The 140,000-nt window shown below is 34.3% G+C and overlaps 14 protein-coding genes and 1 long non-coding RNA gene across 27 annotated transcripts; 7 read left to right on the top strand and 8 right to left on the bottom strand.

Annotated features, from left to right (window-relative positions):
* Positions 1 to 12,862: 12,862 nt before the first annotated feature.
* LOC132059065 (protein HEADING DATE 3A-like) lies at positions 12,863 to 16,728 on the bottom strand. The gene is made up of 4 exons (XM_059451550.1): positions 16,412 to 16,728; positions 15,597 to 15,658; positions 15,121 to 15,161; positions 12,863 to 13,289 (listed from the first exon to the last, which is right to left on the bottom strand). The coding sequence occupies exons 1-4, from the start codon at positions 16,607 to 16,609 to the stop codon at positions 13,066 to 13,068; spliced, it is 525 nt and encodes a 174-aa protein (XP_059307533.1). The 5' UTR covers positions 16,610 to 16,728; the 3' UTR covers positions 12,863 to 13,065.
* Positions 16,729 to 26,435: 9,707 nt separating this feature from the next.
* On the top strand, positions 26,436 to 28,096 carry LOC132060581 (uncharacterized). The gene is made up of 2 exons (XM_059453581.1): positions 26,436 to 27,288; positions 27,523 to 28,096. Exons 1-2 carry the CDS (start codon positions 27,172 to 27,174, stop codon positions 27,961 to 27,963), a joined length of 558 nt encoding a protein of 185 aa, XP_059309564.1. The 5' UTR covers positions 26,436 to 27,171; the 3' UTR covers positions 27,964 to 28,096.
* A 1,285-nt stretch (positions 28,097 to 29,381) lies between these two features.
* Positions 29,382 to 30,143, bottom strand: LOC132061042 (uncharacterized). The gene is made up of 3 exons (XM_059453922.1): positions 30,029 to 30,143; positions 29,636 to 29,934; positions 29,382 to 29,547 (listed from the first exon to the last, which is right to left on the bottom strand). The coding sequence occupies exons 1-3, from the start codon at positions 30,053 to 30,055 to the stop codon at positions 29,382 to 29,384; spliced, it is 492 nt and encodes a 163-aa protein (XP_059309905.1). The 5' UTR covers positions 30,056 to 30,143.
* A 52-nt stretch (positions 30,144 to 30,195) lies between these two features.
* Positions 30,196 to 32,722, bottom strand: LOC132060580 (uncharacterized). Of its 2 annotated transcripts, none has more exons than XM_059453579.1 (7): positions 32,279 to 32,722; positions 32,081 to 32,194; positions 31,865 to 31,990; positions 31,375 to 31,521; positions 30,845 to 31,042; positions 30,480 to 30,747; positions 30,196 to 30,404 (listed from the first exon to the last, which is right to left on the bottom strand). In XM_059453579.1, exons 1-7 carry the CDS (start codon positions 32,507 to 32,509, stop codon positions 30,202 to 30,204), a joined length of 1,287 nt encoding a protein of 428 aa, XP_059309562.1. In that variant the 5' UTR covers positions 32,510 to 32,722; the 3' UTR covers positions 30,196 to 30,201. The 2 variants fall into 2 exon arrangements, with proteins under 2 accessions (XP_059309562.1, XP_059309563.1); XM_059453580.1 differs by having other exon boundaries at positions 30,257 to 30,315.
* Positions 32,688 to 34,734, bottom strand: LOC132061041 (uncharacterized). Its single transcript, XM_059453921.1, has 5 exons — positions 34,636 to 34,734; positions 34,343 to 34,554; positions 33,414 to 33,706; positions 32,884 to 33,328; positions 32,688 to 32,768 (listed from the first exon to the last, which is right to left on the bottom strand). Exons 1-5 carry the CDS (start codon positions 34,670 to 34,672, stop codon positions 32,688 to 32,690), a joined length of 1,068 nt encoding a protein of 355 aa, XP_059309904.1. The 5' UTR covers positions 34,673 to 34,734.
* A 9,443-nt stretch (positions 34,735 to 44,177) lies between these two features.
* LOC132059064 (chromatin assembly factor 1 subunit FAS1) lies at positions 44,178 to 53,814 on the top strand. Its single transcript, XM_059451549.1, has 12 exons — positions 44,178 to 44,897; positions 46,534 to 46,633; positions 48,243 to 48,390; positions 48,476 to 48,599; positions 48,834 to 49,198; positions 49,289 to 49,603; positions 50,215 to 50,296; positions 50,364 to 50,495; positions 51,443 to 51,856; positions 51,977 to 52,114; positions 53,048 to 53,093; positions 53,289 to 53,814. The coding sequence occupies exons 1-12, from the start codon at positions 44,424 to 44,426 to the stop codon at positions 53,441 to 53,443; spliced, it is 2,493 nt and encodes an 830-aa protein (XP_059307532.1). The 5' UTR covers positions 44,178 to 44,423; the 3' UTR covers positions 53,444 to 53,814.
* A 6,415-nt stretch (positions 53,815 to 60,229) lies between these two features.
* LOC132059063 (stearoyl-[acyl-carrier-protein] 9-desaturase, chloroplastic) lies at positions 60,230 to 65,422 on the top strand. 2 transcript variants are annotated; one of them, XM_059451547.1, is made up of 3 exons: positions 60,230 to 60,423; positions 63,246 to 63,750; positions 64,666 to 65,422. In XM_059451547.1, the coding sequence occupies exons 1-3, from the start codon at positions 60,302 to 60,304 to the stop codon at positions 65,224 to 65,226; spliced, it is 1,188 nt and encodes a 395-aa protein (XP_059307530.1). In that variant the 5' UTR covers positions 60,230 to 60,301; the 3' UTR covers positions 65,227 to 65,422. The 2 variants fall into 2 exon arrangements, with proteins under 2 accessions (XP_059307530.1, XP_059307531.1); XM_059451548.1 differs by lacking the exon at positions 60,230 to 60,423 and adding an exon at positions 61,993 to 62,803.
* A 1,018-nt stretch (positions 65,423 to 66,440) lies between these two features.
* Positions 66,441 to 67,339, bottom strand: LOC132060579 (uncharacterized). Its single transcript, XM_059453578.1, has one exon. The coding sequence runs from the start codon at positions 67,246 to 67,248 to the stop codon at positions 66,679 to 66,681; it is 570 nt and encodes a 189-aa protein (XP_059309561.1). The 5' UTR covers positions 67,249 to 67,339; the 3' UTR covers positions 66,441 to 66,678.
* A 1,197-nt stretch (positions 67,340 to 68,536) lies between these two features.
* LOC132059061 (splicing factor U2AF-associated protein 2) lies at positions 68,537 to 79,449 on the bottom strand. 4 transcript variants are annotated; one of them, XM_059451545.1, is made up of 15 exons: positions 79,411 to 79,449; positions 79,282 to 79,377; positions 77,486 to 77,599; positions 77,008 to 77,142; positions 76,719 to 76,909; positions 76,192 to 76,410; positions 75,847 to 75,939; positions 75,678 to 75,716; positions 74,509 to 74,598; positions 74,271 to 74,373; positions 74,035 to 74,115; positions 71,784 to 71,860; positions 71,313 to 71,393; positions 70,031 to 70,122; positions 68,537 to 69,157 (listed from the first exon to the last, which is right to left on the bottom strand). In XM_059451545.1, the coding sequence occupies exons 2-15, from the start codon at positions 79,343 to 79,345 to the stop codon at positions 69,031 to 69,033; spliced, it is 1,506 nt and encodes a 501-aa protein (XP_059307528.1). In that variant the 5' UTR covers positions 79,346 to 79,377; positions 79,411 to 79,449; the 3' UTR covers positions 68,537 to 69,030. The 4 variants fall into 4 exon arrangements, 3 of the variants coding, with proteins under 3 accessions (XP_059307528.1, XP_059307529.1, XP_059307527.1); XM_059451546.1 differs by having other exon boundaries at positions 77,020 to 77,142; XR_009415494.1 differs by having other exon boundaries at positions 69,111 to 69,157; positions 74,035 to 74,138; positions 77,002 to 77,142.
* A 1,095-nt stretch (positions 79,450 to 80,544) lies between these two features.
* On the top strand, positions 80,545 to 81,147 carry LOC132059060 (uncharacterized). The gene has a single exon (XM_059451543.1). It carries the CDS (start codon positions 80,622 to 80,624, stop codon positions 81,129 to 81,131), a length of 510 nt encoding a protein of 169 aa, XP_059307526.1. The 5' UTR covers positions 80,545 to 80,621; the 3' UTR covers positions 81,132 to 81,147.
* Positions 81,148 to 81,259: 112 nt separating this feature from the next.
* Positions 81,260 to 88,328, top strand: LOC132059059 (uncharacterized). Its single transcript, XM_059451542.1, has 9 exons — positions 81,260 to 81,577; positions 84,266 to 84,789; positions 86,497 to 86,547; positions 86,637 to 86,744; positions 86,912 to 87,007; positions 87,365 to 87,463; positions 87,555 to 87,614; positions 87,702 to 87,821; positions 88,075 to 88,328. The coding sequence occupies exons 1-8, from the start codon at positions 81,376 to 81,378 to the stop codon at positions 87,765 to 87,767; spliced, it is 1,206 nt and encodes a 401-aa protein (XP_059307525.1). The 5' UTR covers positions 81,260 to 81,375; the 3' UTR covers positions 87,768 to 87,821; positions 88,075 to 88,328.
* Positions 88,329 to 93,410: 5,082 nt separating this feature from the next.
* LOC132059057 (beta-glucosidase 42) lies at positions 93,411 to 112,735 on the top strand. The gene is made up of 13 exons (XM_059451541.1): positions 93,411 to 93,693; positions 94,400 to 94,466; positions 94,532 to 94,590; positions 95,260 to 95,335; positions 106,679 to 106,753; positions 107,074 to 107,146; positions 107,807 to 108,032; positions 108,778 to 108,893; positions 109,738 to 109,952; positions 110,060 to 110,094; positions 110,176 to 110,278; positions 111,564 to 111,672; positions 112,303 to 112,735. The coding sequence occupies exons 1-13, from the start codon at positions 93,529 to 93,531 to the stop codon at positions 112,496 to 112,498; spliced, it is 1,515 nt and encodes a 504-aa protein (XP_059307524.1). The 5' UTR covers positions 93,411 to 93,528; the 3' UTR covers positions 112,499 to 112,735.
* LOC132059058 (uncharacterized) lies at positions 96,981 to 100,478 on the bottom strand. 3 transcript variants are annotated; one of them, XR_009415493.1, is made up of 4 exons: positions 98,325 to 100,478; positions 97,827 to 97,973; positions 97,577 to 97,666; positions 96,981 to 97,469 (listed from the first exon to the last, which is right to left on the bottom strand). It is a non-coding gene; the product is annotated as an uncharacterized LOC132059058 (long non-coding RNA). The 3 variants fall into 3 exon arrangements; XR_009415491.1 differs by having other exon boundaries at positions 97,577 to 97,973; XR_009415492.1 differs by having other exon boundaries at positions 97,577 to 97,942.
* A 1,253-nt stretch (positions 112,736 to 113,988) lies between the features above and the next one.
* Positions 113,989 to 122,160, top strand: LOC132059055 (U11/U12 small nuclear ribonucleoprotein 25 kDa protein). Of its 5 annotated transcripts, none has more exons than XM_059451537.1 (9): positions 113,989 to 114,156; positions 115,492 to 115,766; positions 116,378 to 116,406; positions 117,821 to 117,887; positions 118,082 to 118,139; positions 119,245 to 119,457; positions 119,558 to 119,663; positions 120,524 to 120,623; positions 121,556 to 122,160. In XM_059451537.1, the coding sequence occupies exons 2-9, from the start codon at positions 115,521 to 115,523 to the stop codon at positions 121,661 to 121,663; spliced, it is 927 nt and encodes a 308-aa protein (XP_059307520.1). In that variant the 5' UTR covers positions 113,989 to 114,156; positions 115,492 to 115,520; the 3' UTR covers positions 121,664 to 122,160. The 5 variants fall into 5 exon arrangements, with proteins under 5 accessions (XP_059307520.1, XP_059307519.1, XP_059307518.1 ...); XM_059451536.1 differs by having other exon boundaries at positions 113,990 to 114,156; positions 115,495 to 115,766; positions 119,242 to 119,457; XM_059451535.1 differs by having other exon boundaries at positions 113,990 to 114,156; positions 119,242 to 119,457.
* A 1,182-nt stretch (positions 122,161 to 123,342) lies between these two features.
* Positions 123,343 to 137,283, bottom strand: LOC132059054 (sister chromatid cohesion 1 protein 4). Of its 2 annotated transcripts, none has more exons than XM_059451533.1 (14): positions 136,998 to 137,283; positions 136,596 to 136,690; positions 136,472 to 136,515; positions 134,759 to 134,805; positions 133,796 to 133,883; positions 132,604 to 133,663; positions 132,073 to 132,498; positions 131,624 to 131,768; positions 130,175 to 130,311; positions 127,943 to 129,105; positions 127,262 to 127,295; positions 126,542 to 126,653; positions 123,779 to 123,908; positions 123,343 to 123,675 (listed from the first exon to the last, which is right to left on the bottom strand). In XM_059451533.1, exons 1-14 carry the CDS (start codon positions 137,036 to 137,038, stop codon positions 123,577 to 123,579), a joined length of 3,621 nt encoding a protein of 1,206 aa, XP_059307516.1. In that variant the 5' UTR covers positions 137,039 to 137,283; the 3' UTR covers positions 123,343 to 123,576. The 2 variants fall into 2 exon arrangements, with proteins under 2 accessions (XP_059307516.1, XP_059307517.1); XM_059451534.1 differs by having other exon boundaries at positions 132,073 to 132,495.
* Positions 137,284 to 140,000: the final 2,717 nt, after the last annotated feature.

The raw sequence follows: 140,000 nt of genomic DNA, 5'->3' as shown, positions 1-140,000 counted from the left end.
TATTTTTTACCATACCCTTCCACAAAATCAGATGTTAGATTACCTTTCCATAACCATTTTCCATTCCTCCATCCAATCTTCAACATTCAAACATAAAAAATCAAAAATTCAAAATTTGAAAACATTCAACACCCAATATATTTGAAGTTTTCAATATTGATTTTGTTCTTGATTTACCCATGTATTTGATAGCATAACTAATGTATTTGAAGTTTTCAATCAAACCCCATGTATTTTATATTAAATCTCATGTATTTGTGTGAGTAACAATTTGCATCACCGATGTATTTTAGCGGTAATGTATTTGAAGTTTTCAATATTGATTTCATTTTGATTTACACATATATTTGATAGCATAACCAATGTATTTGAAGTTACCAATCAAACCCCATGTATTTTTATATTAAATCTCATGTATTTGTGTGAGTAACAATTTGCATCACACACATGTATTTGATGGATTAATTTGAACAAAATACACAAATATATAGAAAACTTACAATGTATTTTCGTCACTCATGTATTTGAAACTAGATGAACTGATGGAATTAATTTGAACAAAATATACAAAAATATAGAAAAACTTACATAAATACACCACCAACCACAATAATTGGTAGCTATATCATAGAACATACACAAATACATATATTTTTCATCTTCTCAAAACCCTAAAAAATCCTAGACCACCAAAAAACCTAACCTACGTATCAAATGTAACTCGGTCTAAATTTATGGGCACTTTGGTCCACGACCCAAAGTCTTGGCATTTACAGCTACAACTTGCCCACAATGGGAGATAAGCCCACAACCATAATGAATGATCATTCTAGTTAGAACATCATTCACATAAAAAAGAAAATGGAAAGGTTAATTGCCTTCTTATGTTTAATTTGTCCATAAAGCTTGAAATCATGGAAACCAAAAAAAAATTGAGAGAGGGGCGGCCACCACGTGGTGGTGGTGGTTGATAGAAGAGAGAGAGAATTTTTAAGGGATTTGAGAAATGAAAAATGCCGAAATGGTTAGTGAGTGAGAATAGAAAGTCAAAAATTTATGAAAAAGAGAGAGAATGGTAATGTATATTAAGTGATTAATATTGTTATCATTAAAAGGGGGATATGGGATTAGGATGCTAAATTTTAGGTGTATTTGTGCACCCCGATAATCGAAAGTTCTTTTGAACTATATTAGTTAAATTCAAAAAATATTTAGTTATTATTAGTAATTAAAATAAAAGGTAGTTAATATCACTAATTATGTACTAAAAGTAGCTATAACACATAATTTTCCTTTTTTTTTTTTTTTTCGCGAAGTGTCCTTCTTTTGGGGTAGTTTTAAATTTTGCCTCTCAAATTCTTTGGTCTTTAAGTTTTCTTCTCTTGAAAAGGTAGCGAAAATAACTTTGGTTAAGGTTGGAACCCCCGCTCGGTAAAAAAAAAAAAAAAAAAAAATCCCAAGGCAAGGCTTTTTTGCCAAAAGTTACCGCTTATGCTATATTTTGCGTTAAGGCATAACTAAAAGTCTACCGCATACTGGTAGAACTTTTCCTTAAGGCATAGACTTTGTCTTATAAAGCAAACCTTTAGGCGGAACTTTTCTTAGACATAATAAAGGTTTGCCTTATAAGACAAAGATTCTGCCATCTCCACCGTACTTTAGTTATGCGTTAAAAATAGTCGTATATAAAAATGAACTTTTTTGCAAAGTCTTGCCTAGCAGCAATTTTTATTTTTTTTTATTTTTTTATGACTAAGCGGAGTTCGAAACCGGAAATATATTTTTTAGTGAAGGACTAAAATTAAAGGCCGGTAATTTGTGGGGCAAAAACTAAAGACCACCCTCAACAAAGGGCAATCGTGCAAATTGCCCCACTTCGATAGTAATAGGATTTTGGATCTTGGGACATTGCCCTAAAATTGGTGATAAAACTTGGGCAATTTGCGGGGTTTTCCTTCGCTAGGGTGGTTTTTAATTTTTATCCCTCAAAATGGTGGTCTTTAACTTTTTCCCTTAGTGGCCATGCAAATTCTTTAGCCTTAAGGCGGGGAATTACTATCCCATGCAAATTACATTAACACCCAAATTAAACGCTTGCATGATTGCAAATTTACGTATGAGCATAATTTGCATGGGTATAATTTTGCCTTAAGCGAAATTTCCCAACTTGTCTTGCGATTTTTTTATATATTTTACCTAGTCATTTGGGTTGACTCACAACCCCTAGTGTATTAGTGATGGGCAAAACTTAAAGACCACCAATTTGAAGGGCAAAAATTAAAGCCACCCCAAATGAAGGGTAATCCGCAAAAAAAAAAAAAAAAATGAAACTTCCGGTGCTTTTGTGTGGAAATTGATATTGTGGCTAACTTTAAATGGATGGTTTGATGGCTAATTGCAATTTAAAAATAGCATTCACCGATCACTTTTCGACCTTGTAATTGAAAAATAATTATTATTTTGGAGTTTTAAATTCTACAAGAAACCTAATTTTCAACCCTAGTAATTAAAAAATAATCATTATCCAAGAGTTTCAAAACAAATTACACTGTTAAAATAGAGTCAATAGCCAATTTTTGACCGTATCTTTTGTAATAGCTTGATCTGGAGTTTTACTGTGAAACTTCAATTCTAGGGTAGTAGTTATGTTTTTTAAAAACATAGCAAAAAATGGCCCTTGGATGCTATTTCTACAGAATAATTAATTTGAAGCTCTATTTTTCCAACTACAAAAGCTAAAAAACAGTTGTTTCGTGAGTTTACCCACTAGCCTGAAATATGAATCACGCTAATAAATATATTCAAGCAGCATCACAATAAGATTTTATTTCTTGAAACTAAAGCTTTATTTTTGCAACAAGAAGCTTTTAATTAGAGATCGACTTTTGTAATGAAATTTTGACGCCAATTTGGTGCATAAACAGTTTCTCTACCCAATTGACGAAATAGGGAGAAAACAATGTGACATATTCCCATTGAAGTCCCTGGGCTCTCGTAGCATATAACTTCATTGCCTATAGTGTAATAAACAGTCAAGGAAATTAAACCATAAATTATGGTACATAATAATCTATAAAATAGCATTCTTACATCGGCCACTTTTTGACCTTGTCTTTAAAAAAAGCTATTGTTATGGAGTTTCAAACTCCACAAGTAAAATACATTGGCCGAAAAGTGGCTATTTGTGAATTTCACCCTAATAATCATGTATAGTCTTGCAACTAGTTATATTTTCTATAGTTTCTTGTCTCTTGATTTCTGCGAGTATCTCGTTGGTTTATAATGGCTTATTTACTTTCATTGTTTTCATTTTCATAATCGCTTTGGATTTGTTTGTTCGTATCCGACCTTTCTTATGCTTTTTCTTGAGCCGGCGTCTTAAAATGACCTCCCTTCAAGGTGGGGTTAAAGCATTCTACCTACCTCCCCGATTTCTACGTTCATGATTCACTTTGGGTATGTTGTTGTAGTCTTGCAACTAGTTCTAATAAATGTTAGGTTATACTTCCACTTTTCAATTAAAAAAAATTGAGTGTTTGGGGTGTGTTTGGGGTTTGATTTACATAAATGTCCCCTTTTTAGGTCACTATTTTGATATTATCTCTATGTTTAAAAGTTGTGCAAATATAACCCTTTGAAAATTAATCCAGGAAAATGTTAGACTCTTGTCCGATGTTTACTCATATATTTTTCAACTTTATAGATAAAACATTAGATCGTTCTAACGTTTGAAAAGATTTTACAAAATTTTAAACCGTGGTCTAACTTTTTCTTATAAGATTTTTCAGTTTGCTGAAAATGAATCTTTAGACCATGATCTAAAAGATCCATAAAATGCAAGAAAAAATAAAAAAAAGGGTCATTTACTAAACAACTGTCCCAAAAAGGACAATTGGTGAAAATTTATGATGTTTAGGAGGGTCATTCTACTAGTATTATTAGAAAACTAATTGTTTAAATGTTGGAACTTTGACTACTCTATCTTGATTTAAATGTCTTTTTTGTGTAATTGATTTACGAAGGGGATTGCTTGTACTTTCTTTTGAATATTTTTACGTGTGTAAGGTGTTTAGTACATAATAATTGAGACATTTCTTGAGTAGCGGAAGTCATAATTCTCCACGATATGAGTATATGTAAGTCGAAGTCGGACAAACTATGGTACCTATTTACCGTACCATAAAATACCGAACCATACCGCATTAATTTGGTACGGTAATGGTATAGTATTTTTAGAAACCGAAAATCGAAATTACCATACCGAAGTTTCAAATACCATACCATGTCCATCCCTAAATTCAAATCTGTCAAATTATCATTTGACGAAATGGTTAATCATCGGCGCTCCATTTCTTTCTATGATTTGACTATCATGTAAAGAAAAAAAAGGTAGATCAGTAACCCCTCATGGAAATAGATAACACATCTGGATCGAACACTTATGTCAATCAGATGAATGTCCTATATATTCAAAAAACATGACAATATCTGTTAAGATAAACACATTTATATGAAAGCTTTCATTTGCAATAAGCAATTTATCTTATTTCAATATGTCAGGAGAGAAATTATACTATGCATTTGCAATATGCAGCTGATCTTATTCAATATCTCTTTGTTGGAAAGAAATTAAGATAAATAAATGCATCATTTGCACAAATATATGATACTTCAGGATCAATCTAATTTTGCAAGTTTCTCATTTAAATTTTGTCAAGTAAGCCATATAGGATGTGAGAACATCCATCAGTATAAATGGTGTGACATTTTTTGATGTTTGGACTGCAGGTCCGACAAGCTTTACCCTTACTAAGATGCATCATTTTACTTGGTAATTATTTCTACGTCAGCATGCTTTAAGAGACGTAGAATTCATATCCTCACATTCTTATACAACATTGTGTGCTATATTGTATTGAAGATATCATCGATGAGATATCATTTTGTATCGGTTCGCAATTCGACATAACTTACTGAGATCTTATCACCTCATTGTTTTCAGGTACCTGAACCTCTCATAAGGTTTCATAAAGTATTATGTCGTAGGCTCTTCAAGAGCATATTTCCTCCTTATTATGATCATTTCAATCACTTGCTCCCCTCTTTTTTCAAGAATTATTACATATGGAACTGATTCGTCAACCATGGTTCATGCATGTTGTACACTTTGTCCTTCAAGAACATTCAATAGGAGCATTTTGCAGCTGAATTTCGAGATTAGTTGGTCAGCAAATGCTTCCAACATTTGGCTTGAATTATCTTTTGAATGAGGATCATACTGGTGATAATTCACAAAATATTTCTTAGCTGCTTATTCTCTCCCTCTTATGCTAGAAACAATAACATATATCCCGATCTTCTTTAGGGAATCAATATGTGTGCATCGTGGTAGATCCATTAATCGTATTCCGCACATCAAAAGCTATTAGATGGAAATATGTGGTTCTTGATCCTGAACCAATTCTGATACGAGAATTTATCAATTATCATAATTTATTAGTCTGAATCATACAAGTATTGTTTTATGCAATACATCATATCTCAGACCAAAGACTCGTAGCTTTATTCTCTCAAGCATTGGTTTAGCTATATATGGGAGGCATTCAACTCCAAACCAACTTGGATATAAACCAAAGATTATCAAGATAAATTGGCTTGAGTACATAATCTGAAAATTGTGCTCGCAACTCAATTATTTTGAGCAAGCAACTTCGTAAATGTCAAATTGCGGGTTGACAATAAACACACATATGACCGTCTTATAGATGCATCTGTTTAAGACACTACATCATAGGTGAACGGGCCTATATCCACCTTTTATATTTTTCAGAATTTAGGAAATTTATCTCAACATTAGCTAGTATAATCAACTTATCATAAGAATAAGCAACAAAAAATAAATCTGAAAGAATCTTCTAGGTCTTCAATATATTTCCGAATACTCAATTAGAACAACATATTTATATCAGAATAATATAGAAAATTTTACTCCATATCTTTCAAAGTATATCTGATTTCAAAGCAATTGATGCTTGCAATTGATGCTTTAGGAGCTAATATGAAGCAGCGTAAAATTTAACCACTTTTTTGTAATTGATGTTCGGCCTAAAATATATATATTTACTCATTGTTTGCCTCACATTCTAGTACTTTTTAATCGTCTTTTGAGTATTAATTATAATGGATTGTGCTTAATATTATATTTTTACTATGTAAGAATAAAGCAGTATGAAGATAAAAAAATTTGAAGCAAAATTGAATAAAAAGTGGAAGAGAAAAGTAAAAGAGGACAAGGACGTGAATTTAAAAATTAAAAGGAGAAAAAGAATGGAGACAAGTGGCAGACATCATGATTGCCTAACCATTATCTATTGATGGTGCAATGTTGGCAATTAACGAAGAGAAAGAAGCAACAATTTTTTCTTCACCGCAAAAGTGAATGCGGGAAGTTACGCACTGAACAAATTTCGGACCGAAAAAACTCTCCCAATTCTTTTTTGACTCAATTATTTTGTCCGGCTTTTTTTCTATACCTATAAATATTTCATAAGCCATAATTTTTACACAACTTTGGATAATTTGAAATCCAAAGTTTAGAACTTTGGATCTAGAGAGAGCTTGGATCCGTCGTGGAGGCCGTAGTTACAAGATTTTACCTTCTCTTCTCTGTAGTACTAGTTTGAACGTTTTTGTATTCGGATGATTTGTTATTTTATCTCCATATCTATGTAGAGCTAAACTATTTAGTTCTAGAATTTTGACCACTAACAATCCAGTTGAGTCTTCCAATTGTTATACCTATTTTATTTCAAGCTTGTTGATGCATAGGCTTGCCCATTATGTACATTTCCACTAATTAAGCTTGCTCGAATAGAACCAAATAGGACTTTAACGGGTTGTATTGTTGGCTAGGGGATGGGAAAACTATATAATAGTGACTTACACTTCCCTAAGCACTTGCACTTTTAGACTTCATCACCCATAATTTTCATCTTCTTCACTTTATTTTTCTGCCCTCTCTTCATGAATTATTTCACAAGTATTTCCCTTATATCAAGAACGTTTTGAATTTTTTTTTCAAGCACAAATTATTTTTTTTTCATTTTTTTTTTCATGTCACATTCTTTCTAAGAGGGCCTTTTCATCACTTTGCAGCTATCATTGGTCACCATTTTTCACTTGACCATCCATTTTCTTTAGATTTAACAATTATATCACGCCTATGCTACATTGGCAAGGAAGCTGGTGCAAAAACTAGGGATTCAATAAAATGATCAAGGCAAAATACGGCTAACAACGAAAGGCTACAGGCTCAAAGGGCTAACCAAAGGGTACAATATCTGACAAGGCTAAAATACACGAGACATATCAAAGAAAACCTATAATCATCTCCGAAACAGAGCAATACTTTTTATTTCACTTCAATAACATGCAGGGCAAGTTCTAGTTTAAGACGCAAAACATGGAATAAATATACAAAATCTTCACTACACATGACACAAGTATCAATCAAGATGGATCAATTCTACTCTAGGATAGATAGCGTCATGACGAACTATAAAAATAAGAACAAGCTATATAGAGAGTCACAACCTTGAGTGTAGATGTCAGAAAGTCCACTATTTTTTTCATTACTTAAGCACTCACAGGAAAGTATTACTCAAGCTTAGGCCCAAATATGCTAGTATCAAACAAATCAAAAGGATCTTTCTTCTCTCTCCTTTACTACTCCTAAAAAAAAAAATTAATCCTAAAAACACAAAACTACCCAGTTCAAAGGCCGCCCTCGGGAAAAATCGAGGCCACAAGAAAACTGAAGGGGTGGATGATCTATGCCCCTAATGAGGGAAAAAAGAAGCTATAAAAAAATAAAAGAAGAACAAAGTAAAATCTTTTTGTGAATTTTTTTTTTTTTGTTATCTGTTTTTTTTTGTTTTTAATATATATAAGGCTAAGAACTTTAAAAAATAAATCCTATGGCATAATCATCCTTGACCTAAAAGTATCGGAAGTAACCCATGCCACACTTAAAAATATGTATTGTCCTCAATGCATACATAATGGAGAAAAAATTAAAGTAAGGGTAAGAAATACTCCCTGAGACCCTCTAGGGCCTAACTAGCAAAGATAATCCTCAACATTGGATCGGTATGATCTTCCACTTCATTCCAAACATGCTCCTCAACTTTCAACTTCAGGTACTCAGACTTCCCCTAATCTGCAAAATAAGAACAAAATAAAACGTAACACTATAAAAATAAAAATCTAAAACTATTACACATTGGGTTGCCTCCCAATAATCGCCTTAGTTAACGTCGCGGCACGACGTGAATCAAATTTTTCCTTCACCTAGAACTTATGAATTGTACCCCCAATTTTGCATCAAATTTTCTATCACGCTTCTGGGCCGGTGGTGTGAAAATAAAGGTTCCAAGCAATAGGTGCTGCATTTTGTACTTCTTAGACCTTAAGTGATGGATATCGTTTTGTCTTTTTGGTGTGGCAAATTTCAAGTTGTAAGGCTCTTGTTCCTCATTTATACACTTCTTCATCGGCGTGGAGGGCTCGATTTCCATGTTGTCGAAAAATGTTTAGAATGAGGACCAAACATAATTATTTTTGACATCCTCACTAATGTAAACCTCGGCATCATCAATAAAGATATCGAATGGTTGAAATTTCTTTAGGACCAAGATAACATTAGGCGTCGCCCCATGGATATCTCTAAATTGGTCTATCTCGCCGATTATTTTTGACATCGCTGTGTCGCCATGTTTATAAGTCCATACGAGAAACCCATGAAATTTCATTTGTCGAGCTTGTTCCGTTAGCCAAGGTTGACTCACCATCATTCTTCAAAGTTATCTCTTTGCGAGTCGAAGTCACTCTTCTTATGTTTCGAGGTTCGTCATTAGGTATTGGAACTTGCATATCATTACAAGTTTCGCATCGGCCCGCATCTCTGTAGTTTGGCACGAATCCTCTCTATGGCTTCCCTAGTTCTTCGGTCTCTCTTAAATGTGTTGTAAAATATGTAACCCGAGCAAGACTTTCGGCATCCTCCACTTCATTACGCGTCAACATTACAAACAACAAGAGAATTCGGGGATTGGGAATAAGACTTAGGACAACCATTCCAATGGCCATCTTGACCACCACATATACTACAAACATTCCACTCAAAGGATTGGATAGGGGGAATATTATGACAAAGGTTTCCGCGGTGGGTCCACAAATCAGACAAGAATCACCAAAATAGGAACAACAACGAATATTCGACCAATTTTTATTTCAAGATTCCATGTCAAGAAAGATAACCAAAATATTAAATTAAAAATAAAAATAAAATAAAATAACTTGAATAGACAAAAGAAAAGTCTAATCTAGATAAACAGTTAATTTCTAAGTCCCCGACAACAACAATAAAAACTTATTGCTCCCAAAAGCACACGCAAGTATACGCAGCCATACAAGTAATATAGGAATAAAGTCCAGATATCATACCCACAGGGACTTATGATTAACTATTTACTAAATTAAACTAATGTTAATTATCCAAACAAGAAATAAAATCCAAAGTTATATTTATAAACTAACTTAAAATAAAAGAAATCAAATAATGAACTTCAACCAAGAAAGATCAGATTTTTTATCGGCGAAAAGATAGATCTAGGGTTATGACTACTAACAATCCAGTTGAGTCTTCCAATTGTTATAACTATTTTATTTCCTAGGTAACTAGTTGACGGGTTAATGTTAACTTTATGATATTCTTTCGAACCACTCACAAGCCTATTGATGCTACTCTTAACGCCTATATTTCTTTGATTGCAAGAAGTAACAAAAACGCATTTATATCTCCGTATTCAACTAAGTAGGGCTAAAGGGTATATTTCTATCCTCAGTAGCGAAACAATTAAATCGAACAAACTCTATTTATTCTTATTACGTACATGAATTCCCCTTTTCAAGTCCAACTCACGCACCACAGATAGTGTCTAATTAGTGATCAAGTAATCAAACAATTAAGTACAAGAATAAATAAGCAACCCAAAAGATGGAAATTCAATAGATAATAAATAATAATCAAAAGTCAACTTTCATATTTGTGTCAAAACCCTAGAACTAAATAGTTTATCTCCACATAGACATGGAGGAAAACCAACAAATCATCTGAATAACAAAACGTAAAAATTAATACTACAGAGAAGAGAAGGTAAAACCCTGTAACTAGTGATTATAGATGTAAATGAATTTAATCAACGAGATTTATGAAATATAACGAGTGTAAATTCATACCTGGATTTGGTGAAGCTACGCAACAGGAAAGCTTTGGATCACCAGTTAGCAAACATATGCTATTTATTACTACCATCCATGCTCCGTCATCAGTCATCATTAAAAAATAAAAAATAAAAAAAATTAGGTGGGCCCCATACTAAAAACACCAAGAATATTAAAAAAAAAAAAAAAAAGTGGACCCCACCATCTCCAAACTCATGTAAAAAAAAAAAAAAAACGTACCCTATATTAAAAAAATCAAGCAATATTTAAACAAAAAAAAAGTGGACCCCATATTAAAATAACAAGCAATGTCAAAAAAAAAACGTGCACCCCATATTAAAAAAATCAAACAATATTCATGTAATTCCCAGAGTATCCCCATTAAGTCAATAATGATGGATTCATTGCCACATGCGTATCAACCCATTAGTGGGAGCAAATGAAATTATTGTACAGCAAAATATATGGACTTCATATTATTGCTTTTCTTCAAAAGGTTAAGCAGCCAAACCATACAATTTCTTTTCTTTTCTTATATTAGCCTGAGATCTAATCTAGATATTTAACTGTTGTATTTGCTATTCCGCCATGTCATTTGTTTGTTATGTTTACTAAATAAATATACTTACTCTAATAAATGTGAAAAGAGATTAGTGTCATAAAAGAAAAAATAATATTAAATGGAGATCAAATAATTAATAAGGTAAATTAGTCAAATTATAATTCTAATTGACGTTTCCTTAAAAAATCATGCAAAAGACAACATGACAAGTAAAATGAGCTAAATCAAGAATATTTACCAAAAATTAAAAAAATAGTAGTTCTTCGTTTAAATAGAAAATCAAATTTCTACTTTATTTCGTTTTAAACATGTAAAATTAATTTAATAATTTGAATTAGAATTATCCAAATCAAAATTTGATAAAAAATAATAAGTATTGTTTAGATCCAATCTACATACATTAACAATAGAATATTTTACACCTTTGAATTAATCGAATTAAAATTCAAAGTATCAACTAATGCTTAAATATTGTTATTGTTTTATCTCAAAGAGAGGAAAATAGTTTCCTTTTAAACAAGTCTTCTCTTTTAAAAATTATTAATAAATTTTTTCCAACTTTGTATTCGTAGCAAACACTAATATAATAAAGTTTTGGATACGGAGCACAAACTACAATGTTATATTAATCGTGTTTTGAACATAGTGTGTGTATATATATATGCATAAAAACAGTGCAAACTTATGTATGTTTATTAGCAATATAAAATATATATATATTATCACTATCCAAACACAACTACATACACATAGATACACTATAATCCAAAGTGTTGCGCCCGTGCACAGCACGGGCATACGCCGTCTAGTATATAAATAAAATTGACATAGAATCCTGAATTTTATGTAAAATGGTACGGTATAGCAGTAAAGCAACATACGTTTGTTGCTTCAACCTTATATGTAATATACTCTCCTCGTTCTAATTTAATCGTCTTAGTTTGATTGGGCACAAAGTTTAAGGAATAAAAATGAGACTTTTGAATTTTGTGATCCTAAAGTAAAGATGTGCGTAATGTACTAAAATGTCTTTGAATCTTGTGATTTTAAATTTGCCATGTAAGATATTTAAAATGTCAACTTACTAAATATGAAAAGAGGCATTTTTCTTGCGATAGACCAAAAGAAAAAGTAAGATAATTAAATTGGGACGATGAAAGTAATATACATGGTTGTATAGATTATAGACAAGGACATTAGACGAGAAAAATTCCACTCAACCTCCCCTTCACTAAGATCGAGATAAGCATGGCCTTTTATACAACAAATATAATACTAACCATTTATATTTTTTTGTTCAAATCAAAATTGTTCCTTCAAGTCCTTGGAGGTGTATATGTAATCGGTTAACCGAAAGCTCATAGACAGATCTTTCTAAAGTCCTTATCTAAAATGATTGAGTCTCGTGCTGATAACGTATTATGAAATAAAAGTAAAAGTACAAGACAACAAGAAATATAGCTAAATAAGCCCGGGGGATAGCTCTTCAAATTGATATACAAATGAACTAAATTAATTTCATATTTATAGAAGAATTGAAGTTGCTCTATAAGTTACGTCAAAGAAGGGGTAAGCTACTTGCAATTAAGCTTATCCAAGAAACTATATATTCAAAATGGACATTCACAGTACGGTGTATTTATAACAGGTATTTTATGTTGCAGAATATTCAGCAGCTATTCTCATCACCTGCACTTGATATTTCTTAATTCAACATCCTTTGTTTATTCTTTTTATTTCTTCTCTTTCTTTTTAATCTTAGTAAACGGTATCCATATAAAATCCAGATAAGCATAATAATTGTATGAGTCACCCGTTTTTATCTTTTGCTTCAAATCAGGATAGCATACAATGTTTTAATTTCATTCATCAGCCTGTACTCGGCAATGTATAAATATAAAAAAAATAAGCTTAAGTCGCACTTTAAAGATAAAATATCTACTTAACTGGATCGTGTATTTACTGTGGGTCAAGACATGGGTTCATATATTAACCTTACTTAATCAACACCAAGCATTAATTAAGGCTGCCACATCACTATTCAGGTGGGAGTTTTAGACACTCCTGCCAAAGTGATTATTGTGATAACCGAAGCAAAATAGTTTTATTTAATAAATGAAAGAAAGAAAAAGTGATTTTTGTGTAATAAAACCAAAACTGGATGACCACCATGAAATTTACTCCACATTTGCATCCTATGGCAATTGTACATGCCATAATTATACGCGACGGCCACCAGTACCATTTTCCCTATGGCAATTGAAGTAAACAGCAGCAACAGGTAAGCCAAGATTGTAGAGTTCTGCAAATTCTCTTGTATTGAAATTTTGCCGCCAGTTTGGTGCATAAACAGTTTCTCTGCCCAATTGACGAAAAAGGGAGAAAACAATGCGATGTATTCCCATTGAAGGCATTGGGCTCTCATAACATATAACTTCTTTGCCTATAACACAATGAACAGTCAAATAAAGTAAAACATAAATAGTACGAAATAATCATGTATAGTTTTGCAACCAGTTTTAACTAAGAATGTGTTTGCCATGAAGAAAAATGTTTTTCAGAAAATAGGTAGTTTTCTTAATTATATTCTAGTGTTTGGTAACTAAGCAAAAAATATTATCGTAAAATCATTTATTTATTATTTAGCCATACTCTAGGAGGCGGGGGCTATAAGGGGTGGGGGCAGGGGCTATGGGAGTGGGGGTGGAATGGGGTGTGCCGGAGGATGGAGAAAAGTGGAATGATACTTATGAAATTTATTTTCCGTATTTTCAGCAAAGAAGTTGTTTTCTTCATTTTAAAAACATTTATTTTCCTAAAAGTTTAAAAACCAATCAAATTTACAAGAAAAAAAAAACATTTTTCTCTCCATACCAAACACTCCCTAAATGTTAGATTATCATTTTTCACTTCTGGCCTTCGAAGAAAATAATTTGAGTATTTGGGGGGTGCTTAGGAGCCAAGAGATGGCATATGGCTAGTAGGCCCATTGGCCGAAGATTTGCACAAATTTGACACTTTCGTGGGACGTTATTTAACTTTTGTGCCCATTTATAAATTTGGGAAAAGATGCTCTTGACGCTGCAACGCATCACATCTTATCAACCTGCTAGATTTCAAAATAAGAAAATTCAGATTGGACTAATTTTGCCAATTCAGCAAGACTTGTTACGTGGTGATTTGGTAGGTAGCTAAAATTATCTCGGGATTATAATTTCGGGACTAATTTATCTTATCTCTTGAGATTATTTTATCCCATCTACTAAAAGATGGGATAAAATAATCCCAAAAATTATTGGATAAGAAGGGTTATCCCATCTTTTAAGTTGGGATGCATTTTGTACCATGTTTGATACAAGGCATAAATTTATCCCAGAATAAATTTATACCTTCTACCAAGACAGACAAAAATTAGTCTTTGAGATATCACCGAACTATACCATGCACTAAAGTTATGGCTTGTTCGGCATAACTTATAGTAGTAAATAATTGAATACAATTAAGTTCGTCAATCCGGCAAGATTTGTGAAACATTTAACAAAATATAAGAATGAAGATTGTACTAAAGTTATGGCGCGCCCGTCATGACCAATAAAATCTATAATAATTGAGGGTTCTTTTTTATTTTTTAAAAATTCCGTTGATGACTAGTTTACTTTGGTTGTTGATTTTATGAAGAATTTTATATACTCCGCTCAAATGGTGGAAGAGGTATTATTTCTAAGCCTAAAAAAACAACAAAGTTAATTGAAAGTTACCTAACATGAGTAACAAGTAAGTAGGTCGAGAATCCTAAGATAAATTTAAACATAAAAACATGATTATTATTAAAGATAATAGACTTCAATTTATTTACTTGACATGAGTTGAGTTGGGTTATTTATAATTATTTGGTATCAGAATCAAACATCTTATTAGCCTTGACTTTTTTGTTAGATCCCGGTATTGATTTAATAGGCAGACATTTCTATCCAAATTTCTGAACGGGAAAGCATTTTTTGTCGGAAACCTTATTAGCCTTGACTTTTTTGAGAGTATAACATTCCCTTCATTTTCTATCTGATGGAGAAATTAACTCGAGACCTATAATTTGTGATGAAGGAATTTGATCTCCATCACACCCCTTAGCGGTGACGGGGAAGTATTTCATTGTATTTTAAAGTTGAATCACATTTACGGCAACAAACATTGTTAGTGCAACTTAACATACTCTAATTTTTACGAGACGAAATATATAAATATTGCATGATTATAAATATGAATAATAGACTTACCAAAGCTTACTCCTGTTGTTGCTGGGATATCAGTGACAATCCTAGCAAAATTAATCAGAGCACCATGTTAAATTTGTGTTAATTTTTACTTCTTTAATTTTAGAATTTACATAAAGCTATAGAAAAAGGATTCTGCAACTTATCAAAAAATGTATATAATTACCTAAAAAGTGATCTGATAGTGTAAAAGCAAGTGTAAATTTTAAAAGGTTTTCTTCAATAGGATTTTTCTAATCTCCCTTCTGAGTACGACAAACTTCAAAGAAAGAGTTTTCTCCACATGGAAAATATACTGTCTTTTATATTATCAGGTTTATATAATGACATATTACGTAGGACTATGGTGAAAATAACATACTACCCCAGCTAACTCTCTATAATAGTCCTAATTCGATAATTTAAAATGCAGTAAATGCCTGTTTTAACTAATTAAAATACATTGATAATGTAAAAGAAAAATCTAATGAATGACTGACCAGTGTAGGTACTCCCTCAAATTTGGATTGCTCGGACTCGGAGCATCAGGATCCACCATAATCTTCACGATTAAAAACAGAAAAGTCAAACGTCTTGAAGAACATTCCAAGGTTAAGAAAATTAAACAATTAGCAAAAGCTAAAAAAAGGCATAAAATTTGGGACACATGTTTATCAGACGATCTTCTATATATTGTGAGTCTGGGTTAGGATTAAACAAACATACTGTTTAAGTACTACATGATTCAATTGGTGACAATTAAGCCTGAGACCAATTTTCACAACCCCTAGCGGACACAGTTACCACGTTTTCTCATAGATAAATTAGCAATATATAAGCCTTTTCCCACGTATTCAGGGAAACAAATTAATTATTCTAGGACTATTCTTATGATTTATAACTAGAGACGGCTTCTGCTTCTATGTATTTATTTATAGAGAAGTTCACCTATCATATGTCACTAGTTAATGGATAGTACTTATCCCACCCATAATCAAAGTAAGATCTTTATATGTCCTGCATATAATCATATTAGGATATCCTTTATATTTTATTCATAACTTGGGTCAAAAAGCCACTATACATGAGTCCAAAATTCAACATAAACCACTTAATGGTGTGATAATGGTTGGGCGATTCATCCGTCCCTATCAGAAGTTAATGCTGTGTAATGGAGAACCTCTTGATACGGAGCTCATTACTCTCCTGGCTAGTACGTCCATTCAACACAAATTTGAATTAGTCAGTCCATAAAATACCGAATAATTAATGCAAAGAAAAAAGAAGATGATGGACAATATAGTATAAGAGTTACCAGAGTGTAAAAAGTGGAAAGATCATTCCCTCCAATCTCAACCCTAGGTTGGTTGGTAACTTGAGATGGCTTCAAATTACAGCCACTGATAACCTCCCTAGTGTTGTAAACAACACTTAGGCTAGTAGACCTTGTGAATGGGTCCAATACATCACTTATCACTCCACCAAGTTCTAGAGTGTTTCTTCCTCTTGACATGAGGAGATAGAAAATATATACTATTAAATTAAGCTCACAACTCACAACACTGGTGAGCTTCCCATATCTTCCTACTAAATAGCTTCTGGCATGGTATGTCTATTTGTACGAGAATTGTTGATTCGTCATACTCCCTCTACCTCTGTTCCAATTTATTTGATTCTTTTCGCTTTTTGAGAGTCAAATTTTTTAATTTTAACTATATATTTGAACATAAAATTTTTAAATTTTCTCAAATAAAATTTACATATTTGAAAATTACATAAAAAGTACTATAAAGTCATCATAATTGATAATTTAAAATATTTAAAAGACATATAAAAAAATTAGGATCAAAGAACAACTCGTTTGACTCTCGAAAAGCGAATTGTGTCAAACAAATTGGGACGGAGGAAGTATGTGTTATTGAATATATCATCCACAATTTTGAGCTTTTATTTTGATTTTTTATTCGGTGTGTGATATTCGTATTAATGTTTGAACCCGATCGAGACCTCTTATTAAGCATTGTTTTAGTGAAAATAAATATGAAATTCAATTTATTAATATTATCAAACAACTTTGACAAATGTTTCTTTTTCCAAAATAATATTCTCCAATAATCAAAAGCCACAAACAATCATGGGCTGATTTATTTTGTTGTAGGGGCCATCCTACCAAGACATGCCAACTCCTATCATGTCTCAAATCAACTCATCAATCTCATCTCTTTCGGCAACAAAAGCTGTTACGGAGGGCCCTCCTCGAGGTCATCCAGAACCACTCTTGTTTCCTTTTTTCTTTTTGATTTTTCATCTCGTTTGGTATTCGTATCGGGGTTCAACCAAATCCAAATTCCCTCAGTATCGAGGTCCAATCGAATCCGAATTCGTGCCGGGAAGTCCCTCATTGGGATAAAGCGCTCTCTTACCTTTGCGACTCCGTACCCAGAGAATTCAAATCCAAAAATTCTGATTAAGGATGAAGGATTACTTACCACTCTACCGCACCCCTCGTGAGAACTAATTTTGCTTCAAGTGAAAGAGAGAGCAGTGGCCGCACAACTTTCACCTATTCGTATGAGTTCACGGGCTAATGCTTCACTACAAAAGACTCTTAAGGAAACTCTCGTGGGGGTGGGGGGGTACGGTTTTTTTACCTTGTTCGCACAAGTGCCGGGTGTGGTTTTAGCTTTATGCATTTTTTAGTCAGTTTCACTTTTCAATTCCAGTTTTAGGACCGGCGAATATGTATGAAACGGACACTTCGAATAAGTTAGTAGGCGTTTGGCCAAGAAAATAAAATATTTTTCACTTTATTTGGAAGTTGGACTTGGACTTAAAAGATGGAATTGTGTAGGTTATAGTTTTTGCAAAATAATATTTGGTTGTTTGAGTGTACCAAAAGTAAAAAATGTGGAAAAAAAAAAAAGTGAAAACCAATTTTAGGTGTTTTCTAAATTTCAAATAGTATTTGGAATTTTAATAGCCACACGCTAATATTCAAATAAAGCGAAAATATTTTCCGAAAAAAGCGAAAATATTTTCCGAGAAAAGAAGACAAAGAAAAAGTGAGTATGCTGATTTAGTCCAATTATCTGCTAAAGTTTTGGCACCTTTGACAGTCTCTTGTCCACGAAGAGTTTTTTATATATTTACATGTAAAAAATATTTATATAATCATATTACTTATTAGGTAGAAAAAATGTTGGAGCATAGGGATAGGAAAGTTTGGGAGAGGGTGATGGACATGAAAATGAGAAGGGGTGTGTATATCTCTGAGAACCAATTCGAATCCATGCCTTGTAAAGGAGATTGTTGGAATAGTATAGGGATAGAAAAGGAGGCTTCCTATGGTGTTCACTAACTTAGAAAAGACATGTGACAAATTCCCAATGGAATTTCTGTGAAGATGCTTGAAGTCTAAAGGTGTACCTCTGGCATATGTTAGAACGATAAAGGACGTGTACAATGAAGTCAAGACCCGAGTAAGAGCGGTGGGAGGAGATTGGAATACTTTCCAGGTGTGATGGGGTTGCACCAAGATCTGCTCTTAGCCTATTTTTATTTAACTTAGTGATGAATGAATTGACTTGACATATTTTAAAAGGAGGTGTCGTGGTGTATGTTATATACATACGACATAATTTTAATGAACGAGATACGCAGCGGACTTAATGATAGTTTGGAAGTCTGGAGACAGACCCTAAACTCTAAAGGCTTCAGGTTGAGTAGGACTAAAATAGAGCGCGTGGAGTGCATGTTCAATGACACATCACAAGAGGTGGATCTGAAGTGAGGATTGATACACAAGTCATCCCTAAGAAAGGAAGCTTCAAGTATCTCGAGTCTATAATCCAAGGAAATAGGGAGATTGCTAGGGTGACGCACATCATATTGGAGCCCGGTGGATGAAATGGCCATGGAGGCTCGTATCCGATGTCCTGCGTGATAAGAATGTGTCACCAAGATTTAAAGGTAATTTCTATTGAGTGGTTTTAGACCGACTATGTTATAGCAGGTCGAGTGTTGGCCAGTCAAGAAGTCTCACGTTTATAAGATGAAGGTAGTAGAAATGAGGGTGCTTAGATGGATATGTGGAAAAACTCAAAGAGATAAGATTAGAAACGAAGACATGCGGCAAAAGTGGGAATGATCTCTATAGTGGACAAGATGCGAGAAAAAAGGATAAAATGGTTCAGACATGTGAAGAGGAGGAGACAGATTTGCCAGCGAGGAGGTCCAAGAGGTTGATTGTGATAAGTCTAAGGAGAGATAGATGGTATACCGAGGAAGAATTGGGGAGAGGCGATTGGACATAACATGACACATTTTCAGCGCATCGAGGTGTACTTCGGATAGGAGAGCATAGAAGTCAAGAATTAGGATAGACGGTTAGTAGATAGTCGAACGATTTCTCTCTTCCCAGCAGTAGAGCATGGTTTTAGCTTGGAGCTAGCACTTATCTGCTCTTTTACCAATATTATTATTATTATTACTATTATGCTAGCATTTTTTTATTCTTTAATTTTATTACTAGTGTTGTTTCATACCTTGGTTATCTTTACTATTCTTGTTGTTGTTTCTTACTTTGGTTATCTTTACTATTTTTATTGTTAATTCTTTTCTGTCTTCAATACTTTTATCGTAGTTTTTTTTTTCTTTTTTAACTCTTGCATTTTTTGCAAATCCGTTATGGAAGTCGTTTTTCTTGAGCTTATGGTCTACCTGAAACAACCTCTCTACCCCACAAAGGTAAGGGTAAGGTTTGCGTATCTGATCCTTTTCAAACCCATTTGTAAGTCTGCACTAGATATGTGTTGTTGTTTTATTGTATTTACTTATTAGTTAATTATAGATAATTTTTTAATTAATAATCTGATAAATATAATAACTAACCTTTTATTATAGGTTATAATTCACTGCTCACTGGTAGTATAAAATATTTTGTACACCGTAAATGTATATAGCTTAAATCCATTCTCCAATAGGCGTAAATAAAGTTAAGTTTTTGAGAAATTACAGGATTTGCAAAATGCGAAATATGAACGAATTGTTTTTTTTCCAACGTCAGATTTGCTTAAATTGACAACTGTTTCGATTTTCCTTTTGTAGATAACTGTTCTAAAACTTAAAAAGTTAAGCGGCTTGAAATGGAAAGAGATGTGAAATCAACGGGTAAATAAATTTAATCAAACAAACAATATACGAAAATTGAGCTTTTTTTTTCTAAATTATTTAATGGGAAAATTTGACCTCCTCACGTTTCTTCGTTTATCGACCGCCTTCTTCACGTTTACAATATTACTTCTTATCTCCCCTATTTTAACTTTTTTATAACAACTATTTTATTCTTTATTACTAATAAAAAAATAATATATCTGGACTGATTTGTCCTCCCTAAAATCATGCTCTTTTATTTAATTCTTATTTTGTCAATATCTCCTTTCCGATAAATTGAAAATAAAATACTCAAAGTGCTCTTCAGTCTTTTCAGCAGTCAGGGTTCTCTTTTCCTATTCCTCTTTAACTGTCTCCATTGTTCACAACCACGTTTGCCAATTCTTGGCCACTGCTGAACCTGTGGAACAAGTTAAAAAAGTTGGTTATGTAAAATCTTGAGCAATAAAGCAAAAAGCTTTGAACTTTATTGACTAAAAGCAATTAAAAACAAAAATAATAGAATTGCCACTCACTAGGAGAACTGGGCATCTTCTTGGCCTTTGGAGAACTTGAGAAATCTCTGAAGGCCTAGCAATATCTAATATAAGCATAGTAACAGAAGAATATGGAGAAAAAGTTAACGTACAAGGTTGACAAATGAAAAAGGAATGTGGAAAGTAGATGTAAAGGAGAAGAAGAAAATACCCAAAAATGAAAGGAACGATGCAGCATTTGGTAAAGTAGCTACTGGGAAAGAGCATTCATTCAGTTAGCTAAGACAACACTCAAAACTTTATCTCACCCATATTGTTGGCTTTGCTTGGTCATTTATATTTTTTAATATATAAAATTTAGTTTTAAAGTTTTTCTATATTTTTTTATCCTCTTTTTAATCAATTACAAGTTACTGGGCAAAATACTTTCTCCAAAAAGTTAAAACATGATTGATGAAGAGGCAAAAAAATATAAACATTGGGGTGAACTGCACATGATATTCCTTTTTAATATTCCTAAGAAATAACTTTTTAAAGGAGATATTGATAAGATAAGAATTAATTAAAAGAACATGATCTTAGAGAGGGCAAAACAGTCCAGATATATTATTTTTTTATTAGTAATAAATATAATAAAATAGTTGTTACAAAAAAATTAAAATAGGGGAGGTAGCCGTAATATTGTAAACGTGAGGGGAGGTCAGTGAAACGAAGCAAAACATGAAGGGAGGTCTCTGAAATTTTCCCTTATTTAATTGATATGCATGCTCTCCTGATTAGTTGGCATACTTGTCTTATCTTTTAATCTTATTCAATTAAATTCGAATAGAGAGTGAAAAATTGAATTGAACCAAACCAGTTTCGATTCGTTAATTGATATGCCTATTTATAAATCAAAGCGGAATAAATCCAATTGAATTAACTCAAAATTAATTTAATTAATAAATCAACCCCTTATACTTCAACATGTGGTATAAAAGTAATCGTACTCTCGTGATCAATTAACCTTGTGTCCACCACACGAAGAATGAAAAAGTAAAGAATCATTGACATTTTTATGGCCATCTCCTATTATCGAATATTTTAGTTTTAGGATTTTGTCAAAGGATGGCAATTTTACAGGATGCCATGGCTTTTCTTTTGTGGCCACTGGCCATGACATAAATGCAGATGTCAACAAGCCAATGCGGTGGACCTGACTACCTGAGTCACATATCACATACTTTAGAATAAAAATGTTGGGATCTTAAACTTGAACATGACATTGGAACGTTGGGTCCATTTCTTCATTATCTTATTCGCTAAAAGTTTGATCATATTGTGGCCCACTTCCTTATAATTAGTTTTCAAATTTTTTGAAACTCTCGGAAAACTTGAGCATTATCCTTGGTATTGTAGAAGAACCTAATCACTACGTCTGACTTGGCTAACCTGCCATCACAGACAAAACTACACCAAAAGAGCTTTTAATGCATATATTTTCCTTTTAATGATAGTTATTATAAAAATATTCTACTAAAGAATTAACGCCATTAGATCCAAGGTCGCTAAAGCTTTAACAAAGATTTATTAGGGCTAAAGTTTAGTATTGCCGATAATAATTGATTCTAGAATATAATTAGCGGCAATTAAGTTATTACCGCAAATTAATTACCACTAAAAGCATATTTTGTTGTAGTGAAGTTCGCAAACTACACATAAAATATAAACCACACTAAAAGTGCAATTCCCTTGCGATGAACTCGATCAGAAAAAGTTTTTTAAGGGAATCGATCTCAGGTCTCCCACGTGGAAAACCACTCAGCCGATCCTTGCGGGTAATTAGCTTTTATTTATGTGTATATTAGATGATAAAATTACCAATAAAGTGGCTGTGAGGTGATATATTTTTGTAAATTCATTGTAATATTTACAATTACTTATTTGCCGACAGAAACAATGAGCCTCTGATAAATTGATGGGGTTTTCAAGACTCTACTATTTAGCTGAATTGGTGTTTCTTTCAAATCAAACTCGTACCATCCAATAAATCAAACCAAATTGATGATAACAATCGGTCATTCATTTTAATTTGAGTTGATGTTCAATTTTTAAAATTGATAATTCGATATTAAGCAAAAATATAGTCAAGCAAACTGATAATACGCACACACACACACCATTTTATAAATATATTTGAAAAATGTTTTTTCAGTGGTAACTGCTATATAACGTCTTTAGATCACCTTTATCACACGTTATTTTTTTAAAAGACTTATTTGTCAAAAAAATTCCCTTCAAATTATGGTTAAATAATAGTCTAGTTAGGTAACAATCATTAGAAAAGTTATGATTAAAATGTGGTAATGTTAGAACTTCTAAAACTGAAAAGCAATAATCTATCACAAAAAAGAACATGGCATTGGAACGTTGGTTCCATTTCTTCACCATCTCATTTGCTAAAAGTTTGATCATATTGTGGCCCACATCCTTATAATTAATATTTTATTTTTTGGACTTCTGGAAAAACCTAGCTACACTATTCTTCTGTGCCAGTAGCATGCTTAGACATTTATATCTTAGGTTCATAACTACACGAGTAAAATGTGCTAAATGAAATGTAAACGGTGATGAAACAAGCTGAAAAAATTTCTTAGGTGAGAATGGAAATTGAGTGAATCGATTAGAGTCTCCCCACGTGGAAACCACTCGGCTGACCCTTGCGGGTAATTAGCTTTAATGTGTATATTAGATTATAAAATTACCAATAAAGCGGTTGTGTGGTGATATATTTTTGTAATTTCAATATAATGTAATGGTCGAATATTACAATTACTTATTTGCCGACAGAAACAACGAGCCTTTGATCAATTGATGGGGTTTTAAAGACTTAACTATTTAGCTGGATTGGTGTTTCTTTCAAATCAAACACGTAAAGAATCCAAGAGATCAAATCAAATTGATGAAACAATCGTCATTCATTTTAATTTGAGTTAGATGTTCAATTTTTAAAATTGATAATTCGATATTAAGCAAAAAATAAAGTCAAGCAAACTGATAATACGCACACATACACACACCATTTTATAAATATATTTGAACATCAATGGTCGCTCAATTTGAGCGCTATATAACGTCTTTAGGTGTCATTTATCACACGTTATTTCTTAAAAGATTTATTTGTCAATTTTTTCTTCTTCAAGATATGGTAAAAAAAAAAAATGGTGCATTTTTTTTGTGCAAAAATTATGGTTAAATAATAGTCTAGTTAGGTAACAATCATTAGAAAGGTTATAATTAAAATGTGGTAATGTTAGAACCTCTAAAAATAAAAATTAACAATCTATCACAAAAAAAAAAGACTTATTTTCTCATCAAATGGGCCTTAGATTCATATTTATTTGAGTGGGCAATTTGCAGGATTGACCTCGCTAAGGGTGGTGTTTAATTTAGGTAAAATTTCTCAAATGACTACCTTATTGTAGCTTCCTACCATTTGTAGCTACCCTTTTTAATATTACCATTCGTAGCTAAAAATCAGCTGATTTGTGTATGTTTTCGCATGTATTTGTTGCCAGCAAATACATGAGCATGCGGTAAAAAAACAAAGGAACAGGCTCCTTTATTTTAGCCTGTAATGGTGGTGGTATTAAATGAGAAATTAAGATATTTTTTACCTTCTTTTCCACAAAATCAGCTGTAATATTCCCTTTCCTTACACGTATCTCTTCTTCCATGCATTCTTCAACATTCAAAACATAAAAATTCAAATTGCAAATTAAATCTTCAACACCTCTAAAAATACATTAACAAAACAAACACGATCAATCATCAGGTAATTCGTGCAAAAACACCGTTTTGATTTCACAAATTTCGTCTATTCAAGTTGTATTTATGTGATTTCAATTTCTTTCTTGGAGCATAATGTCAAAGTTGTTTTATTTTTCTGATTTGTTTTTTTTATTTCTATCTTTATAACTGATATTCGAAAATAATGATGTAATATCATTGTAAGCGTGTCAATGAATGAATAATGCTCTTGAAAATTACGGTTGAAAGTATTTTAATGTACATGAATGGTTAGGAATCAAAAAAAAAAAAAAAATCCAAGTTCATATCTTTTATTTTTCTGAATCTAAATGGCATAGTATAATGCATGATCAGCTAAACTATGTATTTCTGAAGTGTAATTCAATATGTGTATGTTGTATTTGAATATTAGTGAGCTGTAAATCTAATTTGTATAAATTGTTCAAATTTGAACGTGAATCTTATGTTCGAACTGATTTTTCTTAATTTTTTAGGCATACATATTACAGGTTTTATGTTGAGACAGTGATTCAAAGATTTTTTTTTTTTATATATATAAAATGGCCAATATTTCATCGTTGATTAGACACTCTGGTATTATGAACGACGATAATAAATACGTCAATTACAAAATCGATGCTATGACTTTCAAGGAGTATTCGACGTATGAGGAATTGTTACAAACAGTTGCAACCCAATTAAATTTGGACAAGAAAATGAAAAACATAAACATAAAATACATGGTTGAAGGTGATTATATTCCAATGGAAATTCACAATGATATGGGTGTTAGGGTGTATGTGGAACTGAAGAAAGAGAACAAAGCATTACCAATGTACCCATTATGTATCATTACAACTGATAGAAGCATGGAGATATGTATATTGGGTGAGAGTTGTGTTGAAGGTGATTATTTGCAAATCGGATACACGAATCAAACGAATATAATGGAAACAGTTGGTTCCCGTGATTTGGCATCATCAAGTTGTGGAAAGGCTGATTTGTTATTCGAAAACAACAAGGGTATGGTTATTGATGACAAGAACCAAAAAGTAGTTGCCGTCGATCAAGTATACAAGGATAAAGATACATTAAAAGTCATGATGGTGAATTATGCAATTACAAACAGGTTCAACTATCGGACAGAAAGGAGCAATGCAATAAGGTATTAAAATGTGCATTTGTTTATGTATTTGTAACTGTGTTTTGTTATGTATTTAAACCGTGACAGTACAAGTGAAAGTATTTCTCAGCATGTGTATGTTTATTATAAAGTAGAATCAAAACTGATTTGTATGTATTTGTACTCATAAATAATGTATTTGGCCTGGGTTGCATTTGATTAACTTATTTACATATGGTAAAATTTCTCGTCGACCTTTGTATTAAAATACAAGAATAAATACATGATAATGTATTTTACATTACCGTGTGTGTGTGTTGTTTTAATGTGTTTTTTTATTGATGTTTTTTTTTTGTAGATACACACTTGTGTGCGTATCAGGAGAGTGTGATTGGAAATTCAGGGCATCAAGTGTAGGTAAGTCAGGAATGTTTAGAGTTAGGGAGTTTCAAGACAAACATACATGTCCGTTAAAGGAAAAGGTTTATTCCCAATGCCAAGCTACAAGTCGGTTGATAAGTGGGATTGTCAAACCAAAAATATCAAATCATAAGAGGAAATATACGCCTAAAGACATTGCGGAGGACGTCAAAAATGATTTTGGAATGGATGTTTCATACATGGTTGCTTGACGGGCCAAAGAAAAGGCGATGAACGATTTAATGGGTGAACCGGTGAATCTTATAAAAGATTACCCGGGATATCTATACATCTTGGATAAGACTTACCCGTGTTCACATATCAGAATGCGTAAAACCCGCGAAAATGAATTTTTGTATGTTTTTATAGCACTGTATGCATTTATCAAAGGCTTTGATTATTGTCGGCCAATTGTGGTAGTTGATGGAAGCCACTTAAAAACACCATACAATGGAACATTTGTCTCGGCAAGCACATTAGACGGTGCAGGTATGTCAAAAAAATACATATTAATTTATTACCTCAATATATATTTTATCTGTTTTAGACAAATACAAAATGTATTTTATTATTTTTTTTTCTTCTTAACTGTATCTCCAGGCAACATACTTCCCTTAGCATATGGTGTGATTGATTCTGAGAATGACACATCATGGACGTGGTTTTTTGAGCGTTTCAGAGAAACATATGGAATTAGAGAGAATATGTGTATCGTATCAGATAGGCATGAAAGTATAAACAAGGCTGTTTGTAGAATTTATCCAGAAGTTGCACATTATGCATGTATTTGGCATCTGTGGGGTAATGTATGTAAAAAATACAAGAAGAGCCATGATGTGCTGAGTCCTATTTTTTATTCCATGGCAAAGGCATACACGCAGGATGATTTCGATGAGTTGATGGGGAAGGTTCAAAAGGTAGATATGCGCGTGGCAGAGTATTTGGAATCGGCTGGTAGAGACAAGTGGGCTAGATTGTATGCATCTGTTAACCGAGGGTGGACAATGACTTCTAACATAGCAGAGTGCATTAACCGACATCTTCTAGCAAACTAGAGAACTGCTTATATATGACTTTCTCAAAGAAGTTAGAAGGATGTTTGGGAGATGGAATTACAATAACCGGAGAAATGGAACATACACGTTCACTACACTCGGTAAAAAGTTTCAGGAGATGCTATCAATCAACGAGTATCTATGTCTACGAATGACGGTATGTTTTAGTTTAATGCTTGTTATAATTTATTTGACAAACTTGTACTTGTACTAATCTGGTGTTTCTACACATTATATAGATGTGTATTTGGTATCCATGAACAGTTAGTATTAATGTAAATTTAATATATGCTTCTTTGAAAATTGATATGTATTTGTTTAATGGTTTGTTCATTTATTTTAAAATTCTGATTGGTTCAATAACAAATACATGTAATATTTATTTTTTCAGGTAGAACCGTCAACCGAATTCGTGTACACAGTACATGATGGAGGAAGGCGATTCATTCTTAATTTGAATAGCAAAACTTGCAGTTGTTGTATGTTTCAACTAGATGAAATCCCCTGCCCGCATGCATGGGCTGTCATTAAAAAGAAAAATCTGGTTGCTGATGATTATTGCTCTGATTTGTTCAAACCGGAGACCGTGTTGAAGACATATGATGTACCTGTGGATCCTCTACCCGACGAGCGTGAATGGAACATTCCCAAAAACATCTTGGAGGATGTGGTTTTGCCACCAAGATACAAGAGACCGCCTGGTAGGCCAAAGAAGAGGCGTGATAAGCCTTTAAGTGAATTGTTGTTTGGAAAGAGCAGACATGCTTGCAGTACTTGTGGACAACTTGGGCACAACAGACGTTCATGTAGTTTTGAGCCTCTAAGGAAGTGAATTTTTCTTGTGTTCCTATCCATTTAACTTTATTAGCGAAGATAGATTGGTTATTTAAGTATTTGAACACTTGTGTCAAAAACTTCTATTGACACATGTTGTAGTATTATAGAAATTTTTGCTATGAAATGAATGTCCCATTCATGAACACACATAATTGATTTTTTTTTTTCCGATACGTATGGTGTTTTTTTCAACTTCAAAAAATACTGCGTACTTGGTAAAATAACATACATATTATATCTGTAAAAATGATAAAGTTGTTTTTATTTTGGAATTTTTTTGGATTGGAGGCTCGTAGTTGTGCTGGTAATGTCAACTAAACATTATGTATTTGTTGGCCTTCTGAAAATTGTATAAACTGTAATAGAACATACATGTTTTTTGTGATCCTGGTGTCTGAAATTACACGGTAATGTTCATGTATTTTTAACACAAAAAAAAGGCAACCCATGTTCCGGTTAGAAAATGGTGTTGTCTATTCAACTTCATAACACTGCATATGTGGTATAAAAACGTACGTATTGTTTCCGAAACTGATGAAGTTGGTTTATTTTTTGCAATTTTTTTTGATTGAAATCATATAGTTGTGTTGGTCATGTCAAATACGCAAGATGTGTTTATTAAACTAAAACAAAAATGAATAAACTTTACTAAAACATACATATTTTGTGAACCTGGTGAATTAAACATACATATTTTGTGAACCTGGTGAATAAATGTATTTGTGGATTCATGATGTCACATTTTACTGTATTTTTTCCAAACTTCAGATATATTTGACAATATATGGAACTAAGTACATCAAACATATGGAACATAAACCCCCTGAGATTTCTTTGGTTAAATGATAATTATCCAACATCAGTCAAAATACATCTAAAAACATCAGATTGTTTGCTCTAATGAAAAAAAGGACAAAAAACATCGAATGCACGAATAGTATTTATCAAACATCAATTGCATCTACAGTGTCGTAATCGATTGCTGGCCTAATCGGTCTTGGTGGAACTTCATTATCACTCTCGGCTTTGTCAGCAACCTTGCGTTCAGCGTAGTCCCATAAGAGTGCACCGTATCTCATACGCTGCATGTGTGCATCAATGACATCTGGAATCCTTTCACCCGATGTCAAATACTCAGCATATGCTGCCGTGAAGACACCACAGTCCCTAAAAAAAAAAAAAAAAAAAAAAAAAAAAAAAAGAACTTATATTAGAAAATATATGTTTCAAGTTCTAAATAAAGTATTTCTAGTTCAAACAACTCATGTATTTTAGAAGAATAATAAATTGATAGGATATATCATGTATTTGATACACTATGATATTTTTAAAAATATATGTTTACTACTTACGAGCTACCGACGGTTGATGCGATTTTCAACATAGACAACTTCAAGGATATCGATCTGTCCCTTATCCGCATATCTTTGGGTCTTTCACCAAATCTATGCTTTTTTTATTTACATAGAATCCAGCCAGATGTAGGAAATGTGGCAGAAGTGTAGCAAGCTTTTTTATTTCATTCCTAACAACTGCGTTGTGCCCGGCTGATTGATACGAGTTGTAAACATACAGACGCCTGTACATTTAAAAAAAAAAAAGAATTCAGCGGTAAAATGATGAATGAAACACTAATGATAAAATATTTAATTCATCATCAAAAATACCTGTCCTTGAATGAAAGAAGTACCAATAACCAATGATTTTCTTCTTTTATATTCACCGGTATTAGCACGTTGTCAACCGTATGCCACGGGACATTGGCAATAAGCCTGTGGCCCTTAACATACTCAATCAATACTTGCTCTTCATTTGCCACGTTTGTCTGGGTTTCAACATTGTGATATGCGTGGTGGACCACATCAATTCTCTGCTTGAATAGGCAGTCAACAGTGGTGAAGCTGAAATTGTTCCTTTTATCATACTTTCCTTTCTTCCGAAAGTAATAGAAAATGACGTCAATGTGCTGGAATTGTCAAAAATACATCAATTAGATCACATTCAAATACATAAAAACATTTTAGTAACAAAAGGTGAATTTCATTGCTGATAAAAATCACCTCGTCATTCCAAAGCTGACCATCCATCGATAACAGGTAAAATCAGTTCTTATCATTGACAGTTGTGATGCCAAAATTGAATTTGACTCCATTGTCAAAAACTGCCATTTTTTTTCTTTTCGTAATGGTCTTCGTAATTCTTTACTGGCAACAAAACAAACAAATACATCAACTTATTCACAAAAACCATGCGGAATCACTGTATGTAATACTGGGATAAAAACATACTTGCTATCGTGCCTCACAAGCAGACCGTTTCGAAGCCAAATACGGTATTCATCCACAATCTGTACATCAAGTGGACCGGTAATGGGATCTTGCTGGAATGGATATTTTTTATCAAACACATGAACATGATCCTTTCCCGAACTACTACCTGTGTATTTGGTCTTTAAACATTAACAGTTGCGTATTAAAAAACAAACAAGTAAATTAAAAATTAGATATATACCAAAATCTGTCACAAACGGTGAAGACTTGTATTTACTGGGGCGTGTAGCTCGTGGGACTGATGGATGTAACATGATTTCTTTCCCTGGGGTTTGGCTTGGTAAATACTCATCAGGCAACAACCACTGAGACAACGGCTGCGCGTTACAAACTGCTGCCTGGGGTTCCTCTAAGACAGTTGAGCTGGTGTTTTCCTCGATTTTTTCCTCTTGAACTTGTTCATTAGCCATTTCTGATTCTGCTATATTTGCTAGCACCTGTGCGATCACCTACTCAAAAAATACAAAAAGAAACATTATTCAGTCACTTGTATGATACATTTTAAAAAAGAAAAAATGGCTGAATCAGAATACGTTTATTTCGAACCTCGAAATTATTTGAATCATCAGAACATTTTTGCTCTTCCACAGTATGTTTCCCTGTTTGATCAGCCGGACGTTCAACCGAAGTCTTCGGTTCTCCTGAAAGATCACCTCCTTCCGCAATCTCTTCGGTTGAAGCTTTCATCGTATCGCCGCTCTCATTGCCAATACCAACTTGAATATCCGGTGCAAGACCCTTTTCCTTATAAAAAACACAGGCCAAAAGTCTATAAAATACATGAATCTAATAGATAAAAAACTATATTAAATACATAAATACATGAGAAACTATTTGTTGAAGATGTCCAAAAGCAGTAAACAAATACATAAGGAAAACAGTGAACAGTCATGCTGTCAAACAAACAATATAGTTTTAAAAAATACATGACACTACTGTTTTTCATATCAATATCAAATACATAATATTTTAAAGTCCAGTAGATCCCAAATTTTCATCATACCTGAATTATATTTTTTTTAAAATAACATATAAAAATGAGTAAAAAATGGTAAATACATTAAAAAAAAATATACCTCTGTTGGATCAGCCGGACGTTCAACCGAAGTCTTCGGTTCTCCTGAAAGATCACCTCCTTCCGCAATCTCTTCGGTTGAAGCTTTCAGCGTATCGCCGCTCTCATTGCCAATACCAACTTGAATATCCGGTGCAAGACCCTTTTCCTTATAAAAAACACAGGCCAAAAGTATATAAAATACATGAATATAATAGATAAAAAACTATATTAAATACATAAATACATGAGAAACTATTTGTTGAAGATGTCCAAAAGCAGTAAACAAATACATAAGGAAAACAGTGAACAGTCATGCTGTCAAACAAACAGTACACAAAAAATACATGACACTACTGTTTTTCATATCAATATCAAATACATAATATTTTAAATCAATATCAAATACATAATATTTTAAAGTCCAGTAGATCCCAAATTTTCATCATACCTGAATTATATTTTTTTTAAAATAACATATAAAAATGATAAATACATTAAAAAAAATATACCTCTGTTGGATGCACATCACCCGTATCAGTCTCCATGTGAATACCGTCACCATGGTCCATGTAATCATCAGCTTCTTGATGTATGTTGCCATCAGGTAAAGGAACATGAGTTTCGCTGTCATCACCCTAAAAAAAATGATGTATTTGTTAGATACATATGCTTCCTACTTCACACTGAAGGCAATCGTTTCAATATGTATTTATTGATTTTTTTACCTTTTCTGAATTTTGTTTCCCTTTGACATGTTCCAAAACCTTTTCGAAGTTTTCATCAATAACTTTGCGAAGATCCTTGAGCTCAGTAAAAACATCCTTGAATTCAGCAAGCACCTAAATGGTAATAACAACAAATTCATTGTAAAATCCTTATTTGTTGTAGTTTGATGAATATCAAAATAAAATAAAAAAACTTACTTCCTGCTTAAATTGATTAAGTTCCTGCCTCAAACTTGTGAGGTCAACTGATTTGCTGGTAGATACGTCGTCAACAGGAACGCGGTGGACACTTGGAGCAGCTTTTTCTTTTCCCTTTGATTGAACCGACTTATCTACCACCGAAGCAGATTTTTTAGATGATTGTCCAACTGTAGAATTTTTTGGGATTGTGGTTGGTGACTTCTGAACAAGCAATGCTGCCGTTGACATCTTCCTAGGCTTCTTGTGCGGTGGAGATTTTGAAGCATCGTTCTTTTGAGTTTTCTTGGCAGCAGCAACATGGGGAGGTGTTGTGGTAAAATCTGCATATTCATTTTCCTCTTGGTGTATTTGAGGTGGTGGTGCAGTCTGTTGACCAGGTATGGACGCAGACCAAGCTTCTCAACCTCTAACATGGTCGGAACAATGTTGTTGAATTTAAGAATGTCCAGCACATAAATATATTGTGAACTGTCAGTTTAGAACCTCTCTGTATTTTACAAATACACAACAAAAATACATAAAATACACACAACAACTAAAATACACAAAATGCAAGTGTAAAATACTAGTTGATAGGCATGTATTTAATGTAAGTATTTTACCTCACCGTCCTTAAACATGCCCAACATCAAGTAGTTAACTGATGGCTTTTGGTTCACTGTTCTCCAATTAAACATTCTTGGGATTCGGCTTCCGGTTTTAACCATTAAATTAGGGTCAACATTAGAGCAGCACTCATATATCCACACTTGCATAGCAAAAGGAAAACCCCGTAGACAATAAAACTGCTTCGGCTTGTCCATCTTGTGGTGAATACTCTTAATCAAATCATCAAATGCTTCCTTACCCCATGTATATTCATTGTACTGTTCACTCTCCACCAAGTCAAAATGATGTCTTGGGACTGTGACGTTCCTTTTTTCACTTGAAAGTATGTAATTATGAATGAAATACAGGATCGCAATCTTTACAGCATCTTCATCTGCGTTATCACCAACACCCCAATCCTTGTCTTCAAAGCACTTATTTAAAGTCATCTTTAAAACACTATTACCAGAACCACCGAAATATTCATCCAACAATCTGTTAGGACCCTCGTCAAAAACAACTTCATCCCCGTAACACTTCAAACCAAATTAAAGCAAACTCAAAAAGACCGAATGTCAATTCCGTCCCATTAATATCGATAACAAACGCATCACTATTACTACGCTTCAACTCCCTAACCATAAAACACCTAAATAACTGACCCTGCACCTCAGTGTCAACTTGCATCTGCATATATTGTCCAAAAATAGTTTTGGAAAATAGCTTGAATTGTCTATCGGTCAGTTTGTCCTTCAACTCATCTTTAATGTTATGGTTCATATATGAAGCATAACGTATCGGTTGAGTGGGGGGGCGTTTAACCAGGAATTTGGAGGCCTAAAAGTTTGAATATAATGGCAACACATGAGAATCAAAAATATATAATCATACATAAACCTGTTATTAATTTAAAAAAATACACAAATGTGAGGAATTACAAATACATGATACATAGTTGATAATTTGATAACAAATATGGTTAGTGAAATACATGATACATTGTATGTATGTTTCAAATACAAAGCAAATTCAAACAAATACAAAAATACATACGACTACTATCCCATCTATTAATGAATTGTTCAGATCAATAAATACATGCAAACAAAAAACAGTTATTGAGATGTTTAGCTGACAAACGTTGAACAAATACACCTTTTATCTGACACATACACATACCTGCTTTTTAAAACATACATAAACCTGCTATTAATTTTAAAAAAATACACAAATGTGAGGAATTACAAATACATGATACATAGTTTGATAATTGATAACAAATATGGTTATTGAAATACATGATACAGTTGTATGTATGTGTTCTCATCTATTAATGAATTGTTCAGATCAATAAATACATGCAACCATACTTACGGATGCGGTAAAAAATACATGAATCATTAACCGAATTTGGGCAACATGTAAAATACAATTTTATTCACAAAAATATATATATAAAAAATCAAAAAATACCTGCTTGTTCACAGTTAATTGTTGTTCTCCGGTATCTGTCTCTACAACATTCTTCCCTTTGCTACTAGAAGCAACATCGGATGTTTTTCTCCTCTTTGTGGCAGTATCAGAATCATTTTTTTTCTCCAAATTAACAGTTGAAGGATTTCTGATTCTGACAGGATCATGGATTTTCTTAGATCTCCTTTCAGCAACCAATTTCTCAGCAGAAGCTGCATCAACATCATGTTGTTGCTGAGAAATACCCAAATCAAAAGAAGGGGAATCTAAATTTTGAAGAGTATGTGGGATACCTCTTGTAACCCTACTAGATATGCTTTCATCCGCCATTAATTGATGTTTTTCACTACTCAAATTGGGAAACCCTAAGCATTGAAAGTTAAAAATCTTGAAAAAAGTCAAAAATATTGAATTAAATTGACCAAAATACATAAAAAAGTGAAAACTTACACAAATACACCACCACCCACAAATCTCGACAATAAATTGTAGTGGAATCGTGCTTGATGGTAATGGATAGATTCTGAGGAGAAAAAAACGGCTAAAATTAATGGAAAGGGAGAGAGAAACGTAATGTATATTACGTGAGTTTCAAAAATGGGAAGTTGGGATAGTGTTTACCGTTATTTACGGTGTATTTGAGAACTGATAAGTGCAAGTTACTGTTGTATCTAGAATGGGTAATTTAGAAAATTAATTAGCTATTATTATTAATTTTAATAAAAGGTAGTTATTAACATTAAATAGGTAGTAAAAGTAGCTATAACAAGTAAATTTTCCTTTAATTTTTACCCCTCAAAATGGTGGTTTTCAAATTTTGTCCCTCAGGCAGAAATTCTGTCTGTGCCCATGTAAATTCTGCCTTGCATGGATAGATTTGCAAAAAAATTGCCTTTTGCCTTGAGGCAGAATTGCCTAGCTATTTTTTTTTCTTTTTTACTAAGTTGGGGTTCGAACCCACAACCTCGGGATGTTAGGCGAAGGACAAAACTTAAAGACCACCAATTTGAAGGGCAAAAATTAAAGACCACACCAAATGAAAGACAATCCGCGCAAAAAAAGGGTATTCGAGTAGCACGGGTTCACTTGTGTTCTTCAACTTTTTGATTGTTGCTGCCAGCCTGCCACTAACTTAAAATTTCACTTGTAGTATTCTAATTTTAATTTAGGGAATTTTACATAAATGACTAACATTTAGGGATTTTAAATTGGGCATAGCTACATTTTAGCTAATTACATTTCGTAGCTACAGTGCGCGCTACAGTAGTTTGCTACAGTGATTGTATTCAAAATTCGGTTGAGTCAGATTTTGCTGTATTCAAATCAGATGTATTCAACTAAAACATCAAAAACACAAAAATTTGCACTAAAAAAATTAACGAATACACTCAAAAACTGAATACAAGAAATAAATTTCACTCTATTCATTTGTATACACTTCAAAATTCGCTATATTCATTTGTATACAAGAAATAAAATTAACGAATACACTCAAAACTGAATACAAGAAATAAAACGGTCAGATTCCGGCCAGATTTGGTTGTTCCCATTCAGATCTGACCGATGTCACTGTCGTCGTCATCAACATCGGATTGTATTCAAAAATAGAAAGCCATTTCCGGCCAGATCTGACTGTTTCCGTTCGGATCTGGCCGGTACGGGAGGCGGAGTTGTAAGCCATCGTCGTCATGAGGGAAAAGAGAGAGAGACGGCGAACAACAACAACCACCACAGCCAACAACAATAACAGCACCGTCAAAATGAATACAAAGTCTCCTAATCTTCTCCGCCACAACAACAACACCAGCCATCGCCGGAGCTTACTTCTTCGGCGAACTACAACAACAAGAACACGAACCACAACCAACAGCAACATGAATTAATCAATGATTCCCCAAGTACAAGAAATATCCCTACAATGTTCCGTCTGGCTTTCGCATGAAGCAATGGTGACGATGAGGGAGCAAAGGATCGGAACTCGTTCGCCGGAGCTCCGACGGCGATATTGAGAGCAGAAGGGAGGGAGAAGGAGGGAGGAGAGAGAAAAATGTGGATACAGGGGTTGCTTTTTTATTTTAACCTATTTTGTATGTTTTAGTTATGGAGGGTAATTGATATACACCTTTTGGCTACGAGGTGTAAATAAATTAAAGTATAGCTACTAGATAAAAATAAGGTCTAATGTTAGCTACACCTTGTAGATTTCCCTTTAATTTAAGTCAGTGGCTTGAAGTTTCTTCTTCGACTTCTTTGGCCATTTGTTAGAAATTTGAACATAGTTCGAACTTTAAGTCAATAGCCTGAAGTGTTAAGTCATGGGGTAATTAATTCAAACATATAATGCCACTTAGGGGTGGGCGTTTGGGCCGTCGGATTGAATATGAAAATTTCAATTTCGGATTGAATAAATTAAAATCCAAATCCAAATTCAATCCAAATAAGCTCGGACCAGATTAGATTTTTTAAGTTCGGTGTCGGATTAATATTTTGAATTTTCGGTTTTGACTTTTGAGCCTTTGAGGCAGACTTATTAGGAACGAAATTCATGTGTCCCGGTTACCAAGTCATGTCTTAGAATAATATAAACGTTACCACTAAACCAAAAGATATCGAGTCACATAAAGTTCTACATTATTCCCTCTGTTTCATTGGAAGTTGCCTCATTCTTAAAGTAGTGAAGTAAACTCCAGCTTTAAAAGATATATTATAATTAATTTAGTAGAAAAATCTATATTGGACTGAAAGTTATAATGGGTAACGTCGTAGGGTTCTAATCTAACTGGACCTTTGGACTAATAGTATTGGGTACATATATTATGAGTAGGGCTAAATATAAGGTTTAAAGATTTCGGATTTTCGGATATCCGTAAATCCAAAGGACTAAATCCATATCCAATTCGAAATTCAAAAATTTTAAAAATAAAATCCGAAAATCCAAACCAAATATCCAAAAAAATCAGATTTCGATTTGGATTTCGGGTTGACCCAAACTATGTCCGCCCCTTTGCCACTAGTGACTAGTCTAAAGTTTAGAACTAATCTATTTCGTTCGGCATGAAATCAGAACTAATATATTAATGAAAGAATTTTCACTTATATTGTGTTATAAACTATAAATCCTCGTTAACTAATTAGTTGTTTGGCCTAATTAAAGATAAAATACCAAATATTAATTGTTGTCTAACATTATAGCATTGACCACATTTTTTACAAAAGAAAAAAAGGAGGAGGGAGAGGGGAAGATGAAGAAAGCTAGAAGAGAATTGGCTAATTTTAATGCTGAATTTTTTCTTAAACAACGGTCCTATAAAGTGATAATTACTGGTGCAAATCACCCATTATTACTTCTTTTAAACAACTGTTCTATAACTTTTTAGTTAAATATAACTTTGAATTATAAGAAGGAGAAGGAAAATGAAAAGGAGAAAAAGAAGAAGCAATATTTGTGCGGTGAACCTTATGTTTAATCAGGCCATATGAATTATTTATATTTTCTTAAATTTTGAATGTTATGCAAACGTTGATATCTCTTTTAATAATACCCCTAAGGTTAATTATTGGTGCAAACCACTCATTATTATTTTCAATGATCTTACGCCAATGCACATTTTCAAAGGAGGATGATGAAGATGAAGAGGAGGAAAAGGAAGAAGAAAGCAAAATGTACTTTTTCGCAGTTCCACTTATCCCATTATTAGCATTTAATTTTCTATAAACTTTTAGTTAAAATACTAGGAGTACTTTGAAAGAAAAATAGGCACAGTAGAAGAAGAAGAAACAACACCGTCTTCCGCCTATGCCATCGTTAGAGCCTGTTTGGCCAAGCAGTCAAAAACTACTTATTTTGAGTAGCACTTTTGTTAAAACAATTTATCATAAAAATACTTTTTGAAGAATAGCAACTTGTGTTTGGCCAATTCATTTGAGAAGTATTTTTTTTTTTCCAGTAAATGATAAACAAATTGTGTTTGATCATTTTTTTTAAAACGTACTTTTGAGTGTCAAATTACCGGAAAAAAATGTATCATGTGGTACGTCTTACTATTAGAATTGTTTAAACGAAGAAATTATTTTAACTATTAATTGTGAAAGCCTTTTGATGCAAATCGAGACACCAATATTGACATCAAGAGTGACGGTGTGGGCTATCTTGGATATAGAAAATTTCAATCACCCAAGAAGAGTTTAAAGTGTCATGAAAGATTCATTAAAGAACTTTTAAAGCTCATAATATGCTCAAATGGATTTATGAGGGAAGTAGTGACGGATTGACAATCAAGGATCTCAAGGGCTTTGGACCATTCTTCCGATCATCATGAGCTTGGAGAATTTAAAGAAAGCATAGGAGGAAGACTTTAAGACCACCAATATGCTCAAGTGACTATTTTTATAATTTGATTATTCTTGTATTGTGGTTATTTTTAAGACAATTACAAATAGTCTTTCAAGTCTTCGTATTAAATCAGCTAATTTTGAAGATAGAAAAGATACTTGGTATGCCTGAACTACGCAGGACTTACCCTCCACTCATTGCAATATGTTAGGTGACTGGGTTATAAAGAACATGTGATGATAATATTATCATGATGTGTCGAGGACCAGGTTCTTCAGCTCAAGACATATATGTTTCCCTTCCAACCTTATCTCTCCATAATCTTTAATATAACTCCTCATCTTTTCCTCCTCCCTTATCACTCTATAATCCATTAACGATGCTTTGGAAGCCATTATTATAATTCATCTCTAATAGAATACTCTAACCCCGTAACAATGAGCTGTAAGCTATCAATATGATTCATCCGAACTCTGAACTATAATCCACCGACGAGCATCTAAAGCTATTGATATAATTCACCTCATGTAAAGTACTATAACCGCATATCGTTAATCTGGGAGGATTCCCTTACATCTCTTTAATGAACCTTATGGGTACTCTAAGTAAAGATTTTCAAGTATGAGTTCATTTCTCTTCCCTCTTGGATTGAATCTAATATATTAGTGCATTTGAATTTTTAGATTATCTTTCTTTTCTTCTAAAGTCTATTCCTCTTCATTCTATTTCTTAATCATATTGATGTATCTAGCTTGTTTAATTGTGGTTCAATTTTTTGCTCTTGCATCTTGAATCACATCGCCTTTGAAATTACGTGGAAAAATATTATAACTAGTATTTTTCTAGCAATACTTTGTTATTCCAGATAAGGAGAGGAGAAATAGAGAAAAAAGCGAGAAGTAACATGTATTTATAATTGACGGACTCTTCTAAAGAGGAAAAGGAAAAGCGATTTTTTTTTTTTTTTAAAAGACATGGTGAAAAGCAAGAGAAAAAAGAGTTTGTAATTAACTGAAAGATATATGCGTTAAATTAATGAGGGATAATTTGATAAATTTATGGTAAAGATATTTTTGTCTTGATAATTAACTTTTTGCTTCTGCTTCTGAAAAAAAAAAAACTGAAATTTTATAGCTTCTTCTCAACAATAAAAAAAAAAAAAAAATTGTTTTTGCTGCTCAAAAACATTTTCTTTTATTGACCAAACCTCAAATATAAAAAAGAACGCGTTGTGAGCTTAGCCAAAGAAGCTCTTGGTACTTTGTTTTCCTAATAACTTTAAGGAATCAACATTTATACAGTGATTCTCAAAGCTTCTAACTACTTCGAGGCAACTGGTTGGCAAGAAAGTGATGTGCTACGGACTGAGAAGTTTTCAATTAAACAACCCTATGTTCGTATGAGGGGCACCTATCAGAAAGTGGAATGGATGAGCCTGGTTTGTAACAACTCAGCTCCTCCTAAATGGATCTTCATCTTGTATCTCAATGCTTATAGAAGGCTTTTAACAAGAGTAAGACTGTCTCAATGGGGTTGTCTCGAGGATGCCAATGTCTACTGTGTGGTGGTGTTGTTGAAACTAACAGACGAGCACCTGTTCTTTTTGTGCCCTTATTCTGCTCAGATCTGTAACAACATGCTGTTGGAAATCTTACGAAAAATACTTAATCACGAACCTTGTCAAAAAATATTTGATCACGAACACCGCACAGAATTCTTGGAAGCTTGAGGTATGTCAATTAAGACATAATCCTTAAGAATATTTTACCCGATATGAGTGTATCTTCCAGAATTCAACAAGCTCTTCTGGTATAAAATTAAGAACCAAAATCTAACAAAGATTTATTATAACGAAAACCCAACATAAACAAAATGTAAAAGATAGATGGAGGAAATTATATTCATCACTTGTACTCATCCAGATCAAAATAATTGAGATTATATAATGGTAGAATAACCAACCAAAATAGGAAAAAAAAAAAAAAAAAAAACAGACTCCTCAACGTCCATTTCTTTAAGGTATAGTAAAGGCCATTCTATGCATAGTAAAATGATCAATTACATTCTCAAAACATTAATCCAAAAGACTTCAAATGGTGCGTTAAGAAACGTTAGAATAATAGTACAAAATTATTAACATACTTAAGAGTCATTAAATTAATATTAAAATAGTGAATTTAGATATTAATAAAAGTATTTCTTTTTGAGATATTCAAATCATTTTTTCATCACATACTATGGTGGCTCAATGTGACTAGGCAGGCTCAAGGATGGAGCATGGAGCTAAACAGGGCTATTACATATGAGAGAGCAAGAAGTGCACAAGTTGAAGTGTTCAAAATGACTCTAGCTGCTGGAGTATACTGTGTTTGGCAGGAAAGGAACCAGAGGATTTTTCAAGCAAAGACAAAGAGAACCAAAATAAGTCGCTCGAGTGATTATACATAATATCCATGCAAAAGGTGTAGTAAAGCCTAGATTGGCTTAGTAAGCTACTTAGTTTGAACTCCTATCCATAGGGATGTTGTATTGCTGTTGTGTTACCTAAGGGATAGTTGAGATTAGCTCTGTTTTTTGAGCAAGACTGGGGCTGTCCAGATCTTGTTTTTTCTGCTATGTAAACGTTCACTTGGTTAATAAACTTGTTTATTTACCAACAAAATAATAATTATACAGTGAACCTCATGTCTACTCAAGTGATATGACTCTTTTTATTTGAATAAAATTTGATTACTTTATAAATATTAAATATTATAACAAATAAAAAAATGGCTGCGGGGCAAATCACTCGTTACTATTTCCAATTCTGCCGCCTATGCAATTGTAATATTTTGTACTTGTGTAAATTGAGGGTCATTTAGTAGCGGATTTGGAGGTGAGTTATGCAGTCATTAAATTATGTATAAAAAATAACATGTATAAAATTAATATGGTGTTTGGTTTGTCAATAAAAGAGTATTATTTTATGCACCCTTTGGTTTTTGTCCTCATCTTCTCGAGTTTGTTGGATAAATAAAGAGAATATGAAGTAGTCATATATCAATAATAGGGGTCTGCAAAAACCGATTTAATAGATAAACCGAACCGAATAAAATGCTATTGATTTATTGCTATCAGGTTATTGGGTTAATTGTTCTAAATGGTTTTGTGTTTTTTTTTTTATTGGGAAACCAGTTCGGTTTCCGGTTTTACCCAATAAGATTATATTAAATTATTATTTTTTATCCTTAATTATAAAGTAGTAAAGTTAAATTTTAAATACAAACCCTATTTACTAAATTGTTACTCTAGTTCAGCTCTCTCAAACTGAAGTGATGCTAAAATGGGTTTATGGTTGATATACGCACAATATACACTATTAGCTATTAGCTCTATTGACCAGATCACAAGTCAGTATCTGCTAAACACCACTAGACAATTTACTACTAAGCTTCCATAATCTAATCCTTGGTCAAGTACAATAGTTACATGGTGCCTTTATGCTGCTATATAAACTACTATAATAATTAAGTGATAAAGAGTGTTTTAGGTCTTCAACATACATATGCTTTTAAAAATTAAATAGAATATTACACTTCAAATTTTCTTGCGGAAGACCCTATGAGATAAGCTACGGTCTTAAGCTAAAACCAGAGAATTTATACGAGTTCGGCCAATTAGTTACAGAAAGAAAATAAATTTGTTTTAGCAATATCGTCTTTGAATTAGCTTCTTTTTGTAATTTGTGTAGATTTTTACGCATGAAGGTAATAATAATTTATGCAGTGAACCTTATGTCTACTCAAGTGATATGATTCTTTTTATTTGAATAAAATTCGAATAATTTATAAATATTAAATACTCCCTCCGTCTCATATTACTTGGCTACTTTCTCTTTTGCACGCCCCTTAAGAAAATCATCAATAAAAGATTTATTTTACTACTTTACCCTTATCTCTCTCCAATAAATATATTCTAATCAATATTGCCTATTTTTAAGAACATTTAATGCTAAGGGTAAGATAGGAACATTTAATTAATTTTATCTTGATTTTGTAAATGAACAAATAATTTGGGATATATATTTTTAGTAATATGACCAAGTAATATGGGATAGAGGAAGTATTGTAAAAAACTAAAAATGGTTGCGGGGCAAATCACTCATTTCTTATCACTATTTCAAACACTCTTTTTTCTTAAACCTTTTTATCGCGTATGCAATTGTAATATTTTGTACTCGTGTAACTTCAGGGGTCGTTTGGTAGCAGGTTTGGAGGTGAGTTACACATATATTAAATTATGTATAAATAATGGAGTAATACGTTTGATAGTTGGTTAGAAGGTAAATTATTTATGTATAAAATTAATACGATGTTTGGTTTTAATGCATCCTTTGGCTTTATCCTTATCTTCTCGAGTTTGTTGGATAAATATATAGAATATGAACACTAATAATGATATTATTAGATTACCAGTTTTATAATACCAAACTACAATATTAAATATTTTTGATAACTTAATAAATATATTTACCAAAAATATTTTAAGTTAAATCAATAGTTTTTCACATCTTCTAAACGTAAAATTCTTATCAAAGCATAATTGTAACCTTCAAACACTCTTTTTTTCTTAAACCTTTTTATCGCGTGAACATTAGTTTTACTTTGAATTTTAGTCACATGAGTACCTTCTTTTCTTATATTGTAACATAAATTATTGATTCCGGCTTTCATAAATTTTAGGCTTTTATAATGATTTTCACCAAAAATTTATGTAGAATTTTTTTTAATTGCATAGTTTATAATTATAACTTATTATAGAAGTGAGTTTGGTCATTTTGTGCTTAAAATAAAATAAGCCCAAAAATTAATTGGGTTTGTTTGGGAAAAAAAAATAGGACATTTAAATAATGATAATAAGTTCGAAAAATGGTAAAGGTATACTTAAAAGAGAAATTCAAGAAAAAAATAACGATTTAAATTGAACACAAAAATCGCTGAAAGAAGTTATAAGCCAAAAAAAAACTAAGCACTAATTTTAGACACTGAGGAATAAAATCAAGAAGACGAAATATAAACGGTCAAGATACGTATCCACATATTTTCTTAAAATGATGAAGTTGGTCTATACTTAAAAATTTAAGACTACAACATATGCTAACACATGAAAGCGTTTTTCAGTATTGTTGAGTAGAAAGAGATGATGACATGAAACTCGGTAGGAGAAGGTGTATTTCAAATCTTTCAATTGAGAAAGTCCTTTTTTTTTTTTCAATTAATTGAATTATAATACTTTCTATAAAAAAATAATCATAATTATATTACTAAAACGTACTTTTTTTTTATGTGAAACACATCCAAACTGGCTCTAAATCATAGTACTACTAACTTAGAAAATAGGAGTGAGTATTTTATTTTATTATTGATAATAAATAAAGTTGCCAGGTCACAAAGCACTGTTTGGATGTTTGAAACAACGATTCATTTTATTTTTCTCCCAACAGGCGCGAAAACCAAAAAGTACCCGCAAATTATTCCCACCAATAGGCGGGAAACAAAACTAAACCTCAAATCTTTTCACAAATTTTAAAAAATTCTACCAAAAACCATTAACACAAACACGCGGCACTTCCTTTCATTAATTTCCCCCACTATTTCTTGTCTCTTCATTTCTCTCATTTCTAGGGTTTGTGATTCAATCTTCTTCTACAAGTTTCTCGAAACTGTTCTAGAATCTTCTAGAAGGTTCATTTTCAGTTGAATCGAAGCAATGTCGGAGCCGATGGTGATTGATGAAGTGAAAACGGACGGTTCAGATCGAACAGTGAAGAAAACGATGAAGAGAAAGAGATCTAGTTTAGTAATAGTGGAAACTCCTGAAGTGAAAATGGCGAAAATCCAAGTGTTAAAAGAGGAAATGAAGGGATTGTTTGAGTATTATAAGGAATTAATGGAGAAAAAAGTGATGGAAATGGAAATGGAGAATATGAAAGGGTTAGGGTTAGGGTTGAACTGTGTGATTGCTTGTATGTTGGAGGAAAGTAAGCTTTCGTTATCGAAATTAGTGGATATGATTTATGAGAAGATTAGTAGTGATAATGATAGTGAGTTTAGTGGTAATTGTAGTAAGGTTAGTGTGAAAAGTGCTGTGATTTTGGTTGGGCAGAGGATGTTTTACGGAATGCCGGATGTTGATGCTGATGTATTGGAAGATGAATCTGAGAATGCTCTTTGGTGTTGGGAGGTAATTTTTTTTTTTTTTTTTGAAATTATAGATTTTGTTATGTAATGTGTTTTAGATATATATACATTTTGAGATAATGGTATAAACTACACTTAAAGTATCACTTTTTTTTGATATATACATTTGATGATTAGTTCAGTGAGGAAAGACAAACACTAGATAATTTTAGGTAAGAAATTCGCAAAAAAGTGATAATGTAGGTGTGGTTTTTTATCATTATCTCTATTGTTTTTTGACTTATTGCAACTCTTAATAAGTTGTAGCAACTCTTCGGCGGGAAAAAAAACTTATAGAAACTCTTGATGTTGGATTGGCACTACAAATCTAATCCAAATTTTCATTTTTTTTGGGTGCTTTTTATGAATATTGAAAGTGGCAATTAAATCTTCTATCGATATTACTATTTGACCTACATTTATGTGTTTAGTCGAGAAACTTTTGGTTACCTAATTTTTCGATTTTCTAAAAACTATTTTTTGGCATGTGGGTGTTTCGTTGTGTAACTTTTTGTAAATAGATGGTATAACTCTTGAATCATCAGATTTTTGGGCATTGGGAGGTGGAAATTTCAAAACTATAATTTATGTTCTCTAGTGGTTTTTAGATCTTTATTTATGTTTGTTTTTGGGTGTTCTAACTTATAGCAACTACATCCTCCAGTTCATAATAAGTGTCCACTTAGTCCTTTTATTTTGGTTCAAAATAAGTGTCCACTTGCATAATCAAAAGGATATCGATTGGCGATTTGCCCTGCTTGGCGAACTTGCTTGATTGGAAGAGTTTTCCCGTTGAACAACTATTATGAATAAATGTATTGCCCTCAAGAAGGAATGGACTTTATTTTTCCACATTTGCCTTGGTTAAGTGCTAAGTGTAGATCCTAGTGTGTCAAGTCAAAATACCTATTCTTTTTTAGGAGTTCGTATGTTCATAAGGGGTGTGCTAAAGGCTAAGTGGTTCACTTAATTTGAACTGGATGGAGTATTGAAACTTCAGATTTTTGGGCCTTTTTTAATGTTTCTATTGAATTTGCCAATTGAATCTTCTACCGATACTACTATTTGACTTACATTTATGTCTTTACCAGAAAAACTTTTGTTTCCTAATTTATTGATTTTCAAATTTTTGTTTTTGGAGTGAGCGTTTCATTATGGGAACTTTTTGTTGGTAGATGGTACGAGTGATCGTTTTAGATTATCAATTCGGCTTATTTATGTTGATTATTGCTTCTAATGTTTAGATTGCATCCACTTTGTTGCTTAACGTGTTAAATGAGTGTCTTGTTTCAATAGTATATCTGCCTGGCATTAATGTACTATTCATTGATTAATTTCAAGTTGATGCGGAAATTTCTGATTAAATTTAATGTTGAAATGGAAATTTCTTGTAATCTTGCATATTTATGCTAGTTACTCAATATGGTACGCGTGTCAACCTTTCAATTGGGTGATTGAACTTTTGCATACCAATTCAGTGAATGCATTTTATTCTAGAAAGTGGATACCCATATACGACAACTCAGCCTGCAATTTATTCCGTTTACGTGTTAATGATACATTTGTCTCATCTGTTTCAACCGACAAGGTAGTGTAATATAACATGCTAATGCTTAAGCAATCCTTCTCTTATTTTATAGACAAGAGACCTTAAATTGTTGCCAAAATCTGTCCGGGCTACTCTGAAGATTCGCCGGACTTGTCGGAAAAAAATCCATGAGAGAATTACTGCTGTCTCAGGTGAGTGAATACTGAAAACTGTACATGTCAATCCATCTGTGTGAAAAAGACATTCTATTAAGTTTGATATATTTTTTGTACTGCATATATCCATGTTTCAAGTGATAAGGTGGCATCAGGACATGTTTGGGGATTTGTTATTTGTGTCAAGCCTGTGAAGCTGATGATTTTTAGAGATTCCCAAGTTTTTACTGGTTTCTTTGTCTTCTGGTTGGGTTTGTGACTAGATCTCCCAGTTATGTTTTTAGTATTTATATTTATAGGAACCAGATCTTGTTCTTTTATTGGTTAACAGGTAATATTGAGCCTGTTTGGCTGGGCTTAAAAAAAGCAGCTTGTAATAAATGATTATAAATTATTAACTTATTTTTTTTGTTCAAATTGGTGATAGACAATGTACACACATATAGATTAGAGCTGGCATAGTGAATGTTGAGGTGATGTTCGCCAAGCTTCAGGCTTTTACAAATGTCCCCTCTCAAATATATTTTTTAAAACACTTTGGTTATTTTAAGAAAAAAAAAACCTTCTAAAGAAAAGCTATATCTCAAAAAATCTAAAACAGCTTATTGTACACTTATAGTGGTCGGCTAATAAATGATTGAAATTTATTATTGATCATTTTTAGTTTGTTCAAATTGGTGATACGACAATGAATACACACATATAGATTAGAGGCTGGCATAGTGAATGTTGAGGTGATGTTCGCCAAGCTTCAGGCTTTTAGCTTCATATGTCCCCTCTCAAATATATGTTTTAAAACACTTTGGTATCTTTCGTTTTGAGAAGAAAAAAGAAAAACCTTCTAAAGAAAATTTTGCTATATCTCAAAAGATCTAAAAAGATGGCGCCTTTAGAGATGGAAGTTAAGCGCTCTGAAAAGCTTGCATTTTCTTGTTGGGTGGTTACTCTAGAGTTAGAGTTTTCTTGTTACAAGAAAGCATAATAACTAAGAAAATGAGAAAGAAGATCCAGTAATAGCTTCAAAACTGTATGAACCTGTCATAATTTATCAAGTTAGTCTAAGCATGTCAAGAATGACTGCTTATACCCATGCTATCCCTAATACTTCTATCAGCCCCTACAGCTAGAAGAGTGAGGGAGTTTGAGTACCAACGTGATGCTCTGCTTTTGGTAATTGTACTATCTATAGTGTCAAAATATTCATTTATGGCATAATCTGTAGTACTGCTGCTTCTAAGCATTGGCTTATTTGATTTGCTTGTATTCTGGATATACTCCGTCAGGTTTTCAGCGAGGATGACTATTTCTAGTTGTGTAGCCACAAAAATATAAACTGAATATGAATGATACAGAAACTTGATCAGATATTTGGACCAGTTTCTATTGGTAGACTCTATGATTCTTATCCATTTGATATCATGTGCCAGAGCACACACCATTGTTCCTTTAATTCATTCAAGGCAGTTCCTTTAGGATTTCTTTTGGTCTAATGATTTCTGTTCATTTTGTTTCCTCTATGGAAACATTTGTTGGTTGGTTTGCTTTAAATTTGAAAAGCATGAAACACCGATGATCTATTCGGTTGTCTCTCAATGAGCTCAGAATCTTGATAGGCTGAAGTATTTGTGTTTGTCATTTATGACAGCTTTGTTGACTGCACTAGAAAAGGTAGAAACTGATCCAAACTGCACCCAAGAACAGCTGAAAGCTTCTGAAAAGCTTGCCAAAGTATTAAATGAGGCAGATATCCGCTTGTTAGTTGCAAGCATGGAACAGAAAAATGGTGCTGAAACGTATGTGATATCTATTTCTTCTCTAGTATTGTTTTTCTATCTCTCCTCTTTCCAATTGTTAACTCAAATCTCTTGATTGGTGAAGGGCTGAGAAGTCAGTAAAACGAGAGGAGAAACTTTTGATCAAGCAGTTAGAGAGAAACAAGCGAGAAGCTGAAAAAGAGAAGAAAAGGATGGAGCGTGAAGTTCAGAAGGAAAAGTTGAAAAGTGTGAGTCATTCTGTTCGACCTGTTAATTAAATACTTGTTGCTGTTGGCATATGCTTAGAAGTGTTCTATTGGTGGTTTGATACTGTTCACGAAACTATTAGTGCTGTACTGTTAAATAGAAGAAGCATATCAAGCCTTACTGGTTTGTGTTACCCTTGTTTTGTGATACTGGGTACGCCTTCAAAATAAGTTCCTGATTGATCCTTTTTGATGGCTAAATCTCTCTCTGTGCAGGAAAAAGAGCTAAAACGGCTACAAAGTGAAGCAGAGAAAGAGGGAAAGCGGTTTGAGAAAGAAGAATCTAAACTGAAAAAGCAGATGATGAGGGAGCAAGAAGAAGCTGAGAAAGATCGACGCCGCAGGGAGAAGGAGGAAGCTGAAGTTAAAAGGCAACTTACTTTACAAAAGCAAGCTTCAATGATGGAGCGCTTTCTTAAAAGAAGCAAAACTAATTCTCCTTCCCAGAATAGCCTGACCGTAGAAGAGCAAGCTTCTGATTTTGCCCCCAGCAAATGTGAAAAGATGGCTGAATCTGTTACTCTCTCAATGGACTCAGTCCTTACACAAAATGATGACTTTAATGCTGATGATTTGTGGAAGTTAGTTTCTATTTTTTTTTTTTTTCATTTTAATGTGGTATGTTTTGTTTTTTGGTATCTACATAAATGTTGCTTGGATTTTCTTTGCAGGTCACACTTAACTTCATGGCATTGCTTAGGTCGTTCAATTCATTCAAAAGGAAAAGTTCATTGGGGAATCCGTCGAAAGCCCAAGACAAATGTAGTGAAGGAAATTAAGCTAACAGCCAGTAGAGGACAAGACGATGAAGATAATTCAGAGAAACTAGTTGATGGATGGGCTGAGCCTAACAGCAATACCAGATCATGTAATGCTGGTGAGGTCAATGCTATTCCTTGTCCCCAGAAAGGATTAATGAGGAGACAATTGTTGCAGTTTGATAAGTGCCACAGGCCTGCATTTTATGGTGTTTGGCTGAAGAAAAGGTGAGCTATGTTGTGATTCATGTATTATGCAATTTTATCATTGACTATGTTAAAATCTTTTTACTTCAGAAGCAATATTTTGTTGAAAATCCAAATACTAGTCATGCTTATAACGTGTTGGGACAGTTGATCTATTATCAACTAAAGTACTTTGATTATCAATTAAAGTACTTTGGTCCATGATTTAGTTGATTGTTAGGATTCTTTCTTCATTAAAGTTTCCAGTAGTGAAGTTATCTTCAGTGCAAGAGAAGAAAAGTTAACCTACAGCCCTTGCCTGTATGTGTTCTGGCAAATATTAGAGTATTATAGCGTCTTCTTTTAAGTGTTCAACCTACTATCATAAGTTTATTTTTCTAGTATTTGTAATGAAACATTTTCCAGATGAACTTTTTCGTTCTGATTGAGTGAGTATTTTCCTTTTGGAGATGGCATTTGCTTCAGCTATTAATGTGATATACCTATATTCAAGCTCCATATTAAGTTTTGTCTGGTGTACTATTCATTTATCAATATCTTGAGTGTTACCATGATCGCATGGGTGTCACTGGATGTGTTTTCTTCCATTATCTCCTTTCTTCTTTTACTGATATCGTGACTTTTCTCATCAGCCAAGTTGTTGGAGCACGTCACCCCTTTGCAACGGATCCAGACTTAGATTATGAGGTTGATAGTGATGAGGAATGGGAAGAGGTATTTCTCTGACTATTTCTAATAATGTCTGTGAATTATGACGATTGCTAACTATTGATTAAAATAGGAGGAACCCGGTGAAAGTCTGTCAGATTGTGATAAAGATGATAATGAATGTTTGGAGGAAGAATGTTCAAGAGATGAAGATGAAAGTGAAGATGGGTTTTTCGTGCCAGATGGGTATCTCTCAGATGAAGAGGTATGTCAGTCTTCAATACTCACATTTCTTATGGAACCTACTGAATTCAAGGCGCCCACACATTATGTTAATGCATTGTGCAACACACTGTTCTATTTCCTTGGTTGATGAGTTTGTGCTTTGCATGATTTGCCGATATTGTGTTATAACAATAACTGAGAAACCCCGCTGATGATGTGATGCATCTTCCTTTGAATTGGACATTCCTGCATAGCTTGCATCTTCTGTAGTTACTGGAATTAGTGAATTACGATATCTATAAACCTTCTATCATTTTCTATGAGTACTCGAACATTTTCCATCTTACTAAATGGCCCTGGCATAGGTGGTTGTTTACTTCATTTGTTATGTTTTCTTAACATACTGGTGGTATGTCAAACCTACAAAATAGTGGTACTCCTTTGTTCCATTTTATCTGTTCGTAGTTTAAATGTGCTTATAGTTTTACTAGGTATATGTGACTTGTATTTTAGATGAATTTTGAATTTTTGAAAGAAACAAGAGTTGTGTAAAATATAGTTATTTAAAGAATCACAGCAAGCCTTTGGGATGTCACAAATGGAGAATACATTTTAATATATTGGGACTGAGTGTTCTCTTTTGGTATTTGAGAGAACTTTATTACACTACTACATATCAGTGGAAGCAGGCCAACCACTGAAACCTTCAACTGCAGCAGGTGTATATCTATGGTATTAACACTAGTAATGAATATAACCTACTTTCTGTATGTCAATGCTACTATACCAAAAGCTACTCGGTTGAAAGAAGCTGAGAGCAATGGTGATTTTGAGTGTTGCACCTGCAGTTACTAGTAGCCCATTTCCTTTGAGATGAAGAGCCTTTCATGGATAAATTTCATATTAATCCATGCTTAAGGAAAAAAACAAAAAGTCTAACATTTCTTTATGCGGCTCCTTTGAACTTGTTCACATTTCATCATGCAGGGTGTACAAGTTGACAAAGTGGAATCTCATGATGCAGAAGGGTCTAAAATTTTGTCTAGTTCTGCACAGGAAGTACCGGGTGAAGAGTTTGCTAAGCTGCTTCGGCAGCAGAAATATCTTCACAACTTGACTGAACAGGCTCTTAGGAAAAACAAGCCACTTATTATATTGAATCTTATGCATGAGAAAGCTCCCCTGATATCGGCTGACGAACTGACTGGAAATGAGAAAGTCGAACAAATGTGCCTGGGGGCACTGGCCATCTGTTCATTTCCTGGTCATTCATCTATACCGATATCCACTTGTAATGATGAGGTTGAGGGAGATTCTGAGGCTTGCCCGTCAGGTAGCAAGTCAAGTTCCCCACAAATGGCATCTTCAGCTGCTCTAACGGACTCAGATTTACATCAAGTTGTAGGTTTTACCTTTCTTTTATCAATATTTTCCCCTCTTTTTGGGAATTGGTTTCTGTCACAAACCCAGAGCAGATTTCTGACTTAAAAAAGTTTCAACTTTTTTTTTTTTTTCCTTCAGGTATCTGTTATTCAGTCATGCTCACATGGTATAAACAAGGTAGTGGAGTCTTTACAACTTAAATTCCCAAGTATTGCGAAGTCCCAACTGAAAAACAAGGTGCGGGAGATAGCAGAGTTTTTTGATGGTAGATGGCAGGTAATTTCCGACATATATCTCTTTACCGTCGTATTTTCAGAGTGAAGTTTCATTTACATAAAAGAGACCTCTGCAGGAGGTAAGATTTGGCAAAAGATGTCCAATTTTAGGATAGTCCATAAAGAATCACATCCAATATCATGTACCAGATGATAATATTTCTTGCTGATAAAGATACACTGCAGAAGCAGTATTATCCATGAAAGTTTACCTCAAAGCTAATAAACATTCTAGATTCATTGCCAAGTTAAAATGTAAACAGGAAAATGCATGGGCCTAACCCTTTTACCCTTTGCGGGGAAGTGAAGGTAAAGCTTAATTCTGTCTTTTCAGCTTCTGTTCTTTAGTATTCCATCAGTTTTGTTAGAATTTTATAAAGGGATCTCATCAGTGGTGGATCCAGCATTTTCACTCAGGGGGTTCGGAAAAAATAACAAAAGCTGAATGTTAAAAATAATGTTGTCCTTGGAATCGAACCTAGGATGCTAGACACAATTTTGAACACCCTGGACCGCTTGAGCTAACCTTTTACATTTGTTTAGGGTATTCAAAAGTTAATATATGTACATAAACACAGAAAATCTACCCTATATACAATGTAATTTTTTGCCGAGGGTGTTCGGATCCCACCTCTAAATCTGCCCCTGGATCCCATAGCTTTTAGGCTGTTTTGAATCTGTCTTGTGTAAATCGCTGTATGTTTTCATCCTATTCTAGTTTGCTTTGTGTCATGCCTCTTTCCACATTAGTAGATTGTTTTTGTATGCAACAGATTCATGTTACTCTCTTATGACATTATTGCCATCAGTTTTACTTGTTGGTCGTGGATTATTGCCTGATCTAGAAAGATTTTGATCCTTGCAATCTGAAATCTGGTTTATTTGCTGAAGAACACTGCAGTTGACTGATGCTGCATTCCTCTGGCTTTTGCAGGTTAGGAAGGATGTTCTTGTAAAGCTTGGGCTATCCGTATCACCTGGTATGTGCCTCTCATGTGCTATTGCACTTGTTTTTTCCCTTAGGGACGGTGGGGTTATCCTATTTTTTCTTCCCTTTGGACTAAACATTTGCAGTGTTTCAACAACATAAAAATTCTGCTTCTATATTTTGTATGTTATAGCATCTATTATTAGCTTTTTCTTATTGTAAAGTTGTAACTTTTGATTATTGACAGAAAAAGGTGGCAGGACAAAGAGCATTGCTGCTTTCTTTTCCAAGAGATGTTTGCCGCCTTCTGGAAAGACCATCAATCTGCATGAAACTTCCCCACAAGCATGCCAGAAAACTGCACATACAAACATGAATAAGAATCTAGACTCCTCTGTTTAATCTTTTTGGCCCCTTAGTTAAGTCTTCTCTTATAACCCTTTTCCTATATAATAGATGCCTGCTTATGTACACCGGGTTTTGTAACTTTTTGTATCTGGTCTTGTAAGTTGAAAGCTGTGCATCAGTTAACTGTCAGTAATTCCCCTAAATATCGCACAGTGCTGAATGTCCCTCGTATTTCTAATGTTGGGATGGTGCAAAGTTTTTGAACTTCAGAAAATCAAATATCCTTAACAAAGGAAAATAACTAGAATGTGTCCAGGTGTAGAGTGCATCTGGATGTTCTATATGTTTTCTTAATTGAATTTGCTGTGTATATAACATGGTTATGGTTTTCTATTAGTAAACTTATATTACATGGTTGTGATTTTCTGTTCTTGTGTATTCTCTTTGATTGTTCTTGATTTCAATTTACTAGTTCCAGTTTTATTGCTTTATTACTTGATCAAAAAAAAGTTTTTAGCTTTTGTTGCTAAAGTTTGCCCTAGGTTTCTTATTAACTTCATTAAGCTACAACATTTTTATTTGGAAATCTTTATGTTAATTTGGTCTTTAGGTTGTTGAGAAATATCTAGCTCCTACATATTTCAGTCGTGTAAACAATCATTTATCCTTTCGTCTCAATTTCTCATTTTTCAATTGTGAAGGGTCAATTCCATTTGTGTAGAAACAAAATTATATTATAACAATAACAGTTTGGTTTCAGTTCCAAACAAAATTAGGGAGGGCGAGCAGTGCAAACAGGTTATTAGTGTGATTAAGAAGTGAAGAAGTCTAGTAAGGATGAACAAAAAAAATCTAAAACCTTGCTGCATTTATGGTTATTAATATGAATCCAAAGGATGAACAATGGATATTTATTGTCCATTCGTTATTTTAGTCCCCCCTCCCCCAAAAAGAAAAACTAGTTAACTCGGAATTTTCGTGTTGATTCCTACCTGAGATACTTGAAAGATTGAAATAAATGATCATAAGTTTAGGTATTCACTTAATAGCATAAATTAAGTGTTTTTCTTCTAGTACTTAATGCTCTTTATTTTGGGGGTGTATATGATGTCTGGCTTCGAGAAGGGAAGATGTAAGTAAAAATACGAATTTGACCCTTAACCTGAGCATTATATTTGGTTATTTACAAAATTACTAATTTGGAGGGGAAGGATGATATTACCATTATATATAAGAGACAATGTAATGAGTTTTGTGGTATTTAGTTAGGAGAGAAAAACATAAGTAGACAAATATAATAATATTTACATACTCTTAGCAGGTAAATAAAATTAACATTCCATGACAGGTTAAGAATTTTATAGTAAAATAAGTTGCTTTGTACTGCTCCCTATATTTCAGTGGGACTCTATATCCTCAATAACTGTTCTTTTTACCACATTTCCATTTTTCACACTTTCTCCATAGGTTCTAAACATTTTCTCCCTGCACAGTATTTCCATTATGTAATCTTTGGCCTTTCTGTTTTGATTTCAAGGATTTTTTTTTTCCCTTTCAAGGGTCAATAACATTAGCATCATGACAAAATAAAAGATCACTTATACTATTAATTTAATATACAAAGTATTTCTCAAGAAAATATTATACCAAACATATTATATTATACCTCAATACTATTAAAATATATTTGAATTATACTGTGTATATTAACATATTAGTATACATATTATACCTTTGAAAATGAAATATACCAGGTATAATGTGTATTTAAAGAGAATAAATTAAAAATACGTGTTATATACATTGTATAATAATGGTATAATGTAAATTTTGTATTTAAATTAAAACATAAATTAAAATACATCCATTAGAAGTATCCAAATTATTCATCATCACCTTACAATTACATTTTCTTTAGAAATTTTGGGTCTGAGAATTGAAATATATGCCTCCTCTTTCTATACGTCCTTGGAATAAAAAAATAATGGGGGTTTATTGGTTGAAGAAGAGAGAGAGGTGAGGAAATTAGGAGTGTGTTAGTTAAAGAAAAGAGAGAAATAAGGAAATGTGGATGAATCCATGATTTAGGGGAGATCTTTTTTCTTATACGTATTTTCTTGAATATGTCAAAAATGTAATAAAACTTGTTCTTTTTTAAGATATGCTAATTAGGTGCTTAATTTTAAAATTGTGACCAGCGGTGTAATTTTCTCTAGTTAGGGACATAGTAACTATTTTGTTGGCTCAGCCAAAATAGTTTGCTCTTTCAAATTGCCCTTGGATTTACTACTTATTACTTTATGTACTCAAGTATGTTTCCAATAAATCAAGATACTTTCAAACCCTTTTTGATAGCACATCTTTTTTCTATGTCTTATTTTCCCCCGTACTTTATTTCATTTTTACTTAGATTGACATAATCAATGTGGTAAATATAATCAATTTTGAGCCCTTTAAAAATGCTTAAAAGTTGTGAATAGTGATCGAATAAAAATAACTATGCACAAAAATGATCTAAAATAGTGATTATAATAACTTTGAAGAACTCATTTGGTACTGGAAGAGTATTCTGTCGATTAAATTTTCTTTAGTGATTCTTAATTGCAATTACATTTTTCTTGATCTTATTTTTAATAAAAAAATTATTCTGAAAATATAAAGTTAGATTTAATAATTTAATACAATTATACAATAGAAAATAAATTTTAAAACTTCTTAACAATTAATAGATTAAAATCTTGGAAAATAAAAGAAAAGGAACCTTTAAATTTTATTCAATTTGCTTAATTAAGAGGGATAGAAAAGAGGAAAAGATGCCACCAAGCGTTCAACTCCTCAATTCCATAATTATTAAATATTGATAATGGCTCCTTTTCTTACAAACAATTTAATTTGTCAGAAATCATGTAATCCTTAAATGGTTGAGTAAGGGAATTTTCTTTTAAAAATAAAGCATCAGTGAGTTAATGACAAAATTAAATTTAAGCTTTGTATTAATGAATTCAGCTCTTTTTTTAATTTCATCTAAACCTAGACTTTAATCATGTTTTAGCTTAAACCATTGTCACGTGAAATTATGAGTAGTTAATCAATAAATACCAAAACATGCTATTCCTACCTCTAACTAGAAATTATATGCTCACAAATTCATAAAATATTAAAATGTCCTTTTCAACTTACGATTATAGGTAAGTTGAAGTGTTTATTGCCTAGCAAACTTGCTTAAGTTATCTTTGCCTCATTGATATATGTTTATTGCTTAGCAAACTTGCTTTCTTAAAACAATACTTTTAGTAAATTATCTAATTACGTGATCAATAATACATGATTAAAAAGCGATCATCTTAAAAAAGTTGTGCCTGAGAAACGTACATAAATTATTATTTTTTCAATTAAAACCATTGTGAAGTGCATTATTATCTTGATCTTGATCTAATGTAAACATGAAACGTGTCATCATCATACCAATTTTAAAAGTGAAAACCTCTAAATTAGAACTAGTTATCAAAGAAGCTGGAAATCATCATGTCATACTAATTTAAAAGTGGAAAACCTCTAAATTAGAAATTAAGTTAATAAAATACTCATAAAAAATTGATGGACTTCCGTATCCTTTACGAATCAAATTATTCATTTGATAGTTAATGTATAAAAATATATATATTTTTTAAAAATCTTGGGGTTTAAAATATGTTTAAAATTTTAAAGAATATTTTTATATATATTTTTTTAAATATATTTTTTTTTTCTGGAAAAAATAACTCTTTAAATGCTAATTCATGTATCACTTTTTTAGATTCTTTTTTGACACATTTTATATTTATGATTTAATATAACTTATGAATACAAGTGATTTCACTTTGACAAAGAAAGATTTATCAAAATTTTCACAATTTTAAAATAGTTTGATGTGAAATTTTATGTAAATCCTATATTTTAATTAATCTCACAGTCTTGATTATATACTTAATCAGCCAATTATAGAGTTAAATATTGTGTATATATTCTTAATATATGATGATTTTTAATAATAATAATAATAACTAATTCAAATTGGTATTGTAAATCATTTTATGCAAAAACTACATTTCTTAGAACAAAATTCAAAAACAAAAACAAAACAAAAAAAAAAAAAAGATGCAAAAATAATTTAAAAATATTTTTTTTTTTTTGTTAAATGAATCTTTTGTATATTTAATGTTAAAATCTCTTTCGATATTTTCTCCTTAAGATGTATATATATGTCAAAGACCCTGAAAGCATCGCTTTCAAGGTCGAAATGTATCGAATTATTTTTTTCTAGTATATTAATGAGATAAAAACATTCATTAACATTGATTGTGGTGGGATGGTTAGGAGTTTTTCAAAATTTTAAAATAGTTTGATGTGAAATTTTATGTAATTTATTTTAATTGATATAACGATTATATACTTAAAAAAAATTTATTGTGTATATATTCTTAATATATGAACTTTCATAATAATCTATTTTGGTAGTTCATTTTAAAAAACTATAGAACAAAATTAAAAACAAAAACAATTCAAAAAAAGATAGATTTTAGGAAAGAAGGATAGTTCACTTTTGTGATTTTATTTCATTTTTTTGCGCGGATTGTCCATTAAAACATGAATTGTTTTAATTTTTCCACCCTCAATTAGGGGTTTCTAATTTGAGTCCTGAAAATGAAAAAAAATTATCTAATTTGAGTCCTGAAAATGAAAAAAAATTATGCTCAGAGTGCTGAACTTTCATAGCTCTTATTTTGGTAGTTAAATATACAAATTAAAGTGAAAACAGTTCAGAGGCTTTAGCGAAAAGTTCACTTTTGTGATTTTTATTTCTTTTTTGCCTTAAAGGCATAACTTTTAATTTTTGTTCTTCGATACGGCGGGATCGAGACTTTGGCTTAAAAAAAAAATCCTAAATGACTTTTAAGTCATGCCTTAAGACAAAGTCTGCATCATATAATACTTTAAGGACTTCTCGCACAAGCCTTGCCTTGCGTTTTTTTTTTTTTTTGACTGAGCAATAATTCGAACCTAGAACCTCAAGATATTTTAGGTGAAGGACAAAAACATAAGACCAGCAATTTGAGGGACAAAAATTAAAGACCAACCCCAAAAAGGCCAATCGTACAAATTGCCCATTAAATATAATAATTTTTTTGTGCGGATTGCGCTTCAAAAGCACTGTCTTTAAGTTGTACCTTAAATTAATGGTCTTTAAGTTTCACTCGCCGCCAAAATTCAAAATAGCCTCTTGGATTCCGGTTTCGAACCTCAAACTCGATTAAAAATTAAAAATTAATTCGCAAGGCATAAGTTGGGATCGCAAGACAGAGTTTTAAATACGCCAAGCAAGAATTTTTTGAATGCAAAAAATCTACCTAGCGGGCGTCTGCAAACTCTACTGATAATTAGGTTTCGCTAACTTTTGACCAATAAGCCTAACTAATAGCTACAAACTATACCTTGTAATTTATTTATTTTTGGACTGAGCGGGGGTTCAAATCTCAAACTTCATAGTATTAGGCGAAGGACAAATATTAAAGACCACCAATTAAATGGATAAAAATTAAAGACCACCTCAAAATAAGGGCATTCTTGCAAATTGCCCAAATATAATTACGTCCATTCACATGTTTCTATTTTGCTGATTGTATTATGTGTTAGATTGTTTTTAATTTAGTTATATACTAATAGAAATACTGAACAGCAATTAGGAAACTAGAAATAAATAATTGAAGTGGGCTTGTGGAGTAAAATGTGATTATACCCAAAAACGAATTCATGATTTAAATTATTTTATGAGTTTAACATTTAAAGTTTTTAATATTGAATTCATAATTACACCCAAAGAGATTTTTAACTTTTTTTTTTTTTTTTTTTACGGTTAGACAAACTCACTAGTTGCTCAATAATAATACAAAATTAACGAGAATCTCTCCACCAATGCCACCTAAATTCTGAAGTAGAATTTTACATACCCACGGTTTATATACCCAACGGATTACAAAACTGGGGTTAGTTAAGAATCCCGGTTTTGTCCAAAGGAAAAAAAAAAACATAAAGTAAAAAATTATAGAGACTAACAAAAAGCAAAAATACGCACTCTCTCACGTGTATACAATAATTACTAAAAATGGTAGTGAGATGGTCAAGATCTCTTTACACTTAATTAGAACTTTTGGCTTCAAGTTTTAGGTATTAAAAATTTCTATTAATGAGTGATTTTCTCTTAATTAGATTTTAAGCCACGCGAAATTAATTGATCAAGGCTTCTATATGATATGACATTAGGAAAATCACACTCCAAAAGCTAGCTAATGAAGTGGGAGAGTCCAGGACTATATAAACGCCACTCAACTCCCCATTTAACCATGTAGGACTCAAGTACCATTCCTTCCAATAATATCATAACACAATACATGATCAAATATACGACAGAAAACAAAAAAAAAAGAAGCCAAAAAGAGCACTTCCCCTTAATTATGTCTTACACGATGAGAATCTGAATTAGTCGGAGTTCTAATGCAAGTATCAAAAACAGGACAACAACAATAACAACATACCTAAAAGATAATTTCACAAGTGAGATCTAGAGAGATTAGAGTGTCGTTAAACCTCTAACTCAAGAAAAGTAGTGTGTCGAGAGAAGACATTTTATGATAAACCCTCGGCTCAAATAAGGCAGAAATACAACAATTATGAAAGTATTAAAAAAAATAAAGGACCAAAATGTCATTTGACGTAGTTTTGCTCAACTACAAGTTCAATTAATTTAATATCCAGTTGGCTTTTGTTGACTTGTAGCCTTTATATAAGTCCATTTGTATATGCAAAGTGTGTTAAGAGTGATCACAACTCAGGCGAAGTATTCGAGGTGAAATTAAAAACAGAGCATCATCAACAATGGCACTCAACCTTAATGTCACACAAACCTTAAATTCCCACAAGAAAATGTTACCATTTCCTTCTTCAAAAATCAGATCTCCTCGAGTTTTCATGGCTTCAACACTTCATTCACCTTCTCTGTAAGTACTACTAGTACTACTTTTTAAAAAAAATTAATTTTAAGCATATGGGCATCTCTAAATGTGGTTTATTTTCCATTCTTTTGATCAAATGGGAAGTGGGTCGTTTTTGTTTTGTTTCATTTATGTTTTCTTGTTTCAAGAATTGATTTTTAGCTACAATGGGGGTGCATTTTCATATGAAGAAATAATGTTTCTACATATCATGGAAAATGATTTTATTATGAAAAATGTTTTGTACTGTACCATATGCACTGCATTTTGTGGTGTGTGTTTGTGATTGTAATTTTTTATGACACATCTAGTTGAGTGCTTTTTATTATTATTTTTTTTTTCAATTTTAAGCAAATGGTATCTCCCATTGTTGTTTGTTTCGCCTTGTTTTGATCAGATGAGAAGTGGGTCATTTTTGTTTTGTTTCATTTATGTTGTTCTTGTTTCAAGAATTGTTTTTTAGCTACACTAGGTGCAATTTCATATGATGGAAACATGTTTGTATCATATGTTACTATATTTATTTTGTACATTTTGCTATTTTGCTGTCCCTGTTTTCTTTCATACCTTTCTGCATCGATTACATTTCTTTTGAGCCGAGGGTCTATTGAAAACAGCCTCTCTATCCCATAAAGGTAGTGGTAAGGTCTGCGTACATCTTACCCTTCCCAGACCTCACTTGTGGGATTACACTGGGAATGTTGTTGTTGTCGGAAAAATGTTTGTATCATGTAAAATGGGTATCTCTCAATGTAGTTTGTTTTCCTTTATTTTGATTCATTGGGAAGTGGGTCGGTTTTGTTTTGGCTTAATACTATTACTGGGTGCGGTGCATTTTCATATGAAGGAAAAATGTCTGTATCATGGAAAATTTTTTGGTTACCCAAATACTGGAAAATGATTTTATAAAGAAAAATATTTTTGCGGTGTACCAAACGAAACTGCACGTTTATGGTGTGTGTTAGTAATTTTGGTTTTCTTGTATCTATTAATTGGATTGGTGAATGGTGGTGGTTGGTGTCAAGGAAGCTACTTTTTCTAAATTGGGAAATAGTGTCCTGTTTTGCTTTATGTGTTACTTAGTTTGTTGCATGGTGGCAATCTTGCTGACTTTAAATATGTCTTTTTCCTATTTATAGTAATGCATGTGCTAATAAGAACGAAATCGATGTGTTTTTGATTGTTACGTATATGGATCTGTGAATTTTTTCGTCTATTCGATGTTTGCTTCAAGTATCTCTCCAATGATTCTATTTTCTGTAAATTCTTCTTTAAGCTTAGTTATATGCTTTAGATCTTGTTTATTTTGACTAGCTGTGTTTATGCATGCAGTGCCTGTGCTAGCCTTTTTTCTTTTGTCTAGACGATATCTATTCAGAAAGGTCCTAAGGAAATCTTAATTGGAGTTATTTTTTCCTGTTGGGGGGGCAAGAGTTGTAAATTTCACCGACTGTGGTTGAGAAATTAGGTCTGACAGTGGTGTTCTATGCTTAATTCTCAATTTTTTGCTTATAGTAAATGTTTCCAATTATAGTTATGTGCGTTATTCTTTTCTTGTTTGTAAGTAGTTGGCTTCTTCTACAAAAAGTTGTTTGGTACAGCTCAGCTTCTTTGATAGTTATGAATTGGCTGGCACTTATATCTCCTAGTTTATTATTTCAGTTGTTAAAAGCTAACTTAAATTTCTGCATATTTACATTGCTTTAGTTTCTGTAAACTTATATACACATAGTACAATTTATAGGTGATTGTGCTTAGGTTTATTGTTTGAGGGATGATTAATCTTGTTTAGGGATATAGGATTGCATACAATCTCATTGAGCATTCTTCAAATCTCTATATCTTTCTTTCTACAAATATATGAGATAAAGGTTTTAGGGTAAGAATAAGTGTAACGAACCGTATGCGCGGCAAGTTTAGCCCCTAAGAAAAATACAAGTTAACTGAGATTAGACGAAATCGTAGTGCCTACTTGGAGATAATTCAGATATCTCGGCTCAGTCTACCAATTTTAGGATGGACTAAATAATATAGTCTTCCGACTCATATCCTTATCAAAAAAAAAAAAAAAAAAGTCTTCCGACTCATATTTTTCTCTCTTTCTACAAATATATCCTATTATTAATCTTGGAAAAGAAATTTTATAATAAATTCCTGGTCCTGTCATCCATCATTTTCCTGACAAAATCTGCAGACTGCAGTATTATGACACTATCTCTGTTAGATTTTTCTTTGTGAGGAAAAACTTGAATTCAAAGAATCCTTTCTATATGAATGGAACTTTGATGACACCTGGCTCTTTAGTTAGCATCACATCATAAATATATGAATAAGGGAGAGGGATTACGGTTGGGAAATTGTCATGTCAGGGACACCTTCTTATGCTGTAAGTTTGGCTTCTTCTGTTACTGTATTTTAGGGATAATAGCATGTTTGGTTCCTCGATATCAGTTCTTGTGATACCTTGCTTACCACAATTACTCTTCAATTAGTTAAAATGTGCACTTTTGATCCCTTTGCTTGTGAGTCTTATAAATTACCAGAATTATTAATTGTCTGCCATTTAACTACTCATATGTTATGTTAAACTTGTATTGTTACTCCACATTTGAAGGTAATATAGTTCTAAAAACAGTCAAAGTATAACATATTTCTTACATATAGGAACAAAAAATATACTACATTTTAATTAATTAAAGGTCAAATGTGGCAAGATATCAGAATTTACCAATAATTGAGGGACTAAAGTGTTATTATCCCTGTATTTTATGGTCTTCAAAGTGAACAGTTTTGAACCTAAATCTGCTTCTGGTTTCCGCTAATTGCAGGGAATTGGGAAATGTGAAGAAGCTGTTCACTCCTCCACGAGAGGTGCATGTTCAAGTAACCCATTCCATGCCACCCGAAAAGATTGAAATTTTTGATTCTCTGCGTGGTTGGGCTGAAAACAATATCTTGGTGCACCTAAAGCCTGTCGAGAAATGTTGGCAGCCTACTGATTTTCTTCCCGATCCTGCGTCTGAGGGATTCGATGAGCAAGTCAGGGAGCTAAGGGAAAGGTGTAAGGAGATTCCCGACGACTACTTTGTTGTATTAATTGGGGATATGATCACGGAAGAGGCGCTTCCGACTTATCAGACCATGATAAACACTCTGGACGCCGTTCGTGATGAAACTGGTGCCAGCCTCACTCCCTGGGCTATTTGGACTAGGGCATGGACAGCTGAGGAAAATAGGCACGGTGATCTTCTCAACAAATATCTTTATCTTTCTGGAAGAGTTGATATGAAGCAAATTGAAAAGACAATCCAGTACCTGATTGGTTCTGGGATGGTAAGATTTTTAATGGATCTTATGTTATCATATAAAACAATTAAGTATGAAAATGAGGATGAAGATATTATTAAATTTCAAAGTTTTCATGTGGGGTCTAATAATTTACATGCTAAAAATAGGTTAGCTGAGGCATATCCCATGCTGTCATAAGCTTTCTGATTTTTCTCCGTAGATGGTTATATGGTAGTTCAGATGTCAAATTACGAAAAGATTCTGAGCGTATATTTTGCATGCACACACCCCTGATTATCAAGCCTTTTTCATTTTCCTGGGAGAGTGGATTTTCATAAACAAACGCTGCTAAGTTATTTCTTCATATTCTTGTATATGATACAATACTTGGCCTTTTTTCCCTCTCTATTCCCTTCAACCCCATCTACTAGTAACTGCACATGATCATTGACTTAATACTTGCCAGCAAACTAAATACAGTGACACTTTTGGTATTTTAAGAAGCAATTTGTTTGCTAAGTTGTAGTTTGACACTTTGACTACCTAACCCATTGTATCCCTTGTCTATAGAGTTTGCTAAGTTGTAGTTTGACACTTTGACTACCTAACCCATTGTATCCCTTGTCTATAGACTTAAAATGCCAGTACTGCACTATCTTGCATTAGCTTTGGTGCCACATTTTTTGGATACATTAGCTACATGTTTATAACTATTCATTCTATGTAAACAACAAACATAGATTGTTAAATATTTGAAGGAGACTAAAAGTGTTAACTTTTGCAAACTTAAAGGACCAAAATTATTCAGTCCATAATTAAGGGACTATTTTGAACCTGCACTGAAACATAATGGACCATTTTTGTCATTTTCTCTAAAAAGAAATCTTGAGATTGAACATGTTATATAACCATGTTTGCTCAATTTGGTTTGCACTTCACCACACTCTTATATATTTCCAGGATCCTCGCACGGAAAACAACCCCTATCTAGGTTTTATCTACACTTCTTTCCAAGAAAGGGCTACCTTCATTTCACATGGCAACACAGCTAGGCTCGCCAAGGAGCACGGGGATATGAAACTAGCACAAATATGTGGTACTATTGCTGCAGACGAGAAGCGCCATGAAACTGCATATACGAAGATCGTTGAGAAGCTACTCGAGGTTGACCCTGATGGCGCTGTAATTGCTATTGGTGACATGATGAAGAAAAAAATCTCAATGCCAGCTCATCTGATGTATGACGGGAGGGATGACAACCTTTTCGAACACTTCTCTGCTGTAGCTCAACGGCTTGGTGTATACACTGCCAAGGACTACGCAGATATTCTGGAATTCCTTGTGGCCAGATGGGAAGTGGAAAAGTTGACCGGTCTCTCTAGTGAAGGACGCAGAGCACAAGATTATGTATGTGGACTGGCTCCGCGAATTAGAAAATTGGAGGAGAGAGCACAAGCAAGGGCCAAGCAGCGAAGTCCCGTTCCTTTCAGCTGGATTTTTGGTAAAGAGATTAAGATATGAATTCAGTGTTGGAGGGCACATTACTTTCTTATCAGTATAATTGCCATACATTTATGTTATGAAACTTCGGTACTATTGTATGAAGTCTGTGCAGTGGAGTAAGGCTAGAGTCTTGGTTTTTCTTTTTGCAATTGTGTTTAGGCCATAGGGTTTTTACATGGTTATTATTAGCAATAAAGATGAACCTTTTGGTACCCTTTTAATCTCCCTTTCAGATCAAGATTATGTATTTTTTTTTTATGTATTACTTATTAGACGGATGATGAATCTAGGATATAAACTCTTAATCCTACTATATTTGCACTAGGCGGGGGCTATTTGGAACTAGAAAATGGTCACATAGCCATTTACAATTTGAATAAAGAGAATGACCCTGCAAAGATAATCTTCAGATTTCTTATGTATAAAATAGTAACCCAAAAAAAATCGCTCCTCCCGTCCCATTTAAATTTTATATGAAGGTTTTTTAATGGGACTTTGACACGAAATTTAATAAATAAAAGAAATTTTTAAAATTTGTGGTCTTTAAAATTGTGTGTTAATTGATTAAACTAAAAATAAAGTTACGCATTAATATAAAAATCGTTAAAACATAAATAACTTAAAGCTAATGACAACAAGTCTTCAAACAAAAATGGACTTCGAGCACTTTTCAATATATGTCATTTTTTTCAATTAAATAGATTGACTAAAAATAAAATAAAAAAATAAAAAAGGGGGTCTCATATAAATTGGGACGGAGGAAGGTGTTTTCATAAATTTGAATTTTTGATTTCGTAACTGAAAATTCACATTTAATTTTTCAATAGAAGGTAGAGATTATATGAATTTTGAGATCTTCAATTGAAAATAAAAGGATGAATCAAACCTCAAAAGGGAAGAAAATTAGATTTCTTTGACTTTTAAAGAAAAGATTAAAATTCAAATTTATACAATAAAAAAGCAATTCGTAATTCAATAAAGTTTTCTATTTTGTATTTGAGGAGCTTCAAAATCGAAGCACAATGATTAATTTGGGGCCTTCTTTTTTTATTTTTCGAAAACAGTTGGATTTCTGTGGGAACAAAAACAACATTTCACACACAAAAAATTTGTGTGCAGCTGTATGGAAATACTGACAATTAACAATTCAAGACTACTATATCATTTTCTTAGGTGTGATTTCACCTGTGAAATGTTGAATGCCAAATCAAACCACAAAGTAAAACTGAAGATAGTAGCAAAACACATTGCATTTTCAATTTCCTCATACAGAATATAGTATATATGATGAACCACAATAAGGACACACAACTCACACTACTCCCACACCCCAATCAAAACATAAGAACAAACCCAAGATTAACAAATGAATGAACAAATCATTGAAGCTATGATATATATAGCTTTACCCCCCCAGCCCCATCCCCACACCCCCAAAACATATCCAAGAAAAGACCAATTATATACTACTTAGACTTGGAATGGCCATGGCCAATTCTTCATATCTTCTTCATCTTGAACTTTAGCACTTCTCTTCATAGAAATTGATCCACCAACAGCATTACCATCACCTTCAACATAAGAATAATATTTCAAGAAAAAAGCAAGTGTAAGCACAACCCATTCAAGACAAAATATCAATGCACACAATCCACCAGCCAATCTCAATATCATTTCACCATCTTCCTCCCTAACATAACTCTTCAACTTCCCAAGAAAATCACCTGTCCGCGTAAAAATCAGCACGAAAACAGAACCTTGCAAAATGGCAGTTAAAACAGTTGCAACCATGTGTGGTCCATACCATTTTCCAATATTTGATGAAGTGGATACCGCGGAGCAACCAAAAACCGCGCCACCAATGGTGAGAATGTGGAGGAGGATGAGGAAAAAGCCGCTAAGCGATGGAATAAGGCGAAGAGAAAGAGTCAAGAAAATGCAGCTAGAAGATGCACCAAGAAGAATGTAGTTAACTAAAAGGAAGAATTTTCGAGTACGGTGAAGAGATTGAGATATTTCTGCATAACTAGTGAACCCCATATTTTTGTTTTGATGATATTTTAGGAGAACTATGTTTTTTTTTTTGGATTTGTTGATGAAAGATTGTAAGTGAAGTGAGTATAAAGATTGAGAAAGTTTTGGTTATATAAGGTGAGAGAGTGGAGGGTTGAGGAGGGGATGTAACGGTCATGTTTGTGAGTTTTGAGTGGAATATGACCGTTATGTGGGAAAGGGAATATAAAAACAAAAATGTTGGTATTTACAGCTAATAAGCTGTTTTTTGCCCCCCAAAAGCAACTAATAAGCTGTTGAGTAACAAATTCTCTTTTTGAATTTTTGAAATTTTCATTTAAGAAATGATAATGACAATTTTGGTCTATCTATTGCTGGTAAATTCTGTTTTTGATCCTTGTAATATTTAACTAAACACGGTTAACCTTCAATGAACTAAAATGCATGCTGGGTCCCTTTAGCTAGAAAGATGTGATATTTAACTATATATGGAGTTATAGTACAAATTTAACATAATCAATCGATAATTGAATCATTTGGAACTTAAAAAATCATTAAATTTATGAAGATTCATAGTTATAAGTGACAAAAGTGCACATATCAGTTGGTTTGAAGGTTAAACGTGCTTGACTAAAATTTATACGGACAATTAAAATTATCAATATTTGACAGATAAAAGTATTAATTTTGCTTTAAAAATTACGGACGGGGGTGGGGTAGCGAGGGAAGAGGGATGGGGACTTAGGATTTGGGTTCAAAATTCAACTTGTGTTACTTTCTCCTCTACATTTTTATATGAAAGTGTTTGGATGAATATGAAACTAGAAAAAAGAGAACTTTTGGTACAAATAAGACATACCCGCAAAACTTATGACCTTAAAAGCAGAATAAAGAGGTTAATGTTAGATTTTCCGCACGAGGATATTCATTCTCTTTTTAACAAATTAAATATAAAAAATCTCAAATATAAAATTTAAGAGATGGAGCAGTTTTCAATTTTGAGTAGGTAGTGGGGAATTTTTTTACCTACACCCTAAAACATACAAGAGTGGTAATAAAGTGAATGAATACTTTCATTCGAATAAAATACAAGAGCGGTAAAATGAATGAAATTGTGTTTATCTTTAGCTAGAAGTCACGGGTTCAAACGTGGGAATGACTAAAATCTTTGCCAGAAGCATTATCAGCATTTAGTCTTTGCGGCACGAATCCAAATTAGACAAGACATTCAATTTCAGATAAATTACCAAAAACTAATAATAAGCTCCACAGGACTCTTGCAGCCCATACATTTCTCTAAGCATAACTTCAAGTATCCTGCAGGAATTTCGATATTTTTTAAACATAAAAGTACATTTCACAGCAAAGTATACCATACAAGTTTGATACCCTGGTTTGGAATGGGAGCGAACAAAGAGTAATAATCGAACCAATATTGCAGCTACATTAATTACAGAGCATATCACGTTCAGTCTGAGAGCAGAAGTCAAGCACTAGTGAAAATTCTACTCCACCACTTCACCAGGCAAAAAAAGATTACTTCCTCATTCCAGTTGATCTTGTCACATGTTGCTCCAAAGAAAACTAGGAGATTGCCTATTACTTGCAATTACAAGTCTAGTTGAAGTGCCACGAGCTCAGAACCTATCACATCTACAAACCCACTTTTTGCAAGATCTCGGAAAGTCAACAAAGTACGAACGCCAGGATCATTTAGAAAACGGGTTCCTATTCAAAGAGCGCGTAGACACATGGATTGTATAGCAAGCAAAAATAAGTGTTGCTACTATTTCCACATAGAGAACACATCTATGAATCAGCTTCAAGTTCTTCTCCAAACTTCTCCAATCTATCAGTTTCTTCATCTATATCTCGGACTAAAGCATGGTTAATAGATCCATCATCCTCACTAGCATGGATTTGCCTACCAGCAAACCTGTTGCAATGAATAAATATAAATTAGCTAACATAAACAAAAACAAGGCTAATAATGGAACAAAGATCAAACTCTCACAGGTGCTGATTTACTCTGCTGTGTATACAGAAAAACAACTTCACGAAATAAACACTACATGCTTGGTTATATGTACTCCATCCTTTGTAGTATTTTTATGGTTGTGTTTGACAGTATGGAGTTTGAGAGAGAGAGAGAGAGAGAGATTTTAGCTACACAACAAAAGTACGATTGGAACGTGTGGTCTTAAAAACATGACATGACATTTTTTTTTTTATATAACCATGGTGTTCGGGGGCCAGCTTCCGCACACCTTGACTAATATCACGGGCTACCTTCCACCTCCCACTAGCAACACGTACCAGGTAACTCTATCCCTCACTGTGGTTTAGAGACCGTACGTTTGCTTTCTGGTTAACTCCCTGAGGTTTAGGACCGTACGTTTGCTTTCTGGTTAACTCCCTGATTTAGAAGAGGAAGTTTTTGTTCTCAGGAGTCAACCATGATTCTTTTGTGTATTTACTTTGCATCCCGTTGGTGCCTTCCTAATATAACATCTTACTTCATCAAAAAGTATGGAAAGAAATCACTTAGTGTTTAACATATGCCATGGCATTTTTTTGGCTGTAAGAGCATATTTTTTGGCAATAAAATGTAAATATATAAGAGCATATTATTAAGAGTAAAAAGTTTAAAATTAAAGAGTTCCCAAAAATAGAAAGGTCATGTTTGGGAACAGACTAAAAAGGAAGTGTCATACAAAATGGAAGAGAGGAAATAATAAGTGCCAGTAGAAAACCTCAATGCAGTCTGCACGAGATAACAAAAGTTTCAGATGCAGAAGCAATCACTTACCAGCGTCCATTCATCGCCTCAATACACTTATGTGCATCCCTTCTATCCTTAAATTTGACTAAAATAACCCCTTGTGGATGATTCTCGCATACCTGCAAAAGCAAGCCAATGAATGAGCTAAAACCACCGGAAGCCTACTGTGACATCTTTCTCAATCCATTAGTTAGATATTTCCTTTTTCTCTGTCCTGATCTTTTGACTCCTTTCCCCAAATCACAAACTTTTCAAGGATACAAACCAATACAAACTTTTACTAGTTTTTATTATCTTAATCTTTGTGGTAAACTAACCATATAATTCTGACATTTCAAATGATTATTTGAACATTTGTTTGTCTAACTCTGGTATAATAATCTATTTGAACTTTCTACTCCTGCTCTTTGGAACAGGAGAGTATGAAAGCAGGAATAACAACTCTGCATAAAATGCCTCAACTCCTTGAGCCCCACCTCCACATGCCACAAACGGGGAAGAAGTCCCAGTCGCCGGCAGACTGGCAGTAAAAAAGAACTACATGCGCAAGTATACAGCCACTGTTTGTACCCATTAGAAAAGAAGTGTCAAAAATAACCCCTCAAAATAGTCACCAGTATAAATGGAGCAACATGACATTAGAAGAAGTCCCAGACATCAGAAGAAAAAGAATGGATGCACAAGAAGCACACGATTTATTGATTTGTACCCACTCACATGAAAGGACATTGTGTAACTGCTTAAAATAATCAGTTGTGTTTATTTGTGTAGTATTCAAAGAGCTGAAGCATAAGCTGGCTTTATAACGCATATAAACATTGAAAAGATTCCAATTTAACAAGGCAAGGCACTGTAACTCTTCCTTTCGATAGTTGCTTATGTAGGGGTACTAGATTGAAGGAGCATCAAGGCACAACATCAATCAACTGCACAAATATAGAAGTGCAACAAGACGTAAGCAACCAAAGCCGGTAAATTTATGGAACAGTCGTTCTTATTGCCCGCATTTCATCTTGCGTCTACCAGCTGATCTTTTCAGCCAATTGCTGTTCTGAGACTATAAAAGGTATCTTGAAGACCCAGAATTCCTACTTTACTGACAGGTGAAAGAGCAAAATAACTTCACACAAAACCACATAACTTAGACATTTAGCAAACCCAGAAGGCGCACATATCACCCTATATTGGTTGACAAAATCACATTAGTAACTCATCTCTACTAGGAGCATAGCATATATATCAGAACATAAATAAGCAATATTATAAAATCCACGCCGTGGGTAATGGATTTTATGAGAAATGGAAATACCTTTACTAAGTCCACCGGACCAAACTTTGAGCACTCCTCTTGGACATCTTGTTGTAGCTCAGAACACAAATTCTCTTCCATCTATTGACAACATTAGAAGTACATTAGCTCAAATGCCGCTCGGAAACAATAACTAAAAGGTAATTCTCACATTTTAGGATTCAACTAGTAGAAAAATTACAAAGAACTAAATGTTGGTAAAGACTATAGTAAGACAGCTGCCTGGACAAAAATAGCTGGAACTTATGAGGAACTGCCTCCACTTCATAATGATTAATATAGGCTACAGCTGCTTATTAGTTATTACTATGTTATGTTTGCCAATATCAGTATTGGTATGCCACCAGTTTACAAAAGTATGGCGGTTTTGCAACAGCAATTCATTTGTTAACACCTTGAGTACAAATTACTGTTCCAGTCAGGCTGAAACTGAAAGGTTACAAAACCGAGTATCAGACATATAAACGTTACCCGTAATTCAGCTGGTACGAACATGTAGCGAAGCAAAACAGTAGCTGGAACCGATATCTTTGAGTCATCCCGACCACCTGATACCGCCAGTAATAAAGAGAATTAGAGGGGCCAATGAAAAAAGGAAAACATATGTTGTAGTCATTCACGGCATTGAACAGATAAGATGCTACCGTAAGCAGAGTTCAATAAAAATCAATAATAACTGAGAAGCAACAAAGAAGATTAGTAAATGTTAAGTGCTACACATTGGCGGAGGAAATATAGTGTCTCCTTAGACAGTGTTCGGCAATCCTCACCTCTTGAGCTAGCTTTTGGGATTAAATTAGACCTTGATCCATTTCTTCAGATGTTATCGGAGTCGGATCCATTCCTATTTTTGGTTTACCTAATGTTGGGGCTCCATGTTATGTTGCCCATGCTCCAGATGTCCAGTCTTGAGCATGAGGAAAGGTGTTAAAGTATCCCACATTTGTGGAGGAAATGGGCTGTTGTCTAATTATACGATCTCGGGCAATTCTCACCACTTGAGGTAGCTTCCAACGTTGGGTCTGGACCATGGTTCGTTTCTACAGTAAAATTGCTTTTTGAATTCACTATGCTTTTTAACAACTTCATTATGGAAACACTCCAATACCTCTCAAGAATCAACTTATAATCTTCCCTACTCAAAACACTTCTAGGTACAAATAAAAAGCGGACTTGAAAGCTGAATGATCTGAAAACTAGCCAGTGTCTTCCATTTGAAAGAGCTGAAAAAGCACCATCTCCTTGAAAGGTTTTATACATCTGTCCTTTCTCAATGCAATTCTTCAGACATATAACCCCCATCCCTACCCCCACCCACCCTCCAAAGAACATTACTGTGTAAGCTGATAGAAGATGATCTATACTTATCTTTTGATACACAAATACAGACGTAATGGCAGGTGAACTGATCCTTCTCTCTTTAAGTTTTTGTTCTTTTACCTTTAAGCTTGGATTAGCTCAGAAACATAAGACTGTGATTCATGACTATTCAGTCTCTTGAATGCAGCAAGGTCCGGCAGACAGTGCACCCTCACAAGGATGAAGGAGAGAAGAAGGGATAGGAAGGTTCCTCTAGCAGATCGCCTTTTCTTTTCCTTTCCTGGGCTAGGTAATTATTAATGGAATATTCGAGGCATTTTCTGCTTTGTGGCAACTCGTCCAACTAAAACCACTAGCGGGTCTCTCGTCTATGGAATGGACAGCACCTATATCCGATTCCTAAGCTCCACCTCCTGCTCATGAAAGTGAAGATTTTGACGTCCACACAGTCGAAGGATCCAATAATTGGCAAGTAAAGCTATGAACTGGATTCTCACTCTAACCCAGTACCAGTAATTTGAAAGGGGAAAAAAAAAAAAAAAAATAGACGTATTCACTCATTTTTTCTTTCAGATAGGCCAACTCAAAGAAGGAAATGCAAGTGGCGTTAGCTGTCTGGATTTGAAGACAGATGAATAAATAATGGTTGCTTGATGGTGCAGAGTGACTGTCTCTTCGTGTAAAGACAGCCATGAATGATACAGCTCGGTGGCTGGAAATTTCAGGCTAAGGGTGGATAGATAGGAGGAGATGATGACCTAGAATGAGACCACAAGGGTGCTGATTATGTAAGTCTATCATGCAATTTCCAGAGGCTAATTGAGCAACCAGTGGCAAGTTAAGATGCAACAGAGAAATAGAACTGGATGCTGCTGCAGCATAACTGTTAAAAACATGTTGGCTATCCAAGAAGAGCCACAACATAATACAAATAAGATGGCTTATGAACTGAGTAAGGACTATAACCAAACAGGTTTATAATGGAAGCTCTGAATGCCATTATGTTTCAACCAATTAAGAAGTGATTATGTCAGTTCGCCTGCTCCAAAACTGAAATGCTGGTTCCAGTCACTAACTTATTCCAAAATTCACACAGAGCAAAGATTCATTTACGCAGTTATAAAAAGTACACCAACAGTAATGCAAACATGTACGTCTTAGACAATAGTACTGAATAAGCTTCAGGATGTTGAACAAAAACAAAACAGCGTTTCAACTTTCAGGAACTCTGTTACCAAACCACTCTTAAAACCAAAAGTAACATATATATCTTAGACAACAGTACTCAATAAGCTTCAGAATGTCGAAAAACAATGAAACAGGATGGAAAGGTGCACCATCGAAAAGTAACATGGAAAGGTGATATTGTGGCACAAAACCAGCTTATAAGTAAACGACATACCCCAGCCAAGCATCTTCTGCTCAACTTTTTGGAGTTTCTTCTTCTTGCGGTTGTCCGATTTCTTGGGTATGAACCTTTCCCCTGCGAAGTCAGTAAAGGTTTGTCTATAGGAAACAATTAGGCATTCAAGTGACTATAAATACAAATCTAACCCATGCTTTATTTGGGAAATATAAAAGCAAGACTAATCAACAAGTACAATTTGACAATGCACCAAAGAACATCAGACTGTTTACCTTTTTGCTCAAACTTTGCTGGCGTAACTGTCATAGGAATTTTGTCACCTGGCCGAAAAGGTGCACCATCCAAAATCTTAATGGCTAGATCAACTGAAGGCTCCTAATGTACAAAGATTCCCCAATAAAACACATGGATAACAATTACAACAAACAACCAAAACCTTATAAATAAATAAATAAATAAATAAATAAGAACTCCATACGTCATTGTTGTACTTTAAAAAGGAACCATTACCTTTAGATATGTAACAAGTGCATCACCCTTCTTCCTTCCAGTTGCTTTATCAAAATAAATCTTCACTCGAGGCTTTTGTGTTTCTGGATCCTGCAATTTTTATAATAGCTCACCATAACAATTCTATACTGGTTTCTAAATGCCAAAATAAAACATTTGAATGACCTATAAGCCATGTCAAAAGATCACAACTTAACAAGCTAAAATGTTTAAGATCCTTAATAAACTTATAGAAGAAAATTGCTGTTCCACTTAAAGCATGCGGTGCAACTATCACCATAGTGGTGCTTATAAGAAGAATTTAGATTCATTTAATTTATAAAATGCGTCAGTAACTAAAATCAGTCCATGGAGAAAAAAAGCAGTCAAGCGATCCAAGCAAAACTAACTAATCAGGGTTCAGGGAAGATAAATAAGTTTAAAAGGAATTCAACATAAAACAGTCAGGTTTATCAGTTTCTGTTTTTATGACCGTGGTGCTCAGGCCAAACAAGGCTTGGGAAGATGGGAAGAAACCACCTAGTAATTTTTGCCTCCGTCAGGAATTGAACCTAAGACCTCATGGTTCTCAACCCACTTCATTGACCACTATGCCACACCCTTGGGTGCAACAATCAGGGTTATCAGTTGCGAATGTATTAAGTTATCAGTGCAACATTGTTGTCCCCAGTAACTAGTTCAGTACAGTTTTTGGATTTTATTAGCACTTTAGCTCTTGACTGAGACATTGTATTTGAGGCAAACAATGTTCTCCTACACTTTTGTTCTTTTGTAATTAGCCTCCGGTAACTTTGCATCTTCTTGATGCGTATCTATGAAACACATTACTTCATCAAAAAAAAAAAAAAATGTATTAAGTTACTCTATGATGTTTCTAGGCCTTGAGAGTGTAACTCTAAGTTATTTCATAAGATATGTTGGATCACCAATCGTAAGACAATATTCATTTGCATATTCATAATGTCTGGGGGCTAACGAAAGTAAAGCCCAGAGTAACAAAAAGAAAACAACCTGCAAGGCATCTTTTGCCAAAATACTGGTAATCCTAAGCAGAAAATAAATTAAAATAACCTTGATAGACTAGATACGGTCATAACAATCTTCAAAAATTTCTAGGAATATATAAGGTTAAAAAAAAAAAAAAAAAAAAAAGAAAAGAAGTTCCGCACCTCCTTTATGATCCCACACTTCGAAAAGACTTCAACCACCTACAATGATCTCCACATTAGTGTAGCACAAAAAAGAAGTCAAAAGAATATAGCACTGCTCACAGATGCATAGAACAAACAATAAAATGACTCCTACAGTTAGGTGATAGGTAACAAAATTGCTAACTACCTCATCAACAGTGACATCTTCTGGCAACCCTGTAACATAGACATGAGTATTGACTTTTAATTCGAACCAGCTATCTGGAGGTTTATTCGCTTCCTGCGCAGGCAATAGAAAAGAAAGGCGTGAAGGATATGCATTAGGAAAAAGGAGAGGCACATGGACTAATGCCTGCTCATCTAAGGGGAAAATGGAAACATGCACATAATAACAGATGAAAAGCAACCAATTAATTTACAATCTTTTTATCCAAAAAGAAGACAACAAATGAGACCTGAATCCAGACAACCAACAGACAAAGCCAAAAGTAACCATTGACCTGGAGAAAAATAAAAGTTAAGAGTGAGTAACCTTCTTTTCAGCGTCTTTTTCAGGCAGTTTTCTCTTGGCGTTATTTGTTGCTGCTGTGGTTTCAGTTGAATCTCTAGCAGTGTTATCAGTTCCAATGTTATCCATGCTCTTGTTCTTATTTCCAGAAGTATCATCAGCGGGCAATGTAGGGAAAAGTTCCTCCTCTTCAGCATAAGTCATATCTTCTAGACGATAGTCAGTTTTCTCGGTGGGTTCTTCCTATAAAACCTCATTTGATCAGGACAGTTTTCAAAACAAATAAAGAAAGGAACAGAAGTACAAGTCACAAGATGTTCTCTTTCTTCTTCTTCTTCTTCCTTTTTTTTTTTTTTTTTTTTTTTTTTTTTGAATAATTGATAAAGAACAATGCAACATCAAGCAATAATTATCAGATTAACAAAGAAATGCTTTTTGTCCCTTTTATTTTTTTTTCCTGTTTTAAATGACTCACATACATCTTTTACGTTACAAAGTTAAACTTCTGAGAGACAAAGGAACAAAGAAGACAGCTAGAGGTAATATATTACCTGAGGTACCCAAGCTTTAAGAGCTTTATCCCATTTGTACCTAGTTCCATCATCATCGGTGAACTCATCTTCACCATCTGGAGGAGTTGAAGGCCTTTGATCCTCCTCGGCTGCTTGCTCGTCCTCTGCCTCTTTCACTTCCTTCTGAAACTTTTCATACTCATCCAAAGGGTCATTTGAAGTCAAAGGAACTGCAGAAAACAAATAACAGGTGTCTCAGCCAAATGCGATATAGTGTTAAAGTTATTATGTTTCTGCAGGTTCATTTCTTAAGCGACCAAACCCGCACCTGAATTTGTACCACCAGTGCTCTGCTCAGGTACATCAGTCAGCAATCCAGGAATCGAGCACAGTGGTTCCCATTCACTCCTTCCTTGGGACCATACAAGTGTATTCTCCAGTAAGTATCCAGCAGAGTAGTGCTCTGTCCATGTCAAGTAAACAAGCTTAAAAATCTCCTAATACCATCTGAACATCATACAGCTGAATACAATTGTTCAAGATAAAGGCTGATAATTACAGGTGCAACTGAAACTTTTGTTTAATTTCAAAATAAAAGGAAAGTAAGACAGCAAAAAGGAGAGTCAGAATGCATTCCGAACTCAAACGAACACCTAATTAAAAGAAGAAAGCTATCAAAGACGAATTCCTCCAATTTAAACAAATAAATCACTAGTATCAGTTCCTCTCGATAAGAAAAGATTCAATAAGAGGATGGTAAAATCTTATATATCTACTCATTGAACAGTGGAAGTTTATAAACTCACCACGCAACTCAGATATTGTATACGGGCCTAGTTGCTGTTGGTCTTGAGCGAGCACATACCAACCCAATCCAGTGCTCATTCCAAAAGTTGTACACAAACTACTGTTGCCTTCACCTACAACAGAAATCCAAGTATCAAATTCTTTTCTTCACCCTACAAAGTAAGCAGCATGCTTATTTGCAGAATCCAAACATAATGCATCCCCACCACCAAGAACACCCCAGCCCCCAAAAGGAGAGGTAACATCAAAAGCAGCACATAGTGAAAACTCAGATACTAGATTCTAAATATTTGAAATATTTGGAAATTTGAGTTCAGAAGTCTTAAAAAAAGTTAACTTCTGATGCAAAATCAGCCAAAAAAGAACATCCCAAAAATTCAAAAATGTATTCGCAAACTCAGTAGTTGAAAAACTTTAAACAAACATCACACAAGATTGTAAAACCAAAAAAGCCCCCAGGGTTTTGGCCTAGTGGTAGTAGGCACACAACCTTGCTGCAGTAAAAGTGGTAGAGGGGTGAGCCTATTATCCACCGAGTTTCTAACTATGTGTCACACAGCGATTTCTCGGTTACCAGAAAACTGTAAAACCTAAAACGGACGCTTATACTTGATCCTATTTGCCGTGACATCATATTAATGTTAAACATAATGTTGAACAAAACTTCCAACTGCATTCTTCTTCTTCTTCTTCCTTTTTTTTTTTTTTTGGGAAGGTAACAGTTACTTCCAACTGCATTCTTACTTCCAATATTTGTGGATTTTCCTTCATAACCCTTCGGCCAAAAAAGCAAATAATTTTCGATAAGCTGATGAATTTGAACATAAAAATCCTACTAACTATCAATAGACAGAAGAAAAGTATCTGCAATCGCAATTTATAATCCAAGTATTAGCTCCAAAATAAATGAGAAACCCATTCGACCAATTTGAAAATAAAATATGTTACTTAAAACCCCATCTTCTAAAATACAGAAATAACACAAATACACAAGCATATAGCTATGAAAAAGGAAATCAAGAACTGTGTTTGCAAACTAGGTACTTGAAAAACTTCAAACAATAGTCACATAAGATTGTAACACCTAAAAAGGAATGCCTATACTTGATCCTCTAGTCCGTGACGACATAGTAATATTAAACATAATGTTGACCAAAATTCCCAACTGCCTTATTACTTCCAATATTTGTAGCATTTCCCTTCGGCCAAAAGAAAAAAAATCGATAAACCCATATTTGAACATAAAAATCCTACTAACTATCAATGAACAGAAGAACAGTATCTGCAATCGCAACATACAATCCAAAATAAATGAGAAACCCATTCAACCCATTTGAAAATAAAATACGTTACTCAAAACCCATCTTCTAAAATACAGAAATAACACAAATACATAAGCATATAGAGCTGTAAAAACATAGGTACACATACATACTGGGTATGTAAAAAAGATATCAAATTTGCACATATAGAGAATAACTGTTCAACCAATTTGAAAAGAAAATATGTTACTCAAAACCCATGTTCTAAAATACAGAAATAACACAAATACAACAAGCATATAGCTGTAAAAACAAAGGTAAACATACTGAGTATGCAAAAAAGATATCAAATTTGTACATATAGAGATTAACTGTTCGACTAATTTAAAAAGAAAAAAAATGTTACTCAAAACCCATCTTTTAAAATAGAGAAATAACACAAATACATAAGCATATAGTTGTAAAAACAAAGGTAAACATACTGAGTATGTAAAAAAGAAATCAATTTGGACATATAGAGATTATTAACTGACCCGTGTTATATTGTTGCGTTAATTGTTGTTGTTGATGAAGATAATCCTCATTCATTGATGCCATTGAATTCCAGTTTCTAGTAGCTTCTTCTTTGTGTGTGTCTGTGTCTATACAGAGAAGCAAAATGTAGGAATTGCAATAAAGAAATTTACGGACAAGATCGGGTCGGGTCTTTGAAATCGGTGCGAATAATCCAGAACGGGTTTTATGTACTTTAGCCAGGGAAAATGACAAAAAGGATCCTGGGGTAGGTTCAAAATAGCTTTTTCTTGCGCGCATTGTCCTCCTTTAATGTTTGCCCGTTTGACCAGAAGAATTATTCTTTTTTTTTTCGGAACTTTTTTCACTTTTTTCAAAAATTATTATTTGGCTATGAAAATTTTAAATACAACTTGAAATTTTTCAAGTTTTTCACTTTTTTCATAACCAAAACAAGTATATTTCAATAAAATAAAATAAAATCTATTTGCACAAAATTATGGCCAAACACAGCTCGAACTCCAACTCCAAAGTTCCAAAAAAAGTGAAAAAGTTTTTGGTTTCTATGGCCAAACGCCTACTAAGTTTTGCCCTCAAATTAGTGGTTTTAATTTTTGCCCTCTATCTATATAACGGTGACATTTTTTCTAATTTTCCAACAATTCAAAGTAATGCGCTTTTGATAAAACAAAGGCTCAACTAACACAGGGTTTGGAACTCATGCCGCATAAGACCTATTTAAAGACGAAACTCTACCTACAAAGTTGTATTTTTACTACTCCCTCCGTTACATAATAAGTGATTTTTTACGCACCCTCTTGTCCTCCAGAAGTGTCTCTCTCCAATTAAGAATGTTTTTACTAACTTACCTCTAATTAAATGCCTAAAAAAAGAAAAGCTACTCAATAATTCTTATTTATGTAAATACGGGTAATTTTGAAAGAGTAGAATTTTTTTTTAATTAAAATCCTAAAACACCACTTATTTTGAAATAAAATGAAAAACCTAAAACACTATTTTCACTATTTTTTTATTTAGAAACAAAGGGAGTATTTAAACTTAAAATTTCTAATTAATGATGATATTTTGTCAATCACACCGCAACATTACATAATTACTTGGTCGGTAACTCGGTAATAGCTATACGCGCATTATTTTTTTGAAAAAACACACACACACACACACACAAAGGATAAAAATTTAAAGAAAAATTATCAACAAATGCATAGGGACCCGTAACTCCGACCCGATCCGCAAAGTTAATACCCTAAACCCTGCATCCCACTGTGCTGTAATGGCTTCTTCTTCATCACTTCAATCCTGAAATTTTGACCACACCATTTGAGAAAAACGGATCAAAATGAGCATCAGAACGACAACGTTTTGGACTCGAATACTCCGTTTTAGGGCACCACCACCTTCCACCACCGCCGCCGCCGCCGCACCACTTTTCCGGCAACCACCGCCGCCGCATTCCACCGTACGTTTCTTCTCATCGTCGTTCTACAACAACCGTAAACCATCAGCTGATAGAGTAATACAAGAGCTGTTATTCGAAGTTGAAAGGGATAAGCAAAGGGAAAAAGAAGAGAGAAAGAAGAAAGGATTAGATACAACTGATATTGATGCTGAAGAAAATGAGGATTCAATGGGTGTTGGTCCATTAATTGAGAAAATTGAGAAGAAGAAAGTTAAAGATGACAAATTTAGTTATTTTGATGAACCTACGGATTCGGATAGTGAAGATGATGATGAAAGGTGGACACCTGATGCTGTTAATAAACGATGGGAAGTATTTGATAAGAAATTTAAACGACACGAAGAGTTACTTGTTAACTTCACTGATGCAGGTACCCTTTTGAGACATTAACTTTGTTTGGATGATTGTTACATATTGTTTCATAGTGTATTATACTATATTGTATTGTATCGTATCGTATTGTTTATAGTGTTTAGTGTTTAGGATTTATGGTTTAGTGTTTAGGGTTTAGGGGTTTGGGGACATTCAAGAGCTGTTATTTGAGGTAGAAAGGGATAAGCAAAGAGAAAAAGAAGAGAGAAAGAAGAAAGGATTAGATACTAGTGATATTGATGCTGAGGAAAATGAGGATTCAATGGGTGTGGGTCCATTAATTGAGAAAATTGAGAAGAAGAAAGTTAAAGATGAGAAATTTAGTTATTTTGATGAACCTACGGATTCGGATAGTGAAGATGATGATGAGAGATGGACACCTGATGCTGTTAATAAACGATGGGAAGTATTTGATAAGAAATTTAAACGACACGAAGAGTTACTTGTTAACTTCACTGATGCAGGTACTTTATTGAGACATTAACTTTGTTTGGATGATTGTTACATATTGTTTCATAGTGTATTATACTATATTGTATTGTATTGTATCGTATTGTTTATAGTGTTTAATGTTTTGGATTTATGGTTTAGTGTTTAGGGTTTAGGGGTTTGGAGGTTTGGGGTAATTCAAGAGCTGTTATTTGAGGTAGAAAGGAATAAGCAAAGGGAAGAGGAAGAGAGAAAGAAGAAAGGATTAGATACAAGTGATATGGACGCTGAAGAAAATGAGGATTCAATGGGTGTTGGTCCATTAATTGAGAAACTTGAGAAGAAGAAATTGAAAGAAGAAAAATTTAGTTATTTTGATGAGCCTACGGATTTGGATAGTGATGATTTTGACGAAAGGTGGACTCCTGAGGCTGTTAATAAATGATGGGAAGTTTTTGATAAGAAGTTTAAACGACACGAAGAGTTACTTGCTAACTTCACTGATGCAGGTATAATGTTTGGATGATTGTTACATATCGTATTGTAAATTGTATTGTTTTGTTTAGGTTTCAGGATTTAGGGTAATACAAGAGCTGTTATTGGAGGTAGAAAGGGATAAGCAAAGAGAAAAAGAAGAGAGAGAGAGAAGAAAGGATTAGATACAAGTGATATTGATGTTGAAGAAAATGAGGATTCAATGGGTGTGGGTCCACTAATTGAGAAACTTGAGAAGAAGAAATTGAAAGAAGAAAAATTTAGTTATGTTGATGAGCCTACGGATTCGGATAGTGAAGATGATGATGAAAGGTGGACAGCTGATGCTGTTAATAAGAGATGGGAAATATTTGATAAGAAATTTAAACGACATGAAAAGCTTCTTGTTAACTTTACTGATGCAGGTATAATTATTTCCTTTTTGAGACATTAAGGGGTCGTTTGGTAGAGTGTATAAGAATAGTAGTGAATAAAGTGTATAGTAATGCTGGGATTATTTCTTATCCACTGTTTGATTTGGTTTATTAAGGGCTGTTCTGTCTTTAACCATGCCACATATTAGTTATACATATGTTGAAAAACACTACCAAACAAGGGATAATAGTTAAAGTAGGATGCAAAGATGGGAAGTTTTTGATAAGAAGTTTAAAAGACATGATGAGCTTCTTGTCAATTTCACTGATGCAGGTATAATGATTTCATTTAAATCATATCCCTTTTTGAGATATCAATAGTTAACGTAGAATGCGAAGATTTGGATTTTGGGTACAAAACAATGATCTTTTGCTGCAGTAAAATGACATTTTTATTACCCAATATGTTCTTTTCTAAATTCAGACTGGCATTTCATATCATTGGTAATAACAGAAGGATAGATGTTTTGAAGTTTGGCATACCAAACTTGTATTTGGTGCTTGATAAGCACATAGCAAAAAAGTGAGCCTATACAAAAGCCAGTGTGGGACTGCTGACTATCTAAGGGGGTTCTAAAATTAGGATGGCATCTTTTGTTCTTTTTACTCTCAACGGTGGCCAATTCCATTTTGTCAAGATTTACAAGGTCTCTAACTTGTCTAGGTAGGTTAGTAAGGAAATTGAATACATGGTTCACATCTGTTGTGTGACTTAATGAAGCAAGTATGTCAGCACACTGATTTGCTTCTCTGAGGCAGTGTTTGATGATAAAACCATGCTCTTCAACTATCTTCTGAATTTTCTTTACTGGGATATACATTCTCCATGGGATGTTCCAATTATCAGTGATGGCTTTAGCTAGGAGCATGGAGTCAGTTTCTCCAATAACTTGATTGATTCCTCTTTGGATGCAGAGCTCTAAACCTCGGAGCATAGCCATTACCCAATATGTTAAAATGGCAGAAGAGAGAAGGAAAAAATCAGTGTTTAATTTAATAACACATCGAAAGCTTGATAAATGATGGGATTGGAAAGTTAGATTCAGGTTTTTGTCCTGTTTATATGATGGATGTAAGCAGTATTGCTATAATGTTAGTTACATTTTAGCAAGGACTACATTTTACATTACTCGGTATTTTATTTGGACATTGTTGTTTGATTCATACTTATGTTTATCATCAAATCCCTTGTGAGACATTTATAGCTAAAGTAGGATGCAAAGACTTTTATATTGAGTAAAGGCAACAAATATGATCTTTTCTGCTGTAAGATGACATATTTTTAGTTCCCAATTAAATAACATTGGGTTAGAACTTTGCATGATCCTACTATATCATATGTAATGTGCTTGTTTAAGGTCCTACAGGTGCATCCATAGTTAGTTTGTGCATCGAAGGCACAACATTCGTTTGAAGCTGATGTTACTAGGTTATACGATATATGTTGTTGTAAATGCTTATTGGCTTATTTATGTCCTAAGAAAATGGTAGAAGATAGAAGGCAAAAATTAGTGTTTAGTTTATTAACACAGAGAAAGCTTGATAAATGATGGGATTGGTAAGTTAGCCTCAGGATTTACTGTTCATGGATGTCAGCAGTATTGCTATAATGTTTGTTACTTTTAATTAATGTAAATGTGATGCTGGAAAATTCTTGGTTGTGTTTATTAGATTGGTAGGAATATGTATGAAAAAGAATCACATCCTGTTAGAATTATGCATGTGAAGTTAAACTATGTGAACTGACTTGAAAAACCAATTGAAAGCATTTTGTTGTCTAATTTGCAATTGACAAGTTATGGAAGTTTTGACCAGAGACACTTGATGATGCATTCAAATGGATGAATAGAATTGACAAGTTCGAGCAAAAGCATTTCCGGCTGAGACCAGAGTATCGGGTGATTGGTGAACTGATGAACCGCCTTAAAGTGTCTGAGGGTAAGGAAAAATTTCTTCTGCAGCAGAAGATAAATAGGGCCATGCGAATGGTGCAGTGGAAGGAAGCTTATGATCCCAATGACCCAGAGAATTATGGAATCATTCAGCATGAGCAGGTGGGACCCTCTGTAGATCTTTTAGAACATGCTGGGTTTGAAAAGGAAAAGGGGATGATTCAAGGAGGAGATGACGACGACGACATAGAGTTTGATGACATGAAAGAGAAGGATGATATATTGTTAGAGAAGCTCAACGCCATTGACAGGAAACTTGAAGAAAAACTGGCTGAATTGGACCACACCTTTGGGAAAAAGGGTAAGCTTTTAGAAGAGGAAATCAGAGATCTTGCTGAAGAGAGGAACTCGTTGACGGAGAAGAAAAGAAGGCCTCAGTACAGAAAAGTAAGCACCAAGTCTTAACCTGGACACTAGACCTAGATAAGTTTTTCACAAATTTTCTTGTTTCTGAATTCTGATCATTAAGCATTCTTTTCATGGCATGCATTGTTTTGTCATCATCTTGAAAATGTCCTAAGTGCTGCAAACATGCTGAATTAGATTTAAAATTTTGATTTGTCTTCTTTCACTGTGTTGGAGAATTTTCTTGCCGTATGAAACTTTCCACTCCATTCATTTTCCCGAAATTTCAGCCTCAGGTTGGGTATTAAAAAGCAATGGGCTGATGGATTTCTCTGGAAAGTGCAGTAAAGAAAAAAGATATTTTCTTGCTTGTGTTTCTTTCAATAGAAAAAGACAATTCAAAACAAAATGAAAGCGTTGGTTTTACTTTCTTGCAAAATAGGACTAACTTTTGAGAAAGCTGTTTTTGGTGGAAGATTTTCTAACCGTTTATCCTGCAAATTTTCTGCCAGTGAAATGAGTAAAGTTAAAAGATGCATGTTCATGGTACCAAATACTTCGAGGCCAGACTCATATATACCATGTTCATGTGTCTGATATTTTGCTTCATAGCATATAGAAGGAATAAATATTGCTTCTAACAATTGACTTTTCTTAAAGGCTTCAGCTTCTTTGTGTAATTTCCCTGGATGGCTTCCTTGAAATGATTGCGGCGTTTGTTTCTCAGAAAATTTGGCAGTAATTGTTATCAAAAAGATTTTCGCTGTGTTGGTCATTCTGTAGAGGAACAGTTTAACATTAATAATCAATTTTATTTTGATAGGAAGTTATTGGAGATCTGGCAAGTAATGAAATTTTCCTGAGCTGTATGGCAAGAATGCGAATCTTATTAGTTAATGGTTAGATTCCAATCTGCTGGCCGGAAAGTAGAAGCATGCTATGTCTTGCTTTTTGCCAATGCAGTGGACAAAAACTCGTAGTCTCTTGTAGATAGGTCTGTAGCCAAAAAATCTCCGCTGTTTTTGGTTGAGGAAATAAGGTGCATGTCTTCCCTCTTCCAGTGTTAGCACTCGGTTGAAGACCTTTTCGTTGAAATGCTCTTAATTAACACATCTTGACATTCTTTTTCTGATAAACCGAATAGCGCATTTGACATGCCTCTAACAAAAAATTAAATATGGAAGATAGAGTGGAAGTTGACACGAAATGTACTAATCAATTCTCATTCTTTGCTAGTGATCCCGAAATGTTTCATTTTGAGAAAGGAAAACTGCGTGCTTCCGAAATGCTTCATATTGTTTGCTTGCCTTTGGAGCTCTCTGACCAAAAAGAGCAATATACATTAATTGTCTTATAAGAGGGACCATCCGATAAGCCTCCAGGAAATTGCAAGTTTCAATAAGTAATTGCTATTGACGTAGCTCATCTGAGAGTTCGAATCATTGTTAAGTCGAAGTAGTGAGAGCTTGTAAAATTTGCTAATATTTTTGAGCATTCCCGAATCCTAAGACCCTCAAGTAAAGTGGGGGAACATTGTTTCCTCATTTGCGTACACCATTTGTTTCTGTGTTGAGGATTCTTATGACTGCCTCAACTCAAGAATGTTTACATAAATAATATCACTCTATGAGGACGTGTTTATGATTATTAAAGGTATATACTCTTTAAGTTATTTTGTAGTATCTATGTTTCTCTGAATTGGGTGTCCTCATTCCTTCGTTTTCACTTATTGTTTCTTCACGATGGCAGGGTTTTGATGTGAAACTCATTGATGTCAATAGGACATGTAAGGTTACTAAGGTAATGCTGCCATTGCAATGGATTTTTCATTCTTCTTTAGTGGAACTTGAATGAACCATTTCACAAATTTTGGCTGAAATGTGATACAGGGAGGACAAGTTGTCAAGTATACTGCTTTGTTGGCTTGTGGGAACTATCAAGGAGTTGTTGGTTTTGCAAAAGCAAAAGGTCCAGCTATTCCCATTGCCCTGCAAAAGGTACAGGAGTCTGTTTATTATTTGACCATGGCATCTAACTCATGTGCTTTCATTTTTTGTCAAAAGACAGCCTTTTTTGCCTCATCTCCCTCCAGAGGAGACTTTTTTAGTCTTTCAGCAAGTCTGCTAAAACAAGACTGTTTTGTTTAAAAATTAAATTTCTGCAGGCATATGAGAAATGCTTCCAGAACCTACATTATGTTGAACGGCATGAGGAGCATACAATTTCACATGCAGTTCAAACAAACTACAAAAAGACCAAGGTACCAACTATCCTGATAACGAATTGTAGTTTTTCTTTTTTTGATAATTTTTCCTTTGCTCATACATGTAGAAAATCCATTGTGACTTTCTATTTACACCTACTGATAGTTGTTAGATGGTTTAGTTAACTGATGTTCTGGTGTTTAATTGCCTGGAGCCTGTTGGGGCATGAAGTCCAACAATCCTCCTCCTTTTTGTACTGTTACGTTGTTCACTTTGGTAATGAAATCAGTTTAGTTACCCAAAGAAAAAAAAAATGAGGAATCTTGTTTTTCTGTTTATAGAGGATAAAGTTCCATTTTTCATTTTTTTGACTCTTTGGTCTCGAACTTTTGCTTACTTGCACCTCTATTCAGGTATATCTGTGGCCTGCTCCTACTCAAACAGGGATGAAAGCAGGTAGAACTGTCCAAACAATTTTGCATTTAGCCGGTTTCAGGAATGTGAAATCGAAGGTACTGTATTATTCTTCTGATCAAGCAGTTCATCTAATATTGAAATCGGTATTTATTCAGTGCCCATCATTGTAACATCATGCTCTTGCAGGTTGTTGGCTCAAGGAACCCACATAACACAGTTAAGGCTCTTTTCAAAGCTCTAAATGCGGTAAGTCAATGTTTTGGTGCTACTCTCCACTCTGCCCCTGTCTTTGTTCTCTAAAATTTGTCGTATTCCTGATTATTTTTGTATCAGATTGAGACACCCAAGGATGTTGAAGAAAAGTTCGGGCGAACTGTTGTCGAGTCATACTTACTGTAATAGGCATTCTCAACGTTTCTGTGGTGTTACTTGGCACCTTTTTCGTTATAGGAGGTAAGAACTCGAAGTTTGGTTAGTCTCCTGTGGTTGTCATATTTTCCGATTTTTTCTTTGTCCTCTTGGTAGTTGGTACCACCATCCACACACTGAAAGTCTTCTGAGATTCATCGTAGTAATAGTGGAAAATATTTATGTATATCTATACATTTGTTCGATGACTAAGTGTATCTAATCTTGATATATTCAGTAATCTGTCATTTCAAGGTTGAAACTTTGGGCTAATTAGCTGTTTCTCTTGTTTTGGCAGAGCATAAACAAAAGAGAGGTCGAAGGCCATGGGGGCATGCATCAATGGATTGTCTGTCTTTTTCATAAGCTAGTTACCTTATTTCTTTTTCCTTTCCTTTTGGTGATTTTATTCTTGGTTTGGTTGTTGGTGTAGTTACAAATTAGATAATGATTGCTAGAAGGCATGGTAGGATCTTTTTTTCCAATTTTAGCCTAGCTTACTCCACAAGATTGATTGGCCAATTCTCATCTGATATGATTGTTCTCCACGAATGTTGAGCCGGGTATATAGGTAGCAAAGTAACAGTTCAAGATATACTACATATATACAGCTCATCTTATTGTCGAGTTCATTTACGGAGGGATCATGTCTTGTGTATGTACTTGATGAATTAAGTTTGAAAATGAAATAAAACCATTTCCAAATGATTTCCTGTATTTGACTGTAATACTCGTGATCCCATGACGCCATAGTGGATTTTCCCTTTTTTCAAATATAGCCTCGTTATTATTCCTCGTCCATGTTAAATTCTCAAATTAGTGCCATGTTACACTGCAATTGATAAATATCACTAGATGGCCCTGGCCCGGGCCCGTGCACAGCACGGGCAATACGCCTGACATTGTCTTATGACATTGCCAAAAGGTTCAATGCCGAAAAAGTAATTTATACTTGTTACAATTGTTTATCAAGATTAAATGTTTACAACATAAATTCGAAGGCCATGCATCAATGGATTGTGTCTTTTTCATAAGCTAGTCACCTTATTTCGTATGCCTTTCCTTTTGGTGATTTTATTCTTGGTTTGGTTGTTAGTTACAAATTAGATGATGATTGCTAGGAGGCATGGTAGGATCTCTTTTTCCTTTTGGTGATTTTAGTTTAGCTACAAGCAAAAACTTTAGATTTTTTTTGAAAATGATAAAATCATCAAATTAATTTTATTTCTGATGTACTAAACTTCTAACCCACGACATTTATGATTTCTATTATCTCTCTATTTTGATTTGAGTCATGAAGTGTTGAAAAATTAGTAAAAGTTTTGGAGAGTTAAAGTAAGAGTGCTAGTATTTGAAAAATTTAAATGAGTTTTTGGCGGTACTGGAAATATAGATTACTGTAGCACAGTATCTTTATTGTGTTGACCAAATCAACCTTTTACTAAACCTTTTGGACGGTGGGCTTATTGACTCTATTAAGTGTTATATGATCAAATTAAATGCTTATTTAATTAGGAGCCCGGAATTTTTTTTAACCCAAAAAATAACTTTTGGAACCAAATTAACCCTTAAAAAAAAAAAAAAAAAAAACTAGGCTTCACGCATGAATATATGAAAGAATCAAACCGTAACTTTTTTTCGGTTGGTCCTTTCACACACAGATTCTGTGCGTGAAAGAGAGTACTTTTTTTTTCTTTTTCTTTTTTATCTTTTAAGCTTATCAAAATCACGTTTTTTTCATACTTTGAGCAAAGATTAGTCATGTTTTAAAACCCCAAAATATCAATATTTTATATAGAATTTAATATTTTTATATAGAATTTAATATATAACGTCAATAAACGTAAATTACATCAAGTATACCTAAACGTTTGGATTGTCGTTTTAGGGGTTGTAAAATGCCCCGAAGTAAATTTTATTTGCTTGGAAACTTATCATCTTTAGATCTAAGTGTCATATTTTATAAGGTTTTGATTTAAGTGTTTTGAAATAAAAATATTATATTCAAAAATAATTTATCCAATACGAGATGTTCAACCAAGATATAATATATCTCATTTAATGCTCCCACAAAGGTTTGATCCCATGTTGTTGGCATAAAAAAGAAGTAACTAAAAAAGAGAGGCTAAACCACCAATTCAATTGATGAATGCAATAAAGTAGACACTTTTTAGTTTTTATAATATTCACTAATGCTATCTAACTCGTTTTCATAAATTGCATTTCGAACCTCGAAATTGACATTCAGAACATCATCACCACGAGATTTTCATCTTGAAATCTACTTTTTATCATCAAATTTTCACCAAGCAAAAATAAAAATTGTGTACCAATTTAGGGGAAAATTCAAATTGAATGGGATAATGGGCGTTTTTTGAAAAATCGGCTTGGCTATGGCAATTTGCCCGGCTAGATCTCGAAAAAAATACCCTAGGTCAAAAAAAAAAAAAAAAAATCTCGTAAATCGAACATCCGAGCGCAAAGTTATGACCATTTAAAGTTTCAACAATTTACAACTAGTTTTCTACCTATGCTCTTGTCCTTATTTTTTATTTACGTGATGTAATGAGCCGATATTATTGTACGCTAAAAAAAATATTAAGTTCTATATAAAATATTTATATTCCGACGTCTTGAAACATGACTAATCTTCGGTCAAAGTACAAAAAGAAAGCTTAAAGATAATAAGTTTCCAAACTTACTTCGAGGCACTTTACAACCCCTAAAACGACGATCCAAACATATATGTATAATTGATGTAATAAACCGATATTATTTTATGCTAAAAAAATATGAAGTTCTATATAAAATATTTATATTCCGGTGTTTTGAAACATAGCTAATCTTCAGTCAAAGTACGGAGAAAAGCTTAATTTTGAGTTTGATTTCCAAAGAACAAAGATGACAAGTTTCCAAGCAAACAAAACTTATGACAAGTTTCCAAGCAAACAAAACTTACTTCGGGGCACTTTACAACCCCTAAAACGACGATCCAAATGTTTAGGTATACTTGATGTAATGAGCCGACGTTATTGTACGCAAAAAAATATACTAAGTTCTATATAAAATATTGATATTTTAGGGTTTTGAAATATGACTAATCTTTACCCAAAGTATTGAAAAAACGTGATTTTGATAGCTTAAAAAAAGAAAAAAAAAGTATCCTCTTTCACGCACAGAGTCTGTGCATGAAAGTACATGTTGAAGCCTAGTTTGATTTTTTTTTTTAAAAGAGTTAGTTTAGTCCCAAAAGTTATTTTTTAGGTTAAAAAAGTTCCGGGCTCTTTAATTAGGGATAATTTAGTTAGATTATTTATTTTTATCTAGGAATTAATATTTTCTTAAGGGATATGTAAATGGCTAAATTTTTTGTTTGTTTGTTTTTGGAATCCGGAGAGAGTTTTCGTTATAGAGCACCACTAGCGGAGAGCAAGGAGTGAATGACGTCTTCCCTATAAATACGAGTTCACCAAAATAAAATTATTGCGCAATGACGTCGTCAAAAAAGAGAAAGTTAGTCCGTCCTTCCTTTGAAACTAAGGATGATTCGGTTTCCCCTCCACAACCAAAGAGAGAAAAAGATTGCAAGAAAAATGACATCTAAGAAACGCAAACTCGTGTGACCATCTTCAATGCCCAACCTAGGGTTTCCACTACTCCGTCGATGATTTCCACTGCTCCGTTAGCGGTTTCTAATGCTTCGTTGACGGTTTTGACTACTCCGTTGGCAGTTTTCACTGCTCTGCCGACGGTATCTACTTCTTTGTCAACGATTTTTACTGCTCCATCGACGATTTCACTGCTTCATCGGCGATTTTCACTGCTCTGTCGACAGTATCTACTTCTCTGTCGGCAGTTTTTACTACTCCGTCAACGGTTTCCACTGCTCCATCTGCGGTTTCCATGACTCGGTCGGCGGTTTCCACTGCTCCGTCGGCTATTTTCACTGCTCCGACCTGAGTTCTTCGATGCTTCACCATCGGTTTATACTACTCCGATAGGTCTGAATACTTCACGTCGGTTTCTACTACTCCGGCAGGGGGTTTAAATACTTCACCGTCGATTTTCCTTGCTCTGACGGGTCTGAATAATTCACCGGCAGTTTCTTCTACTCCGGCAGCGTTTCTAAAAAGAACCGATACTTCACCTAGGGTTCACTCTACAACTTCGCTATTATTACATAACTAGTCATTAGTACGTGTTTATAGTTTATAACTTTATATACAAAAAGTAGTAATCACATTTTTTAATATATAACTTGAGGTTCTTTCAAATTAATAAAATATTAGCCATTTGTTGCTATATAATACATTGATTCTTGTTGTCGAAAATCTTATTGGTAGATATCAAGATGTAATTAGTTTATTCAAAGTTCTAAAATATTAGCCAAAGTTCACTATTGTATAAAGAAAATGAATTTTTCTATATATTAATTGTAACTTTGTGATACCTATAATAATTTTTAGTTGTTATAAGAAAACTTTTGTTGAAGAATAAAAATTAACTATAACTTGAAATATTGAAATAAAAATTCGATAATATGGAAAGAATATTTAATGCATTACTATGTCACTATACAAGAAAATTATAAATCTTTACATTAAAAAGACTTGGAAATGACATTTAATTATATACAATATATAATTTTTCTAAATATCATAAATAAAAGGTATTATTTTTTAGATTTTAGTTTGAGTTATTAAAATGAGTGAGTAAATTATGCTAAGTTTTTATTTCTCACTAATTAGCAGATATATCTATCTCGTTGGTTTTGATTTTCCTTCTTCCCATACATCTGATCTCCCTTTTCCTGTTCATAATGGTTTTATATTCCGTTTTATGCTTAACTATTCTGAATGAATTATTTTTATTTATCCATTAAAACAATTGTTTGAATGAATTAATCCTTAAAGAATAAAATCATAGCTTTACATCTAAAAAAGTTAAAAGAGTGAATTTTGAAAACATAAATGAATTTTGTTTAAAATATTTATGAAATCTTATAAATTTTTGACTTAGGCCACTGGTTGTACAACTTTTAACAAAAAGAAAGTAAATTCCACGTACTACTATTTTTTGAGGATCTTTATAAACTTCACTATTATAAAATGTTTTTATTTATAAAAAGTCCATAATCACGAAAACTTTGAAACTTCTATCAAAGACATGACAAGAAAAGGAAAAACAAAGAGAAAAGGTTCAATTGATCAAAATAAAATTATGATGACGTAGTAAATGTTTAATTAGATATTTCAGATCTAAATTTTGAGTATAATTGTCTTTATTAAAAGTCATTTATTTTAATATCAGACTTTTTGAATTTAATTTGGTTTCAGTTTTGGTATAAATTCAAATTTAATAAAGGGCAAACTGTCAAAAATACGCCTCTACTTTGAAAAAAGAGTTAAAAATATTCTCCGAACTTATTTTGGATCAAAAATACCCCTCTCATCCTTAAAGTTTTCAAATATACCCCTATCCTGACAGAAAATATTTCCCAAAATAACATGAAATTATTTTTTAAATTCATTCTATCATTTAAATTCGATCCAACTAAATAATAACCTATAAATTCCCCTTATTCCGCCCAATTGCTTCATACTCTGGACATTTGTCTATGGACCCCTTAGACCACCGCATTCTCTCACTCACTCATGAGTCATGACTACATAGATTTCACACTTCACTTCCATTTTTCTATAGTTCAATTTTGTTGCAAATCATTTCTTCCATTTAGAAACATATAACATAAATGGAAACAAATTCAAGTGTAAAATCAAGAAAGCTAATAATGGGTTTAGAGAAAAAGAAAGCAATAGAGAAAGAATGGAACAATATTTATAGCTCTAAGCACCAACTCTCTTGTGCTGACTTCCCTTCTCACTTTGTCTTTGGTGTTGCCACTTCTGCTTATCAGGTTTCTTCCATTTGACTATATAGCTTCAATAATCCAGTACTTTTAACACATAGTTTTATTGGGAAAATAACACTCTATCTCTATCTGGAGAAAATATTTACCCGAAATGGCCCCTTTATACATTATTATAGTATACTGTTGTATATCGTGTGAATAAACAAATGGCCCTTTTATATAAAAACTTTTATACAAGGCATTATCTATGCAGATGTAAATTAAAAATATGGCTATGTGGATTTAATATTTTATGCTGGATTGTATATTTTTGAAACTATCCGTAATTTTATTCATTAAAATAGTTGTACTACTTATTTAATATTTGCTAGTACTTAGTTTATTGAATTCATGTCTTGTTAAAATTTGCAGTGATGACTTTTTTAGTTTCTAATCAAAATAGGTTTCGTACTATTATAAATAAGCGTGTTACTGGCTATTTTCATGTGTAGTAGAGGACAATTTGGAGATCATTCAAAGATTTATGAGAGTCTGAATAAAATATTTTCTTTCAAAAACAAGAAATAATAGATTTGAACCCATACTTTTAAAAATACTATAGGTTCAATGTTAAAATTTTAAAGGTTGAACCCATGAAACTTAAATCCTGGATTCACCTATGCTCCTCCTATCAATTTTTTTGGGGCAGTGTTTTATTTTATCTCCCATTTTGTAATATTTTTTCTTTTTGAATTTTGGTATATGGAAAAAGGTTGAAGGTGGAAGCAAAGAGGGAGGAAGGGGTCCTAGCATATGGGATTCTTTTTCACATATTCAAGGTAAAAATGGTCAATTCTCTCTGCTTGTACTTTTTCTTTTTTCATTGAAGTTTTGTTTTTGTTAGGCAAAATATGTGATGGAAGCACCGGGAATGTGGCTGTTGATCAGTATCATCGCTACAAGGTAGCCGTTTCTCTTTTTAATTTATATTTTTTTTAGTCAATTTTAGTATTAAAAACTTATTTGGATGGTTGTTACATATTGTATTGTATCGTATTCTTACTTTAAATACAATGTTTGTTTTGATTGTTACTTAAATATTTGTTGAATCGCATGGTTAAATCCATCATAAAAGTCTCATTTTATGTAACGACCGATTTGGTGTGGTCGCATCGTTACCTTATCTTTTTCTTCTCATTTTTCCTTTGCTTATTATTTAATAATTTTATATTATCCTTTGCCCTACGCTTTCATAATCCCATACTCTACTTTTCTTTATAATATTGTAAGTTTATTCTTCAAATTGTTGATGTGTGGTATTATGTAACGACGGGAACGATATAATCTATCCAAATGTTGCATTCATCAAACCAAGACAGTGCCATACAATACAATACAAAATGTTACGAAACGATATGCAACAACCATCCAAATAAGCTAACAAAACAATATAATTTGGAATTGGGATTGGAAAAGTTTACTTTCTTTTGAACCTTATGTTTGCCTTGTGGGTGGTGTCGAAAAAGATAAATACTTTGTGTTTTGCTATTGCTTTTGTTGATATACTTTGTTCTTATTCATGGCAGTGATTTTTTGCTTTTTTGTGTTTAATTTTGTTCTTTTAAAATACAGGAAGATATTGAGCTCATATCCAAGATGGGATTTAAGGCTTATCGTTTTTCAATATCGTGGAGTCGTATCTTTCCTGGTATTAAGTTTTTCATTTTTTTTATAACCGTGGTGTCGAGGCTAGCTGTGCAAAGTTTCAATTATTGATTGCAAGTTTGAGAAAACTTGTTTCCTTTCTTAAATTTTATATCCAGTTAAACAGTGCAAACATTCTAGCTTTTTCATTTTGGTTGTGAGCAATCTCTGTTGATATCAACTGCTCTCCCAGGTAAAGACAACTTTCTTTGTGGTATAGATTAAGAAAAAAAAAAAAAAAAAAAAAAAAACATTAGCTCTAGGAGACTACCTTCTTCATTTCCAATTTAAGTTCATAATGGAGGTAGTCTATATGAATTTTGTAAGAAGACACTTGTCATTTTCAAAAGTTAAAAGAATATGAAATGATCTAAAAAGGAAATGGTGATGGTTAAATCTGAAAGTTTTCCTGGAATAAGCTGGTCCTAAATGGTGTAGGAAATGCACATTTATAACAAAGATAAATGCATAAGGTGCTTTTCGTTTGGTGATGTCGATGGAGTAACAATGTCTAAATAATCAAACCCTAAATGTCTTCAGTATATATCGAGTTTAGAGACTTAGATATGCATTAACATGAGAAGGATAAGAAAGAAAAGGCAAAGAATCTACTGTCAAAAAAATACATTTTTTTTTCTTATCTGTCAAAAAAGAAGGCAAGGAATATGAAGGATTCACTTCCAGTGTACCACAGGAATTACAATCATATTAGGCTGCAGGAATTTTTATTTTCTGGATAAGAAAAACATCACCAAGGACGTGCTGATGTATGCAAAAATAATTTAGTAATGTACGGGGCTTCTGAAATCCCTAAAGACTGTTGTGGCCTAAAAGGAGTTCGTTGACAACTTAACAATACTAAAAGGAAGGTGCGTTTTTCACTTGGTTAGTAATGAGAGAGGTGATCTTGACGGCTGAGAATTTGAGGAAGAGGAAGATTACTTGCGTCAGCTGGTGCGTCATGTGTAAGTGCTTGGGGAAAGATGTGGATCACCTCCTTCTACATTGTCGAGCAGTTTTGATATGTTTTGGTATACATTGGGTGATATGTTTTGTTATACATTGGGTGAGGCTGGACACTGTGAAAGAATTGTTGTTCAGCTGGAGCAGTGGAAGATGGAGGAAACACAAGGCATAGAAGGTTTCTCTACAGTTCAAGATATACTACATATATACAGCTCATCTTATTGTCGAGTTCATTTACGGAGGGATCATGTCTTGTGTTATGTACTTGATGAATTAAGTTTGAAAATGAAATAAAACCATTTCCGAATGATTTCCTGTATTTGACTGTAATACTCGTGATCCCATGACGCCATAGTGGATTTTCCCTTTTTTCAAATATAGCCTCGTTATTATTCCTCGTCCATGTTAAATTCTCAAATTAGTGCCATGTTACACTGCAATTGATAAATACAACTAGATGGCCCTGGCCCGTGCCCGTGCACACCACGGGCAATATGCCCGACATTGCCAAAAGGTTCAATGCCGAAAAAGTAATTTATACTTGTTACCATTGTTTATCAAGATTAAATGTTTACAACATATTAATGCTCCACTATATAATCGCGTATTGAGGAACAAAATTTTACAACATATCCAAAGATTAAGAAATACTATGTTGCAACATATGTACATTCTTAGGCTGCTTCCCACATATTTACAAAGTGGCAAAAAAAAAATGCATTCGTTTTGAAAGTCTATCATTCCAAGCCTTCTTTTGTTGCAGTATACAACAAAAATATTAGAACCTGCAATTACAAAACTTAAGCAATGCTAAGAAGTAAACGCAGGAGGAGAAAATAAGAGCAAGAACATAGGCTAAAAGCAATCTTTTCAATTCAACAGAGTTGACATTGCCTCTTGATTATGAACCACTAAAGCAGCCAAAACAATACCTTTCGCCTACTTTTTCACAACCTCTCACGTATGAAACACTAAAGCAGCCAAGCACCACCTTTCGCCTACTTGTCCACAACCTGGACAGAGCAGTTAGTTTTGGAGTTCTTAATATTTTGTGGAACCATCTCTTTGCCCAATTCCCAAGTTATATAACATGCAAACGCTTCAAGGTAAGTGTAGAAATAATATTTCTAGTTGCAGAAAGTCCTATATCTCTCAGCTTCTTCATCTTCCAGCTGTAACTAACAACTATAAATTTCCTACTTGAACAATTAAATTTCTAGAGTAATTAAAAAAACAGCAAGCTGAACATTGCATTAACTCAAGCACGACCACTTCATACCATGAAATTAAAAACAGTTGCAGAAGATCATAAATTTATCTATATATTCCTTGTTTGAGATGATGACCAAAAGCATTGCCTGGAGGTCCGCTGGAAAGTGAAAAACAGAATGAAAAGAGTAACGGAAGGTAGTCTCCTCTTATCTTCATACAGTAAAACTAATGTAACATAGCATAAGCATTCTGGAAGGTAAGACTCCTTCGGTCGCACCTTCAATCGAAAAAACAAAGACTAAAGCATAACGCAATACCTCAAAGTCTTTATATTATGGCAGACAATATAAATTGAAAATAATAGTAGCAATCTACAAATCTTCCCACTTGCAGAGCTTTCTCCTAAAATCTCTACAGTTCTTGTATTTCCCATCTGTTTTGCAGCATTAGCTAGGTGAGAGAACCTGTAGTGCACCATCACAAAATTGTGACAGCTCGGCTTTTATTTAGATGGAAATATGGAAAATAAGATGAGACACCTCTAGTGCACAATATGTAGAGAAGACATCAAAAGAGCTTACAGTAAAAGTCCGCAAGACATATATAAAATAATAAGCAGTGACAGTCACTCTTGCTTCAAAACTTGGAAAGGAAATTACCAAGCTTTCCATGATTTGACAAACTTAAAACAGTGCACAGAAAACTGTAGCGCTCGATGAAGAAAAAGCTTTTCTAGTTCAGGCAACAAAAACTTGTATTTTGAGATGAAGAAAATCAATAATTAGCAAATATGAAAAAAGCATAGTATGACATACCGTGAAGGTCATCTCTACCTGAGAATCACCGAAGTTCGGCACATAAAAGGTGCTCAAATTGGTATTCTCATGATTCTTTCCTTCATGACTTCAGATTGTATCGGCTAAATTTTTCAATTGTTGGACAGAATGTCGACCAATAAAATGTGAGACTCCCACTATATAGGTCAAGTTTAGGATTAATAAAATGCCTCAACTATAGCATTCTATCATATTTGGAAGTGGATTTTGTGGCAGGTGGCTCCGTCGAACAACAGTGTTAAACATGCATTAAAGTTCAATACATTTGATACTCCAATCTACCAAAAGTCAGAAATCATATCTTCCTCCCCTAGTACTGTAGCAGTAGTATCACAATCTTTGAGGCATAGGGTTCGAACTATCTGCAATAGTCTTGTTGCTGGATAGAAGAGACCCAGAGAGTTTACGTATCAACTCTCACCATGAAATGTTTTAGCTTTAGTTTATTAAAATGTCAAATGCAGATGGTGCACTACTGAACATGAATGTGTTGCTCAACTGTAATTAACTGTTTCACCAGAACACAAAAAATTGTAAGCATGTCATGAGAGTTTTCAATGACTAACTCATCTTTTTGGCATTAGTCAGAACAACTAATTCAGTATACTGGTTTCTTTAGTCTGCATTCAGTAATACTAACTTCTAGTGCAAAATGAATCTGAAAGAGCAACTACAATATTGTTAGCTCATTTAATGGTAATTTGCTAATATGATTCAGGTACAGACAGCATAACTGGCTGTTAACAAACATAATGAAACATTCATAGGAAGACTATTTCATTAACCATGACAGTTCTCCCTTACATTAACAAAAAGTTCAAATAACTTTTATCGTTAAAGATTGACAAATGGGTACTTTATTCTTCTATAATTAAAATTATTTCAGCATTGAATTTTTTTGAAACTGCACAGAAAATTTATATTAGACTTGTCACTTGGGAATGAGATACGATCAATAATTCAACTGTCGTACTTTTCTGTAAATAATTAGGAAAAGACTTAAACCAGAAACACAATTAGAGACAGGGAATGGAAAGTGATCAAAAATAAAGTGTCACTATTACTATGAAGATTTACGAAGAGAATGGTATACAACAGTAGTCTACAAAAGCAAAACCACATGCAAAATTTATATCTCCCAGTGGCCTGCACCAAATAACTTAATCAGTTATAAATAAAGAGATGTGCGAATTCTCTTTTTTGATCAAAAATGAGATGTAGGAATTCTCATGATTCCTTCCTTGACAATTTCAGATACTGTTGGCTAGCAGATGTTTAAAACTGCTTTGCTATTGCCATTAGAACATGTTGACCAGAGAAGAGTGAATTGGTCGTAAAGCTAACAACATTTAACTACTATATATTTTATATTTAAAAAGGAAATTAATAATAAGAACTTTCTTTCACCAGGTTGTTATTGCTCATAGACTATATTACTTTGAAATTACATAAATTGCAAGTACAACTCAACAGTATAAAAACAAATAGAACCAGGGTCACATGGAAAGCTTACACTCCCTCTGTTCCAATTTGTGTGATCTAGTTACTATTTGGAGAGTTGAAGATGTTGTATTTGAACACGATTTAATATTTAAACTATTTTGAATTGTTAACTATCGTAACTTATAGTACATTTTATTTAGTTTTTAAATATGTACATTTATTCGTACTATGGATCAGGTCACATAAAGTGGAACGGAAAGAGTAGTTCTTTTGTTTCTAGAAACTGGTACTATAAAAATTCTAAAAGTAAATGGAAAAAGTAGTTCTTTAGCGATTGAAAAAGATAAAATTGCCCACCTGAAATATAAAAAGGAAGAATATTATCTAGAGCTTCTATTTGCTTTTTGGCTCGATCATTTGCTGCAGCAATAACTGGCTATGAAAAAAATGCTATTCAGCTCCTTCAAATAATCCTCTTACAAATACAAAGAGAGAAGACTTGGTAAGAACTCAATTGTAGTTCACATTTACTCTATAAATTGACTGACATGTTATACGTGGGGATCAATGGCTTTATACTTCATTCCTCACCAAGACTTACCATCACCGTCAAGTATTGTCTCGAAGTAATGCAAGATTCTCTAATTCCCAGTTGTCCTGAGAGACATTTGAAAGATGCTAGAGGAACAGATATTAGCGCATTTACAAGTGGAATAAACACTACCCATCGAAATCAACACTGAAAATCCACTTACTACATCATAGATGGTAAGAAGATTGAGAATGCAATTTCTAAACTACCGAAACCTATGAAGAAATATTAGTAGACTTGTTACAACAAGAAACATAAAATCAGTACTCTCAAGATGTATTTTTTGATTTGAAGATCTTTGGAGAATACCATCAATACAAATACAAAATAAGAATAAATGCTCGATATTGAAGCTCTGTGACATATGTTGATGCCATTATACTACTCATATCCTACTGCTTTGGCGCAACTATGTTTTACTCTTAGAATGTATAGTCCATATGCTATCAAAAATAATACATTTGAGAAAATTGATTTATTGTGATTAAGGAAATCTTTAAATGAACTTAGTCATGACTCATTTCCATTACTTGTACTATCCATCAATGATGTCCATAATTTGTTTTCCTTCTATAGAGCAAAGAGTCAAACATATATAGAGCATAGGAAACAAAAGTAAAACATTCAGGCAAATCTCCACAATCTCTTATTCTGGCTGGATTCAGAATAAAGTTTCATAGACTAATACAGTAGATTGGCATAGCAGCACATATAGCATAACAAAAAGATCAAAACTCACAATATAAAGTAGCAAGCCGAAAATCATGTTCATGATGGTGTAGTCAGAGACAATGCTGTCTCCCTCTGTATGATTAAACAAATGAATCTTGACATGTACTTGATCTTTCTCTGAGCATTATCATCAAAAATATATACATGCAACTTCAGTGAAGGTCAATATTGCATACAACCAATTATGAATTCAAAAAGTACAATTAAGCAAATCAATACACAGTCCAAGTCGACATACACTCATAACAGAACAAACAAAGAGAAATGGGAAAAGCAAAATAAATATACAAGCAAACATAATACGCCAACCATAAATGTCACACATACACGTACCAATATTATATTTCATTAGAAGGGGAAAAAATGTATCTGATGAGAGGTGAATATTTTGTAGGACCTGTAAAAATAACATCCAAGAAAACTAATTCAGTTGTATGAGACATATAATCAAATACCTTATATGCTTTATATATATGCATAATTATGTTATAGTACTAAATCATAACATGAATATTGTATTACCCAAATTACTCGCAAGACCGATGCTTTCCAGAAACAGCTGCTAAAAAACTAAGAAACATACATGATATGAGGAATTTATACACCAATATACACTATTGTATAATATTATACATCATTATATTAAAACTATCTTCGTCTTCTTCCTTGTAGTTCCTATGAAATTTAACTCAAATTGAGCTCAACTACTTCAAATTTAAGTTTTGAAGTCGTCTTCATGTCTAGAATCAATTAGAACAAGACCCAATCACAATAACTAACAAACTCAAAAAACCCAAATATGAAATTTAACTGTTCAAATTACTTCACGTTTAAGTTTTGAACTCCTCTAAAACTTGTAATCCACCATTATCGAACAAGCTTAAATAAGTGAGTTTAAATTTCTATTTTAATTTATAGGAGACGTGATATATTCGAGTTTATTTCTCTATTTTTTGAGATGCTGAAGGATTTTCATAATTCAATTTCACATTCTGTGCACAAAACATCCTTATATCATTTAGGACAAGATTTCATACTACATTGGTTTGCAACTATCCAAGATCACGTCATCAAATGATGCCTTCATGGGCTTTAACTATTTGGGAACAATGAAAAACCGACAATTACCAAATCTATAAAGAGCAATGAAATGGGAAGAAGGAGAGAGTGAGATAGAGAAGAGGAGAATAACATGAGAGCTCTCGATTTTGAAAAAGGAAGGAAGAAGAGAGAAGAAAGTGACGAAGGTTAAGAGAGAAAAGGCCATAAATTATCTAAAATGGTCATTAACTATACACTTACCGATTCAACTATTCAAAAACTTATCAAATTTGATCTTCATCTATTTTTTATACAAATAACACACAAATCCATAAACCTCCATGAGATTAATGTTAAACCATTCCTCAAACCTGTCTCTCTCTCCCCGCTTCTTTTCCCTCAAGGTAGGAAGTTGAAATAAAACCCGAGTATGTTCTTTAACCTCATTAAAGGACTTTACCACTCAAATTCTTTGTTCTCTCTACATTGATTTAATTTATCTTTGTTTTTGATTTAAAAAACGTATCGATTTTTTAATTTTTTTAAAAAAAAAACCGAGTCCATCGATTTTGTAAAAAACAAAAAAAACCGAAAGAAAGAAATGTAGGAAGTTGAAATAAAACCCGAGTATGTTCCTTGGCATTAAAGGGCTTTACCACTAGACCACTGATATTCTTTGTTCATATACTTACATTGAAATTTATATAAAAAATAGACGGAGATCGAAATTTAATAAGTTTTTTTGGCTTTAAAAAATCGATGGAGATCGGTTTTCAAAGTATAAGACGACAAATATTTGTTCTCGATTTTGGAAGAAGGAAGATGGAAGAAGGAAGATAGAAGAAGTAAGAGAGGGAAGTTAACCATGGTTAAAACAAATTATACGTGTCAAAAATTCACAAAGTTATGCGGGGTGGGCATACTTTTAATGGGCAAACTTTAAATTTTGGACTGACGCATAACCACGCGCGGGAATTATCAAAGTTATCTTTGCTATGCGCGACCCGCGTACTTAAAGTCTTTATGCACAAGGCCCACAAGGCATAAGTATCCTTCCAGCCGGCAAACTTTGGTAATTCCTTAACAAAAGTATGCCGGTCCCGCATGCTTGCTTGCGAATTTTTTTTAAAATTTTGATCGCGCGTGGGTTCGAACTCAACTTATGGGTGTTAGCCGAAGGGCAAATTTTAAAGATTTCAAATATGAGGGGTAAAATTTAAAGACCACCCCAAACGAAGGGCACTCCGCGCAAAAAAATGAATTAAATGCTCCACCGGGCCATACTGGATGGTAATCTTCAGGACTGGATCTTAATCCGTTCAAATTTGGCGTCCAATAAGTTACAGCTCATTTGTTTACAATTATAAATATCTCAATACTCATTTCATCACAAAAATTAAGTAGCTTCGTCTAATCTTAGCGTAAAAAAAAAGCAGTAATAGTCCTCTATCATTTCGTTTTATTTTCATGGAGAACATAAACATGAATATTGTATCAATCGAAAAATTGGGTGCTGAGGCGGCTATTGTTATTGCTGTCGTGGTGATCTTGTATGTACTGTATAAAGTATTTTTGAACCGCAACCCCAGGCTAGATCACCAAAATGCCGATATTGGCCACAACCAGGATGAAATTGAGCTAAAGGACGCTACTGGAGTTTCAGATGGAATTGAGCTAAAGGTCGTTATTGGAGTTTCAGATGGAATTGAGCTAAAGGACGCTACTGGAGTTTCAGATGGAATTGAGCTAAAGGACGCTACTGGAGTTTCAAAGGTTTGAGAGGAGGCTGCTGGGCACAGTGGCAAGGATTTTATGGCAGTGGAGACGTACTATGTTCAGTTTTCAATAGTATTATGTATGAGCATACTTAGTCCTTTTTTTTAATCTTGCATTTCCAATATTAAAATTGTGTGTTTATGCTGAAAATAAGTGTATTGTAACCTTTGAAGTATTTACAATATTAAAATTGTCTGTTTATCTTCTGAGACGTAACAGTTGACTTACAGTCACCATTCACTATCGATGTAAAAAGGTTTTAACGGAAAACTCAAGGATATATTTATATTTTATGTTTATATTTTATATAAATATAAATATATTTTATATTTATGTTTATATCATTATAATTATTATATTTCTATTTCTACTATTAATAAGTGAAGGTTTGGGTATGACGAAGGAACTTCCGTAATTGTAACTGTGATAAGACCCACTGATAATGATACACCTGTGGGCCTTTTAAGTCATCACGTGGTATTGCCAAAATTGCTTCTTGCCTCTCTCATTTGACTCACTCATACAGAGGCAAAATGGTAACTTGAATACTAAATATTTGTTTCCACTGATAATGAGGCATTATTTACTCTTTGAAATTGTGCAACCAATCCTTTCTTTCCCGTTTCTTCCTTGAGAAAAGAAGATAGGGTCTATGTTTCCGAATCCGTTCCATATCAATATTCATTCTTCATATCTCCTACCAGGGATAAAACAAGTTTGAGAAAACTTGTTTCCTTTCTTAAATTTTATATCCAGTCAAACAGTGCAAACATTCTAGCTTTTTCATTTTGGTTGTGAGCAATCTCTGTTGATATCAACTGCTCTCCCAGGTAAAGACAACTTTCTTTGTGGTATAGATTAAGAAAAAAAAAAAAAAAACATTAGCTCTAGGAGACTACCTTCTTCATTTCCAATTTAAGTTCATAATGGAGGTAGTCTATGTGAATTTTGTAAGAAGAAACTTGTCATTTTCAAAAGTTAAAAGAATATGAAATGATCTAAAAAGGAAATGGTGATGGTTAAATCTGAAAGTTTTCCTGGAATAAGCTGGTCCTAAATGGTGTAGGAAATGCACATTTATAACAAAGATAAATGCATAAGGTGCTTTTCGTTTGGTGATGTCGATGGAGTAACAATGTCTAAATAATCAAACCCTAAATGTCTTCAGTATATATCGAGTTTAGAGACTTAGATATGCATTAACATGAGAAGGATAAGAAAGAAAAGGCAAAGAATCTACTGTCAAAAAAATACATTTTTTTTTCTTATTTGTCAAAAAAGAAGGCAAGGAATATGAAGGATTCACTTCCAGTGTACCACAGGAATTACAATCATATTAGGCTGCAGGAATTTTTATTTTCTGGATAAGAAAAACATCACCAAGGACGTGCTGGTGTATGCAAAAATAATTTAGTAATGTACGGGGCTTCCGAAATCCCTAAAGACTAGAGGAGTTGTTGTGGCCTAAAAGGAGTTCGTTGACAACTTAACAATACTAAAAGGAAGGTGCGTTTTTCACTTGGTTAGTAATGAGAGAGGTGATCTTGACGGCTGAGAATTTGAGGAAGAGGAAGACTACTTGCGTCAGCTGGTGCGTCATGTGTAAGTGCTTGGGGAAAGATGTGGATCACCTCCTTCTACATTGTCGAGCAGTTTTGATATGTTTTGGTATACATTGGGTGATATGTTTTGTTATACATTGGGTGAGGCTGGACACTGTGAAAGAATTGTTGTTCAGCTCGAGCAGTGGAAGATGGAGGAAACACAAGGCATAGAAGGTTTCTCTACTTGCACATATGTGGGTCGTGTGAAGGGAGAGAAATAGGAGAGCTTTCGAAGGGGTGTAGATTGTGATTTTACACTGTTGAGGAATAGCCTTTCTTCCCTTATTTCTTTTTGGTACACCCATGAGGTTCCTTTATGCGTAGAAAAGTGGGTGTTGTTTGTAGAAATATCTCTATAAAGCTTTTTTACTTTTTTGTATACTGCTTGTATACGTAAATTTCATGCCCAAACATTCAATTAAACTTTTTTACTTTATCAAAAGACAACTTAGCAGGACAGCTCAAAAAGCATAGATTTCCGTATGAAGATGTCGTTGATCTATTATTCATTCCCTAAAGACTATTTTTATTCTCCTCAAACTAAGATTTTTCCATTTTGAAAGAGGATTGAAAAGTGTGCTAAAAATTTCTTGAGTTTTTTCAGTAACTTATAGTTATATATCTTGTGAGGCTAAGTTACTCGGACTCTCCTAAAATATCGTCGGGTGCGTGTCGGATCCTTCAAAAGTAGTGTATTTTAGGAGGATCCGACACGGGTGCGGCAATACTTTTGAAGAGTCCGAGTAACTTAGTTGTGAGGTGCAACTAGAGAGAGCAAACCAGTTCTTTGTTCTCTCAAGTCATAAATTATAAGGTCCTGACCTTGTTATTTTCTAATTAAACCATTTCTTGGGGAATTATGTAGTAAAATATCCGTGTTATAGGCTGACAGATTCAACCTACACTTATTATAGCTTGGGGCTTCAGTGATGCTGGATATCGTGCAACTTGGAGCACGTCAATTTCTTGCTTAATTTGTGTTATTCCATCTTTTAATGAATAAGAAATTCTACAGCCATTTACCATACCTACATTAGGTCACTACACGAGTTTTATGCCTGGTGGCAACTCTGATCTGATTTTTTGTGATATTAGTCACTGTAATATCTTGTAGTTTTTTTATAAGGTCTTCTCCACTTGTGTAGACGGCTTGCGGACCAAAATCAACCATGAAGGCATAAAGTACTACGATAACATTATTGATGCTCTTCTTGAAAAGGGTAAGATGTTATCCATAATATCAAGAATGCTTTTCTTCATTAAAGCAAATAATATGTGGCCTTTGGTTTTATGTATACAAATCTACCGGCTGTTTCTACTCTGTAAATGTAACAACGAAGTGAAGGTTTTATACTAACAACAACAACAACAACAAGCCCAGTATAATCCCACCATGTGGGGTCTGGGGAGGGTAGAGTGTACGCAAACCTAACCCCCACCTTGAAAGGTAGGGTGGCTGTTTCCGAAGTGAAGGTTTTATACTGATTAAAATATTTCCTGTTTTGTCCTTTAATGATGAGTTTTTGCCATGTTTTTCCAGGCATTGAGCCTTATAACATAACTCCCTTGAATCTTCAGGAATCTTGTGGAGGCTGGTTAGATGAACAAACTGTGTAAGCTCCAGTCCTTCAATTTTCGTCTGGTAATTAACCATTACAATCTTTTTATGCTTATAACAGAGTGGGTGGTGCATATGGAATTCTAATTCTGTATCATAAACTTTTTCGACATGATTTTTGGTATTATTAGATCCGATGGAACACTAATGTCTCGGTTTGCTGAAAATGCTGTAAAGTGAATGTACGGTACTGTGATCTTAGACCGAATTCCATATAACGTGTAGCATTTATGATTCTCTGAATCTGATTGAGCCTTTTGTTTAATTAATATATGTTAGTCATAGGTTTCTGAAGGAATATTATATGAGGATCTTCCGCTTCCAAGTAGTTCCTGATTGATGTGATTATGATTGTAATGTTCCTCTCTGTGAATGCCTATGAACTTGTGTGGGCATAAAAAACCAAGCACCTCATTATTTTTTCAGAATATCCATGGAGTTTTAGTTATATCTCCTGCTTATGAACTTTTGCCTTACCTAAACACTTGAGTTAGCTAGTCATTCTTTTAAATGTTTAGATTTCCTTTTGAAGAAGGCAGGCTTTTTCTTATTCAATTAAACTGCTAGTAAAGTTTGTTTATCCACGTTCCTTGTGGAATACTTTGTTGATAATAACCTCCTAACAACAGCTTGGCTTTTTGCGGCAAATATTTAGAAAATATTTTGCCATCTATGCAGAGACTTGCTTTGCTAGCTTTGGCAATAGAGTGAAGAAGTGGATTACAATTAATGAACCTCTTCAGACAGCTGTGAATGGATATTGTACTGGTATACATGCACCTGGAAAAAGTGAAAGTTCTTCTACTGAACCATTCTTGGTAGCACACAATCAGCTGTTGGCACATGCAGAAGCTGTTTCCATCTACAGAAATAAATTTAAGGTAGCCTTACAGTTCAAGAGTTACTCTTACTTCTCAGAAAATGTTATTTGAAATTCTTCCATTCAGAGTTCTCTATCTCACTGATATATTGACTTAACTGTTGTAGCTAAAGTTTCTGTGATTACTTTCTTTTCTACGTTATTCTATCCCGACTTACCCTCCGTAGAGAAAATGACAAAAATGATCCCTTTATGTTTGAGGATAGGTTAAAAAATAGTCCCTTAAGTATGTACTAAACACTTTTGGTCCCTTAAGTTTGCCCAAAGCTAACACCTTTAGTCAGTCAAATATTAACAATTTATGTTCGTTAGATTTGATGGAAACAATGGAAAAAAAGATTTAACCATAAACACCAACAAAATCTCATCAAATCCTAGAATATTCAACACTAAAAAGATTTAACCATATCAAATATTTTCACCAGGCTCTAGAAATAAATCAAAAATAGCAGAAACTACAAATATTGTACCTCTAAATCTGAATTCATACTAATTTCATTCTTTTTCATAGTTCCTGTCAAATCTAATAGGCAGAGTTCGGTAAATATTTGATGGAGACTAAAAGTGTTATCTTTTAGCAAAGTTGAAGGACCAAAACTTGTTAAGTGCATACTTAAGGGACTATTTTGAACCTACCCTCAAACATAAGGGGCTCTTTTGTCATTTCTCACCTCCGTAAGAAGTTGGGGATGTCACTTTTCTACTCTGTCGATTGGTGATGATATTGGCGGGTTTTATAATTACAGGATGAGCAAGGAGGGGAAATAGGCCTGGTGGTGGATTGTGAATGGCCTGAACCTTTATCAGATAATTTAGAGGACAAAGCTGCTGCAACAAGGCACCTTGATTTTCAGCTTGGATGGTACTTTTTGTTATGTCCGTCTTAGTCAGCCAAGAGTTATTGTTAGAAAGGATAGCTTAATGTGGAGAGACCCAACAAAATGCTAGCCCAGTCGGTCATAAGAACTGTATCTCAGAGATGGTCCAGATATCTGTTAGAATAGGTATTATCTGTTGCGTGAGGTACTAAACACTATGACTTGGGTAACAGTAATGATTTCGTAAAGAAGACAATTTGAATGGTGAATTTTGATTCATTGCTAAAGAGAGAATGTATTTTAAGTATTCATCTTTCATCTCAGGTCGAGCAGCTGAAAGCCTAACATATTTCAGTTACTTACCAAGAAAATTACCCAAAAAAGGGACTAAAATATTTCCACTTAAACTGAAAAATTTGATCATGAGCTACATTAATCTGTTCATCATCATTTTTGTGAATCAATTAGTGGGAGAAATAAATGTCTTGCTTAAAATCCATGAAATTGTGGACTCTTTCGTCAAGGCATTCGGAGGAAAGGTCACACTCACCCTCTTTATTGTGAGTTACTACTAAGTTTGATTCAGCTCCTTGAAACAACTTTATGCAATGATATGAAACTTAAATCTTCTTGAGGCTCTAGGCCTTGTTACTTCTAACTTTCTATGTATCTATCTGAAAATCTGGTACATATTATCTTTTAAACTATGTATATAGTCAATATAAGGTATCAACCGTCCACTTGCTCTTTTATGTTTGGGAGGCATATATCAAACACAGGAAAAGAAGGTTGCAAGTGTATAGTTGATTAGGCGCGATTTGTACCAGATAAAAGGGATTTTTCTTAATAATTTTAGTTTTCTGTAATTTCTAACCAAAATTCTAACAGGTACCTGGATCCAATATTTTTCGGAGATTATCCTGAAAGCATGCGTGAAAGACTTGGAGACAGGCTTCCAAAATTTTCACAGCGAGACAAGGAGTTGCTTAAACGTTCGTTGGACTTCAATGGTCTGAAACACTATACTTCAAGATTTGTTGGTCATGTAGCAAATAGTCGTGAAGAGAATGACTTCTATAAAATACAGGATGTAGAGATAATTGGTATGTGAGACCTAAACAACTTTTGTCATATGTTAGATTTTTCTAGTCCATAAACATGCGAGTACTTTCCTAAGTTAACTTATGTTTTTTTCTCTCTCTTTGTTTAGCTGAATGGGAAGGAGGAGAGGTGATCGGTGAGAAAGTATGGGTGATCTCTATTTTCCAGTTCCTTGGATGTATATATTGGACATCTCATATACTGAAAATGTGAAACTTCATGCAGGCGGCATCTTCATGGCTTTATATAGTTCCTTGGGGAATTCGGAAAGTTCTTAATTATATTGCAGAGAGATATGGCAATCCACCAGTCTATATCACTGAGAATGGTAATGCACAGGCTTATATCACCAGTTCTTAATTATATTGCAGAAAGATATGGCTTTTCACCCATCAAGAGGAGGTTCTTGTAAGGTGTAGTACATAGGTTTTCGTTGCTCTCTTTGCTCGGAATTCAGAGGTGTCGTCCAACTTGTCTAGCTTAATACAACTACTACTCTATATATGTATGTGTGTATGTTACTCGATCCCATAAATATTACTCCCTCCGCCCCAATTTATTTGAAGGTGTTTGACTGTGCACGGAGTTTAAGAATGAAAGAAAGACTTTTAAAACTTGTGGTCCAAATATGTCCGAGATGTTCGTGTGGCTATAAATCACCTCATTAAGGGTAAAATGAGAAGTTTAAAGTTAAATTGTTACTAAATATAGAAAGGTGTCATTCTTTTTGGGACCGACAACAAAGGTTAGAGTGTCACATAAATTGGGATGGAAGGAGTACTATCATTTAAGCTTTTTCAATACAATTTTAGACTGACGAAATTTTTTCATGCCTTTATGTAAAAAAAAATATCTTACTAAGAAACTTCCCTTTACTTAAAATTGGAAGGATCTTTTGAAGCAAAAGATTTATTAAAAAATATGACAATGTATCTGTAAACGAGACAATTTTGGGACATCCCATATTGGAAAGAGTGAATTTTCTTTAATGGAGGGAGTAATTATTTCTTTGTCTAACCATCCTTCATGGAGGGAAGGGGGTCAGTTTAATTTTTTTTTTTTTTGTTCTGAAAAAAAGAAGAAAAGAAAGCCAGTCGAGAGGCTTTTGAGTGTATAGCTCACCCGGTGTCAAAAGGCATGCGCTAAACTTGTCTGTTCTGGTGGTTTTGGCACTCTGCAAAATCTTTGCTTGCTGGTTTACATGATGAAATCGAGCATGATTTTCCACTGAATGCAGTACTTCAGTTTATGGTCAGAGCACTTTCGTTGTCATTCTTGTTTGGGGGAAGCAATGGTTCCTGGCTGGACAATCAAATGACTATGGCCTACCCTGCAATAACAATGTGCTATGAGGTCAAAACAGTGTAGTGAAAACAAATAAATTGTTGTTCTCTTGATAGGTTTTGACCTGTCAGCTGCTATTTGAGCTTGCCTAATGGACAAAACTTCCAACTGTTTAAATAACCGTGTGGCATGCCACATGAATTATGTTAAAGAATATTTTCATTTTCAAAACTTACTACTAACACTTTGATGAATGCTTGTGATAATTCAAACCAGATGATTACCCAATTCAGTTTTTTTTCTCTTGTAATTTCACTTTTCATGTTCAGGTATGGATGATGAAGACGAAGACACATCTCCTCTCCATGAGATGTTGGATGACGAATTGAGAATTTCTTACTTCAAGGCGTACCTTGCCGCTATTCATCAGGCAATCTTGTGCGTACTCTCACAAATCTGTGTTTAACAGGCCTCGTGTTATAAACATGTATTGACATCAACGTGCAATAATGATTATTGGTTGATTCCTGCCTATCTTAGTAGCTCATCAGAATATTCTCTTGGCTGCATTCTTTCAAACTTCTATTTGTCAATCATCCAAATTATAGGAATTACTTGCCTCTTGAAATATTCTGCTTCATTCAGTTTTAGCATTTTAGCCATTGATAGGAAAGCTTCAGCAAATATGAGATCTCCTACTCGTCTCATCTTAAACTCTTCTTTCCAGAAACAGTTGGCATCCGCTGTTGTTCCGGGTGTCAAAAGGAAAAAGTAGTTTAAGTTCTTGATAATGGTCCCTGCCAAAGTTTGGTTGGATGTACTTTACCTAGTCCAACTTTTTAGCACAACAAATGACTGGTATAATACAAGGAGAGCACAAGTTTTGATGCATGATATTTTTGCATTCACATCATAAATACTTGAACATTTGTGAATGGCTTCTGGATGCATAATTCTTATATTACGGGATCAATCAAATTTTGTTTTATATTTATCATTTGTCTGGATGGCTACGCCTTTGCCTACATTCTATACATATTAACAAAGACCTACATTTTGTCTCGACAGGGATGGTGCTAATGTGAGAGGTTATTTTGCGTGGTCATTGCTAGATAACTTCGAGTGGAATCTGGGTTATACAAAACGCTTTGGTTTGATATATGTGGACTTCAAGAATGGGCTAACACGGCATCTAAAATCTTCTGCTTACTGGTTCATGAGATTCTTGAAAGGTGGACAAGTAAAACATGGCAAAGAAGATTAGCTAACTTCTGGTGTTATGGAGTTAGCTTATGTATTTTCTCACTTATTCCTTTTCTGGTTTTCTAGTGACTATCACTGTACTCAGCTTGTAAGGCTTTTATATGGAAAACATTTTATCTTTCTTGTATTATAGGTGTAATAATAACTCTCCTTGTTTGGCTCAAGGTGCCTGGTAAAGGAATCTTGTGAACTCACTGTCTAATGGATTTATCTTATATGCATTGACAGTCCTAGGAAATGTCTGATACTGTATTTGTAGCAGTTGTTACTTATTAGAATTCCTTATGATGTGCAAGTGAAACAGGTTCTTGCGAATGGTAAAAGGGTGGTTGGATGTGGAGTCTGTTTTTATTTTACCGGAGGGGTTTGAGTTAGCTCCCCCGTCGTATTTCTCCCAAGATGAAAGAAAATATTGACAGTGTCTTTTCACAGCTATCGCCCTACTAAACATGTCCAAAATATAGTGACCTTTCTTATTCTGCGGTCCAGGGGTTTTCCTTTTTTTTTTTCATTTTTTTTTTTAAATTACCAACAAAAAAAAAGGGGTTGTTTTATGAGCTTTATTAAATAGTTCCTAATGATAAAGAAGTGAATATGGCCCCTGATTTCACAGTATTGATGTAACTCCTGCAATAAAATACAGTTATGATACACTAACAACACAATAAATTTTTTGTAATTTAACTTACTATAATACGCTAGTAAACATTTATCATAGCCTAATCTTTTAAGTAATATGATTTTTAAATAATTTTTACATCATCAATATAGTACTCAAAATTATTTATAGCTCCACCATTACAAAATAAATACTGAAAATGTTTTTAGAGTATACAAAATTTATCAAATTTGTCTTCCTTTAATCGTTTGGTCAAAAAATACTCTTATAACTTAATTAGACTAGTAAGAGCATATTTGGACATAAACAAAAACTTTAAGGGCATGCTAATTTGTTCAATTTAGTTTCTAACGGCAATTATGTAACAACTTATTAATTTGCATTTATGAAACAATTTGGTTAAACTGCATTAAATTTTTTCACCAATTTAAGGCAACACATAGGCACCAATTTCGAAATCTTTTAAAACTAAAAATCTCAAAAATAGCTTATGTTGATTTAAAATAGGCGCAATACATAAACATGTCCTCGAACTTCGCCTCAACTGACAAGTATGCCTTTCAATTTTGAGGGTGTACAAGTAAGCACCTCAAGTTGTATAAAGTTGAACATGTAAATACAAACGCTGACATGACGCATAACTTTTCGAGGTGTACTTTATACAAGTTGAGGTGTGTAGATGATGTCGTTAATGTTGATTGACAAAATGAAGACAATTGAATCTTCTTTGTCTTGCCCAAAATTAATTGGGCTTATACTTATCAACAGTATCGAGTTTGAGGAGCTGTGTTATATGTATTATCAACCGCGTCAAGTTTGAGGGCTTGTGTTGTGTCATGTATTATGCATTTTAAATAACACCCAACATGGGTGTGTCTGCCATGAATTCTGAAAATATTTTTTTATAAAGTATAAATCATTTTGTGGAAAACATTTTACACTAGAACAACTACACCACCCTAAATCAACCATAACTGTTCTCTTCTCCTGAGTTTATCGAAGCCAATGATTTTTAATTCAAGAAAATTTTAATTAAGCCAGTAAGTATATATATATATCCAAATGTTTAAGCAAATAGTTTATATGCACGTTTCAACTTTGATAATCTGATAAATTTGTTTAGTTGTTTAATAATAGGCGTTTTTTTGTGCCTTTTTGCTGGTGTATTTGATGTGCGCAATCATTGATTTATAACTGTTGCTATTGCTGCTTTCACTTTTCCCATTTTCTCTTCCTCCATTTATAGAAGCCAATGATTTTCAGGGTGTGTTTGGAACGAAGGAAAATGTTTTCTTGAAAAATATTTTTCAGGTAAAGGACTGGGTTTCTTACTTATTATCTTGTGTTCGGTATGTAAGCAAAAAATATTACCCTAAAAGCATTTGTATATAATCTAGACAACCATGAGTTGTTTTGGAGTTGGGGTGGAGGGCGCGGAGGTGGGGGTGGAGGTTGGGCTGGAATGGGAGTGGTGGGTGGGGTGGTGGGGGTCGGGGTGGAATGGGTGGTGGGGGTGTGGGGATGTGTTGTTGAAGATGAGGTGCTTCGAGGGTGGGGAGGCTTTGTTTCGCTACTTCCGTTAGGGAAGTTATTTTTCTCATTTTTAAGGAACTTATTTTCCTAGAGAAAATGTTTTCCACAATTTTTGACTAACCGAACATGAAAGAATTGAAGAACATTTTCCAGAAAATGTTTTCCTTCATACTGAACCACCCTGAATTACAGAAAATTTTCATCAAGCCAATAAGCATAATTATAATTCTCTTATTGTTATTCATTACCTGATTGTTGATAGAGACAGAGCCAGAATTTGAAGCATATGGGTTCGGGATTCTAGTTCTTTTAAGTTAATGGGTTCTACATTACCCCCGTCGTCCCAATGTATGTGACACAGTTTGGATTTTGAGAGTCAAACTTCTTTATTTTGATTGTGAGTTCGGATATACAATCTTTAAGTTTTTTGCAAAACAATTTACGAAACTATATAAAAAGTACTATAAGTCACAATAATTAACAATTTAAAATATTTAAAGGGCATACGAATAGATCACGGTCGAAGAAAATCTTGTTCGATTCTCGAAAAGCGAAGAGTGTTACATAAGTTGGGACAGAGGGAGTAATAATTTGTACATATTCTATAGATTTTTAAGACAAAGCAGGGTTTGTACCAAAGCTAATGGGTTCAGCCGAACCTATGAGGTGATTGAGATTAGTGCTTATTCCTACCATATTGTGGCATTACTAAAATCCCCATAAGATGAAATCTTTTTAGCAGATTGTTTATGTGCAAGTTTCAACTTTCAATACTCTGATAAATCTGTCCACTTGTTTAATATTCGGCAAATTTTTCCTTTTCTGATGTATTTGATTCGCAGCAGATAAATACATTGGTTGTGTGATTCTGATGGGGCATCATGAGGTGAACTCTTCCAATAGTAGGGACAGGTCTCCCTCACAACAGAGGCACAGGCATAGGCGTAAAGACAGGGATTTGGATAGAGAATTGTCATCTGATAAAAGAGAACGAAGGTCAGGAAGAGATGTAATTGAACATAGGTCCCCCAGGCCGAGACATGATTACTCCTATTCAGCTTCAGATCATCAAAGATCCAGTTCAAATTTTAATGTTGACACAGAAAGGCAAAATGAGGTGCTTTATTATGAACACCCTTTTTACATTGGAGTATTTCACTTTCTTTTTTGGACTTGCTGTTTGCTATAATGCTATTGTACATGGTTAGAAGAGTTGTATACGATTGCTTAAACTAAATTCTGGCATAGGTTGCCAAATCGTGGAGTTTGAGAATTTAAATATTTGTGTGTTTAGTAATTTAATGGAAGTCGCAAATTATAAGAAACAGAATACTAAGAAAATTAAGTAGAGCATTGAAAGAAGATAACAGCGCAAATCCCATTTATATCTCTTAAGACAACCTAATTGAACTTGGCCTCAGACACACACCCGAAAAGAAGAGGGTCTCTGAGGATGACATCTGCAAATAGGTAACAAGCATTACGAAGGAATTGATGGATGTTGGAGCTTGTGTTGCCTTGAAATTGCTACCTTGAAAACGAGCAAATAGAGGAAACTAATGTTGTTTGGTGTGAGTGCTAGAAGAAAGTAAACACTCGATGTCAGAATCCCTAGCATACTCTTCTTTCAATTTTTGCTGGAAAATTTTCTACTTCCAAATGCATTTTGCATATTTGTCCTCTCACACTGGAAAAAATAATCTAATTGCTATTCCATCTTCTTCTCAGGTCTTCAACTCAACTGGTTCCGAAAACTGGTAAGCTTCTGATGGAGCTTTGGTTCTTTAACTCTTCTTGTCAGTACATGTCATAAACTTCCTTGCCATTTTTATTCATAGTCAGGCTGAGAATCAGGAAATCTTCTTGTCAAGAATAAATGAAGCATGACCATACGTAGAATATGGCATGAAGTTAAGGTTTTTTGTTCTCAAATATCCTTGTACTTTTCTGGGGTGTTGGTTGCGGTGATAAGGTGTGAGGTAAAGAGCAATAAAGAGCTGAAAGTGATATCTTTTGCGATGAAATCAATATCTCATTGATTTGATGAAAATTTCATGTACAAGGTTTATACAGAAGTAGAAGGTCATGTATGAACTTTCATAAACAAGGTTTATACAGAAGTAGAAGGTCATGTATGAAAAATGGATCATCTAAATCATCAGTGGTAACAAAAAGATCGTGAGTGTTCCTACAGTATACAGACAGATAAAGAAGGTCCAACAATTTTTTTTTTATAAGGTAAGTATTTTATTAACAAATGGGGAAGTCCCGTATACAAGCCTTATACCAAAGGTCCAACAATATTGTGTTTTCAACTCCTTCGAACGTTTTACAGTTCCTCTATTCCCTATTGTCCACATGAGCATCAACAGAGTTATTTCCAATGCTTTCCTTCTCCGCCTCTTCTAAACTCCCTAGCATCTCTCAATTGCTCCTAGCATCACCGAATCAACTCCTTAAGTTAAGCCCCGTTTTGCATGAGCTGCAGCGTCAGGCTCTCAGTTCTCTCTACACTTCTTACTGTTCCCAATCTTGAATGATGAAATCAAAACACTGATTGACCAAATTGCTTATCTTCAAATCAAAAATAAAAAGAAGGGATAGCTTCTCTCACCCTCCAATAGCTGAAAGCAGTACCTTAATTTCATTGACTGCCGAATCTTATGATAGGTTGCTTTTCCATCTTCTTTCAGATATTTGCCTTTTATCGAATAACCACCTATTCTTTTTAACATGAGAAGAAGGCGAAGAAAACTTGTAACAACTCCATTGCAGTAATTGTCTCAAGGAAGTGTATTTGTCGAGTATCTGTTGTTACTATTTCTAATGCATAGATTCTTCCGTTATTGCTGATCCTCTACTGTATCATAACTTTATAACAAATAAAGGAGTACATGTCCTTCAAATGAGAAAAGGAACATGCTACTGAGTCAGCAAAATAGTCAGGTTTTATCTTTCTATGTGATGTCCATAACCATAAGTGGTGACATCTCTGGAGACTGTTTACTGTTTTCTGGATGCGTGAGTGACATCATCAATTGCTTTCACACTTATTCAGTGTGTGTGAGAATGGCTACTTCTGCCTTTTGAATGTGCAATCACTAGTCCTTGATCAGCATATATGACTTACCTTTACCTATATTTTAAATCAATCATTACTTGCCTGAGCAGGAAGGACAGAGATGTTAGCATGGCCAAAACGAAAGCTGATGAAAAGGACATGGAAGCTAAAGAGGAGGTGTAATGATTTTGCCATTGTTATGGTGCTATTTTTAATTTAAAAAATTACCCTTCAGTTGGGCCTAGAAAGTTGCAGCACAGTTTGATTTGCTTTTCCATTTCAGCTATTGAAAATTTGGATTTTGCGAAGTGGATTATATGCCCTACATTGTCCATAAACTTCATCTACTAAGTAGCTTCACTGTTATGCAGCAAATGACATTGCTACAGATGTCCGGAGATCTTACTACAGAATCAAAACAACTCAAAGGTAGTAACTGTGTTTCTTTTTAGCTTCATATCCCAAAGAAATCTTCTCTCTTTTAGTCCCAGATTCTGAAACGCATTGTCCTTAAACATTGAGGTTAAACATATAGCTTTCATCAGGGTCTCCTCTGTTATCCTCCAGTACAGTTCTCTTTCTTAAATAATAAAATTACGTGTGTCTATATACACATTATATATTTATGCACACAGACACACACACACACTATATATTTCTTATTTATTTATTCATTTCTTTTGGAGGGCTGGGAAGAAGAAACCGACTTGCAAAATCATGCAAAGTCCAAGAATCTATCACTGACAAATAATTAGAAATTACTATTCACTTCATAGAAACATTCTGAAATGCTTGATTTCTCAAATACTGGGCCCTAAGATCAGGTAGATCCATTTTGAAAATAGATTTTATGTTTTGGGTATTGCCCCGTAGGTTTATGTTTGTTCTAATGATCAGACAGATTTTGCTAAGAAATAAGGCCTTTCGTTATGGCCTTGCCCCATCACTTCTTTAGATCATCATACTGTACTTTCTTTTATGTTCTTAACAAGTTCCAACTATAAGAAAGGAAATCAATTTTGATGAAGAAAAGATGTAATAAGATGCAGTTTTAGTGAGCAATCTATGTTTGGCCGCACATACCTGCTTGGTTAATAGCTTGCTTAACTGAAGTTTGAACCAAAGTCAATAATTCTTTCTGTTTTGTTTCTTTTCTTCTTTTTTTGTTCAGAGGTGCCCGAGATGGATTATTAGACTTCCCTGGTTCATCATGAAATGAATTCGCATGAAAAATTTCTTTTTTCTCTCTTCAATATATAAATATGAAGTAACACCTGTCTCTTCCACACAAACATACGTGTGCATGCACAGAACCAAATGGTTTCTCTGTACTTGCATTGGCATAATCCGAGCCATATGACAAAAATTCTCAGCCTATGTTAGGTGTATGGACTATTTCTGCTTTCTCTTGGCTCCTAAAGTTGCTTATAGAAGTTTCTTGATGGACTTGCATTATCTAGGTTTACTGCCTGTGTGTGTATGCCTATTGATTCTTATGGGGTATTGGCTGATTTAAAGATATCTTTACCAGCAGAGGGAAGAAAGGAGGAAACCAACATTTCACTGGAATACAACAGCGACATGAAGAAGGCACGACTCCATTCAACACTGGTTGCTCTCCTCAACGATCCTGTGCTTGCTGATGTACCAAAAAAACCAACTCTGACAGATGTGGACACCCTTATCAGCTTGGAACTTGGGAGTGCCATGCGTATCTCTATCCTCAAATTGGATGGCAGCTCCTTTGGTACTTACATCTCACTGTTCGTAGTTTCAAACTTTTTTCCTGGTTGTATTGAATAAGAATAAGCAATTACAAGCATTAATTTTCTTCCTTTTCAATGAAGATGTGACAGTGATGAATTCCGCAACAGTTAAAGACTTGAAACAAGCTGTTCGGAAAAGGATTGATGACACCGAGCAATCTAAGATGGGCCATCGGCACATTTCTTGGTACGTTGCTTGAAATGTTATAGGGCTATTGTGACTTTGTGCTCTTAGAGTTGGCTCGTGCTTTCCTTTCATCATAGCCTTCTTTTGGATATGTGAGATTTCTAACTCTTCGTTACGGAAACAAAAGTGGAATTTTGAAACTCAAAGCCAAAATATAATTGTTGGCACATACTATAAGAGGATAAATACGTTTTGGTTCTCAGAATCAAAAAGATGAGTGTAAAAGTTGAAACAGGAAAAGATTAAGGGAGACATTGAAGTTTGCTAAATTGGCAATCTGCCAGGAGGAACTAAATTTGAAGATAGTCTCAGAATGATGATATGGTGCTGGACCTGCTGGTACCTATTCATCGTGGATTCATGGCTGTCCTTCTGGGATAACCTTGAAAAGTGAGTGACCAGCATTTTCATCAAGCTGAGTGGCTGCCAGCCAATGTGTGTATTGTAACATAAGTCCCAACAAATTTGACAAACTACAATTGATTGATTGATTAAATGGTGCTTTCTACTTTATTGGAGAATATTTGATTACATAGATCTTTTGAGAAACCCTGGCTCGAGTAAGTGCAAGTACTTTCATTTCCATGCTCAAAAAATGAATTTGTTGGCACACGAATTTGTCATTGCATCACTTTAGCTCACTTGACATTCAAGTATCTGCTAGCCAAAACTTTAATTGAACATTTAGTCTGTATAGATTACTACAGTTTTAACATTAATTACCTCGATCTTAAAAAGGGTCAAGCATAGATCACTTGAACTATTGCCTGATGATACTAGTATTGAGCTACTTGTAAAAATGCTACCTTTATTTCTTCCCCCTTTTATTAGCCTGAACATGTATTGCTGGTGATATGCAGGAGGCATGTCTGGTCAAATTTTTGCCTTTTATTCCACAATGAGAAGTTACTAGATGATACCGCTAAACTTCAGGACTACGGCATTAGGAACAATGCGCAGGTATTTTACTTAAATGCTAACATTCATATCGCAATTGCATTACCGTATGTTGGTGTTTGTTCTCGATTGAAGAAAAGTACCAATAATGATCTCCAGAAGTAGTAAATTACCTGACCACTGGGGTTAGCTACAGCCCTCTAAGTGACCACTTCCATGATTAGGAAAATATCCTTAGGAGCTCAGAATAAATTAGATCATCAGGAGATCCATTTTTGCAATTTCCAAATATTAGTAGTCTGTTGCACCCAGCCCTCAGGATTTGTCTAGTGGTAAGAGTGCAGCGTGCGATGTATGTGGTAGACGCACATCAAAGGTTTGAACCTTGCTGTAGATCAGTGCCTCGTATTTAAGTGGAGAAGGATAGAGGGACATGGCCATTATCTACTGAGTTTCAAATGATGCGCCACTGGATTCTCAGTGATCAAAAGGAATATATATATATTACTAGTCTGATCATAAATTCCAGTTAATATTCTTAAATGATCAAGTTGAAGAAAGAACTCTTTATTGAAAATTACAGTTCAGTATTAAACCTAACAGAGGAACTAGATTACTCATTGTGTTAGGGAGATATTGAATTTCAAGGGTTTTATTTGCTTGCCCAGCAGACCATTGTGATTTCTTGTCCTGTAGATTGATTGTGGCAATTGGCCTTTTGTTGTTTAACGTACTGACTTTATATTTGGGCTTCGTAATTCCTGATATATTCTATTCTTCAAGGGTCTTCGTTTTCTGTCTTCAAAAGTAGTACGAGATCATATCAAATAGCTAGAATGGAGATGTGGATCTTCCTCCAAAAGAGCATTAAATTTGACATTCTGAATATTGGCCCTCTTAATTAGTTGGAAGTTCGAAGTCCGTTTTATGTTGGGCTCTTGTAAGATCTCATTTGATTCTTGATTTGTTCTTGTCTAACTGGAGAAGTTTGGCAGGTTCAATTCATTCCCTATGTCATCTCGAGGGCCTCGAAGAGGCATACAAAGAGGAGAAAACACAGATTCTTTCACGGCCTAAGCAAAAAGGGACAAACAACTGATTGAATCAGTGGTTAGATCGCTGCATATAGAAGCTGCAGAGTGCTTGTATCTAGCTTTTGAGATGAAATCATGGATGTTATAGCAATGCTGTTGTAAATCTGAGGAAAAGAAAACCAAACCTAGGCTAGGCGCCTTCCTCTATTCCTGATCATATTATGCTAAATACTCTACTGCCTAGCTTCGAAATGAGCTTAAATGGAGTGAAATGGCTAACGAATATTCACATAGCGAATCTCTACTTGTTGGGATTGAGGTGTAGTTGTTGCTTTTGTTCAACTGTCTAGCTTTATAGAATATAGTTAGAAGTACCAAAGAATCGCGGTTGAGTTCCCCTTCTGTAGAAAAGGCTTGGGAGTAATGTATCTAACATAGCCTAACTGTTATAAGCAATATCTGTGTACGAATCATTAGATCTAGATATATACCTAGTGACAAGAGTCTATTTGATCTTCAATTGGTGCTAGAAGCACGAACTCATCCGGAAAGAGTCAGCATGTGCTTACTTCGGCCCGAAGGTCTGAATTTTAATTGCATTTGAAGTTCATGATAACATTCAAAATTTTGAAGTATTGGCTTTAGTCATTCGAACTTCAAGACCAGATGGTAACTTCAGGCTTGCGATTGAAATTGGGTCATTTGCACGATTATCCCTCAAAAGCACTCGTCTTTAATTTTTGTTCCTCAAATTGGTGGTCTTTAATTTTTGCCTTTCGAGCTAATATCATGAGGTTTGGAGTTCGAATCCGGCTCAAAAAAAAAAAAAAAAAAAAATCCCAAGGCTTGAGTTTTGTAACAAAGTTTTGCATTCAAAATTCTGCCTGCGTTATTGCCTTGCACAATTTCCTTTTTTTTAAAAATAAAAAGTCGCAAAAAAATGATTGAAATTTCAGAGCAAAGGTCGTGACTCTGTTGCAGTTAAAATTTAAAAAACAAATTGTAGACTTGAATACTTGTCCTAAAAAGGGCTATTTGTGCACTTTGCCCTAAGAATGATGTTCTTAATGAGCTGATTATGCATCTCCTCTCTCTAAGTTGGTTCGGCTAAGTTTTCAGGCCAGCCCAACCTACTACTCTTAAATGGGAGAAAGTGCACTATATGCAGCCCATTATTTAAGCCATAGCTGAAGTTTCTAAAATTTTGTTATAGGTTATCTAGTTCCAAAACAAAGACAGGCATATAAAATTGAAGATGCAACTGTTCGTGCCTGAAGTGTGACAAAGTTTGACCTCCCGAGGCCAAACTTCTGACAATCCCGGATAAATGTTGGCTTGCCAACGCTAAACTTCAAACACATACGCTCAAGTTTCAAACATATAATATGTTCAAAACTAAAAGAACGTTCACCTTATACTAGACGCACCTCTTCAAAATTTTGTACTTCAATTGCTATAGATTCGAAAAACACTTATGGTACAACTAAGAAAAAGAAGATACAGTCTTGCTGAAATTGCCTCTACGGATACAAAACTTTAACAGGTATAAACTGATAGATACACAAGTTAGACAAGTAGGCAGGGGTCATGGTTCTGAGACCTCTAAGGGATCTGAAGAAAACGATTTACCAACTCCTATCCAAACTTGCAAGACTCTGCGTGTCACAAGCCTAAATAAATATAAAAGCATATATTTTTCTTTATTACGACAATAAAGGACTGGAAATTAGAACAGAACCATGGCCACATATTATACAGGATATTTACATATAAATAAGATCTACATTGTACAACAGAGTGCAACATACACCTGTGTCAAATGATCTACTCTGCCAGCCAAGTAAAAACCTAACTACATGACCATCAAAACATGACTGTAAAGAATGAACTATAGCAAGAGTAGACCATAAACTGACCCAATTGACTAACTACTGGAAATACATATCAAACTTTTATGTTATACCCTACCAAACATTTCAAATTCAAAAGTCTGATTTCATAAGCTTCATTCGAGGCTTTATTGTGACATCGTCAAAGGGTATCACTTGCTCTACATGGAGGTAATCTCGTGTTTTAAGAACCTGCAATAGACAGGCATAGCAGCAGATTTAAACCCCGCTTGCACAAAAGAGACAAAGAAAGGTAGCAACAACAATGTAGCAAAATGATATAGGCGTTACATACCAAAGCTTCAAAAAACATCCTTGACGCCTCCTTTCGTGTTTTACCAACTAATAGACTGTCCATGGAGAGAGACGTTCTCCCGCGCTCAGATTCCTTAATAAACACGGTTTGGAGGTACTTGGAAACAGCCCTATGTAAACAAACATCAATGTGAAACTCGGGCCGAAATTTTTGTTCATAAACAATAATAGCATGCTACAAACATGTCATAGGAAAGATCAGACAACAGTAAAATAAATAGCACACCCTGTCTAGAGGGGTAAAGGAAAGGAGGCCAAAGCCTTCAGATTAATATCCCTGTTGTCAACTTCGAGCAAGCATGCATCCAATTTCCATCAGGTAAAGTTCCACCCAAAAAAAAAAAAAAAAAATCACGGAGCTTTCTTTATAAATTCCGAGCTTCGAAGCATTTATTCATAAATTAGTGAGAGGTGGGTTTTTATTGTGTGGGGGTGGGGGTGAGTGGGGAGTGTATTAGTGTAATACCCCATTTCTTGAGGATCAGCAACATTATATATCCTAAATCACAAGTCACTCCAGCATCTTTTACAGCAATCAGACCTGGAGGGTAAGCTATCCACCAAAAGCCCTATGAAAATCATCTACCAACACTCTTATACCATTCAGTCTCCAGGTAGAGGAAGATAAATCTCTTTAGAAAGCCTTATCTTTTTCCAGCCACAAACTACTTTCTTGGACAAGATTCTTGGGATTTATGTTCGTGTGCAGTGGTAAGTTGCTATATTCAGCCTTTCAAAATGGAACGATTTTCTTCGCTTCTCTATCCTGCAGTTAACTCCTCCTTTCAGTCTAAAGCATCAAGGGATGCATTTTACACCAGTGACGTTTCTTTTACGCTTTTGTTAACCTGTATCGCGTCTTCATCTTCTTCAATTTTTTTTATTAAAAATGAATTCCAGCAGTTCAAATATGATAAAAGTTGACTTTTAAAATGTAATAATTGTATTTATAAACAGCACAAAGTTAGTACTGGAGTTATGGTACAGTGAGCAAAACACGAAAAGTACGGTCCTCTTCTAATCCTAGAGAGCTTCTATGATTTCTAGCTAAGCTTCTGCCTCAATAATAAAAATTGACTATAGAAGTCCCTACATGACAGAGCAATGTTTGTTGTAGACATAGGGTTGGCGTGACTGTAAAAGTCGATAGACCATTTCGGACTATTCGAAGGACTTTATACCTCGAAAGTAATAACAACATACTCAGTGTAATCCCACAAGTGGGGTCTGGGGAAGGTAGTGTGAACACACAGACCTTATCCCTACCTTGGGAGGTAGAGAGGCTGTTTCCGAAAGACCCTCGGCTCAAAGGAGTATCTCGAAAGTAAGAACTGGAGAAATGAATTAGCTTGACTAGACAAGAAATGGTTGCTCAAGTGGTAAGTACTCTCCACCTCCAACCTTGTGGTTGTGGGTTCAAGTCACCAAGGGAGCAAGGTGGGTAGTTCCTGGGAGGAAGAAAAGAAAATTAGCTCGACTAGAGGAGATCCCTCCCTGCTCTTAATTTGCTTTGAAGGCACCATTTTCGCGGGTTAAAAACATATGGTTAACAGGATGTGACACTACTGCTGCAGTTCCTAGATTCGGCCTAAATCAGACTCCCTCTTTCTGCTACTTGTCACTCCAACAAAGACCAGGACTTGGTTTTGAACTGATGGGATTCAAATGGTAATGATTTTTCAAATGGTAATAGCTTGCTATTCTGTTTAGTTGGCTGAATCCGACTCTGGGCCTGCCCTTTTACTAGCTTTTTCATTATGATGGTTCAACCACTACTTATGAGACCTCACTTTATCAACGGACTATCTTAATATACCACAGCTGTTAGTCAACAGAAAAGACTAACTGAACCTCTCTGCATGCACTAAAAGAAGAGGGGTAGCTGAATCAGAGCAGAAAGGCAAGGAAGAAAGATAGGTAGCTCATCCGGTAGATGTGAATTACTTCATCTTTCTCCAAATAAAAAAAATAAAAAAATAAAAAAAAAAGAAGAAGAAGAAGAAGAAGATGAGAATTACTTCCTTCAATGTCTCTACTTATCAGGGAGGCAAAGGAAAGCGAAAAGACGAGATGCGCCATTTAAACATAAATGAACAATCACAAATTTGGTCAAGAGTATATAGTGAGACCCGCAAGGAAGATCAAAGGTGGCAAAGCAAGCAAGAAGCAGAATCTGAAGAGTTCCTTCCCGAAAAAACCCCTCTCCTTACAGTCAATGGCTGAACGCCCCTCTCCCTTCTTTTGAGTCTACGCGCTTCTGCTGAGTATGTCGTTTATATGCTTCTTAATAAGCCAGAGGCCCCTCTTTTTTGTTTTTCTTTTGCTTGCGCCACCAATCCCCTGTTATTTTTATCTCTTTTTTGAAATTCAGAAATAGTAAGCGATTCCATAAGGGATTTCTGAAGTAAGTTATTTATCTTATTATGTTATTATTAATCAAGGATTTCTTATATAGCTAGCACGATCCTCACCAATTGCGAATACTAATTTGTTAAGAATTAATCGGATTGAGTTCCTTCTCAAAACGTATTTCTGTTGTGAAAATATTGAGCTTAGTGTGTTTCTACTTTTACCATCGTTACATTAATGAGAAACCAATGTATGAACCACCACGTATATAACACTGAACCATAGGAAAAAGAAGGCAGGCAAGGAGGGTAAACTTGTATAAAATGTTACTCAGTTTGCGCTGCCCTGGAATTAAAATAGTAGAATAACAGGAAACAAAGGACAAGCCGCACACCTAGTACGAGAAGACCATCCAATGTTTTCAGTGATACGGGTGACATCAGCATCAGGTACATAATCATCTGCTGCTTCAGCTTCTTCATCATCATCATCGAAGTTCAGAAACCCTAGATACCAACGAACATTGTTACACCAAAGCTAAGTACACGGAATCACAAGACCTTTGAGACAAATTACAAAAACACCCAAAGAAACACTGATCATTTTGTTAGATAGGTAATACTAATCTTAGATGAAATATAGCAATAAGTCTCTTATCTCCCACAAATACAATATACAACTGTGAATTGCTCTAATAAAAAGATTCCGGGCCAAGACACTAGTCTTCACACATTTTCTCAAACTCTTCTACTTGTGTCTCTTATTTCTCCACATGTCAAATCAGACAGGGACAAATAGAAGTGTCACAACATTCATCCATTTTATCTTCAGGAGAGACCTTGCCAAACCATTTTACAACAAATAACATCAAACTGAATGCAGATTTGGCAAGCCATCATCGAATTTACATTTAACATCGGAAAATTCAGATACAAGGTTCTGAAACAAGCAAGGACAGATAAATCCATCTTAATCAAACATGCCTACTGTTACTGTTACTGCAAATTCGAAAATATTCTCATCCTATTCCATTTTGAAATTGTTTATTTTTCTTTCTTTAAGGCAATCGGGAGTTTTCAAGTCTTACAAAGGTTGCAGATGAGGGAAAACAAACCTGTATCATTTCCAGCAGCTGAATAATCTAGATCCTGCCGAAAATACAACCAATGGGGAAAGCACAAATCAGCAGAGCACATATCAAAGTAAATCTCTCATCAAAGAAAAGAAAAGCATCATCATTTCAAGCCCATTTCAACAAAAGCAATCAGCTGACAAAGAATCTAGCAGCTTGGAAAAACAAAACAGCGCAAGACAGAAGGTAACATCCAGTGTACATGCTCATTTACATTAAGTCAAGATTTGCGCTCGTACATATTGCTACTTTCTAGAATTGTTTAGATAAAAATTACCCAAAAAGGTTACCCAACGACTTGTAGCCAAGATTGTCCATTATCCAATCAGGTCTTACTACGTTGAGACCTGACACTATCAGTAACGATCTACAGGTAATCCTTTCATTTCTTTCTTATCTTTTTCTGAGTTCCAGAGAACCACCCATACTGAACAAAGAGCAACATAGAGGTCAAGAAGCAACCTTGTCAAGACCCGGAGAGATATAGGTATTCAGCTTGGATAAAAGAGAGAGGTACTTAATTATTGCCGAAGCAATTGTCTGCAATTTCTATCCGACATATCATAAACATAAAAATAAATTTGTCATGTATATAGATGAGAGAGGAGAGAGTACAGGAACTCCAGTAGACTAGAGCATTCAAAACTTAGCTCGCACACTTACATTAAGGTCCCCCAGATTGGCATCAGTGAGATCTGTACCCATCATATTGTAGGAGAAATCTTCTTGTTTACATGGATATTCTCCAGCTCCTATGGAATGATCCAGCATATGCATACTCATTTCATCATATGAAGCATCTGTGTTAGGTTGTTCAGTGCCTATAACCTTATCAGCAAAGCTCTGGTTGACATTCTCTGCCAGTATATTTTCTACATTAGTTGCAATTCCAACTGTAGCACTGTCTTGGGAAGCTTCCAACACTACTGCATCTCCTACCATATTTTCAGTTCCACCTTCAGCTTCAGAAGTAAAGTAGCTGCTTTCTGGCCACTCACTACTAACTACAAGGTTTTCATTGTTCAAATTTTCCAGAGCCTTATCAACTTCAGCAGCCGGTGCACGATTAGGAGATCCACACGATATTCCCGCTAAAATAAAAGCATCTTCCCTTCCGGACTCATTAAATGGATCTGTCAGAGGTAGACCTGCTATAATATCACCATCGCCACCTAATCCACCATTTCTAGGACATGACAATAATTCTTCAGCGGCAGAGGCAATATCTGTTGCTTCAGCTGCCTTGGCACCTGAAAGGCAAGTTCCCTGAGGTCCTATTTCTGCTGCATTATCTGAAGGTTCAAGATGAAAGCCGTTGGCCATTGCTACATCAGTGGCGGTGTATGGCCGCAATTGAGAGGCATCACTATTTAAACATTGGTCATGCTCATCAACTTCCCGGTTCTCAGTTGGAACAGTAGCCTCAACAGCTCCTAATATGCTATCATCTCTAGCTACACACCGTTCATCGCTTCCTTCCTTTCCACTTTCTTTTTCAGCATGTGGTTCAATGAACACCGTCGCTTGTTTTTCCTCCAAATGTGTGATGGGGTTTACAGCATACTCAGCAGTTAGCTGCTGACGTTGTTCCTCCAAATTTGAGAAGGGGTTTTCCTCCAAAATTGCGATGGGTTTTTCAGCATACTCAACATTTAGCTGTTGATATTGTTCCTGCAAATTTGAGGTGGAATTTTCAGCATGCCCAGCAGCTAGCAGTGGGTCGACCGCCATCTCAGCATGAGAACGACTTACATCACTAGAAGAGACCTTGACTGTACTCAAGTCAAACGTTTGCTTATGTAAAGAAGCCAATTCCACTGACATACCTGAATCAGAATCAAATTCAGTCAATATGATGAGCTAGTAAAGGCCATTGTTGTTATGCAGCACCAAAAACAAAGTTAGCAGGCAATAAATGTGTCTTCGCCTAACATGAAACAATTAGCAAAAGAGCTTAAAAACATCTGTTTGTAATTTGGAAAAAAACTATCTGACAGCACTAGGCATAGAGTTTTTTTCTTCTTCTTCTTCTTCTTCTTTTTTTTTTTCCCGGGTAAAGGTATTTCATTTATAAACATGGCTACAAAACAGACCGTATACAAGGGGTATACCAGAAGGTGAAGAATCTACAAAATATGATTCTCTACAAAATCCACCCATTCTTCTATACAACTAGGAACTTTATGGGTACACCAAAAGAAAACAAGAGCCGAAGGCTACTCCTCAACTGACCAAAACTCGACTCGACCCCCTCGAAAGCTCTCCTATTTCTCTCTCCAAACCACCCACATCATCGCAAGAGGAACCACGTTCCATGCCTTACATCTTCTCCTCCTCCCGCTCCTCCAACAAAACATTAAATCTGTCTCAGTTCTGTTCTGAACCACTGAAGCATATCCCACCATAAGCTCATTGTAATAACATAATATAGAAGAAGATGATTCACTTCCTCGCCTGTCTCCTTGCACATGTATCACCAGCCGACACAAACAACCTTCCGATTCCTAAGATTTTCCGCTGCCAAGATCACCCATCTAGCAGCTAGCCAAGATGAAAAAAACACACCTTCCTCGGCACCTGTGGTATCATATTGCATCTTCCTCCCTAACCAAAAGTTTCTCATAGAAAGATTTAACAGAGAAAACTATACTTATTTCCAAACATCAGCTTAACAGTTCCACAGACATCCAAGTAGAGAAATGTTAGATTTGAAACAAATATCCAAGGAAGTAAGGAACTTGGAGTGTAGCTAGCTCATATCAGTGCTTATGAATTATGATGGATCAAAAATAGACAATATATCATCTTTTATAAAATTCAAAACAAAAAAAATTGCATGATTTAACAAAGATGATAATCAAATAGCAAAAATGTAGATTTGCATGTTGAACCCACCAGTTAATACTGCTTCTCTGAAAATTTCATTCTCCAACAACTGTTTCTGGATAGCTGAGATTTCAGCATGTGTGCAAGGAGCTTTCTTCCTTAAGCGACGTATGTCCTCGGCATGCATCAACTGTTGTCTTATCATACTATCACAAATGCAAATATGCTTTGTCAGTTGGTTAAAGAGTGAGGTGAGAGGAGCTATTTAAACACAAAAACCGATTTTTCAGGTTATCGGAAATAACTTATCAGGAAAAAGCATTTCACTGGGAGATAAGGAAGAAATGATAAAACAAAAACTAACTATTTGGAGTGACATCAACTGAAAGGGAACCTAACTGAATTGGCCATTATTCACATCCCACATCAATTCACCACTAGCAAACATTGGAATAGCCACTAGAATGGCCAGCTATTGGCATGCCAACACGAATCAGAAACGAACAAAAGACAGTCAGTTCTTCTCTCTTTTTTCAGGGGAAATGTAAAAGACAATCAATTCTCTTTCCTCTTATGTTTTTGGGGCAACCGTGGCATTCGATTTGCAAGCCTCAACTGTTCCACAGTGCACCTACATCCTCCCACTACTAGAGGCATCGGATAACTCTGCCCACCAATACGTAAGCACAGATGGGAAGAGATCACTTAGCTTTTTTGCCTCTGCTGGGATTCGAACCCTGGTCTCCCATGGTCTTTATTCCAGCTTCATCGACCGCTAAGCCACAACCTTGGTTGCACAAATGGAAATGATGGAAAAAATGAGTTATCTGCGATCCAACCAAGAACCAACTTATTCATTTAGAGGATCTGTTCAGGATCATTAGGAAGTATTAGATTGTTCTATCTGTCACCGATATCATATATTCCAATACCTCTGAATCTGATCAAGTATAACACGAGAACCAGAGTGGCTAGACTAGAAGTCATGATAACAGTTGTCAGATTGCTGAAGAATTAAGAAATAAAGTTATTCATAACAAGGGTTCTGTATTGGAAGTTGACTGGGAAAAATACAAAGCAATAAGACAAGGCAGCCACAACAAATTTGCAACATCAAAACAAGCCTATAAAGAGACCTGCCTTTGACCATTGGATTAGAGTAAGACCAGCACCTAAACTCTGGCACACAATAAAGAATTCAGTAGTGAAAGAGCAGCTAATCCAAGAGTATAGTGGCAAATCTTATTCAATAATAAGACTGAAAAAGCAGTGCCAAGAAAATGCTAGTTTCTATTCTCAGTCCGCTTGTTGATGTGGATGCATTTGAAATTTTATACTCTGCAATAAATTGTTTAAAGCCCAAGATACATTTTTTAATACCTTTCGTATGGTTTAATCTGCTATATTTTGGCAACAGGAAAGAAAATACAAATCATCCGGCTTATTGATCTAAACTGGTAAAAGTAGAAGACGTATTTGCATGAACAGAAACAAAAGTATACAAATGACGGAACATACTCTCCGTGCAAGACCATGATATCATCCATAAGAACCTTCCTTTTACTGCCACTCATCCGAGCAGTAGATCGGGCACGCTTGCTTGATGTAATCTCTGAAGGTGGAGGAGTAGCCTGAAGCTTCAGCGCTGAAGATCTTCTTCCAACTAAAATGATAATGAATATTGTTACAACCAATAAGGTCTAAACTCAAGAAAAATGTTAATTTCCTCCCACACCTTTTATGTAATACTTTACTGAGTTTAAAGCTTACAAGGTTACTTTGACAGGCATATTATAACATTATACTTGCAGAATTGTGGCAAATAATTTGGATGGTGGGAATTTAACACATAAATCAGAAAAGAGAATATATGCCATATTCTAAAGAAGAATAAAGAAACTTTCATTAAGGTGAAAACAGTCACCCTTCCCCCTTCTATGAAGTGCAAGAGGAGAATTCCAACATACCTAGTATAGAAGAAAGCAAATCATCATCATCAGGAATAAATCCTGCAGACTTTTTGGAACGGACCATCCTTGAAGAATCAGCTGAGTTGAGACTCTGCTCTGTTAGTGTGCTCTCAGTGTAACTGCGCTTCTTTCCTGAAATGAATTTACTACCAGCATCAGCCTCATTGAACCCCGCCAAGTAATCCGGTGTAGCCTCTGGAAAAATACTCCGAGGTAAATCAACAAGCCCTCCTGGCATTGATAGAATCTTTTCAGGAGCTGGCAAGGCAGAAGCAGCTGAACTGCTCATAATTTCCATGTGGCGATCTTCTAGAATGACATTATCCGCTTGATGAGTTGATTCATCAGAATCTTTCCGACTGTCTTCGCACGGAACAGGTTCTTTGACGAGATTTTCTTTTGAGATTTGTTCTGAATCACCTGCTGTATGACATGTTTCAACCGGAAGTGTGAGATTACATTCACAAACAATATTACAATACAGCACACAGATTTATCCCCAACAAACCTAGACTCTAGCAGAAGTACCTGAAGCATGTAATTCCCCCTCTTTAGTTTCTGGCAGGTGGAAACCAGAAAAATTAGATGGTGGCTCGTGATTAACAACATGCTCGCAACTAGACTTCAAAGCATCAAGTTGATCAGCATTACATCGACTCAGAACATGAACCTGCGCACCAGTGGCCCCTTCATCAAAAACACTTTGTTCCAGACAATCAACGGTCTTTGGTGTTTCTAGGCAAGTTATATCTTGGGATTCACCAGCTTCCAAGTTTCCTGAAATTGCAATGTTATTTGAGATTACATCAGGTGATTTCTGAGTGCTCGGTGAAATATCTTCAGGAACTGGCTGGCCGATGCTACATAAGGCAGAAACATCATGGTCAACACTTGTGGAATTAACTCCATTTGGAAGTGGAGACTCGTCATTGAAGCCACCAGCACTAGATACGTCAACCTTGTCCATGCCAGAAAGCATGCACTGCAAGTTCCTGTCATTTGTTTGACCATCAGATGCAGCAACAATCTCATCTGCACATTCTAGTGCAAATGATTCTGCATTAACCTGATGAACAGCAGCAGAATGTGGTCCAGATCCTACAGCGGGATCACTTGACGACAAAGGATCAATTGCAACTCCACTTGGAGGCAGCTGACCATCTGGCACCAGTTGTTTGTCACACATGTTGCCTAAATGGTAACCATTCTCCTCAGTAGCCACGGAATGAACAGTGTCAGCATTCGAGCTATCAGTTAATGCCTGCTTTTCTAGAAGTCCACTCCCGTTATTCACATTATTTTCACAAGAGAGATTCTCTGAATTTCCTTTTACAGGCTGTCCAGCGTTCGATCCATCAGTTAACGCCTGATTTTCTAGAAGTTCACACCCGTTATTCGCGTTATTTTGACAAGAGAGATTCTCTGAATTCCCTTTTAAAGCATATTCCATCAAATGACGATCTTCCAGTCCTATATGGTCCTCACATGCGGATATTTCCTGAATGTTAGACAAGTTTGGTTCTTCCGCCAACCCAGGAGTACAAGGAGCATGATCCATGAAATCAGCATCTCCATCAACTCCATCAATCTGCATGAAAGAAAACGCCTTGAATCATTCTAGCATAAGTATGTTAAGGTACATAAAATGAGATGTTTGACACAACAATAGATAGTCGATAACCAGCTATTGTAGGGAATAAAGGACAGATCGACTAGTTACCATGCTCTCAGAATTTGCAGCCATCCCTTCATGGTGTTCTTCTTGTTTTATTGGTGTCATTGGTTCAACAGATGCTTGAGGATCAGCACTAGAATCAGCAAAGTTTTGTGTCAGATATTCATACCATTAAACTGTGCAATAGTATAGAATTGCAGTCTGATGGATTGACAATCAAAAATCAAAACACTTATTATAGATGCTTGATCTGCCCCAACACAACCCAAGATCAAGAAAGTCAGAAAAGCAATTCAAAAGAAAAAAAGAACATCAAGCCGCAATTCGCTTGACTCATTTCACACCATGAATCCAACCTGACCTATTACTCCTGGCATTCACTAGTCATTTAGCACTAGAATACTAGATGTATTCCCCAACATGACTTAGTAAACCACACATACAAAGCATAAAGCATGACACTGACAGAAGTCACAAATTTAAAAAACCATCACTTAAATGAACATGTGTCTATAAGTTTTTGGCAAAATTCATCTTCACAGTAGGGTACCCAAAAATTTGAAAGAATCTTAACTGCAAAGAAAAATGATACTAATAAAGTGTAGCTACAGTGAGCATCTAGCAGATAAGATCACAGGGTGTTGTAAACAGGTTTGGACTTTAGACAAGTTCCACCCGAAGTAATATCTACAAATCACATTTCTTCTCCCCACTTTCCGGTAAATTCAGGGGGGGTTAGAAACTTAACTAGATAAACAGAATGCAGTTAAAATCAGGTATGAAATGGCTGAAATCTGTTACACAGAATGAGGGCATTACGGGAGGTAGCATTAACAGAAAATCAGGAAAAGAAGAAAACCACATCGTCACTTTAAATTTAGATGTAGCTCATAAGAACTTATGATTCAGTACATTCTGCAATTACATATCCGGCAGTGAACAGAAATTTTCTTTTGGACAGGGGATAGGGGAATATTGTAAGAGGCAGTGTGTAATTTGAGGTCAAACCTCCCACTAGCGTCTCCAGCAGCAGCAACCTTGTCCAGAAACAATTCCTGTTTGCAATTAGAAGGTCCAACAATCAGAATAGAAGATAGATAAACGACATAACACTATAATACGCATTGATTTATCAAAGGAAGACTATAATCCACATTCATGCAGACACGCATATAACCAGCAGTATCTAGCCATATGAAATAGGTTTTCTGCATCAATGGACATAATTCATGCAGAAAATATTAGCAACCATGAAGCATGAACATGAATATTTTAGTTAGGAAGTTTCTCATGACAGGATAGATTGCAGATCATGACCGATGATTCTTCTCTTGAGATCCTAGAAAGAATTATGTATATCCTCGTACAGAAATGCTCCTTTTAGTTGTCTATTTCTGTCCTGTAAGGCGAAGTGCTCAAGACCAAAAAAGATACTTCGCACAAGAAAATTAATATAAAAGGCTGAACCAATAAAAAGAAAAGGAAGGGGAAAGAATTAGAAAAGGAATAGAAAAAACATTGAGACACATGCACATGCATGGAGAAAAAACTAAATTGAAGAAGCTGCAGTTAATCTATCCAATATTGCACAAAACTCACATGTTCGGGCACCATAGAAGATAAATAAAACACTTGAGGAAGTTTCTTTTAGAAGTAATAAACACTTGAGAAACTTAGGAGAACTTCACCCGTTTAAAACTTGTAAAGCAGACAACGCCCCAATCATCTATACTAATAGAAACCTCATGGGTGTACCAAACATTAAACGAAAGACCGGTTTTTATGTTTACAAAAGTTATTTCCCCCAAGAAACAACCATGTTCATTTCCCCGAATGGTAACCACAAGATAGCCAAAGGGGTGACTTTCCATGCGAAACCTTTTTGGTTACCGTCAGTGTTTGGGTGTCTTGTAACTATGTTCCTGTTTTCCTCAGCACAGCCTTTGAGCTGAGGTCTAGTTCTTATATATGAGATCTGTTACCTTTCCCCAAAACAAAAACAAAATAACAAAACCAAAAAAAAAAAAAAGTGACATTCCGTGCTCTGTAAAAATCATTTTCCACACCTTCAATTGCTCTGCTCCTTATCCCTTTGGGGCTTGGGGCTTGTAGGTCCTCCATTTCCTAGAATGCACCTTCTACTTCCTATAGATTTCGTTTCACAATAATACCATTTTATCTCTAGCACTAGACTCTAAAACAGAAATTCAAGGAACTCAAAAAATTACAAAACAAGATAGAGAGGTTGCTGCAGAGCATAAGTAGTTTCAGCTAAGACAAACATGCAGGTAAAATTAAATAATAAAAAAAAAAGAAGCAGCAACAGTTGGAAGCATTCCATTTTCAAACGACAGTATAGGGAAAAAAGACTCTATATCTGTATATCATGTTCAGTAAAGAGGCGCTTCCAATTGTAAAACTGGATAAAGTCTTGTCCTAGTTCACCTAAATCAATTACCTTCCTACTTCCCGCTCATATCTAGGACTACATAATTCGGTCTCTTTTGGAGATTACTCAAATCTAAGCAGCTTCGATAATAATATTGCCGAAAAGTTAGGATCTCAGTTCAGTCCAGCAACCACCCCCCCCCCCGGGCCCCCCCCCCCCAAAAAAAAAAAAAAAAAAAAAAAAAAAGAGAGAGAGAGAGAGAGAGGTATATAGAATCTAAAGGGTAAATGAGACACACGAAGCAAAAGGGCCAAATAATAATATGATCTTACCTCATCAAGGTCTAAACCAGAAGTGTCACCATCCCCAAATCTCTCTGAGCAAAAATCACCATGCAACATGTGAGTATCCGTGTCATAACAAATCTAGCAAACAGATATCTGAAGTAATAATTACCATCCAATCCAAACTTAGAAGTTGAGTAAACCACGCCCTCCATGTTATCTTGTAGTGTGATCTGCTCCCTTGAACTAATATGATGGTCCACATTACTGCAGAATTGACATTGGGTTTAGTAGGAAAACTTGAGGAATAGTGAGCCCCAACTGGGACTATAACGACACAACCTTACCAGAAAATAAGACTAATTGATGTTACAGGACGAGTAGAAAAGAAAGATAAGTACTTCAGACATCCCTGCTATTTACAACACGAGGAATTATTCCACCCCTATATTCTCATTTAGAAAAGATTTGACCAACACCCTCAGCCAGCAACCATATTATGTTGTATTCTCGTAAAAGCAATAATATGCAGCAAGCAAACATTATAGTAAAGAGAAAAAAGATAGATTGGAACCGACCCCTGAAAAATGTCATTGTCTGGCAATTCAAAGTCATCAAGTTCAAAAGTCTCTGGCAAGGTGATTGAGTGATATGGAGCCTTAGATTCTTCAGGTGGTAAATCCACAGCAGTGGAGCGAAAAGCTTGCTTGACTTTTAGCAAAGCCTCACTGCAATCATCGAATAGGTAACCCACCTTTCGAGAATATATTCTCACAACTCCAAGCAGAAGATGGCTAGATAACCGCAATGCAATTGGCACGTCAGGAAAAAGGATTGAGTCTGTTGACGAAGAAAAAGACAAGTCAACAAAAAAGAAAAGGAAGATAATATGCGTCCTTGATTGACCAACAAAAAGAAATTTTGTATATAAACGAGAAAGGAGTAGACATAAGATGTCTGCAAAGACACCCAGGAAGAACCAGAAGTATTCAATGCACAACCAGACAACTATAAAAAATTTAATTGAAAGACCGCATACTTGGTTCAATAATCTAAACCAAAAGAGCCACTGCTACCAAAATTTTGAGCTTAAAACATAATTTAGCAAATAAGTCATTACAGAATTCTACCAATTAAAGTATCTGGTAGTGCTTTATCTTTTTTAGGTGAAATTTGCCACATCTTAAAGGTAATTAACTTATTACAAAGAAAATCCCTGGGGAATGCAAGCCCAAAACAAAGACCCAGAAGGATTCATGCTCTTGTTTTCACTCCTCATAGTTGAATCTTGTTAGTTGTATTTTTACTCAAACCCAAATTACTCCCTCGGTCCAAAGCATGACTGATATTCTTAAATGACACATTTACCTCCCTCCAAGATTCAAAAAATATAAACTAGTACTAATTCATATTGTTCCAAACTTTATGCAACATCTAACTAGGTAACTATTCCATTTTTTCATTTCTAATCATTATTACTCGAAATAGCTCTCTAATTGTCTAAACAGTCTACTCGTAATCTCCAAAAAATCAATGTGAGCTGTGCATCTCCAGAACAGAAAAGTATAAAACTCAAGTTGGGTCATGTATTTTTGGAACAGAAAGGGTACAATTCAAGCTTTCCTCTTAATTACAGCTGAAATAATTTAGAACTTCATACATTTGTAAAGTTAAAATACTCATATTTCTCAGATATGGACTAACATATTGAAGTCTCTTTTTTTAAAATCAGATAAATACTGAAGTCACTAAAAGTTGTACGGAGATAAGTTTGGTTCCCTTGACACGTTCATATGTAGGTTGCACCTTCAGAAAATGGAAACCACTAATAGACCCATTTCTGATGCTTAATATCCCTCTTCGTTACTTACTTTTAAAAAGAAGCTCTTCATTTCCTTCTCGGATTTCCCTTCTCCGCCTTTAATTGCCTCTTCTCTATTTCTTTTTTTATAAGTCCATTAACTCACTCTTATGAGTTAAACATGTGTTTTCCAAGTGAAAGACGAAACGTGAAAATTATAATTAGGGACCGGAGAAAGTATCCCCGACAACCAAAAGGCAACAGTAAAATTCAAAGTTCGAAACACCCTTTAACCAATCGAGGATAATCTACAACAATAACAACATCATCATCGTCATCATACCCAGTGGGATCCCGCAATGTGGGGTCTAGGGAGGGTAAAGGGTATGCAGACCTTACTCCCACCTTGGAAGGTAGGAAGGCTGTCTCCGAAAGACTCTCGGCTCACAAGAAAATAAGGGAAAACAATGCAAAAGGGTCAGATAAACAAGCATATCAAAGCAATGCGAAAATGAGAAATAACAAGAGCGAAGAAGTCATGATAAAACAGCCTGGAAAGACAAGACCCAACAAATATAAGCAGAAATCAAAGGGAAATAAACGACAAAGCAAAACTACAACTACTAGTGCGAAAGAAAAAGCGAGACTACCTACTAGCCTTCTATCCGAACAAACTCTTGCACTTAGTTCTACCATAAAGAATCCCCAAACTTAGCTCCAAGAGGATCATGAGAAGATCATTTTAGAGGACATTATATGCTAGTTATTCAATAAGCTATGAGATTTTGAGAGCGTTGATGCAAGGATGACTATCTTTTTCTTTTTTAGAAGTGAGACACATTGCTCCTGTGTATCTCTACTTTCTGGAAAGCTGCTTGTATACTGAAAATTTTCCCGCTATTACCAAACTTATTTACCTTATGAAAAAACATTGCTCCTTTACATAAACTTTGATGATAAAGTAAACTTCCTCATCATTCATATTACAGAAGAGGGCCAAAAATACCCCTAACGTATGGAAAATGGCTCATTAATACCCTCCCTCCACCTATTAGTCTAAAATACCCCCAGCCTATTTTTTTGGCTCAAGAAAACCCCTCAAACTTACACCCTAAACATGATGGGTTTTTTTTACGGAAAGGGTCAAATATACCCTCTAATTTGTTTTATTGTTGAACTTTATCCCCCGGTATACTTTTTGGTCATTTATACCCCTGCCGTCCATCAAAGTTCTAAATATACCCCTCATTCTAACGGACTCTACCCGTCAAAAGGTTGAGGTAAGGTCTCCGTACCCTCTACCCTCCCCAAACCCCACCTGGTGGGATTATACTGGGCATGTTGTTGTTGTTGTTGTTGTATTCTAACGGACTGGACACGTGGCAGCCTTTAATTAAAAAACCCAACCCACTACTTAAAAAAACCCATAACCCGTTCCAACCCATTCCAAAGTAAACCCTTAGTTTTATTCTCATTTCAATAAGTTCATAGCTTTATTCCAATTCAATAAGTTCAAATTTCCAATATTCACCTAAACAGACCCCAAAAATCACCTCTTGCTAAAATGGAAAACTTGAAGGTTCCCGCTTCAACTTCAAATTTATTCTGCCGGAAATCGGGTTGACAGAACAAAGATTTAGCTTACTAAGTGTGATAAATTGGAGTTGAATAAACACAGCGAAGTAAATTGGCTGACCTTATTGAGCTTCCTGAAACTGATTCAAAGTTCAGATTCAGAAAAAGAAATGTTTTTTACCACTCTTATTTGTTCATTGG

Source organism: Lycium ferocissimum, chromosome 6 (genome assembly GCF_029784015.1).
Source record: "Lycium ferocissimum isolate CSIRO_LF1 chromosome 6, AGI_CSIRO_Lferr_CH_V1, whole genome shotgun sequence".
NCBI classification, from domain to species: Eukaryota; Viridiplantae; Streptophyta; class Magnoliopsida; order Solanales; family Solanaceae; genus Lycium; species Lycium ferocissimum.
This window is presented reverse-complemented; position numbering and strand designations above follow the sequence as displayed.

Coding starts and splice junctions, on each gene's coding strand:
- LOC132059065 (XM_059451550.1), bottom strand. CDS start 16,609: ATGTCAAGAGGAAGAAACACTCTAGAACTTGGTGGAGTGATAAGTGAT. Junction 15,659..16,411: donor TTTCCACTTTTTACACTCTG/GTAACTCTTATA, acceptor TTAATCGTGAAG/ATTATGGTGGATCCTGATGC. Junction 15,162..15,596: donor TTGAGGGAGTACCTACACTG/GTCAGTCATTCA, acceptor TAATTTTGCTAG/GATTGTCACTGATATCCCAG.
- LOC132060581 (XM_059453581.1), top strand. CDS start 27,172: ATGTTTGGGAGATGGAATTACAATAACCGGAGAAATGGAACATACACG. Junction 27,289..27,522: donor ATCTATGTCTACGAATGACG/GTATGTTTTAGT, acceptor TTATTTTTTCAG/GTAGAACCGTCAACCGAATT.
- LOC132061042 (XM_059453922.1), bottom strand. CDS start 30,055: ATGGATGGTCAGCTTTGGAATGACGAG. Junction 29,935..30,028: donor GTCAGCTTTGGAATGACGAG/GTGATTTTTATC, acceptor TGACAATTCCAG/CACATTGACGTCATTTTCTA. Junction 29,548..29,635: donor CTTCTTTCATTCAAGGACAG/GTATTTTTGATG, acceptor TTAAATGTACAG/GCGTCTGTATGTTTACAACT.
- LOC132060580 (XM_059453579.1), bottom strand. CDS start 32,509: ATGTCAACGGCAGCATTGCTTGTTCAGAAGTCACCAACCACAATCCCA. Junction 31,522..31,864: donor GTGATGTGCATCCAACAGAG/GTATATTTTTTT, acceptor GTTTTTTATAAG/GAAAAGGGTCTTGCACCGGA. Junction 30,405..30,479: donor ACCGTTTGTGACAGATTTTG/GTATATATCTAA, acceptor CCAAATACACAG/GTAGTAGTTCGGGAAAGGAT.
- LOC132061041 (XM_059453921.1), bottom strand. CDS start 34,672: ATGGCGGATGAAAGCATATCTAGTAGGGTTACAAGAG. Junction 33,707..34,342: donor AATTAACTGTGAACAAGCAG/GTATTTTTTGAT, acceptor TCAAACTTTTAG/GCCTCCAAATTCCTGGTTAA. Junction 33,329..33,413: donor TTTGAGTTTGCTTTAATTTG/GTTTGAAGTGTT, acceptor TTCTGGTAATAG/TGTTTTAAAGATGACTTTAA.
- LOC132059064 (XM_059451549.1), top strand. CDS start 44,424: ATGTCGGAGCCGATGGTGATTGATGAAGTGAAAACGGACGGTTCAGAT. Junction 48,391..48,475: donor CAGAAAAATGGTGCTGAAAC/GTATGTGATATC, acceptor TGATTGGTGAAG/GGCTGAGAAGTCAGTAAAAC. Junction 50,496..51,442: donor GGTATCTCTCAGATGAAGAG/GTATGTCAGTCT, acceptor TTCATCATGCAG/GGTGTACAAGTTGACAAAGT.
- LOC132059063 (XM_059451547.1), top strand. CDS start 60,302: ATGGCACTCAACCTTAATGTCACACAAACCTTAAATTCCCACAAGAAA. Junction 60,424..63,245: donor ACACTTCATTCACCTTCTCT/GTAAGTACTACT, acceptor CGCTAATTGCAG/GGAATTGGGAAATGTGAAGA. Junction 63,751..64,665: donor ACCTGATTGGTTCTGGGATG/GTAAGATTTTTA, acceptor ATATATTTCCAG/GATCCTCGCACGGAAAACAA.
- LOC132060579 (XM_059453578.1), bottom strand. CDS start 67,248: ATGGGGTTCACTAGTTATGCAGAAATATCTCAATCTCTTCACCGTACT.
- LOC132059061 (XM_059451544.1), bottom strand. CDS start 79,345: ATGGCATCAATGAATGAGGATTATCTTCATCAACAACAACAATTAACG. Junction 77,600..79,281: donor AACGCAACAATATAACACGG/GTCAGTTAATAA, acceptor TTTCTGTTGTAG/GTGAAGGCAACAGTAGTTTG. Junction 75,940..76,191: donor AAAAAGACGCTGAAAAGAAG/GTTACTCACTCT, acceptor TTGCCTGCGCAG/GAAGCGAATAAACCTCCAGA.
- LOC132059060 (XM_059451543.1), top strand. CDS start 80,622: ATGAGCATCAGAACGACAACGTTTTGGACTCGAATACTCCGTTTTAGG.
- LOC132059059 (XM_059451542.1), top strand. CDS start 81,376: ATGGGTGTGGGTCCATTAATTGAGAAAATTGAGAAGAAGAAAGTTAAA. Junction 84,790..86,496: donor GAAGGCCTCAGTACAGAAAA/GTAAGCACCAAG, acceptor TCACGATGGCAG/GGTTTTGATGTGAAACTCAT. Junction 87,464..87,554: donor TCAGGAATGTGAAATCGAAG/GTACTGTATTAT, acceptor ATGCTCTTGCAG/GTTGTTGGCTCAAGGAACCC.
- LOC132059057 (XM_059451541.1), top strand. CDS start 93,529: ATGGAAACAAATTCAAGTGTAAAATCAAGAAAGCTAATAATGGGTTTA. Junction 93,694..94,399: donor TTGCCACTTCTGCTTATCAG/GTTTCTTCCATT, acceptor ATATGGAAAAAG/GTTGAAGGTGGAAGCAAAGA. Junction 110,279..111,563: donor AGTCTATATCACTGAGAATG/GTAATGCACAGG, acceptor TTTCATGTTCAG/GTATGGATGATGAAGACGAA.
- LOC132059055 (XM_059451536.1), top strand. CDS start 115,521: ATGGGGCATCATGAGGTGAACTCTTCCAATAGTAGGGACAGGTCTCCC. Junction 119,458..119,557: donor ATTGGATGGCAGCTCCTTTG/GTACTTACATCT, acceptor TTTTCAATGAAG/ATGTGACAGTGATGAATTCC. Junction 119,664..120,523: donor GGCCATCGGCACATTTCTTG/GTACGTTGCTTG, acceptor GGTGATATGCAG/GAGGCATGTCTGGTCAAATT.
- LOC132059054 (XM_059451533.1), bottom strand. CDS start 137,038: ATGACTTTGAATTGCCAGACAATGACATTTTTCAGGGGTCG. Junction 134,806..136,471: donor CTGGTTTAGACCTTGATGAG/GTAAGATCATAT, acceptor AATTGCAAACAG/GAATTGTTTCTGGACAAGGT. Junction 127,296..127,942: donor CCAATCTGGGGGACCTTAAT/GTAAGTGTGCGA, acceptor TATTTTCGGCAG/GATCTAGATTATTCAGCTGC.